Source organism: Xenopus laevis, chromosome 3L (assembly GCF_017654675.1).
Source record: "Xenopus laevis strain J_2021 chromosome 3L, Xenopus_laevis_v10.1, whole genome shotgun sequence".
In the NCBI taxonomy this organism is placed as follows: domain Eukaryota; kingdom Metazoa; phylum Chordata; class Amphibia; order Anura; family Pipidae; genus Xenopus; species Xenopus laevis.
This window is the reverse complement of record NC_054375.1, coordinates 1,572,573-1,713,911: the sequence shown is the minus strand read 5'-3', so window position 1 is coordinate 1,713,911 and position 141,339 is coordinate 1,572,573. Positions and strand designations below refer to the sequence as shown.

Below are 141,339 nucleotides of genomic sequence, written 5' to 3'. Positions count from 1 at the left end.
CAGCAGGGGATGGTGGGGCCGAGACGAGCCAATCACACGCAGCGTACGGGGGGCTTTTGAGGTCACAGGAAATAACAGATTGGGTTGAAAAAATTTATTCTGGGGTAACAAGGACTAAAACTCCCAGCATGCTCTGCTCCAGCCCTCCCTTTATTCCTGAGAAAATGTACAAAATCATGATTTTCCTTCCCACCTACTGGCACTGCTGCTATAGCAACTGCATCTTGCTGCACTCTATACGCCAGTTACCTTTGGGCTAATGCAGAACAGGTAAGAATGTGAATAACAGAGTTGAGGCCCTGCAGGTGTTGTTGAACTACAAGTACCAGCATTCCCTCTGCTCTGATATCTTTACGTTAACTTTTAGTATGTTGTACAGTGGCCAGTCCTAATCAAGTTTTCTGGATATATTAAAGGGGTGGTTCACCTTTAAATTAACTGTTAGTATCATGTACAGAGGGATATTCTGAGACAATTTGTAATTGGTTTTCTTTTTTTATTATTTGTGGTTTTTGAGTTATTTTTTTTCAGCAGCTCTCCAGTCTGGTTGCTAGGATACAAATCCCCCTAGCAACCATGCAAGAGACTGGACTATGAATAGGAAATAGCCTGAATAGAAAGATGAGGAATAAAAAGTAATACATGTGTAGCCTTACAGAGCATTTGTTTCTTAGATGGGGTCAGTGACCCTCAGTTGAAAGCTGGAAAGAGTCAGACCAAAAAAGGCAAATCAATTAAAGAAAAGCTATAATGAAGACCAATTGAGAAGCTGCTTAGAATTGGCCATTCTATAACATACCAAATTTTAACTGAAAGGTGAGCCTTTTTATTAACTTTACACTGCCCCAGCCCAGCTGAGTGAGACCCACTATTATTTAGAGATTCTGAGTGATGTTTGTCTCTCTCTGTTTCATACAACGGCGCTACTGGAGTCCTGTACCTCGGCTACTCATCTCCATCCTACAGAATTATATGGGAAACTCCTCCTATGACATCAGACTGTTTAATGTGCCTTTCAATAAAGGCTATGAGCAAACTTAGGGACTGTTCCTGCTGAATTGTGCTTAGTACAGGGAATACCTATGTACCATAGTTTTATGGGATCTCTCTGTACAGACTATGAGCAAACTTAGGGACTGTTCCTGCTGAATTGTGCTTAGTACAGGGAATACCTATGTGCCATAGTTTTATGGGATCTCTCTGTACAGACTATGAGCAAACTTAGGGGCTGTTCCTGCTGAATTGTGCTTAGTACAGGGAATCCCTATGTGCCATAGTTTTATGGGATCTCTCTGTACAGACTATGAGCAAACTTAGGGACTGTTCCTGCTGAATTGTGCTTAGTACAGGGAATACCTATGCTGCCATAGTTTTATGGGATCTCTCTGTACAGACTATGAGCAAACTTAGGGGCTGTTCCTGCTGAATTGTGTTTAGTACAGGGAATACCTATGTACCATAGTTTTATGGGATCTCTCTGTACAGACTATGAGCAAACTTAGGGACTGTTCCTGCTGAATTGTGCTTAGTACAGGGGAATACCTATGTACCATAGTTTTATGGGATCTCTCTGTACAGACTATGAGGCACTCTCCCTGCAGATACAAACTCTGTTATACAGATAGCTAGAATCTCAGCTGCCATAAAGCAGGACAGGACTGCTGCTTACAATGTAGTATCTGTGCCACTGTTAGACATTACACATCACAGTCAGAAATCAATACATCTTTATTTTGATTATATATTTTTTTTTTTTCAAATATAAATTTTCACTAAATTGTAATAATCTTGCAGACGTTTCACAAACACTACATATAGAAATGTCATTTCAAGGCAAATATATCATCAAGAAATAGGTTAAATTCCATAGTTAAATCACTGCATTTAGATTGTTGTGTTTATAGGATAAGTAAACCTTTAAAATAAGTGAATGTAAAACTGACGAGGGGCTATTCTAAGCACTTTTGTCATTTACACTCATTATTTATTTTGTTTTGATTCCAAGATATTAAGGGATACATGTACTGTTAATATGAATGAATTGTGTTACAACAGCGCCACCTGCTGGTCAGTTTCCCACCAGTCTGACCAGCAAGTAGTCAAGGAAGTTGTCAGGAGAAAGAAAGAGGCTGATGTTCTTCTGCTTAGGAAAGATGTGAGAAAGGTTTCTAATTTTATTCCTAAGCAGAAGAACATCAGCCTCTTTCTTTCTCCTGACAACTTCCTTGACTACTTGCTGGTCAGACTGGTGGGAAACTGACCAGCAGGAGGCGCTGTTGTAACTAAATTCATTCATATTAACAGTACATGTATCCCTTAATATCTTGGAATCAAAACAAAATAAATAATGAGTGTAAATGACAATTGTGCTTAGAATAGCCCCCTCATCAATTTTACATTCACTTATTTTAAAGGTTTACTTATCCTTTAAAAACATGTGACTTTGCCCTAATAATACATACTTTGGATTACCGGTACCAATTATTTAGAGACCAGGTTGTGTCTGTGCCTCTGTTTGAGGTCGGTACCCAAAAGGCAAAGTAGTAAAGTCGTCGGTTAGTTGGCGTTTGGTGTAAACGCACTTTAATGTTTTGCGCAGGGGGCGGGTCTCTATTTGCCAGTATCTATCTCTGGTAATGACCGGCTGTTGTAAAGTGATTTTTTTCTGTTGTTCAGGGTTGGAGTGTTCGGGGAAATCCAACACCAGATCCTTTAGAGAATCAAAATGAAGGTGTTGAACGGTTGAGGCATTTAGGGTGATGCCCTTGACCTTCAGGCAGGTTTTACCAGTCGACAACTTGTATCCGTAGGTTTTGGGTCCGGCAGAGACAAACTCGGTGATGTGGGTGTCGTCGGGAAGTTCGCTGGTAAGTTCTCCTAGATAATCGCCCAATGGTGGATCCCACTCATCGCCCTTGCTGATAAAAATCACCGAGTCCGTGTCGTGGTACAGACACCGCTCCTGGAGCCGGTCCAGGACATTGTATAGTTGTAGCCGGGCGTAGGCCGTGGTAAAGCAAGCGAGGAAGATATTGGAGTTGCGTGCGATGGAGGGAAGGCTGCCGATATACTTCCAGTGGACAATGGCCGTTTCTTCCCCCATGAAATCTAAAGAGGCGACGTCGTACTCCGGTAAAAACATGTAACGATGAAACTCTCCTGGGTCGCTAACGACTGTTGTATTAGGTAAGTTCGTTTTCTGCCCAAATTTGCCCCACAGGGAATTCAGAAACAATTTAGCGATTTGCCTTCTTGCCGGGTTAACGGCGATATGTTCCTCGCGTAACTCTACGCCTTCTTTGTCGCGATAATCGCTTATATATTTCTTCCTTTGTTCCTCGTCTTTGCACCAACTTGGATATCCCGACGCCTCCTGTTTGTCCCGGAGATGTAGGTTAATGTACCCCTCAAACAGCTTCGTTGTTTGTTGTTCGAAATGCCAAACTTCATAGATTTTGGCTAATGTGTAGCCCTTCTCTAGAGCCAACTGGATTTCCATTGTGCACCAGGTTCCCGTCAGTGCTCGTTCCTCGTCGCAGTGCTGACACTCTGTGGCCTGACCGTTGGATGCGCACGTGTAGCACAACGGAAACACAAGCTTTTCCTTCATCTTTACTGGAAGGACCGGAAAAAACAGATGTTTCGGGGGGTACACTTTAACTTTAGCGATGCCAAAATACGTGTCAAAATCTTTAAACTTATCTTGGTGAATGACTGGGTGGCCCACGGGGTAGGCCTTTGTCTTATTGACGTAGGGGTAGAGACTGGTAAAATCATAGTAAAATATCTTCTCCCCTGGGGCTGCTTTGTGGTATAGTTTCACGGCATTTGTCCGACCCCCATAAAGCGCGTCACGGGGCTCGAGGGGTTCAGGAAAGTTCATTTCCAGAAGGAAATTCCGCAAACCGTTGTCTTTTTCCAGTAACTGTTTCCACTCGTGTTCCCAGATCTCTCGGACTTTGTACCCTTCGGATTTTAGAATATCCTTTCTAACCTCCGTTTTGTGGTGCAGTTGGCCGTACGTGGTTTTTGTAACAGGGTTCCGCTCGTCTGCATTGTAGCACTGGGGGCAGCCGTGGTAGAAACAGCCGTGGAATTCGAAAGCAGTTGGCGTTCCATCGGTTAGAGCAAAGCCGTCCAAGGAATAGTTACCAACTTGTTCCTCTCCACCCTGCAGAGCGTGTTTTATTGCGATGTTCTCCTTCCATGCGATGTACATTAACCACTGGATGGACGGCGTGGAGAAGCGCTTCTGCTTTTTATGGTAATTGTCCGAGGGTAGAATAGCGATTGTATTTTCAGGGAGAAATTTGAACTTGAACATGGCCATGCACACCGAGGCCAATGTGGTGAGTTGAAAGGGGTCTACTTGGATTGTCTTTTGGGGATTCTTTGGGTCCTTCTCCATTGTCATTTCCATCACCCTGTCCCTGAAACAGATGCACGCTTGCTTCAAGATACGGACATCCCGCTGGCAATATTTCTTAAGCTCAGCCTGAAAATTAAATTCGCCGTTTTTGTTCTCCTCGTACCAAGCCATGAATTCGTCTCTTTCATCTGGCATCATATTCTCCTGCCCAAAATACTCCTGAGAAGGCGTTGGACCGACGTAGGCTTGGTTGGCCGTTGTATTGAAGAAATGGGGGAAATATCCCTTGGTATCGTCAAATCCCATGGCCTTTGGCAGCTTGCTAAGCTTCATGGGGAGGAAATTCAAAGAGTCAATGAATCGAATTTTGAAATCAGCCACGGTGACGGACAATAGTTGACCACCTTTTGCGAGAAAGTTTAGCTTGATGTTCTCCTTGAGCAGCTCCTGCACCACAAAGTAGGCGTCGTACCTGCCGGCGTTGTGCGCGATGAAGGAAAACCCGGCAAACTTCCTCTGTATAAACGTTTTTCTAAAATCCTTCAGGCAGTCGGGACCTTGGAACTCCCAGGACTGCTCGGAATCCAATTTTAAAGCGTATATATAATTTGGAACATGGGTGTTATTTTCTTGGCTACACTCACAGTCGTAAACAATGTATTTATTTGAAGTTTCGGGTTGACGCTTTCTCATGAAGCACTGGTGGTCAATAAAGTTTTCAACAAATTGGAAGCAAGTTCGGCACTGCAACCCGTTGCATTTCATTACATCGTGGTTATAATCGGTGTAACGGCAGCATTTGTCGCAATACCGTTGCTTCTTACACGGGACCTGTTCCGAGAGGGCGAGGGATTTGTGCAGTTCAAGGCATTCGTGTGAGCGGCAAAACGTGCGGCAGTTACTGCACCTTGGCTTCATAGTTGGCACCTCGGGGCAGTCCCGTCGGTGGCACGCCTTACAAAAATACTTGCACGAATGGCGTCCTTTGCCGTGGAACTGCGTGTTACAATATTCGCAGAAGTAACTGTATCCACAAAATCCTTTTGCATTTTTAATGCCGTAGTAATGTCCCTTGTGCAGCAATAGGAAGATAATTGGCTCTTTGCAGGGGTTGTTGGTGTAGAAAAAAGTCCATTTACCGTGTTTGTAGTAGAGCACTTTAATGGTCACCTGCAGATGTTTCTCGAAAGCAGGAATGTCACTAAAACTGACTAAGCGATTGGCCGGGATCTCCAGAGCGTCATGAATCTCTTTGGCTTTCTGCAGCAACGTGGCCTCTGGAGGGTGGTCCTTACTCATCAGCGCACAGACGCTTGCGGCCAGACACAGGTTTCCTTCGTGGTAGTTAAAGTCGAAGATCCAACGTCTTTTTTCTTTAATCAAGTCACTGGCGGGTATTGAACCGAGAGATCTTCGTTCTTTCACTCCACCTTCTTGGTTCTTGACGACGATGACGAGAAGTTTTAAAACATCATTAGAAAGGAGGTCTTTGTTACTTTGCAGCATGTTTGCCACATTGCTCAGAAATGATCCAGCGTCGAACGTCGTATTAGAACTTCTAAAAGAATATAGCGGTTTGTCGAGTCCTTGGCCGCTGAGTCGTAGCTGTATACGATCATTGGGTCCAATCCTCTGCAATATACTGTTCAGTAACTCCTGGACAGCCGTGTGCACGGCCTGTATTGCTGCATCGAAAGACTCGATTCTTTCCAAGTTTGCAAAGCGGAAATGCTTGGTGATTTCTACCGCATTAAAATAAGGGCGTTTTCGTTCATGTTGGTGAATTATTTCTAAATGCACCAGAGCATCAATATTGCCATTGTTTTCTACTGACTGTGTGGGAATTTCGGTGTTTTCTGGCCCAGTACTTGGTGGGTGATCTACAGAAGATGTTGAGGCATTGCCATCCTCATACTGTGAATGTGTTGCTAGAGGTTCCACTGATAATTCAGCATTTCTCTCTTGTATAGTTGGTTCTGGTGGATCTGTGGGCATTTCACTGCTGTGTTCCAAAACAAGAGGCATGGTATGAGAAGAAGACATTTCAGTAGATACAGGAGGAGGAGGCTGAGATATTTTTGAGGGGTTATCCAGTACAGAAGGCACACTAAGTACTTCCATTTCAGGTGGGTTCTCTGGCACAGTATCTGTAGACATTTGAGGTGTATTCTTCTCCAAAACCGAAAGTGGCTGAATATTCTCTGATGTAGATGGAACAGTAGGACTAGTAGCCATTTTTTGAATGGTCTTCAGCTGAGAAGATTCAATGGAAGAAGCACTGTGATCAAGATTTTCCAAGACAGAAAATCCATGAGGAGAAAGAGCACATATTTCCATAGGATCCTCAAGTGAAGAAGGTGCATGAGGTGGAGCACTGTGATCAGGATTCTCCAACACAGAAGGTACATGAGGAAAATCAGATGTTTCACGAGGAATCTCCAATATAGGAGGATGAATAATAATTTCAGTAGGAGTGTCCAATTCAGAATGTCCAAGAAGAGTAGAAGTCATTGCTGGGGTATTCTTCAGTATAGAAGGGAGAGGAGGAGCAGACATTCCAGTGGGATGTTCCACTACAGAAGGTTCAATAAAAGAAGCAGACATTTCAGAGGTAGCAATTCCAGTAGGAGTGTCCAATACAGAAGGTTCAAGAAGAGTAGAAGTAATTTCTGGGGTACTCTTCAGTATAAAAGGGAGAGGAGGAGCAGACATTCCAACAGTATGTTCCACTACAGAAGGTCCAATAAAAGAAGCAGACATTTCAGGGGTAGTAATTTCAATAGGAGTGTCCAATTCAGAAGGTCCAAGAAGAGTAGAAGTCATTTCTGGGGTATTCTCCAGTATAGAAGGGAGAAGAGGAGGAGCAGACATTACAGCAGGATTCTCCACTACAGAAGCACCACTAAAAGAAGCAGACATGTCAGGGGTATTCTCCAATACAGAAGAAACAGAAGGTTGACGTGTTTGGGTGGTAGTCTCAGGTTCAACCGATGGAGAATATTTACGCTTTCTGCTGACTATCAGATCCCTTCTTGATTCCATGCCTGGGTGTTGGTGACCTCTAGTTGCTTAAATAGTTGTAGATATTGAGGCTTTAATTTGGTTTAAATCTCTTCTAGTGGTTGAACCTCTTCCTTTTAAAAGCTATGGAATATAACTCTTGGGTTGTCTGAGTTGATAAATTCAGAAGGACCATCTACAAGTATTGTTGGAATTGGTGGAGTCACAGAAGTCCCAAGCCGTAGTAGCAATGCTGTGCCAATCACGCTGATTTTCACTGCTTTACTCTTCTTTCAGCCTTCCTGAAAACTAGAATATGCAAGCATTGGTTAAAGAAATATCAGACTGGGCTCATATAACAGATAATTCCAATGAGACAATATTGGCCAACTCTTACCTCTAAGTGTCCATAACAATCCAAAACGACTACGTCTCCACGTCAACAGGATGAGGATGTCTCCACGTCCACCAACACAAATATCAACTGGAAAAACACAACAGGCTTCATCAGCAAAATGCTCTTCCAACCAAACTCCCATGAGGTCTAGTCACTCAAAGACTTAGGTCCCCCCCACAAGCTCATGTTTACCACTGACATTACTGCTACAATGTGTTTGGTGGGAGGAATTTATGCTAGGTAGAGGGTTAAGAACTTGTTGTCTCTTCATCACCATCAATTTGGTTGTTGCAGGAACTCAATATCTCCTTCTGCATAGTTGAAGTCCATTTCATAACCTACAAATTAAACATTTGAGGGGTTGTTCACAAAAAACGGATGTGTTTGTAGAATGGAGGGCAGGTGCACAGGAGGTGGACACCACTTGGATGTCCCTGAGAAGACCCCTATGCAATTTGCACCCTGGGGTGCAAACCTTTGTGCTCTTTGAATAGAGAGCAGGTGGATAGGAGGTAGACACCACATGGACATCACCTGAACCATCCCTAGTTTGTGCATTTTCCAGAATATGCAATGTATGGCATGCCAAGACTCAAGGCCTAAGGAGCCCAAAACTCAGTGCCTGCTTAAGTGGCTCCTTGTGGCAGCTGTAATATACGGTGGTGTTTTACACCCAAGTGAGCAGTTATTGCACTAAAGACAGTGCTAAAAGATTCATTTGATTCTGTTACATCTATCGATAACATACATAGCAACCACTACCGGTACAATAGGTGAGGAAGGCCCTGTGCAAAAGAGCTTACAATATAAAAGGGTGGGCATTATCAGACAGATGAGAGATGTAGCTTATGAGAGAAGAGTTGAGGAGCAGGTCAGTAGAGGAGCTTAGTCATTCGTTTCATTTTGAAAGGTAGTGGAAGCCAGTGCAGGGATTGGCAGAGGAGGAGCAGTTGCTGAGGTGTATAAGCCTGGCGGCAGTGTTCATTATGGACAGGTGACAGTCTCTGAAGGCCAATTAATAGAGAGTTACAGTAGACGTGATATGATGAGAGAGAGTGAATATGAATTTGGGCGGCATCTCGGATTGAAGCTGTAATGAACTGAATTTTGATCAAATAACCCATTAGAACTGAACAAATTCGTCAGCCGTTCGGATCAAAATAAACATTTCCAGAGCTTGGGAATAAATCTGAATGCCGAGACCCCCGAAAAGAACCACCGGTCTGAGCAAACGGATCCCATAAAACTCTATTAGCAATTACTTTTTTTTTTTGGCTGTAGATTTGATGATTAAAGATTGCAGATTAAAGAATTCAGATTAAATAAATGTTCCTAGAAGTTTATTTAAGAAGAACTCCTTTTTTTTTTCTTCAGGAACATTGATCAACATTCAATAAGATTTGCTTGACCCAAAGCAAACTCGGCCTGAATTGCACCTTTTTTATATAGTGGTTCTGTGGCACCTTATATTTGCTACTTGAATTTTTATTTATTTTTTAACCAAATCTAAAAAAAAATAATTCAAACAAAAATGTTCGTGATATTATCCAATAAGAGCAGTTTTAAATTAAGTTTTAAATTAGGCTATATGTCCCCTTTCTATCCCCTGGGATTGTTGACACCTCCATTAAAAAAGACATAATTTGGTAGAGATATATGCTTTTTTTTTTTAAACATTTTTCCGAATTTGTTTTCATGGCATCTCATTTCCAAGATTGTTATTTAACCAGTGCCTACATTTTTTTTTTTTTTTTTATTGAACCAACTGAACCAAATTATTTTGCTTTTTTCAAAAAAAAAAACAACAAATGATACTTTTGCTCCCACATCATTTTTTTTTTTTGGTTAACTTTTTTGTTAACTTTTACATTTTATTAAAGTTGAGCACAGCTAGGCCAGAAATCATCGGAGGATCTGCATTTTTTTTATACAAAAGAAAATACGGTATTAAATTTACCATATATTTTAACATGAATGCAGCTAGCCCTGAAATTGTCTCAGCGCCGTTCTGAAGATTTTATTTTTATAACCAACCATTTTAATTTTTATATTTTATTAAAGTTGGGTGCAGCTACTCCAGAAATTGTCTAGGCTCAATTTTTAAATACATTTTTAATTTTTATATTTTTTTAAGATTATCTGCAGCTAAGGATGCACCGAATCCAGGATTCGGTTCGGGATTCAGCCTTTTTCAGCAGGATTTGGATTCGGCATATGGAAATTAGGGGTGGGGAGGGAAATCACGTGACTTTTTCTCAGAAAACAAGGAAGTAAAACATTTTTTTTCCCTTTCCCATCCCTAATTTGCATATGTTCGGATTCGGTTCGGTATTCGGCCGAATCTTTCACGAAGAATTCGGGGGTTCGGCCGAATCCAAAACAGTGGATTCGGTGCATCCCTACCTGCATCCCAGAAATCCCCAGAGCACCTGCATGTGCCAGTTTGATTGGAAGGGAATTTTAAATTTTTGAAAGGTTACCTATACTCTTGCTACCAGCTTTTAAGAAATATTTTGTTTTTAATTTTTTGACATTTAAATTTTATTTTTTTTTAAAAAAAATGCAAAACCAATGTTTTTTGTGGAGCAGGAGTCCGGGAGAAGCCCAGGAAGCACCCACATGTGCAATCTAGATCAAATATCGAATATGACGTACGAGGACATAAAAAGTCCAAATACTTCCTTTGGGAGTGATAATATGCCAATTTTTTTTTACTTCTTCCAAAAATGTTTTTTTTTTTTTGTTAAAGCTGGGAGCAGGAGTCCAGGAGAAGTTGAGCGCAGCTAGCCCGGAAATTGTCTGACTGCCCCCACGTGCAAGCTTCATTAAATACCAAAGATGACGTAGGAGAGCATAAAAAGCCAAAAAACTTCCTTTGGGAGTGATAATATGCCAATTTTGTTTTAAACATCTTGTAAAAAAAATTTTTTTAATTAAATGCAAAAAATTTGTTGTTTTTTTTTAAAGATGGGAGAAGTTGAGCGCAGCTAGCCTGGAAATCGTCTGAGCGCCCTCCTACGTCATCTTTGGTATTTAATGAAGCTTGCATGTGCGGGCGCTCAGACAATTTCCGGGCCCGGGCTAGCTGCGAATTTTTTATTTTTTTTTTATTTTTTTTTTTAAATTAAATGCAATTTTTTTTTTTTTTTAATATCTCAAATTGGTCGTTGGTAGAAGTAGCTGGGAGCAGGAGTCCAGGAGAAGTTGAGCGCAGCTAGCCCGGAAATCGTCTGAGCGCCCGCACGTGCAAGCTTCATTAAATACCAAAGATGACGTAGGAGGGCTACGCCCTCCTACGTCATCTTTGGTATTTAATCGGGCTTGCACGTGCGGGCGCTCAGACGATTTCCGGGCTAGCTGCGCTCAACTTCTCCTGGACTCCTGCTCCCAGCTACTTTTACCAACGACCAATTTGAGATATTTGCCCCTATTAACAATGAAAATGTTTGATATATTACGGCACAAGCCGGGACACCAGGAGATGAAGTGACTTGTCCAAGGCCACAAGGAGCTGACAGTGGGAATCGATCCGGTGCCGCCAGTTCTACTTCCCATGTCAATGCAGAGTCCTTAACCTCTACACCAACCCCCAAATCCCTAAACTCTTGATGATGCGCCACCAACCCAAACAGCAGGCCCGTATTCTTATTCGAGAAATGGCGGGAAACATGAGTGTGATGTAATCCAGGGCGTCGGCAGCCACATTGAGCTCAGATGGGTGTGGCTTCCATTTTAGGGGCGGAGCAGCTGTCACTTTGACAGGTTATGTGGCTCTTCACTACTACAGACAGACTGAACTTTGGCCCAATACAAGAGAGAACAAAGCAAATAACAGTATGTGGCACTAGCAGGAGGCGGCAGATCAGCAGGATTGGGTTATAGTTTATATTAGAAACACACGCATATAAATATATTTATCCACGGAGGAAGAGACGAGAGTCACGTGGTTACTGGGAAGGGACTTCTGCAGGGTCAGAATGAAGAAATAAAAGTGAAAGCGAATCCTGGAGAAGAGATGGAGGGGGAAGAAAGAAACAAAGAAGGAGGAGGGCAGAGGAGAGGCATGAGAGAGAATAATGGGACAAGCTAATGAAGCATAAGAAATCTAAAAAAAAAAAAAGAAAAAAAAAAAAGAAAAAAAAAAAAAAAAAAAAAAAAGCACCTCTAATTGCTCAGAAAAAAAAAAAAAAAAAATTGGGGAGCTTTAAACTCTCCTGGAGAAGATGCATTGGGGAGCAGAGGAATAAACGAGCATCATTCTTGTCTGTGAGTACGGCTGCCTTTCATGTTCTTATTCTACCAGTTATTCTGCATCATGTGACACACTGCCCCCCTTATGCCAAGATTAAATAGAAAACAGGAAAGCTGGGCAGAGGCAGAGCAATGTCAACAGCTGGATAAATATAATAAAAACATGTAAAACCTGAAGTGTGGCAGAAAAAAAAAAAAATGTCACCACGCCATTACATTTCATGTTAAGGATTAAAAAAAATAAAAAAAATAAAATAAAATAAAATATGTGACATAGGGGTAAGAAGGCAGCAGCTACTTACAATAAACAGGAGTCCCAGTGCACTCAGGAGTCTTCTATTATAAGAGAAATGGTGGGAAAAGAGGTTTTTATAACCCAGAAAACCCCTCCCACCCGGCACAGTGATTGGATGAAAGTTTCACCCCATAATGAGGTACCTGTAGAATTAATAGTTTCAGGGGTGGGGGCTTTGGACCAGGAATTCCCCATCAGACACGGCAGGTGCTTTAATGAATGGGTTTGTCCGGTTCTCTGCAGGACACGTCAGCTCTTTTACACACGTGAGGACTTTTCAATGAAGAAATCGAGGCCTTAGGGACAATTTAGTTGCTTATAGGGAAGAAAACTCCTTCCCATCATCCACCAGCCCAGGTCCGACACCCCAACATGCAGAGAGACAGCTGGTTCTGTCCGTTCTACTGGGCTGGGGCAGATCCTGCTGGTACATAGTGACATCTACTGGCCACATGTATAATATTAAAGGGGAAATAAGCACCTGTTACAACATGAGAAAAACATAGAATTTATGGTGAAAAACAAAATCCTGTCTGGATCCCTGCGAAGGATAAGGGCTATACCCTGAGTCTGTTTCCACTGTGCTCCCTGCACTTGGGGCAACCTGCCCATTTTGCCGTCCACGTGGCTAGTGCTGAGAGCGCAATTGCAAACCGGAAATTCGGCTTTTAAAGTTACCATTTTTGTGTCTTAACTTGCCACATTGGCAAAGCGCCACCCCTGCTTTGGTGGGGTGTAGCCTGGGGGTTACATGTAGGGTTGCCACCCGGCCGGTATTTTACTATCCTAGTCGGTAAAACACCTGCCAAGGCCGGTAAATTTGTAATACCCTCAACAAAAGCCCTTGGCCCATCGCCAATCCACTGGAAACGTAACTTTTCTCCGCCTTCTGGCCATCGTACGATGTGGCTCCACCCCCTTTTGCATTTTCGGGGTGTCTCGCTGGGCCAGTCCGACCCTGAGCTGATTCCTGCCTGACACCCCCAGCATCCAGGCTATCACCATCTGATCCTTTTTCACGGGGTCCCTGCACCCCAACTTCACTAAGGTGTTGGTTTACCTTACAGTTCCAAACTTCTTCTCTAGTACTGGGGGCTCCACTTGCCTCATCCAAAACAGTCTCCCTCCACCTTTCATAGATAAAGGGCTCCCCCTCGGGAATCTGTGTAGCATCAGCCGTTGCTGCTCCCTCTGAACCCCAACCTTCCCAGGTGGGGAAGGAATTGGGGGGCAGGGTAGCTGCATTTCCTGCAAAAAACAAACAAACCTGCTTCTATTATTGTTTTTCCCCTATTAATAATAAACGTCACAATCACTGCTCACCCTGCAACCGTAGGGCCCTGCTGTTTGGTTGTTGTGCAGTGTTGGGGTTCAGCTGTAAGTGTTACCCCTCAGGGCCCAGACAGGTAAGTAACAAGGCCCCTTTTCTCTCAGGGGGAGGCCCCATTTAGAATGAAAGGTAATGGAGGCCCCATGTAGGCCTGATGCCAGTAAGTAGGCAGAAAACTGATCATAGCGTAGTTCATTGGGGTACAGGCTCCTCAGGAAGTTTTCATGGGGGTTTCACACAGGGTTCAGGTTTCCTTGTCTCCATTGTTTTGTCCCAGAAACAGACAGGAAGTTGTCAGGCCTCCATCTTAATTCCTCACACACTGACTGACTCCCGGGCTCCTCCCCCTCTCAGTTCAAAGGTAACAGGAAGTTGCCAGGCCTCCATCTTAATTCCTCACACACTGACTGACTCCCAGGCTCTCACACTCTCAGATCAAAGGCAACCGGAAGTTGCCAGGCCTCCATCTTAATTCCTCACACACTGACTGACTCCTGGGTTCCTCCCCCTCTCAGCTCAAAGGCAACAGGAAGTTGTCAGGCCTCCATCTTAATTCCTGACACACTGACTGACTCCCGGGCTCCTCCCCCTCTCAGTTCAAAGGCAACAGGAAGTTGCCAGGCCTCCATCTTAATTCCTCACACACTGACTGACTCCCAGGCTCTCACACTCTCAGCTCAAAGGCAACCGGAAATTGTCAGGCCTCCATCTTAATTTCTCACACACTGACTGACTCCCAGGCTCTCACACTCTCAGATCAAAGGCAACCGGAAGTTGCCAGGCCTCCATCTTAATTCCTCACACACTGACTGACTCCTGGGTTCCTCCCCCTCTCAGCTCAAAGGCAACAGGAAGTTGTCAGGCCTCCATCTTAATTCCTGACACACTGACTGACTCCCGGGCTCCTCCCCCTCTCAGTTCAAAGGCAACAGGAAGTTGCCAGGCCTCCATCTTAATTCCTCACACACTGACTGACTCCTGGGTTCCTCCCCCTCTCAGCTCAAAGGCAACAGGAAGTTGTCAGGCCTCCATCTTAATTCCTGACACACTGACTGACTCCCGGGCTCCTCCCCCTCTCAGTTCAAAGGCAACAGGAAGTTGTCAGGCCTCCATCTTAATTCCTCACACACTGACTGACTCCCGGGCTCCTCCCCCTCTCAGTTCAAAGGCAACAGGAAGTTGCCAGGCCTCCATCTTAATTCCTCACACACTGACTGACTCCCAGGCTCTCACACTCTCAGCTCAAAGGCAACCGGAAGTTGTCAGGCCTCCATCTTAATTCCTCACACACTGACTGACTCCTGGGTTCCTCCCCCTCTCAGCTCAAAGGCAACAAGAAGTTGCCAGGCCTCCATCTTAATTCCTCACACACTGACTGACTCTCGGGTTCCTCCCCCTCTCAGATCAAAGGCAACAGGAAGTTGTCAGGCCTCCATCTTAATTCCTCACACACTGACTGACTCCCGGGCTCCTCCCCCTCTCAGTTCAAAGGCAACAGGAAGTTGCCAGGCCTCCATCTTAATTCCTCACACACTGACTGACTCTCGGGTTCCTCCCCCTCTCAGATCAAAGGCAACAGGAAGTTGTCAGGCCTCCATCTTAATTCCTCACACACTGACTGACTCCCGGGCTCTCACACTCTCAGTTCAAAGGCAAATAACTTTATCAACATGGAGCCATTTCTGCACAAACCTAACACTGAGCCACAACTACAGACTCCCCCCTTACTCCCTCAAAAGCAGGGTTGCCAGGTTGGCGGGTTTCCAGCCAAATTGGGCTACTAATTTAAAGCCCAGGCGGGTTTTGAAAGTACGAACTAGCCAAGGTATTGATTTGAGCTACACTTTGGGCCTTTGGCTGGTTTGTACTTTGCAAAGTTTATTCTTGCCCTGATGAGCAAAGCCTGTGTCTCTCAGTGCATGCTGGGTAATGTAGTTTTTGTTAACAATTTGTCAAGTTGAATGTAAGACTACAATACCCAGCATGCAATGGGACTGACTTGTGTAGAAGTCGGGAGTTCCCAGATTTTGGCCTCTGTCCCCCAGTCTCCCGTCCCTCTTAATCATTCTCACACTTTCCACTGACTTTGCTCAATTTCAGACAATTTAGGGGCAAAACTGTGTCTAGGGGTTTTACCAATATCTATTGTAAATGTATTATGGCCTTAATGGGCCCCTATAACTCTCGGGCCCCCTCTGTAGTTACGTCCATGGAGACATGAAAAAACGGTCCCATTTTGCGTCATGGAAAAATTTGCAAAACAGTGAAAATTTAATAATTTAAAAAGACAAATTTTCACATATATTTATTTATTTTTCAGACACATATTGTGCTACTTTTGGGCTACTTTTGAAGAGGTTTTTGGGCTGGTTTTGTAGCTGACTTGGAAAATTAGACCCGGCAACCCTGCCCAAAAGGCTTCCAGTCCCTGCGTGAGGTTGGCACACGTTCCCAAGGCAACATGGTGCCCGTCATGCTTCCCTCCTGCTGGAAACGGAGTCTCCCATAACTCACTGCCTCAGTCAGGGGCACTTTGCTGCTTCTGCTTCTGTACAGAGGGGGGAAACTAGAAAACTCCTCACAAAGTCTCCTCCATATAAACAACACCCTCCCCCGACCCAGCAGCCACAACCTAGACCAGAACTTCCCTCTCACTGCACCTCAGGCCTCATACAGCGATGCTCAGGCCCAGACAATGAGTGGGTTGTGCGAAATGGCAGGGGGGCTGCTGTAAGATGCCAGAGACACTTACTGTTTATTGGGCTACTGGGGGCCTGTTTGGGTCCCTATTTTAAATCCCACAGCACCCCATAGTTACTCCCTCGTACCCCTTGAACCCCTTCAGCTTCATATTCCCCTATGGTAAATATCCAGCACCCTTACCCCTCCCTAGTTACCCCTCACTGTGGCAAAATTACAGGGGAACTGTGCTAAGGCTTGGGTTGCCCCCCTGGCTGGTATTTTACTGGCTATATATTTATCTTTATTCCCTATTAATAACATTGGGATCACTGACCTTCCTATATATTTATCTTTATTCCCTATTAATAACATTGGGATCACTGGCCTTCCTATATATTTATCTTTATTCCCTATTAATAACATTGGGATCACTGACCTTCCTATATATTTATCTTTATTCCCTATTAATAACATTGGGATCACTGACCTTCCTATATATTTATCTTTATTCCCTATTAATAACATTGGGATCACTGGCCTTCCTATATATTTATCTTTATTCCCTATTAATAACATTGGGATCACTGGCCTTCCTATATATTTATCTTTATTCCCTATTAATAACATTGGGATCACTGACCTTCCTATATATTTATCTTTATTCCCTATTAATAACATTGGGATCACTGACCTTCCTATATATTTATCTTTATTCCCTATTAATAACATTGGGATCACTGGCCTTCCTATATATTTATCTTTATTCCCTATTAATAACATTGGGATCACTGGCCTTCCTATATATTTATCTTTATTCCCTATTAATAACATTGGGATCACTGACCTTCCTATATATTTATCTTTATTCCCTATTAATAACATTGGGATCACTGGCCTTCCTATATATTTATCTTTATTCCCTATTAATAACATTGGGATCACTGACCTTCCTATATATTTATCTTTATTCCCTATTAATAACATTGGGATCACTGACCTTCCTATATATTTATCTTTATTCACTATTAATAACATTGGGATCACTGACCTTCCTATATATTTATCTTTATTCCCTATTAATAACATTGGGATCACTGACCTTCCTATATATTTATCTTTATTCCCTATTAATAAAGACATTTTTACCAGCCAGGCATATAAAATACAAGCCAGGTGGCAACCCTACTCATGAGCCCAAGGAACATTGTTTTTGGTAATGGCAACTTCTAGCGCTTTTTATATTTTCACACCCCTTAGTACTGACCCCACATTGTCTGTAATCTGCCTAAGGGGCATAAATAATGATACACACAACGGGGTGCACTTATTATTATTATTATTATTATTATTAACAGGTATTTCTAGAGGGCCAACATACTGAGCAGCGCTGTAAAAAAATAAATGTGTTTATACAAAGAAATCACATGAATTACATACATAGAACATACATACATAACCAGCGCCGGTACAAAAGGTGAGGAAGGCCCTGTGCAAAAGAGCTTACAATCTAAAAGGGAAGGGAATGAGACACCAGGGGGCACATTTACTAAGGGTTGAATGTCGAGGGTTAATAAACCCTCGAATTTGACCCTCGAAGTAAAATCCTACAAATTCGAATATCGAATTCAAAGGATTTACCGCAAATCCTACGATCGAACGACCGAAGGAAAAAACGTTCGATCCGAACGATGAAATCCTTCAAATCGAGCGATTCAAAGGATTTTCCTTTGATCAAAAAAAGTGATCCAAGATCCCCATCGGATAACATTGTACCTCGGTAGGTTTAAACTGGCGAAGTAGGTAGTCGAAGTTTTTTTTAAAGAGACAGTACTTCGACTATCGAATGGTCGAACGATTTTTAGATCGAATCGTTCGAATCGAAGTTGAAGATGTAGTCGAAGGTCGTAGTAGCCTATTCGATGGTCGAAGTACCCAAAAAAAAAACTTCGAAATTTGAAGTTTTTTTTACTTCGAATCCTTCACTCGAGCTTAGTAAATGGGCCCCAAGGTGTGGGAGTGGCAAGATCAGAAATGAGCAGGTGATATTACATTTGTAGCTAAACATTCTGTATTATAGTTTTCTGTAAATCTTATTTATATAGATATTAGGGATGCACCGAATCCACTTTTTTGGATTCGGCCGAACCCCCGATCCTTTGCGAAAGATTCGGCCGAATACTGAATCCGAACCCTAATTTGCATATGCAAATGAAGGATGGGAAGGGGAAAAATTTTTTTACTTCCTTGTTTTGTGACAAAAAGTCACGCAATTTCCCTCCCCTAATTTGCATATGCAAATTAGGATTCGGTTCGGCCGAATCTGAATCCTGCTTAAAAAGGCCGAATCCTGGCCGAATCCCGAACCGAATCCTGTATTCGGTGCATCCCTAATAGATATATATATAGATGGTATATATGATCATGATGAGCCACACAAGGGATTTGCACTTATATATAAATATACAGTAACCCAGTGCCAATATAAGAGTAATCCACATAGTGGCCGGGTACAGATCTAACTATATGTGGCCCAGGGGTGGTTCACCTTTAAGTTAACTTTTATAGAATGGCTTATTCTAAGCAGCTTTTCAATTGGTCTTCATTATTTATTTGTTATCGTTTTTGAATGATTTCCCTTCTTCTTCTGACTCTTTCCAGCTTTTAAATGGGGGTCACTGACCCCTGAGGCTACTAAGGTTGCCCCCTGGCCTGGCCGGTAAAAATGCTGCTTGGTGACAATGTTATTAATAGGGAAAAACCATAAAAATATAGGATGGCCGGTATTTTTTTTCCAGAAAACGTCCCTTTTACAAATCAATGCATGGTTGCTAGGGGAATGTGGACCATAGCAACGAGATGGCTGAAATTACAAACTGGAGAGCTGCTGAATAAAAAGCTAAATAAGTAAAAAAAAACACAAATAATAAAAAATAAAGACCAATTGCAAATTGTCTCAGAATACTGCACAACTGTCAGTTCACACCAGGGCGTTATATATATATATATTTTTTAACAATCACTATTAATAATAAATGTGCCCAGAGTGTATTCCAGGGCTAAAGAGAGAAAGTCTATATTTAGTATTGTGAATGGGAAAAGCCCAGCAGTGTAGTTACACATTGCAGGACAACTTCACTGCAGTCAGGGTTAAAGATCTTTTACTCAATGAAAGTCAGAGCACAGTTATATATATACAATATTGTCCTGCGGGAATGAAATTCCAGGGTTACTTGCCCTTTACTCACAAGCCACGCCTCTCCCCAGCTTTCTCTCCCTTCGTCACACTAGGAGGGCGGTACCATCGGGAGTAGCTTCGCTTTCGGGGCGGGGGGCGGTCGTTTGCGCTCCGCATTCAGCCAATGGGAGAAGCTAAAGTGCTCTGACGTCACTGGCGAATCCCCGTTGTATTTATAGCTCGTATTTAAAGAGCCCCTGGGAGTCTCCGGCTCAGGCCTGTGCGTGTGGGACCGGCAGCGCCGCCTCTTCTTCCCTCCAGCCCGTGAGTCTGGGCCCCGCTCCCAGGGAGACATGAAGCCGTGAGCCCGAGACAGCAGCGAGTAAGTGCGGGGAATCTTCTGTGTGACCCGGGGATGGGCGGGGCTGAGCTCAGAGACTCCTTTAGCCCCGGGATTTTCTGTCTGTCTTTAGCCTCCACCACCCGGGGGTAACTGACTCCTTCTATTTGCCCCCGTCATGTAAAGGCCCCTCATCCCTTACATTTACTGACTGCCCCCTGATCTGCCCCCTGATCCTCTAACTGCCCTCTGATCCTCTCAACTGCCCCCTGATCCTCTCAACTGCCCCCCGATCCTCTGATCTGCCCCCCCTGATCCTCCCAACTGCCCCCTGATCCTCCCAACTGCCCCCTGATCCTCTCATCTGCCCCCTGATCCTCTCAACTGCCCCCTGATCCTCTCAACTGCCCCCTGATCCTCTCAACTGCCCCCTGATCCTCTCATCTGCCCCCTGATCCTCTCAACTGCCCCCTGATCCTCTCAACTGCCCCCTGATCCTCTCAACTGCCCCCTGATCCTCTCAACTGCCCCCTGATCCTCTCAACTGCCCCCTGATCCTCTCAACTGCCCCCTGATCCTCTCAACTGCCCCCTGATCCTCTCAACTGCCCCCTGATCTCTCATCTGCACCTGATCCTCTCATCTGCCCCCTGATCCTCTCAACTGCCCCCTGATCCTCTCATCTGCCCCCTGATCCTCTCAACTGCCCCCTGATCCTCTCAACTGCCCCCTGATCCTCTCAACTGCCCCCTGATCCTCTCAACTGCCCCCTGATCCTCTCAACTGCCCCCTGATCCTCTCATCTGCACCTGATCCTCTCATCTGCCCCCTGATCCTCTCAACTGCCCCCTGATCCTCTCATCTGCCCCCTGATCCTCTCAACTGCCCCCTGATCCTCTCAACTGCCCCCTGATCCTCTCAACTGCCCCCTGATCCTCTCAACTGCCCCCTGATCCTCTGATCTGCCCCACAGTTCTAATTATTTACCCCTTAGTGGTATTTACTATTGGCTTTCTGCCCCACAGGGGGTGCATATTAACCTCTTATACCCCCGCTCCTGTCCCAGACCATGTAAATGCCCCTAATCCCCTGTATTTACCCCTCCATTGTCTCACTGACTCCTTATCCTTCTCTCTCACTATTTGCCCCCCTGGAGTAACTTTATGCAGATCCCTTTCTTCCTTACCCCATACCCTGGGCCTCCCCTTACTTTTCCCACTCAGTCTCGGGGATCCCCTTTGTGCCTCCCCTGGGGTTTATATACAGTTACTCCATAATTGCCCCATCCTCACTCCCACTTTTGTAACCATTGTAAGCAGCAGTCCTGTCCTGCTTTATGGCAGCTGAGATTCTAGCTATCTGTATAACAGAGCATTCTGTCCCAGTGGCTGCACAGATCCTATCTGATCCCCATTGTAAGCAGCAGTCCTGTCCTGCTTTATGGCAGCTGAGATTCTAGCTATCTGTATAACAGAACATTCTGTCCCAGTGGCTGCACAGATCCTATCTGATCCCCATTGTAAGCAGCAGTCCTGTCCTGCTTTATGGCAGCTGAGATTCTAGCTATCTGTATAACAGAACATTCTGTCCCAGTGGCTGCACAGATCCTATCTGATCCCCATTGTAAGCAGCAGTCGTGTCCTGCTTTATGGCAGCTGAGATTCTAGCTATCTGTATAACAGAACATTCTGTCCCAGTGGTTACACAGATCCTATCTGATCCCCATTGTAAGCAGCAGTCCTGTCCTGCTTTATGGCAGCTGAGATTCTAGCTATCTGTATAACAGAACATTCTGTCCCAGTGGCTGCACAGATCCTATCTGATCCCCATTGTAAGCAGCAGTCCTGTCCTGCTTTATGGCAGCTGAGATTCTAGCTATCTGTATAACAGAACATTCTGTCCCAGTGGCTGCACAGATCCTATCTGATCCCCATTGTAAGCAGCAGTCGTGTCCTGCTTTATGGCAGCTGAGATTCTAGCTATCTGTATAACAGAACATTCTGTCCCAGTGGTTACACAGATGGTACTGGAGCTATTGTGGCCCCGGGGCAGCAGTTAAGTGACTGTGATTGTGCTGAAGTGTTTGTGACTAGTGAGTAACTGGGAGATGACAAACAGTCGGGTTGGTATTTACAAAGGATCATGTGACCCTGGGGTAGAAAGGTTCTATTCAGCTCCCAGTTCATAACACAGTTCTGCCCAAAACCAGGTGCCTATTGTGTTTGGAAAGTGTGAGCTGTAGAACCGGTTGCACCAGCCGCGGCCCCAGTGTCTGGCCCAGATACCAGTCTCGCCCGGGGGTGGGTACGACTGTTTTGCTTTATGACAAACGCTGTTAATCTAGAGGTTACTGAGAGTCTTGTGTTTGTTACTGGTCACATTCCTTTTACTCCTCTGTCTGAATCCTGTCTTGTTATTGGCTCTCTTCTCTGCACTGCTGCTTCTGACTCCTGATACAACTTCCCAATATCCATTCATTCCTCATTCTCACTGGGTTTATAGTTCTGTGTAACTGTCATTGTGTCTGTCCCTTTCTCTGCACTGCTGCCTCTGACTCCTGATACAACTTCCCAATATCCATTCATTCCTCATTCTCACTGGGTTTATAGTTCTGTGTAACTGTCATTGTGTCTGTCCCTTTCTCTGCACTGCTGCCTCTGACTCCTGATACAACTTCCCAATATCCATTCATTCCTCATTCTCACTGGGTTTATAGTTCTGTGTAACTGTCATTGTGTCTGTCCCTTTCTCTGCACTGCTGCCTCTGACTCCTGATACAACTTCCCAATATCCATTCATTCCTCATTCTCACTGGGTTTATAGTTCTGTGTAACTGTCATTGTGTCTGTCCCTTTCTCTGCACTGCTGCTTCTGACTCCTGATACAACTTCCCAATATCCATTCATTCCTCATTCTCACTGGGTTTATAGTTCTGTGTAACTGTCATTGTGTCTGTCCCTTTCTCTGCACTGCTGCTTCTGACTCCTGATACAACTTCCCAATATCCATTCATTCCTCATTCTCACTGGGTTTATAGTTCTGTGTAACTGTCATTGTGTCTGTCCCTTTCTCTTCTCTGCACTGCTGCCTCTGACTCCTGATACAACTTCCCAATATCCATTCATTCCTCATTCTCACTGGGTTTATAGTTCTGTGTAACTGTCATTGTGTCTGTCCCTTTCTCTGCACTGCTGCCTCTGACTCCTGATACAACTTCCCAATATCCATTCATTCCTCATTCTCACTGGGTTTATAGTTCTGTGTAACTGTCATTGTGTCTGTCCCTTTCTCTGCACTGCTGCTTCTGACTCCTGATACAACTTCCCAATATCCATTCATTCCTCATTCTCACTGGGTTTATAGTTCTGTGTAACTGTCATTGTGTCTGTCCCTTTCTCTTCTCTGCACTGCTGCCTCTGACTCCTGATACAACTTCCCAATATCCATTCATTCCTCATTCTCACTGGGTTTATAGTTCTGTGTAACTGTCATTGTGTCTGTCCCTTTCTCTTCTCTGCACTGCTGCCTCTGACTCCTGATACAACTTCCCAATATCCATTCATTCCTCATTCTCACTGGGTTTATAGTTCTGTGTAACTGTCATTGTGTCTGTCCCTTTCTCTTCTCTGCACTGCTGCTTCTGACTCCTGATACAACTTCCCAATATCCATTCATTCCTCATTCTCACTGGGTTTATAGTTCTGTGTAACTGTCATTGTGTCTGTCCCTTTCTCTGCACTGCTGCTTCTGACTCCTGATACAACTTCCCAATATCCATTCATTCCTCATTCTCACTGGGTTTATAGTTCTGTGTAACTGTCATTGTGTCTGTCCCTTTCTCTGCACTGCTGCCTCTGACTCCTGATACAACTTCCCAATATCCATTCATTCCTCATTCTCACTGGGTTTATAGTTCTGTGTAACTGTCATTGTGTCTGTCCCTTTCTCTTCTCTGCACTGCTGCTTCTGACTCCTGATACAACTTCCCAATATCCATTCATTCCTCATTCTCACTGGGTTTATAGTTCTGTGTAACTGTCATTGTGTCTGTCCCTTTCTCTGCACTGCTGCTTCTGACTCCTGATACAACTTCCCAATATCCATTCATTCCTCATTCTCACTGGGTTTATAGTTCTGTGTAACTGTCATTGTGTCTGTCCCTTTCTCTGCACTGCTGCTTCTGACTCCTGATACAACTTCCCAATATCCATTCATTCCTCATTCTCACTGGGTTTATAGTTCTGTGTAACTGTCATTGTGTCTGTCCCTTTCTCTGCACTGCTGCCTCTGACTCCTGATACAACTTCCCAATATCCATTCATTCCTCATTCTCACTGGGTTTATAGTTCTGTGTAACTGTCATTGTGTCTGTCCCTTTCTCTGCACTGCTGCTTCTGACTCCTGATACAACTTCCCAATATCCATTCATTCCTCATTCTCACTGGGTTTATAGTTCTGTGTAACTGTCATTGTGTCTGTCCCTTTCTCTTCTCTGCACTGCTGCTTCTGACTCCTGATACAACTTCCCAATATCCATTCATTCCTCATTCTCACTGGGTTTATAGTTCTGTGTAACTGTCATTGTGTCTGTCCCTTTCTCTTCTCTGCACTGCTGCTTCTGACTCCTGATACAACTTCCCAATATCCATTCATTCCTCATTCTCACTGGGTTTATAGTTCTGTGTAACTGTCATTGTGTCTGTCCCTTTCTCTGCACTGCTGCTTCTGACTCCTGATACAACTTCCCAATATCCATTCATTCCTCATTCTCACTGGGTTTATAGTTCTGTGTAACTGTCATTGTGTCTGTCCCTTTCTCTTCTCTGCACTGCTGCTTCTGACTCCTGATACAACTTCCCAATATCCATTCATTCCTCATTCTCACTGGGTTTATAGTTCTGTGTAACTGTCATTGTGTCTGTCCCTTTCTCTTCTCTGCACTGCTGCTTCTGACTCCTGATACAACTTCCCAATATCCATTCATTCCTCATTCTCACTGGGTTTATAGTTCTGTGTAACTGTCATTGTGTCTGTCCCTTTCTCTGCACTGCTGCTTCTGACTCCTGATACAACTTCCCAATATCCATTCATTCCTCATTCTCACTGGGTTTATAGTTCTGTGTAACTGTCATTGTGTCTGTCCCTTTCTCTTCTCTGCACTGCTGCTTCTGACTCCTGATACAACTTCCCAATATCCATTCATTTCTTTTCTCAGATTTGGGGGCAAGATGACGGAGTACAAGCTGGTGGTGGTTGGTGCTGGAGGTGTAGGGAAGAGCGCCCTGACCATTCAGCTCATTCAGAATCATTTTGTGGATGAATATGATCCCACCATAGAGGTAAGGCTGGTGTTTGGGTCAGTCCATTGAGCGGCTCTATACGTGGGTCTGTACAAAGCTTTCCATATACTAGTCACCCCCTGCTTTGGAAATGGTCTCACCCCCACTCATATAAGTCTCTTGTTTCGGTCAGGACTCGTATAGGAAACAAGTGGTGATCGATGGGGAGACGTGTCTGTTGGACATACTGGACACTGCGGGGCAGGAGGAATACAGTGCAATGCGGGACCAGTATATGAGGACCGGCGAGGGCTTCCTCTGTGTCTTTGCCATTAATAACATCAAGTCCTTTGAGGATATTCACCATTATAGGTAAGAGGCCCATTCTGTGTCTTTTCTGCACTGCTGCTTCTGACTCCCAACACAATGTAGTAGCAGCCAGCGGATTATCAGACCAGCATGGACTCCATTAACATGAAGTGTTTCTCCCAGAGAGCAGATCAAGCGAGTGAAGGATTCGGAGGACGTGCCGATGGTTCTGGTGGGGAACAAGTGCGACTTACCCTCCCGGACGGTGGACACCAAACAAGCCCAGGACTTGGCCAGGAGTTACGGGATTCCTTTTATCGAGACCTCGGCCAAAACCAGACAGGTAAATTGTCGGACCCCTTATTAATTCATTGGAGATGGGGGGGGTTCTGTTCTGAGCAGGTCCAAATATTGAGTCTCTGATGTGGCCCCAGACCATGAAATGTGGGCGTTTCCCTGTTCCAGTCACAGGAGTCAATCGCCACTCTAATCCTCTTGGTTTAAGAGCTTGCAATTCTTTTGTAACAGCAATAGAACAAAGAACTGTTTATGGAACTCTCCTAGAACTTTCTGTACAGGAGTTGTCTAGAACATTGAGTTCTTTATAAAACACCCAATTTGCACTTAAGAGTTCTTGGCTAATGTTTATTTAGGGTTCTTTTTAATTCCCACCTGCTTGTACAATACTCTTCTTTACTCTTGTAAGTGCAGCCTGTGTTTCTTTAAGTGTCGGTGCCCACGCGGCTGCCAATCTCTGGTGATGGCTCATTTTCCTCATCCTCCTCCTCCTCCTCTCACCCCAAATCTCCGCCTAACTGACCTTCAGACTGGGCCCCCTTAGCTCATAACAAGGTTACAGATATATAGAAACATTGGGGTAACAGTCACCCTGCTATAGTTCCAGGGGTACCCAGGACACAAATAATCACTCACCCCAAATCTCCCCCTAACTGACCTTCAGACTGGGCCCCCTTAGCTCATAACAAGGTTACAGATATATAGAAACATTGGGGTGTCACCCTGCTATAGTTCCAGGGGTACCCAGGGTACAAATAAGCACTCACCCCAAATCTCCCCCTAACTGACCTTCAGACTGGGCCCCCTTAGCTCATAACAAGGTTACAGATATATAGAAACATTGGGGTGTCACCCTGCTATAGTTCCAGGGGTACCCAGGGTACAAATAAACACTCACCCCAAATCTCCCCCTAACTGACCTTCAGACTGGGCCCCCTTAGCTCATAACAAGGTTACAGATATATAGAAACATTGGGGTGTCACCCTGCTATAGTTCCAGGGGTACCCAGGGTACAAATAATCACTCACCCCAAATCTCCCCCTAACTGACCTTCAGACTGGGCCCCCTTAGCTCATAACAAGGTTACAGATATATAGAAACATTGGGGTGTCACCCTGCTATAGTTCCAGAGGTACCCAGGGTACAAATAAGCACTCACCCCAAATCTCCCCCTAACTGACCTTCAGACTGGGCCCCCTTAGCTCATAACAAGGTTACAGATATATAGAAACATTGGGGTGTCACCCTGCTATAGTTCCAGGGGTACCCAGGATACAAATAAACACTCACCCCAAATCTCCCCCTAACTGACCTTCAGACTGGGCCCCCTTAGCTCATAACAAGGTTACAGATATATAGAAACATTGGGGTGTCACCCTGCTATAGTTCCAGGGGTACCCAGTATCTGGCAGAGGTGGGACCCCTAGTTTTGGTGAGTGGGACCCCGAGGCCGTATGATGTCGGGTGCAGTGAGTAAAGGAGTTGTGTGTTTATTACAATGCAGAGAGTGGAGGATGCTTTTTATACATTGGTGAGAGAAATCCGGCAATTCAGATTGAAAAAGATGAGCAAAGAAGAAAAGACTCCGGGATGTGTGAAATTTAAAAAATGTCGGGTAATGTGACGGGGTAAGTCCTCGCTCCTGCGCCCCCCAAACTCTTGCTGGGAATCTGTGGGCGGATCGCTGGCTAATCCAATGGAGCAAATGGAAAGGGTTCTGATTGGAAGATGATTAATCGGAGGTGGTGCTGAGCTTAATCTCATTGGATGGAAATCGGAGGGTCCTATTTACTAACTTAAATAAGAAAAATTTGATTCGTGATTTATTAACTTTAAAAAAATTGCTCGTCCGTGAGCAACTGTTGGTCAATAGGTCCTTCCGTAACCATGGTGACTGGTTTTACTCTTTCTGTTGCATGGCAACAATGTCTTGTTTTCTGATTGGATGAGAATTCTGCTGGTGCCTCCTATTGTGGAGTCTAAAATCTGCTGGGCAGCCAATGAGCATGAGGCCTGGGGGCTGATGTCTTGGGAATGCTGTCCTCTCATTGGTTCCTTATTTATAGGGCGGTGTGGAATCCAAATCCTGTCCTGCAAAAATCATGGCTTTGGTGCTTTTCATTTATACTTATTTTTAATCCGCCTTGGCCTCCCTCTAAATCTCAAGCACTTTCCCCTCTTTGTCCCCCTCCAGGGCGTGGACGACGCTTTCTACACGTTGGTCCGAGAAATCCGGAAGCACAAAGAGAAGATGAGCAAAGACGGCAAAAAGAAGAAGAAATCTAAAACAAAGTGTATAATTTTGTGAATAATCTCCCCCCCCCCCCACCACATTGAGTTTAGGCATGACCCCCTCCCCCCCACGTGATAGTTTTGTACATTACACTAAATTATTCGCATTTGTTTACCGATTATTTTGCTTTTGTTGGTTGGTCCGTGATCCGATTCTACGGCCGCTCCTTTTATTGCTTCCAAATCTCTAAAGCCGATTGGTGGCTTTGGATTGGGCCTTTGATGCAATACGCTGACCAATCGGGTCTCTCGGCACAATGTCCGGCATCGCTCCCTGGACTTGGAGCGGCCAGAGGTTTACAGATGTTATTGGCAGCAGATACCCAACAAAGTGAAAACTGTACCCCAAAATGTGACGGACTGGTGCTATGAGACTCTTTATATTTCTATACAATCCCGACGCTCCAATCAGTGAGGACTCGCCAACGTTTACGCCCTATTTTACGGATCGACCTATCAGCTGAGGTGCCAATACTAAAAATGGAGGGGTTGGCTTTCTCCCTGTCTTTATTACAAGTAGATGTTGGGGATCCTCTACTTGTGCACCAAGTCCCCTTAATTAAATGAAATCACTGCACAACAGAACAAGAAATCGGTTTATCCCCCCGACCCCGGTGTCCGTTACGTGGTCTCTACACTATTGCTCAAAAATGAGCCGGACCACTGGTTCCGCCATGAAACGCGTCCCCCCCAAACCCTAAATTAAAGGTTCCAGTCAGGCTGTTTATCCTGAGTGCAAATAGCAATGGTCTGGCCCAGAATATCAGATATAATTATTTGTAGCCAGTGAAAAGGCCTTTTTGGGAACAGACAGACCCACTATGGTTTAGTAGCAGGGAGGTTGTTTATTTGGGACGTTATTAAAGGCTCATGTTATAAATAGAGAGACATAACACCCCCCCCCGGGGCAAATATTAGTGAGCGACACCTCGTTATTCTATTTGTCGAACAAATAAAATCCTCACGGAACCCGATGCGATGGTGAATAATCTTATAATTCCATCTGTTGCTGCAGTTTTATTATAAACCTCCCCCTCCTGCGCTGTCGTCTTACTCCGGATCGGGGGCTTTTTGCATTTTTGGTGCCCCCCCCGCATGGAAGGAGGAGCCTTGTATGTTTACCTGGAATGTATTTTAACTATTTTTGTATAGAAACCTGCACATTTTTGTACATTTGTGCTTTTTATTTGAATCCAATGATACGAGTGTGTTTGTATTTGGGCCCCGGGGCCGATGACACAATTAACTACAAACTGAAATGACCACTGTCCTAACGACTTCTTTTTTTCCCCCTTCATATTTTAGGAGTATATTCTGTGTGATATTGTCAATAATTTTGTTTCTGACTGTAATGCTCCTATTTATTGAAATGTAATAAATTGAGTTCTGGTGATTCTGTCTTGATTTCCATTCAATTTGGAGGGGGGATTGAAAATGAATTATCTGGAGCAAACTAGGTTATAATATATATAAGGGACAATAATGAAATAGAGAAAGTACAGAGAAGAGCGACTAAGCTGATAAAGGGAATGGAAGGGATCAGTTATGGGGAAAGGCAAGTTGGGATTGTTACACTGGAGAAGAGACAGTTAAGGGGATATGATCACTATATATAAATATATAAGGGGGATATGATCACTATATATAAATATATAAGTGGATATGATCACTATATATAAATATATAAGGGGAGATATGATCACTATATATAAATATATAAGGGGGATATGATCACTATATATAAATATATAAGGGGGATATGATCACTATATATAAATATATAAGGGGGATATGATCACTATATATAAATATATAAGGGGATATGATCACTATATATAAATATATAAGGGGATATGATCACTGTATATAAATATATTAAGGGGATATGATCACTATATATAAATATATAAGGGGGATAGGATCACTATATATAAATATATAAGGGGGACAGGATCACTATATATAAATATATAAGGGGATATGATCACTATATATAAATATATAAGGGGATATGATCACTATATATAAATATATAAGGGGGATATGATCACTATATATAAATATATAAGGGGATATGATCACTATATATAAATATATAAGGGATATGATCACTATATATAAATATATAAGGGGACACGATCACTATATATAAATATATAAGGGGGATATGATCACTATATATATAAATATATAAGGGGGATATGATCACTATATATAAATATATAAGGGGGACACGATCACTATATATAAATATATAAGGGGATATGATCACTATATATAAATATATAAGGGGATATGATCACTATATATAAATATATAAGGGGGATATGATCACTATATATAAATATATAAGGGGGATATGATCACTATATATAAATATATAAGGGGATTATGGATAATATAGGGGATATGATCACTGTATATAAATATATAAGGGGATATGATCACTATATATAAATATATAAGGGGGATATGATCACTATATATAAATATATAAGGGGGACAGGATCACTATATATAAATATATAAGGGGATATGATCACTATATATAAATATATAAGGGGGATATGATCACTATATATAAATATATAAGGGGGATATGATCACTATATATAAATATATAAGGGGATATGATCACTATATATAAATATATAAGGGGATATGATCACTATATATAAATATATAAGGGGACACGATCACTATATATAAATATATAAGGGGGATATGATCACTATATATATAAATATATAAGGGGGATATGATCACTATATATAAATATATAAGGGGGACACGATCACTATATATAAATATATAAGGGGATATGATCACTATATATAAATATATAAGGGGATATGATCACTATATATAAATATATAAGGGGGATATGATCACTATATATAAATATATAAGGGGACATGATCACTATATATAAATATATAAGGGGATAGGATCACTATATATAAATATATAAGGGGGATATGATCACTATATATAAATATATAAGGGGATATGATCACTATATATAAATATATAAGGGGGATATGATCACTATATATAAATATATAAGGGGGATATGATCACTATATATAAATATATAAGGGGGATATGATCACTATATATAAATATATAAGAGGGATATGATCACTATATATAAATATATAAGGGGATATGATCACTATATATAAATATATAAGGGGATATGATCACTATATATAAATATATAAGGGGCACACTGGAGGAACTATGGCTCCATACTGCCAATGGCGGCTACAATTTGTTCACAGTGGGAGGTGCAAGAGGCACATTTGAGGGAGGGGCTAGACAATTTAGGCACAATGGGAATATGATGTTATACCTAGTGCTGGCACCAGTATTAATATATCAGTAGGTCAGATAAAAATCTGATTATTCTTTCTGTAATATCATGGGTAAGCACCTCTTAGTATTGGGCTAGTGAAACGGCTTCTATAAACCCACCAATAACATGACTGGCTGAGTCCTACCCCAACATCTACATGACCCGCCTATGTCCCCAAAGCTGGGCTTTATATTTCTATCAACTTCACTGAACTGATTCTGAAAAAATAACGAGTAATAATGACGCCTGATATTGAAAGTTTCGTTATTCTGTTTTTTATATCCTCACTGTGCGAATGTTTCCTTAAGGGGACAGTTCCCAGTCATTCAGTAGGTTATAGAATGACTTGCCCTTTAAAGAGATTGGGGAGGAGACCTCTAATGCCCCAGTGTTGGTGGGAACATTCATAATAAAGGTGCACCCCCAATTGTGACTGCTGAGTTGTGCCTGTGTCTCCGGGTGGGAATCACCAGATGAAGGTCACATGTTCTATGATGACAGTACTCCAGTAGTGCAGAACATGGAATATACAGTAACAGCAGCACTTCCCACATTCCCAGAAACATTGTGTAATCATTTCCTTCCTACTTCCTTCCTCCTGCACATCCTCTTCAGTTCCTGTGTCCAGCCTTACTTCCTCTTCTTCCTTCCTCTTCCGTCTCTTTCTTTTCTTTTTCCCATGACTTTTCTCTCCCCTTTGTCTTTGGGGCTCAACAGCCTTTCCTTCTTCTTCCCTTGGTTGACCACTTGTTGCCCTTTCTTCTGACTCATTTGCCCCCCGTAGGGCATCTCCGACATTTATTCCACACTCTGAAACTTCTGCAATATATAATGTTTCTACAGGTCAGTTGTAGCGATGGGCGAATAAATTCACGGCAAATTTCGACGTTTTGCTGCCGGCAAATACATTTTGCGAAACTGTCGCAAAAATACACAATACCGTCGCGTGTCAACATTATTCGGATGCCCATTGACTTTAACCCCGGCGTCAAAATTGACGCAGATGTCAAAATTGGCATTACGCTAATTCTCTGTTGTTTCGCAAATTTATCGGGAAAATCGAAATTTTTGTTCTCTTGTTCCACCAACCAAAATGGACTGACCCAATAACCACCCCAAGCCTCATATAACCCCCCCATATGGTTAAAGAGGAGGTACACCTTCAGTTAACCTTTCGTATGTTAAAGAATAGTCAATTCTACGCAGCTTTCCAATTGGTCTTCATTATTTATTTTTTATCGTTTTTTTAATGGTTTGCCTTTTTCTTTCCAGCTTTCAAATGGAGGGTCGCTGACCCCATTTAAAAACAAATGCTTTGTAAAGCTACAAATGTATTGTTATTTCTACTTTTTCTAATTTTTCTTTCTATTCAGATACTTTCCTATTCATAGCACAGTCTCTTGTTGAAATCATGGTAATTTGGACCCTGGCAACCAGATTGCTGGAATAGCTACTGAATAAAAAGCTAAATAAGTCAAAAACCACAAATAATAAAAAATGAAGACCAATTGCAAATTGTCTCAGAATATCCCTCTCTACGTCGTACGAACAGTTAATTTAAAGGGGAACAACCCCTTTAAACCCAGGGTTGCAAGAGACATAGAGAATGCACCCAAATTCATCCCATCTCTGAATTACCTTCTATAGGTGAAGTCTCTTCTTTCTTTGCCTCTTTTGGATTTTCTATGTCAGTCCCAGATTTCCTTTTCCTCCTCTTCCTATTGATACAAAAACATATTGAATCAATATAAAATCATGTTCTAAAAAATATTCTAAATAAATATAAATACTGTACTTACACACACATATATATATATATATATATATATATATATATATATATATATATAGTGAGAGAGAGATATCGATAGACTTGGACAAGAAACACAAAACAATGAAAACATTAGGGATGCACCGAATCCCGTTTTCAGAAGGATTCGGATTCCGTTGAATCCTTCTGCCTGGCGGAACCGAATCTGTATCCTAATTTGCATATGCAAATGAGGAGTGGGGGAGGAAATCACAGGAGTTTTTGTAACAAAAAAAGGAATTAAAAAAATGTTTTCACCTTCCCACCCTTAATTTGCACATTAAGGGGCCGATTCATCAAGGGTCGAATATCGAGGGTTAATTAACCCTCGATATTCGACTGGGAATTCAAATCCTTCGACTTCGAATATCGAAGTCGAAGGATTTAGCGCAAATACTGCGATCGTACGATCAAAGGATTATTCCGTCGATCGATGAGGACCTTCCCCATAGGCTAACATTGACTTCGGTATCTTTTAGATGGCGAACTAGGGGGTCAAAGTTTTTTTTAAAGAGACAGTACTTCGACTATCCAATGGTCGAATAGTCGAACGATTTTACTCCGAATCCTTCGATTCAAAGTCGTAGTCGAAGTAGCCCATTCGATGGTCGAAGTAGCCCAAAAAAACCTTCGAAATTCAAAAGTTTTTTTTACTTCGAATCCTTCACTTGAAGTTAGTGAATCGGCCCCTAAGTATATTATTAATATGCAATATTAATAATATACTTAATATTGCTTATATATATTATTTGCAATTAAGGGTGGGAATATGCCTATGCAAATCAGGCTTCGGTTTGGTATTCGGCCGAATCTATCGCAAAGAATTCAGGGGTTCGGGCCGAATCCAAAATAGTGGCTTTGGTGCATCCCTAGAAAACATATACAGTGTCCAATGAATATAAAATACTTACAACATGGAGCAAATTCCTACCAGGATTACAAGCAGCACCACAAATGCACCCCCTGCAATGTACATCCACATCCACCGGGGGACGCTGTGAATATAGGCCCAGATCCTTTGGCTTATACTTTGAATATAGATCATGATCCTCCCACTCTCTTCCCGACAGTTAAACTGACACTTTGGCTCTCGCTCAAGCCCTTGCACAACAACAAATGTCCAGAGTTATAAGAAAAGAATAACAAGTGCAAAAATGTCAGAAACTGAAGGATAATAACAATTGTTTAAACAGAAACCAGCCAGGAATGCTCTGTGGTGGGATTCTGGACTTGTCACAGGGGGTCACCATCTTGGAAAGTGTCTGTGACACTCACATGCTCAGTGGGCTCTGATTGGCTGTTGAGAAGCTAAGCTTAGGGCTCGTCACTAATTATCCAGCAGAAAATGAGGTTGGTCTGTAATATAAGCTGATGATACAGGGCTGATTATTAAATTCTGTGCTGCGATGTAGTAATTATGTGTATTAATTACTAATCAGCCTTATATTGTGACATTTCTATTCTATGTGTACTGTATATTGTGAGTGGCTCCCTAAGCTCAGTAAGTGACAGCAGCACAGAGCATGTGAATCAGTGAATCAGCAGAAAAGAAGATGGGGAGCTACTGGGGCATCTTTGGAGACACAGATCTTTACTGCTAAAGGGCTGTGGTTGCCTTGGGCTGGTACAGAAGCACAAAACATCATGTACAACATTTCTACCTACTTCTTTAGTTAGGCTTTAGTTCACCTTTAAAGACTGCAGTTGTGGCAAAAGTACAAGACACAAACTGACCTGTAAGGTGCACGACATCTGTTTGTTTATTGAAGCCGTCCATGAAAAGAAGCCGATCCTACAGTCAGACAGGGAGGTGGTTGGCTGTTTCTCTGGGACCTTCAGTCTGTGATTGGCATCATAAAATATCAAGGCATTTCGGAGCTCAATATTGAACCCTGAGTGCAGATCCACTTATTTCAGAATACATTTCAAGTTATATGGAAAAAAAAAGAGCAAAGGAACCAATATAATTGGCTATAATAGCAGATACATATTGCTTTAGGGTTGTGCCCAGTGCTGGCAGGGGTGATAGATATAGGGCACAGCTGGTAACTGTTGATACATATCGCTGTACGGCTGTTAATCAGAATATATATATATATATATATATATATATATATATATATATATATATATATATATATATATCTATATATCTATATATATATCTATCTATATATATCTATCTATCTATATATATCTATCTATCTATATATATCTATATATATATATCTATATCTATCTATATATATATATCTCTATATATATATATATATATATATATATATATATATATATATATATATATATATATATATATATATATATATATAGAGAGATATATATATATGATATATCCTACTGGTAACTGGCTGAATAGAATGCTGGCAGATGATAAATAAATTGTCCCTAATGTGCCCTCTACTGTGACCAAGAATTACATGCTGGTTAAGGTAAATACTGTAAGGCACACTTCCCCTTTAAAAGGTCACCAAACTTTGCCTACTAACATTGTCCCCAGCCTGGCTTCCAAATCCCTTTTAGTATTGTCTTGCAGGCGTTGCATGTCTCACATTTACCCATAGAATTTCATGGATATTCAATTTGGGGGTGGTAAAGGCCGCCCGAGCCTCCATATTTTGTTTAGTAGAAGTGAATGATTCCTATACACCATCTGTATCATTTCTGTATTCAGCCAAACGCCAATTCCTCACCAAAATACGAATGAATCCCGAAATGAGTCAGAACTGTCATTTTCAATTACATTGTAAACAAAAAAATGTAGTTAAAGTTGTTTCCAGACCTTTAAAACCATTGAAATGTGGAACAAGTGCTCAAGATTCCCATCTGAATTCCAAACGGAATCCTGTGCACCCCTATATTATATTCACTCTCTGCCTTAATTCTTCCCTCCATTAATACATTATTCCTTCTGGTCACCCAATATTTTCACTGCCACCGGCTGCTACAAACCCAAAGCTTCTCTGTTGTTATTAGGGGGTCTGTGCCCACCTAGGCAGTCTATCAGCAGTCAAAACTCCCGTTTTTTTCTTTTCTGCTTGTCTTAATGTCAACAATTCCCTTTTATTTCTTTTATTTTTTTTAAGTGATGTAAAGTGCAGAGTGCACTCATTAGAAAACTTTTTCTTCTCCTTCCTTTCTATGCTGCTTGGTGGAACCCATGAATGTTTAAAGCACCCTGATAAACAAGCACAGCACCCTGAGAAATAAGCACAGCACCCTGAGAAATAAGCACAGCGCCCTGAGAAATAAGCACAGCGCCCTGAGAAATAAGCACAGCGCCCTGAGAAATAAGCACAGCACCCAGAGAAATAAGCACAGCACCCAGAGAAATAAGCACAGCACCCAGAGAAATAAGCACAGCACCCAGAGAAATAAGCACAGCACCCTGAGAAATAAGCACAGCACCCTGAGAAATAAGCACAGCACCCTGAGAAATAAGCACAAGCACCCTGAGAAATAAGCACAGCGCCCTGAGAAATAAGCACAGCGCCCTGAGAAATAAGCACAGCACCCTGAGAAATAAGCACAGCACCCTGAGAAATAAGCACAGCACCCTTAGAAATAAGCACAAGCACCCTGAGAAATAAGCACAGCACCCTGAGAAATAAGCACAGCACCCTGAGAAATAAGCACAGCACCCTGAGAAATGAGCACAGCACCCTGAGAAATGAGCACAGCACCCTGAGAAATGAGCACAGCACCCTGAGAAATGAGCACAGCACCCTGAGAAATAAGCACAGCACCCTGAGAAATAAGCACAGCACCCTGAGAAATAAGCACAGCACCCAGAGATGTTGAAAGGGTCATTGACACATTTTATATTATATTCCAATGTCTGAAATGAGGAACCTGTGCAGAAATATATCACATTTTCCCTGTACAAGTTGGAAGTATCTTTAAACACAATTGAAGGCAATTTATTGAATCAGATCTAACACAATCTCCCCATACATTCACGTGACAATCCTCCGTTAAATTAAAGCACACAGTATATTTTTTCCCAGAAACCACAAGCCATTTGAGTATCAGAAACCTGCGATAGGCAGTCAGTGGCCTAACAGTTACTTGCTGGAATTTGATGGCAGGGATTGATCCACTGGATTTAGGGATTGTCCTTGTCTTCATAATACCTCTGCTTCATGGCCCTGTATTTCCTCAGGTAGTATAAGGCTTCCAGCTCTTTGATAACAAACTCTCCCCGGCCAATCAGTTCCTTGATCTTTTCCGGATCTTTAACGTCTCGGTTCTTCATAAATGCCTTCTTCAGCCGCTCCTTAAAGTAACTCTCCCCCTTGGGGTACTCTCTGCCCAGGAACAAAAGCTTCAAAGCAAAAAAAAAAACAAAAGCTACGTCATTGCCCACATTTCCCACATCTCCACAATATCGACAAAAAGTCCCAATACTCACGTTTTTATACAGTCGGACAACTTCTCCTCTCAGGGGATTGGCCATAGTCACCAGCAGCTCAACGTGTCCTCGTCTCCCCACATCCACTGCTTTACAACACAGAAATATAAACAGCACCCCAATAATAGAAGCCCAGAGTCTCCCCGTGTCAACTGCATAAACAAAACAGAAAGTCAGAAACAAATAAAAGCAGCACCCCAATAAAAGAAACTCAGAGTCTAACCCTTAGAAGCTCCTTCCGGTCACTGCACAATTTCTTTTTTTAAGGAGCACAAGTCCAAAATATAAATAAAAGGTAAAACTGCTCTCACTGAGTACTTATAATTTTATAACCATTTCTTTTCAGATATTAGCAGGTTTATTCTATTAAAAAGGGTTAAATTCCCATTGAGGGTCACAGAGATGGTGGCAGTGGGGTTAACTGAGATGCTGATCTACAAATCAATTGCTCAGTGTCTGTGTATTTCACTCCTGTACTGAGAGTCGGAGGGTAAGAATTGTGACCCTTTAGCAAATAACTCTGTGAGCAGCTCCTGATGTTCTCTCTGTCCTAAATGTGCAATTTAATAGGATTAAATACATGCAGTGCTGCTCCAGTGGAAAGCGGATGAGGGAGAATGTGCACCCCACCCAGGTCAGGGGTAGAGGTGGGGCAGGGGTAGAGGTGGGGCAGGAGTAGTGATGGGGCAGGGGTAGTGATGGGGCAGGAGTAGTGATGGGGCAGGAGTAGTGATGGGGCAGGAGTAGTGATGGGGCAGGAGTAGTGATGGGGCAGGAGTAGTGATGGGGCAGGAGTAGTGATGGGCAGGAGTAGTGATGGGGCAGGAGTAGTGATGGGGCAGGAGTAGTGATGGGGCAGGGGTAGAGGTGGGGCAGGAATAGTGATGGGGCAGGAGTAGTGATGGGGCAGGAGTAGTGATGGGGCAGGAGTAGTGATGGGGCAGGGGTAGAGGTGGGCAGGAGTAGTGATGGGGCAGGAGTAGTGATGGGCAGGAGTAGTGATGGGACAAGAGTAGTGATGGGGCAGGGGTAGTGATGGGGCAGGGGTAGTGATGGGGCAGGAGTAGTGATGGGGCAGGAGTAGTGATGGGGCAGGAGTAGTGATGGGGCAGGAGTAGTGATGGGGCAGGGTAGAGGTGGGGCAGGAATAGTGATGGGGCAGGAGTAGTGATGGGGCAGGAGTAGTGATGGGGCAGGAGTAGTGATGGGGCAGGAGTAGTGATGGGGCAGGAGTAGTGATGGGGCAGGAGTAGTGATGGGGCAGGGGTAGAGGTGGGGCAGGAATAGTGATGGGGCAGGAGTAGTGATGGGGCAGGAGTAGTGATGGGACAAGAGTAGTGATGGGGCAGGGGTAGTGATGGGGCAGGGGTAGTGATGGGGCAGGAGTAGTGATGGGGCAGGAGTAGAGGTGGGGCAGGAATAGTGATGGGGCAGGAGTAGTGATGGGGCAGGTGGGGCAGGAGTAGTGATGGGGCAGGAGTAGTGATGGGGCAGGAGTAGTGATGGGGCAGGAGTAGTGATGGGGCAGGAGTAGAGGTGGGGCAGGAGTAGAGGTGGGGCAGGAGTAGTGATGGGGCAGGAGTAGTGATGGGGCAGGAGTAGTGATGGGGCAGGAGTAGTGATGGGGTAGAGTTGGGGCAGGGAAATGGCCATAAAGCTATAAAAGCAGAAATGAGGTGACACTATGAAGATGTGAGTAGTTGTAAGATGTGAGTAGTTACATGAGGGGTAAATCTGTGCAGCTGTGAGTGAGGGGTAAATAAGAACTAGACTGAGGCCTGTGCTTGACTAATACTGACCTTGTCTGGAGTGAGAACAAGCGGTGCACCTGTAACTGTTCCACTAATGACTCCCAGGGGGCGGTGTCTGGGGCCTCAGAAGAGATAAAACTACAACTCCCAGTGTAACTGGCGGTCAGTGTGTAGATAATAGTCATGTCATCACGTGTGTGTCACAGGTAAATAGACGAGGCCTTGCTGTTAGTTATAATTATATATATATATATATATGTGACACTGGGGACTGAGGGAAGTACAATTCCGAGCTGTAATTGGGGAACACAAGCCCCACACCCCACACACTATCCCCCCGAGTACAAGGAAAGAGCCTCCCACTCACCCCCCAGGCTTCAACCGGAACTCCTTCCTGCGCCCGCGACACTCACCTCTAAGCACTTCCGGCAACAAAGACGCGCCTGGATGACGTCAGAGAAGCGCGCCCGGATGTTCCCATAGCAACAGACGCACCACACTGAGAGGGACTGGGAGTTCTGGAACGTCATGGTGAGTGCGGGGCAACTACTGGGGGTCATTATTATTATTATTATTATTATTATTATTATTATTATTATTATTATTATTATTATCTATTTATTTATCTATTTATCTATTTATTTATTTATCTATTTATTTATTTATCTATATATTTATTTATCTATTTAGTTATCTATTTATATATTTATTTGTTTATTTATCTATTTATTTTTCTATTTATTTATTTATTTATATATTTATTTGTTTATTTATTTATCTATTTATTTATATATTTATTTATTTATCTATTTATTTATCTATTTATATATCTATTTATATATCTATTTATTTATCTATTTATTTGTTTATTTATCTATTTGTTTATCTATTTATTTATCTATTTGTTTATCTATTTATTTATCTATTTATTTATTTATATATTTATTTGTTTATTTATCTATTTAAATATATCTATTTATTTATTTATTAGGGGTTGTTTGGGAAATGTTGTGTAAGTTCCTGTGCAGCAAATAAACCTCCCCCAGTATCACCAGTACAGATTTATTTCCCTCTGGCCCCGATCAACCCCTGAGTGTTTATCTCTTCCCTTGTGTTTCCCCCCCAGTCTTCCATAGCAACATCCGCTGCTTCCAAGAGGAAAGGGAAGAGCAGCAAAGCAGAGAGGCTGCGACTGCAGAAAGAGGAGGAGGAGAAGCGACTGCTGGAGGAAGGTACAGAACCACCCTGGTTCTCTGCACTGCTGGTTATGACTCCTCTCACTGGGTTTATAGTTCTGTGTAACTGTCATTGTGTCTGTCCCTTTCTCTTCTCTGCACTGCTGCTTCTGACTCCTGATACAACTTCCCAATATCCATTCATTCCTCATTCTCACTGGGTTTATAGTTCTGTGTAACTGTCATTGTGTCTGTCCCTTTCTCTTCTCTGCACTGCTGCTTCTGACTCCTGATACCACTTCCCAATATCCATTCATTCCTCATTCTCACTGGGTTTATAGTTCTGTGTAACTGTCATTGTGTCTGTCCCTTTCTCTTCTCTGCACTGCTGCTTCTGACTCCTGATACAACTTCCCAATATCCATTCATTCCTCATTCTCACTGGGTTTATAGTTCTGTGTAACTGTCATTGTGTCTGTCCCTTTCTCTTCTCTGCACTGCTGCTTCTGACTCCTGATACAACTTCCCAATATCCATTCATTCCTCATTCTCACTGGGTTTATAGTTCTGTGTAACTGTCATTGTGTCTGTCCCTTTCTCTTCTCTGCACTGCTGCTTCTGACTCCTGATACAACTTCCCAATATCCATTCATTCCTCATTCTCACTGGGTTTATAGTTCTGTGTAACTGTCATTGTGTCTGTCCCTTTCTCTGCACTGCTGCCTCTGACTCCTGATACAACTTCCCAATATCCATTCATTCCTCATTCTCACTGGGTTTATAGTTCTGTGTAACTGTCATTGTGTCTGTCCCTTTCTCTTCTCTGCACTGCTGCTTCTGACTCCTGATACAACTTCCCAATATCCATTCATTCCTCATTCTCACTGGGTTTATAGTTCTGTGTAACTGTCATTGTGTCTGTCCCTTTCTCTGCACTGCTGCTTCTGACTCCTGATACAACTTCCCAATATCCATTCATTCCTCATTCTCACTGGGTTTATAGTTCTGTGTAACTGTCATTGTGTCTGTCCCTTTCTCTTCTCTGCACTGCTGCTTCTGACTCCTGATACAACTTCCCAATATCCATTCATTCCTCATTCTCACTGGGTTTATAGTTCTGTGTAACTGTCATTGTGTCTGTCTCAAGATTCAGAACCAGAGAACAGAAAGGGACAGTGTGATAGTGAAACTGGGAATGTAACTGGGGGTAAATATCGGGATATATATTATACTCATGTGGAATATTTTGAGCAGAGGAAGCGCGACTAATAGCGGAGCAAGTGTTGGCGGCACATCATGAGAAGGAGCGATTGGAGCGAGAGGAGAGGGAGCAGCTGGAGGCAAAGGTGGGTTCCCTGGCTCATTTTAATTGCCCTGCTATTTAAAGGGCAAGTATACATCTTTATTTGACACAAAACTGTTTCACTGGGTTGATTCTCCTGTGTTTAGTCTCACTCTCTCTCCCAGTGCAGCCACAGATAATGAACTGACACCCCCTGGGATTTGCTTTCAGGAATATTATGTAGGGAAGCGACAGGCCAGTGCTTGGGAGAAATGTATAACTGCCCTTTCCGTCTCTTATCACAGCAACTGGAAACCAGGGCGGAGGAGCTGGAAGAACGTCACTCGCTCATAGATGAGAAACTGGAAGCTGCAGAGAAATGGAAGGCTGAGCTACGCCTCCAAGCAAAGGTTCGCTACTTACATAACAGCTAAGGTTGATAAAACACTCCCCCATCAGGTTCACCCCCATTCCTTCTCCTGATAACTAGTTTCTAGCCATCTCCACTTTGCACCAGAAACATTCCCTCATGCACCAGCAGAGGGCCCCCTGTATAGAAAACATAGAGGAAGTATTTCTCTTTTACACGTGTGACTTCCTGTCTGGAAAGCTGACCAATCCCAGCCCATGGGGCTCCAGTGGGACTGCCCTCATTTAAGACACTATTTGAATAATACGGAAAAAATTGTGGCAGTTCAACTCCCGGCATCCCCATAGGAGGATGGTGGGTTCATGGGAGTTTAATTTAGTTCCCTTGTTCATAGGCAGGAGCAGCAGTGCAGCTGCGAGAGACTCGGCTTTGCTTTGGCACTAACCAGAAGCTGTTTTATTACAGTGGGACCGGTACATGCTGTGCGACGGGAGCCCCGACCCCACCGTACCCCAGGAAATAAACACCTTCATGAGCCTCTGGGAGGACGAGAAAAATGAAGACCTTCCGTCCACCCTAAATAATAGCTGCCTGGTGCTGAGTGTAAGCTCTTTTGGTTCATTTGCACATGAATCAGCCACTTTCAGTCTGTGTTATTACCTTCTGAGCCATATTGTACTGGGACCTCTGCTTATGCTTAGTGTAACCCAGGCACATCCCACCTGCAGCCGACTAGGTGTACTACAATTCCCAGCATCCCTTGAAGGAATCTTTTACTGTTTATTAGAAGCTCAACCTGGCAATATTCAGTGTTATATAAATGCCACTAGGGGGAGCCATTCTCACTGACGTTCCTCCATGGATTCCAACACACTAGTAAGCCATCTGCTCATACTGTAACCCTCACTGTTTCTTTAAATTGGTGCAGTATTTAGTTTAAATTGGCCACTACCTAAAAATCATTCTTTGCGTCTGTCTGTCACAACAGCTGATTGAGGAGCTGGAGTGTCTCCTGCGTGACACCCCAGTGGAAGAACTGGAAGAGAAAGACTCGGCCAGGTACAAAGAGACAGTCCTGCAGCTCCAGCAGCTTCTGCCAAGGAAATTCAATGAAGCAACCGAGCATCTCCTGAAGGCAAGGGGATCCTCTTGTCTGGGTTGGGGGGTACAGATGGGTTATTTGCCCTTTAAATGTCTATTTATGGTATGATCTGTCCCTATAGAATGCCTCAATGCTGTCAGACATAGAGACTGGTAACATGCAGAAGGTGATTAAGGATGAAAACATCACATTGTGCATCTGGGCCAATCTCAACAAGAACCCAAGGTACAGTACCCAATAGCAGACTGGCACCTTTCTTACACCCAGGGAGGTGCCATACAGGGGCTATATTGTTCAGCCTCATTTCATTCGGTGTTTTTAGATTCAAAGGTTATGAGTTTGTGGAAGAATCCATCGGATTCGAGTTGCCCAGACCCCTAGCCCCGAGCAGCATTGCCGTCCGGATCATCCACACCTTGTACGACCACCTCTCCTGCCTGAGCACCACCAGCCTCCCCAAAATGAAAGAAAGTGAAGGTTTGGGGGTAACAGATGTGTTCGCTCAAGAAGGGGCAGCGCAAGAGGCAAATCCTGAGGGGGAAGAGGAGAGAATCGGAGCAGAAAGTGTTCTTGCAGCGGATGAAGAGACGGTGTTGGAGGAGAGAAAGGTACCTGGCAAAATAATAGGATGTGGACCCCCAGGGCCACCGTATTCTACATCATTTTCAATGTAAGAATCTCTTTTGTCCTCTCTTTCTCTCCTCAGAGTACAAGTCCCACATCCGCCAGGGAAGAATCTAAAAGTGTTATGGACTCTCTGGAAAAGGCCGAAGAGCTGGATAAAACGGGGGGCAGCCAGTTAGGGTTCTCTCCTGAAGGTTTGTATCCCCTTAAGAGATTATTCGGGAGCCTATGGGTTTGAGTCCAACACCTTCCTTTCCTGTATGTGTAATAAATGCTGCTCTGACCCATAGGCCCCTCCCCCACGCCAACGCTACTGGATGAACAAGAAGACGCCCTGGAGGATGACATTGTGGATTTGCGCCAGTTCACAAATCTGGGAGGAGTTTATTATTTTGACGTCCTGACCCTGCCCCCTCAGTGTAAACAAGTTAACGGATGGACCATGGTGCAGGTGAGCCCCCCCAGCTGTTTCTGAAATACAACTCCCAGCAACTGTGGGTGCTCATAGGATACTGGGAGTTGTACTATAGATTAACTGTAGTTATTTTATTGTAGGTGTTGGAGGGGGGGCTGCAGACTTATCCCTATCCCCCCGAGTCATTTCTCAGCACCAGTTTGGGGGTGTCCCTGCAGGAGAAGGACCTGGATAATCTCAGCGCTCCCCCTGTTGGAATCCACTTTAAGGTCCCGGCACACGTGATGTTTTTTGAAGAACCTCAGGTTGCAAGATGGGACCCCAAAAGTAATTATGCCGATGTATTATTGCACCCGAGGGGCACGATCAAAGCCGCACTTACCTCTCTGTTTCCCCATTAGGTAAAAACTGGAGCACAGACGTTATCCTGCAGAAAAAGTACGACCCAGAAAGCAGAGAATTATCGTTTAAAATGGACGCGTTTCACACGTTTGCCTTGTTTCAGGATGCGCATCTGAACATGCCCTATCAGTACTGGGAACTGAACCCCAGCGGCCCCAGTCAAGTCACCCTGATGATTATTTCAGCCTTCTCCGAGCTCCAGATAGAAATTAAGGTAATGATATGATATGGTACATTCCCAGGTTCTTCATACATTGGCCAATAAGCTGCCAACTTGGCCTGGAGGGGGTGGAGTCAGCAGCTTTTGGAAACTACGTGGATATTTTGGCACTGGCAACCTGTGTCACCACATCCCCAGCCCAGGAGCCATAGGTGGGATGTTATGGAGTTCCAAGGTTGCAAGTTGCTCATGCAAGGGGTAAAGCAAAGGAATGGCTGATACATTAGATAGGTACAAGAAAGGGTCGGGTGCTTTATTCACCAGTAGCTCCTCCCAGCAGACAGGAGGGAGCCAATGAGATTAGAGGAGGGAAAGGGGTGTTACAGGGAGAGCTGGGAAGTGAATCAGTGGTACAGGCTGATACATTAGACAGGTACAAGGAAGGGTCGGATGCTTTATTCACCAGTAGCTCCTCCCAGCAGACAGGAGGGAGCCAATGAGATTAGAGGAGGGAAAGGGGTGTTACAGGGAGAGCTGGGAAGTGAATCAGCGGTACAGGCTGATACATTAGATAGGTACAAGGAAGGGTCGGATGCTTTATTCACCAGTAGCTCCTCCCAGCAGACAGGAGGGAGCCAATGAGATTAGAGGAGGGAAAGGGGTGTTACAGGGAGAGCTGGGAAGTGAATCAGTGGTACAGGCTGATACATTAGATAGGTATAAGGAAGGGTCGGGTGCTTTATTCACCAGTAGCTCCTCCCAGCAGACAGGAGGGAGCCAATGAGATTAGAGGAGGGAAAGGGGTGTTACAGGGAGAGCTGGGAAGTGAATCAGTGGTACAGGCTGATACATTAGATAGGTACAAGGAAGGGTCGGATGCTTTATTCACCAGTAGCTCCTCCCAGCAGACAGGAGGGAGCCAATGAGATTAGAGGAGGGAAAGGGGTGTTACAGGGAGAGCTGGAAGTGAATCAGGGGTACAGGCTGATACATTAGATAGGTACAAGGAAGGGTCGGATGCTTTATTCACCAGTAGCTCCTCCCAGCAGACAGGAGGGAGCCAATGAGATTAGAGGAGGGAAAGGGGTGTTACAGGGAGAGCTGGGAAGTGAATCAGGGGTACAGGCTGATACATTAGATAGGTATAAGAAGGGGTTGGATGGTGTTTAGCAAGTGAGGGAATACAGGGATATGGGAGAGAGCTCATAGTACAAGTTGATCCAGGGACTGGTCCCATTGCCATTCATGTGGATCAACTGGCAGGTTATATAAAGACTTAAGGTTGAACTTGATGGACGTGTGTCTTTTTTCCACCTAACTTACTATGTTACTATGTTACAAGTTGATCCAGGGACTGGTCCTATTCCATCTTGGAGTCAGGAAGGATTTTGCTCCTCTGAGGCAAATTGGAGAGACTTCAATCAAAAGGGTTTTTTCGCTTCCTCTGACAGTTAGGCAGGTTATAATAGAGTTGAAAGGTTGAACTTGATGGACGTGTGTCTTTTTTCAACCTCACTTACTATGTTATTAATAGGCAGCCATATTATATAGAATATCATGTAAAGCCAGGCACTCACAGGTCTTAAAATATGGTGAAAAGGAGATAAAGTTTGTTATTCCAACGTTTCGGTCTTCCTTCAGACCTTTGTCAAGGTTTTGTGTCCGTCCCTTTCTCTCAAGGAAGACCGAAACGTTGGAATAACAAATAAACTTTATCTCCTTTTCACCATATTTTAAGACCTGTGAGCAGGGCCGCCATTAGAAATCACGGGGCCCCGTACAACAAAATATTTGGGGCCCCCTGGGCCCCGCCCACACTAACGACCAAGCTCCACCCCATATCCCGCCCACTCCACATCGCAGTTAAAAGACCACACAGACATCAGCGTTAAAAAAGTAACCCCCCCCCACACAAGTTGTAAAAAGCTATTGATGGTCAGGGCCCCCTTATAAAAAATTGGGGCTCCAAAAAAAAAAAATTAAAATTTTTTTTTATTTTTTTTTTTAAAAAAAACATTGGTGGCAGGGGCCCCCTTATAAGTTAAAAAAAACTTGGGGCCCCAACAAAAAAAAATGTAAAAAAAACTAAAAAATAAACAAACATTGGTGGCAGGGGCCCCCTTATAAGTTAAAAACAAATTGGGGCCCCAAAAAAAATTTGAAAAAAAAAATCATTGGCGGCAGGGGCCCCCTTATAAGTTAAAAACAAATTGGGGCCCCAAAAAAAATTTGAAAAAAAAATTTTTTTTTTGAAAAAACAAAACAAAACTGGTGGCAGGGGCCCCCTTACAAAAATTTGGGGCCACCAAAAAGAAAATTAATTTTGTTTTTTTTTTTAAAAAAAACAAAAAAAAACAATGATGGCAAGGGGCCCCTTACGAGTTAAAAAAAAATTGGGGCCCCAAAAAAAAAGTTTTAAAAAAAAAGATTGGTGGCAGGGGCCTATAGAATATTAAAATAATACATTGGTGGCCAGGGGATTAAAAAAAAAACACACACAAACTGGTGTTCAGTAGGATTGAACTCGTGGCTTCAGGACTTCAACTTCACCTCCTTTCATGACTTGGGGTCTTTTCACCGCTTCAGGACTTCGGCTTTTTCCGTGACTTCGGGTCTTTTCGGCGCATTGGCTTCGGCTTTTCGGCTTTTCCGCATTCGGCAACGCAAGAGGCAAGACGTACGGCTCGGGCGCTCGTAAGGGGGGCCCGGATCTTCAAAAAATGCAGCGCTGCCGGGCCCCCCTTCATGCCCGGGCCCGATACGCTTGTCCCCCCCTGATGGTGGCCCTGCCTGTGAGTGCCTTTACTGCTTTACAGGATATTCTATATGACTTTTCTGCAGTGTGCACCCAGGCTTTTTCTCCAGTAAGTGAGTGCAGCTATTTTTCCTTTTCTATATATCAGTCCTAGAATGTCTGTACAGATAAAGGCAAGTGTTGCTTTAAATACGTGTAGTCTTTGGCTTTATCATGGGGGGGGTACAGTCACTTTAAACAGGGAGGAGCCAAGTGATCGCTCTCTGCTTGGGTTTGTACCAACATGTTTAGCAGAGACAAAGCAGAATTCATGGGATTAGTCTCTCGCTCTGGCATTTCTCAGCTGTCTTGTTTGTGAGTGCAGAGGGAGTTTAAAGGATAAGTAAACCTTTAAAATAAAATTGATGAGGGGACTATTTTGTCATTTACACTCATTATTTATTTTGTTTTGATTCCAAGATATTAAGGGATACATGTGCTGTTAATATGAATGAATTGTGTTACAACAGCGCCACCTGCTGGTCAGTTTCAAGTAGTCAAGGAAGTTGTCAGGAGAAAGAAAGAGGCTGATGTTCTTCTGCTTAGGAAAGATGTGAGAAAGGTTTCTAATTTTATTCCTAAGCAGAAGAACATCAGCCTCTTTCTTTCTCCTGACAACTTCCTTGACTACTTGCTGGTCAGACTGGTGGGAAACTGACCAGCAGGTGGCGCTGTTGTAACATAATTCATTCATATTAACAGCACATGTATCCCTTAATATCTTGGAATCAAAACAAAATAAATAATGAGTGTAAATGACAAAAGTGCTTAGAATAGTCCCCTCATCAATTTTACATTCACTTATTTTAAAGGTTTACTTATCCTTTAACTTAGTGTAACACTCACACTAACCCTCTGTTATCCTGTATAACTACAGGCTGCTGCCAGCTCAGTACTAACTGCCCCATTCTCTCTGCCCCCAGGATGATCAGTGCAGATTGGCCTCCGTGTCTGGGGCAGACTGTGACCTGTCGTGTCTCATTGGGAAATGGATGCCCCTGCTCCCCCTAAAGTGCGCCATGAAAAGCGCCGGCCTGAACATCTTTCCCGCCGAAGACTCCGAGAAATACGTCAGCATTAACAAAAAGGTGAGCAAATGCCCCTCCCCCCGCATCAGGGCAGATAGACTGTGTGCTCACAGGCTTAGACGTCTTACCCAACTGCTGTGATATTTTAGCCTCGAGTACTGGGGAGATACGTAACGAGGAACTATGGTGAAAATTAAAGTGAATATAAGTTTCCGCATACTGAAAGAAGAAACTTTTTAAATATAATCCATTACAAATTCGGGCTTGTTTCTGAAATAATCTTCACTATTCACCTCTCAGCATCTGTTTCTCTTCAGTTGGGGGGCAGATATTCATTGACCATTAGATCCAATATATCTTATCGGGGGGCTCCTTTCCTAGCAGATGTATTAGAGCTCACTCAAATAACTGATTCCAGTACAAACAAAATAACTGCCTTTTGCACAAATCCTGCATGTAGAGAGACGGCGAGTTTAATAGAGTGACCTCTAATACATCTTCTAGGCAAAAGGAGTCCCCCTATAATATATATTGGATCTAACTGTCATTCAAATTCAGACTCCCAAATCCTGCAAGAAGACAGAATGAAGAAAAACAAAATAACTGCTTTTTGCACATATCCTGCATGTAGAGAGACGGTGAGTTTAATAGAGTGACCTCTAATACATCTTCTAGGCAAAAGGAGTCCCCCTATAATATATATTAGATCTAACTGTCATTCAAATTCAGACTCCCAAATCCTGCAAGAAGACAGAATGAAGAAAAACAAAATAACTGCTTTTTGCACAAATCCTGCATGTAGAGAGACGGCGAGTTTAATAGAGTGACCTCTAATACATCTTCTAGGCAAAAGGAGCCCCCCTATAATATATATTAGATCTAACTGTCATTCAAATTCAGACTCCCAAATCCTGCAAGAAGACAGAATGAAGAAAAACAGATGCTGAGAGGGGGAGAGTGAACAGTAACTTGGATATTTCAGAAATATTTGATTATATTTAGAGAATTTCTCAGCTGCAGCTTATATTCAGTTCTCATTTTCACAATAGTTCCCCTTTAAGCGGCACTGGGGATATTATTTGCTGGGGTAGGAACTCCCTGCTCAACCTGTAATATTTTATTGCCCCAGAATGAACATGCGGAGACAACAGCCTACAAGGAAATAGCCCTCCTCTCACAATCATTTGCCTTTGGCTGGAGCAAGTGGAACCATAACTGCGGCTTTGAAAATATCATTGTTAAGGCAAGTACCATCCAATCAAATCCCTACAACCCTGCCCCCTTCCATCCTCCCCTGACATTTAAACCTCACTGGGCAAAGTAGCATTAAGGAGCCAGCCAATCAAATGATTGCTTTCAGTATTCTGTTTAAAGGATAAGTAAACCTTTAAAATAAATGTATGTAAAATTGATGAGGGGACTATTCTAAGCACTTTTGTCATTTACACTCATTATTTATTTTGTTTTGATTCCAAGATATTAAGGGATACATGTGCTGTTAATATGAATGAATTGTGTTACAACAGCGCCACCTGCTGGTCAGTTTCCCACCAGTCTGACCAGCAAGTAGTCAAGGAAGTTGTCAGGAGAAAGAAAGAGGCTGATGTTCTTCTGCTTAGGAATAAAATTAGAAACCTTTCTCACATCTTTCCTAAGCAGAAGAACATCAGCCTCTTTCTTTCTCCTGACAACTTCCTTGACTACTTGCTGGTCAGACTGGTGGGAAACTGACCAGCAGGTGGAGCTGTTGTAACAAAATTCATTCATATTAACAGAACATGTATCCCTTAATATCTTGGAATCAAAACAAAATAAATAATGAGTGTAAATGACAAAAGTGCTTAGAATAGCCCCCTCATCAATTTTACATTCACTTATTTTAATGGTTTACTTATCCTTTAATGCTAGACAAATGAGGTTAGAAGGCGCACACCCAATAAACAATGTGAGGTGCTAATCCAAACGAGTCTCCAAGATATTAATGGACAAAAAAAAATCAAACCGAGGATTGCACACCCTAGCCTAAACAAAGTTTTTATTATATCAAAGTTACAAAAATAGGACTGAATCAAATATAAGCCCGACGCGTTTCGACCAAAAACGGTCTTCATCAATCAAAATGAGAAATAAACACCTTTTTCCTCTTTATTTTACATTTTGATTGCCCCTGAGGAAGACCATTTTTGGTCGAAACGCGTTGGGGCTAATGAGATTTGTTTCGGTCCTATTTCGGTCTTTTTTTTGATGTACCGTATATACTCGAGTATAAGCCGTCCAGAGTATAAGCCGAAATACCTAATTTTACCTCCACAAACTGGGAAAGCTTAGACTCGAGTATAAGCCTAGGGTGAGAAGTGTAGCAGCTTCTGCTAAGTTTCAATCAAAAAATTGAAGGTTTCTGCTCCCATTGGAGGTGCCGGCGTCTCGTTTTTGGACGCCGGCGACCATTCTTGACTTGATGCCGGCGACCGTTTTTGCGCTTGACCCGAGTATAAGCCGAGGTAGAGTTTTTCAGCATATATTGGGGTCTGAAAAACTGCTTATACTCGAGTATATACGGTAATAAAAACTTTGTTTGAGCTAGGGTTTGCAATCCTTTGTTTTTTTTTTGTGGCTGTTTAACGCTAACCACTGATTGGTTGCTAGGAGTATATACAGGATAAATGACCCCCCCCCCCGTATCTTCATCTCTTCAGGTTCAAGAACAGAAGCAGAACCCGGATCCGTGGGCCCTGTACATGCTGAGCACTCAGAGAGCCCAAAGGCTGAAGATCTCGGAGTCCAGTGCGGAATTTTCCGACGATCTCTACGAGAAAAGCGAGTTCCACTCCACGCTGTATCACATGATCAAGGAGTATTCCAGCACAGAGGCGATTGGCCGGCTCAGGGACTCCACCCCTCTGTTTGTGGATTGCGTGTATCAGCTCCTGAGCATGACCAGCCTCCTCGCATTCTCATAGGGAGCCCACCTGAAACACTCATTGGAAGCAACGCGTTTCACTCCCCACCTGGAACACTCTCATAGGGACCAACCCCAGTTTCACCCTCTACCTGGAACATTCTCATAGAGACCAACTCGTTTCACCCCTTACCTGGAACATTCTCATAAGGACCAACGCGTTTCACCACCCACCTGAAACACTCAGAGACCAACGCGTTTCACTCCCCACCTGGAACATTCTCATAGGAACCAACCCCAGTTTCACCCTCTACCTGGAACATTCTCATAGAGACCAACTTCGTTTCACCCCTTACCTGGAACATTCTCATAAGGACCAACGCGTTTCACCACCCACCTGAAACACTCAGAGACCAACGCGTTTCACTCCCCACCTGGAACATTCTCATAGGAACCAACCCCAGTTTCACCCTCTACCTGGAACATTCTCATAGAGACCAACTTCGTTTCACCCCTTACCTGGAACATTCTCATAAGGACCAACGCGTTTCACTCCCCTCCTGGAACATTCTCATAGAGACCAACTCATTTCACCCCCCACCTGAAACATTCTCATAGGGACCAACCCCAGTTTCATCCCCTCCTGGAACACTCATAGGGAGCAACGCGTTTCACGACACACGGAACTTTATTGAACAATAAATACGGTGACAGGGAGTCACATTCACACAGATACAGTAAGTGCCTCATACAGGAAAGTCCTAGGAAATGTTCCCATTTCAAAATATTTATCCTTTATCCCAAAAGTGCTCAGAACCGGTGAATGGATCAGCCTCATCGTTTTTTTTTTTTTGGGGGGGGGGGGGCAGATAGTGGCGTTTTAGGCAATATACAAAATATAATTCTCTTTATCTTCTGTAAAACTTTCTATAAAATATATCATTATTAAATTAGCTCGGAAGAGATTCCTGTAGCTGCGACGATGCAAATTGGATCACACGGGGGGCTGCCCGTTATGGTGGAGTCCTGTATAAGGCCACAAAAACTGCTGGAGTGAGGTCCACGAGTCTCCCGTCCCCTCCGGAGCGCCCTCTGCTGGTCTCTGGTAGGAAAGTCCTACGAGGAAGCTCAGCAGCGCCGCCAGCAGGAAAACAACCACCAGAGTCTTGTTTAGGGATAAAACGGAATTCTTCAGATCAGACGGCCAGGAACGAACCCTGCGGTACCTGCACCCCAACAGCAATGACAACAAATTAATCCAAAATAAAAAAAATCCTAATTCCTTTCTATAGGAGGCTCCGTGCGGACTCCTTAGCAATTAGTAACACAGACAGAGTCACTAAAAGTAGCTTTATGATTGGAGCAAAGCTCACATGCAGGATTCTGATTGGAGAATTGTATAATGAAGGGACTCGAATATTTGAAAGGGAATATATTGTTTTTCTTTTACTCTTGATTCAGTATATAGGCCAAGGAAAGGCATCCTATAGTACTACAACTCCCAGCATCCTCCGTTATTCTGCAAGAACTCTTTGCACTTACAGACTGCACGTGTGCGCGGGGGACGTTATTTCCAGGAAACTCAACTTCCTTGTCATGTCGTCTTGCACTTCCTCGGGGAATTCCGCGTTTACTTCATCCCTGGAGGGGCAAACGGCACAAGGAAAGAAGTTAGGGAGATATTAGGGGAGAATTGCATAAAAGGAATATATTGAGAGAGAATCAGGGGCCGTTACTCTTGGATTAACTCCTCGTCAGTCAGATCAGGGCGCACGTAAGCGGTGGCAAAATGCTGCATATTCGGCCGATTCTCGTTTGGCTTCAACCCCATCAGTTTCCTGCGTGAAACAAAGAATATGCGGCACTTAGAACGTGAATAGATTCCAGACTTGCAGCTGTAGATACTCCGAGAACTGGTTACTAAGAGGAACCTGCACTGCTCCGATATTCTTTTCCCAAAGGGATATTTTTGTCAGAACCCTTAGTTGGTGCCGACGACCCGCCTTGGGAATGTTCCACATTTGATTTAAATACTCAAACCCCCAGTAGGTTAAGGATTCATTTATGGGAAAGCCAAAAGCTGACCCCCAATAGAAACCGCAAGAATGCTATTTAGTTAGCGTCGTCCCGATTCATAACTTCAACCCCAACTCACCAGCTGTTCGATCTTTTGTGGAATTTTCCATCTATTTTATCCCCTCCAAATGGTTCCTGAAGGGAGAATGGGGGAGTCATTATTGGCTATTACTTACCCAATGTGTAGATATCACAAAGCCACACACAAGTTGGGCACCTCAACTGCCCCCCTCCATATACACACATGCCAAGTGTACCACCAGAGCTTACCATCACCATGCTGCGGGTATAAGCCGGCATACTGACTCTCCTGAGAGACGACGGCTGAAAAGGGAAGACAAAATGCAGCTTTTAGTCAGTGCACAACTGCTGGGGAGATTGGGGGGCGAGGCGCAGCCCAATGGAGATTGGGGGGCGAGGCGCAGCCCAATGGAGATTGGGGGGCGAGGCGCAGCCCAATGGAGATTGGGGGGCGAGGCGCAGCCCAATGGAGATTGGGGGGCGAGGCGCAGCCCAATGGAGATTGGGGGGCGAGGCGCAGCCCAATGGAGATTGGGGGGCGAGGCGCAGCCCAATGGAGATTGGGGGGCGAGGCGCAGCCCAATGGAGATTGGGGGGCGAGGCGCAGCCCAATGGAGATTGGGGGGCGAGGCGCAGCCCAATGGAGATTGGGGGGCGAGGCGCAGCCCAATGGAGATTGGGGGCGAGGCGCAGCCCAATGGAGATTGGGGGGCGAGGCGCAGCCCAATGGAGATTGGGGGGGGCGAGGCGCAGCCCAATGGAGATTGGGGGGCGAGGCGCAGCCCAATGGAGATTGGGGGGCGAGGCACAGCCCAATGGAGATTGGGGGGCGAGGCACAGCCCAATGGAGATTGGGGGGCGAGGCACAGCCCAATGGAGATTGGGGGCGAGGCGGAATGAATTCAGGTATATTGGGAATGACCAGAGTTACCTTTGCGGGTAAAGACGACGACAACTTTTCATCTGAAAACAAGAAAAACACAAATACGTTCGTTACAGTTGAGTTGAAAAAAGACCATCAAAGTCCATCAAGGTAAACCCCTGAATGTTAATGGAGTTTTTCTTGGCTAATAGGCTTTAGTGGTGGCGGCCATCATTGCTCTAATGAGCAGATTATCCGAGCACCCACCTCGCTCGGCGGAGAAGCTGGACCGGTCGCTCTGATGGAGAAGTTCTCGGAGATCCTCCAGCTCGGCGTGCTCCTTGGCATACATTCGCTTCAGGTTTTCCACGTGTTGGATCATCACATCCACGGCCTTACTGACCCGGCTCTCCTACAGACACAGACAGACTGATGGGTCCCCAAGGGCCCTTGCACATAGGGAACACTTAAGGCTATAGTCTTATACACGAGATATACCTGGTGAATGGCCCCCAGCATCTCCGACCGACTTGCCACTCTGGCCGTGTGAACACCGAGGAACTGCAGGGTCTTCTCCAACTTCTTCACTATCTCATGAGACTCGTTGTCCTCCTCACACAGGGGCACCAACACCTGCCACACACCAGGTACCAACATCAGTGCCATGCAACATTCTTATGGATACCCCAAAAGCTCTAAATCCACCCACTAGCCTACAAAATCCCCTTTAAATGAGAAGGAAGGATACGGAGGCAGTTTATTGCCAATAGATTAGCCACAATAGTACAGGCTATAACACTATATTTATTCTGTAGAATGCTTTACCATACCTGAGTAAACAGCTCTAGAAGCTCTCTGTTTGTTTAGGATAGCAGCTGCCATATTAGCTTGGTGTGACATCACTTCCTGCCCGAGTCTCTCCCTGCTCACTCATAGCTCTGGGCTCAGATTACAGCAGGGAGGGAGAGAGGAACAAACTGAGCATGCTCAAGCCCTAGCCCTGGAGGTTTAAGCTGAAAACAGGAAGTCTGATACAGAAGCCCATGAGTACACGAAAGAAATGTGATGTTTGACAGAGGACTCAGAGCAACATTACTTTGAGGGGTTACTGCTGTATTTATATAGACCTTTCTGATAAAGATTACTTAATTTTAGCCTTTCCTTCTCCTTTAATCCCCAACCAAGTTGACCACCCACGTCCCACTGTACCTCCAGCAGTTTGGTGCAACTTGCAATCTCCTTTTTCAGATTCTCCTCCGCTAAATCCCGAGACCTTTCCTCCAGCCGCAGCCGCTTGTCTAGTGTAAACAGGTCGCATTTAAATCCAAGAGACACGCGCAGAAATTCAGTCTTGGCACCGCAATCAAAAGGGAAAATGAAAACCACAGTCACGTTTTTTACATTAATAAATAGAAAGATTTTTTTTTCTGGCAGAACAGATTCTAAAGCAAAAACATAAGTCACTTCTATTTTCCTTATCATTATCCCTTATAATACATGAGTGATACTCAGAGTTCCCTGTATAACTCAGCCTGCAGCCTTGTGCCTTTATATGGTCACAGAACAACCCCTCAGTGACTTCTAATATCCTTATCATTTACAGTAGGGGTACATTATCCCTTATAATACATGAGTGATACTCAGAGTTCCCTGTATAACTCAGCCTGCAGCCTTGTGTCTTTATATGGTCACAGAACAACCCCTCAGTGACTTCTAATATCCTTATCATTTACAGTAGGGGGTACATTATCCCTTATAATACATGAGTGATACTCAGAGTTCCCTGTATAACTCAGCCTGCAGCCTTGTGTCTTTATATGGTCACAGAACAACCCCTCAGTGACTTCTAATATCCTTATCATTTACAGTAGGGGGTACATTATCCCTTATAATACATGAGTGATACTCAGAGTTCCCTGTATAACTCAGCCTGCAGCCTTGTGTCTTTATATGGTCACAGAACAACCCCTCAGTGACTTCTAATATCCTTATCATTGACAGTAGGGGGTACATTCTCCAGTATAATACATGAGTGATACTCAGAGTTCCCTGTATAACTCAGCCTGCAGCCTTGTGTCTTTATATGGTCACAGAACAACCCCTCAGTGACTTCTAATATCCTTATCATTTACAGTAGGGGGACACAGAACTCACCTCCATCTGCTTTTGGTTATTGGTACAGGGACTATAAGAAGAAAATAATACAGTTAAGAGAAAAGCAGCAGCGAGGAGGTTAAATAAAGACAGACCAATAGAAAACCTACGTCTTTTCCTCCAGTGGGTCAGTGGGAGAGTCTAATGGAAGAGCCTCAGGGAGAGAATTTGCTATAAAATAAGGAGAATTGGGTTATTCTTCACATTATCATTGGGTGCAAATAACTGCTTTGTGGGTCACAGAAATAAATAAAAAGTGTTGATGCCCAGACAGAGGCTATGTACTATATCTGTGGATCAGAACCAGCCAGTGGAGCAGTATATTCACCTTCCTGATGTGCCGGTCCAGGTGGGAACCCTCCAGCTTTCACTTCTACATTCTCCTCCTGCCGACAGAAAGAGGAATAAGAATCAATGTCGGAAGAGATTTGCTGTAGGGAGGTTGGGCATTATGACTCCTACAGGTCAGTGCCCATTAAATGTTCAAAAGTGCATTAAAGAGACCAATCTATTTTTGACTCCTGCTGTTGTGTGGGCCCCAAAGTCATGGATAAGGGCCCAGGCAAGCTGTGGAGTCTACCCAGAAGGCAAGTATTGAGTAGGTAGGGAGTTTAGTTAGTTATTGCCCCACTGCACATTGTTTTAACCAAGGAAAATTGACACCGCACCTACACAAGTGCAACTCAAGCAGGTTAAAGAATCACAGGAACTCCAGGGCCCACTAAAGGCTGGAGTTTCTCAGGTCCTCCAAGGCTGAAAAACCATATAGATTCAAGAGGGTCTCCCCCTTCCTAACCCAAATCCAGTGTTTCTAATAAAAGGTAAGAGACAATGGTGCTGTTACATCCCAAAGGGCTAACTCTACTGGGAGGGAAGTCCTTATGATCCTTGAGGGGAACTCTCAGAGCCCTAGAAGTCAACCTGGTTCTGGTAGAACATTCTTTGATACTTCAGGTGGACTTTCATAACCCCATGGTCCTGGATACATTGAAGAAGAGACATCTCCTGGTGTCAAATTAATGAAGCTTGCATTCTCTTCTATTGATTGGGGGCAGAACGGTCTCCTGTAACTTTTGGAACAACTAGAAGGAAGAAGCCCGAAAGCAACTTTCTCCTTGAAGAAAACTAGGGTCCTCTGTAGGTGATGTAAGGGCCACCAACATAGTAGACGTCAAGAGAAGACAAGAAGCCTTGAATTCCCTTGGAGAGATTGTGTGCAAGTAGAACAAGGTCCAGGATCTGAGACCAACTCTAGTTGGGTCTTTCAGAGATAGTTCTTTCCATCCAATGAGGTGGCCCATCTTCCAACTGGTTGATTTGGGATCAGGTCTGGATTGCGAGTCTACAGACTGTCAGTCCGGGTCTATCTGGACTCTGAATGTATCACAAGAGCCAGAGAAAAACCCAAGTCCTATCAAGCCACAATCATACCCTTTCTGGGATCTTGTTGGAACTGGAGTGGGGGCAACACCAAGCCCAACTTCAGTAGAAGCCCCCAAAACTATTGTCAAGGTCCATGATAGTTAGGGGAGAGGACCTTTGTATCTATTTAGAGAAAATAAAGATGCTGGTGGTGAGGTCTACTTACCAACACAGGTTCTTCTTGCAAAGAGCTTTGCCCAGGCTCACACTGTGGCACTAAAAGATACAAGCACCCCAACAAATTGTATTACAAGGATCCAGCAGATCCAAATGACTCACCAGAGGACCACTCTATGGGTGCCAACGCCAAGAACAATGACCAGTTGCCCTTAGTAGTGGGTGGAACCAGGAAATAAAGAAAACTCATTACCTTCAGTAGAAGAGACCTCTGCAGATTCCATGGCTTCATGTTTTACTGGGGATTCCTCTGACCCAACAAAATCCATCTTCTTTACAAACTGCTTGTTTTCTGGTCCTGGGTATAAAATGATTTTTTGGCTTTCACAAATGGCATCTCTCGTGTTTAGCTTTGCCTTTAAACAGCAGAAAAGTGAATTTCCCCTTCTTATTAAATCTTTTAAAGGCCAAGTTAAAACACAAGTGGAGCCTTCTCATGGTGGTCTTACAAGTTTCAGTACTGACCCAAATTGCTTTATATTCATATAGTCGGGGGGGGGGGGAGAAGAGCCTGAGATTGGACGTCCCATACCTGATGGAATGAGGGGGCTTTTCTCAGCAGAGGTGGTCCCGTTGGGGGCATGCAGGGAATCCAAGGTGATGCTGCTGCCATGGAGAGTGGAAATAAAATTATTCATGGATATTGGGAAAGGAAAAGTAAAACTCAGGAGAAATGTTCTGTATATCTGACCTGTTTTCGGGGTCCCCCGACTGATGCTCAGCTCCGCTCCCCTGTGCACAGAAATGGAAAGGTTCAATAGGGGGTTTGGGATCAATGCAAAGACAATGGAGCTGCTGTAAAGGAGTAGTAGGTTCATGGCAAGTGGAACCAGCAGAGAATGCCCCCGTGTGCTATGGGGCTAATAGAAGGATGGAACACTCACTGCCAGGAGATGTACCTGTGCCACAACATTGGGCCGGACATATTTATGGAACAAAAGGGCATTAATAGTTGCCAGGAAAGATCCATCTCATTCCCCGAGTGCAGGGAAAGCTGGAAATGATTTCGGAGTTTTATGTTCGGCTTCCTCTGAAACCCCAACAGGATCATCAAATCCCAACCTGCCGGATCCCCGTCCCGCTCCAGAACCATTTCCCCGAGTTCCTAATGGCACTGGGAAGAAGCCTAATGACTCTTTGTCAACACAATATTGAGCTTGGGGTGGACGGAACCCAGAATGAGGGAGATCCGTGACAAACATGCGAGATGCCCACCCCGTGCCCCTAAATCCATTGGCACAGCATAGAGGCTCCTGTTTGTACAATTGGACACAATGTATCACACACAGCGACTGGATCTGACACAATGTATCACACTGTATTCTCTGTAGCACCTACACTCGGCCTCTGATTGTCCCTAATACCCCAGAACCCTAGTTGCCCCTCTAGTGGTGGAACCCTGAAGGGCCCTCAATGTGCCAAATGCACCACAGACTTAAAATACACTGGAAATACAAATGTATCCGACTCTAAGCCCAAATGCCCCCCAGTGATGCCCCAGCCCCCCTCCCCCATACACAGCAGTTGAGGATAAAGTAACAACTCCCTGCTGCTTTACATACAGATCTGTCTGGGCACCAGAATTTCCCTAAAGGCAAATAGGAACCCGCATTTGTCTATTTTAAGCCTCCCCCCCACCCACAGGGAATTAATAACCCAACCACCCCCTGCACCCCCACAAATGCAAATCCCCCTCTATGTCTGTTCATCAGTATCAGAGAGGGGACATGAACCAAAGGGGATTTGCATTGGGACAATTTTCTCTCCATACAAAGCCCAGTAGAATCTATATTTATCTTCTGTATATTTATCCACATTTATTCGCATTTATCCCCATTTATTCATATTTTTCTACATTTATCTACTGTATATTTATTCGCATTTATCCCCATTTATTCGCATTTATTCGCATTCATCCCCATTTATCCATAATTATCCCCATTTATTCATATTTTTCTACATTTATCTACTGTATATTTATTCACATTTATCCCCATTTATTCATAATTATCCCCATTTATCCGCATTTATCCCCATTTATTCGCATTTATCCCCATTTGTTCATAATTATCTCCATTTATCCCCAGTTATCCGCATTTATCCCCATTTATCCGCATTTATCCCATTTTATTCGCATTTATCCCCATTTATCCATAATTATCCCCATTTATTCATATTTTTCTACATTTATCTACTGTATATTTATTCACATTTATCCCCATTTATTCATAATTATCCCCATTTATCCGCATTTATCCCCATTTATTCGCATTTATCCCCATTTGTTCATAATTATCTCCATTTATCCCCAGTTATCCGCATTTATCCCCATTTATTCGCATTTATCCCCATTTGTTCATAATTATCTCCATTTATCCCCAGTTATCCGCATTTATCCCCATTTATTCGCATTTATCCCATTTTATTCGCATTTATCCCCATTTATCCATAATTATCCCCATTTATTCATATTTTTCTACATTTATCTACTGTATATTTATTCGCATTTATTCCCATTTATCCCCATTTATCCATAATTATCCCCATTTATTCATATTTTTCTACATTTATCTACTGTATATTTATCCACATTTATCCGCATTTATTCACATTTATCCCCATTTATTCATAATTATCCCCAGTTATCCGCATTTATCCCCAGTTATTCGCATTTATCCCATTTTATTCGCATTTATCCCCATTTATCCATAATTATCCCCATTTATTCATAATTATCCCCATTTGTTCATAATTATCCCCAGTTATCCGCATTTATCCCCCATATTTATCCGCATTTATTCGCATTTATCCCCAGTTATTCGCATTTATCCCCATTTATTCACAATTATCCCCATTTATTCATAATTATCCCCATTTGTTCATAATTATCCCCAGTTATCCGCATTTATCCCCCACATTTATCCGCATTTATTCGCATTTATCCCCAGTTATTCGCATTTATCCCCATTTATTCACAATTATCCCCATTTATTCATAATTATCCGCATTTATCCCCAGTTATCCACATTTATCCCCAGTTATCCACATTTATCCCCAGTTATCCACATTTATCCCCAGTTATCCACATTTATCCCCAGTTATCCACATTTATCCCCAGTTATCCACATTTATCCCCAGTTATCCACATTTATCCCCAGTTATCTATATTTATCTGCATTATCTGCATTTATCCCCATTCATCCCCATTTATCTAGTCAGTTCTCATTCAGATTTGTTTGTAGGAGAAATACATTTCTTAAGCATTTTCATTATATACAACAAAGAAGTCGGCTGGGGGAGCCACCCCTGGACAAACCTACATTTTTGTAACATCCCTTGAGCCATTTTACGGTTAACTTCCCCTTTGAATTAAATATCTCAAGGAGGTCCCTAGTATTTAAAATGTACTGGGCCCCCCTAGAGTTGAGAATCCATTTTCTTTTTGGTTTCTGGCAGTGAGGGGGTTAAACTCGGGCCCAGGAATTTGTATATTTGCAGCTTGTGACTCAGTAAAGAAAGTGTGGGCGGCAGTCAGAACGGATTGATCAAATCCAAACATTTCTATTGGACACACGTTGCACAAATATCTGCCCCTGACCTCCCACAATGCCGAGTGTTTGCACAAGAGTCGCCACCAATGGGCCAAAAGTGAAATGAAGACCAACTGCAAAGCGTGGCCAGACAGTAAGAGTTAAATGTAATGGTTAAGTCAGGAACTTACCCCCACCATATCCAAAGTCTCCCCCCTAACTGCAGCCACAGGGGGTCGGGGGCAGATGTAGAAGAGAAGGATCACTGGGGCACTTGATTCACTAATGAACAAACTGTCATTTCCAAACTGACAGCAAAGCACCAGCTCAATTCCTGTAACTAACCCCCCCCCCGGCTTTTATACAGCTGCCCCCCCCCCAACATTGTGACACCCCAACAGGAACATTTTCAGATTCGTCAGTAAAGGAAAAACAAAGTCCGATCTGTCGCCAGTGAGTTTGGCCAAAACAGAGAAAAGGAAGAGAAAGTTACTCAAATTTCCTGTATTTAATAATTACACTTTTTTTTTTTATAAAGGCCACGGCCTGATATAGATTTCTAGTGAAATGTATCTCCTATTTATATACTGAATTACATCCCCATGTACTGACCAATCATTCCTTCTCTTTGTATTTATACTTCTGGGAGGGAGCTGCCATATCAATTCCCATAGACATGCATCAGTGAGTGTATTTCCTGGTACTCGTGTGACTGTCTCTACTTCCTTTGCACGGGGGAGTATTTCCTGGAACTTGTGTGACTGTCTCTACTTCCTTTGCACGGGGGAGTGTATTTCCTGGTACTCGTGTGACTGTCTCTCTCTACTTCCTTTGTATGGGGGAGTGTATTTCCTGGTACTTGTGTGACTGTCTCTACTTCCTTTGCACGGGGGAGTATTTCCTGGTACTTGTGTGACTGTCTCTACTTCCTTTGCACGGGGGAGTGTATTTCCTGGTACTCGTGTGACTGTCTCTCTCTACTTCCTTTGTACGGGGGAGTGTATTTCCTGGTACTTGTGTGACTGTCTCTACTTCCTTTGCACGGGGGAGTGTATTTCCTGGTACTCATGTGACTGTCTCTACTTCCTTTGCACGGGGGAGTGTATTTCCTGGTACTTGTGTGACTGTCTCTACTTCCTTTACATGGGGGAGTGTATTTCCTGGTACTCATGTCACTGTCTCTACTTCCTTTACATGGGGGAGTGTATTTCCTGGTACTCATGTCACTGTCTCTACTTCCTTTGCACGGGGGAGTGTATTTCCTGGTACTCATGTGACTGTCTCTACTTCCTTTACATGGGGGAGTGTATTTCCTGGTACTCATGTCACTGTCTCTACTTCCTTTGCACGGGGGAGTGTATTTCCTGGTACTTGTGTGACTGTCTCTACTTCCTGTCAGGCAAAGGAACAGCACTTCTCTTTTGCTTTATGGCAGGGGTTGTAGCTACACGGAGGATCTGAACTGTAGTTTCTGGTGTCGCCTCCCTGAGGGGCATAAATAATATTTACACTCACGTTACACAGAGACAGGGGCCGAGACATCTGCAGTTTGTACCAATGACAGGAAAGTGAAACAACATCCCGGGGATGAGAGAGAAGAAATGGAAAGATTGTGATGGCCGTGGGGGTTGGTGCCAACATGTAGTTGAGGTTAAAAGCCAGAGCCCACGGCAGCTGCTCCCGTCACTAACACACGGCAGAGATGGAAAACTCCCAGGAAGGAAATGAATCAGGTTTATATCCCCTTTATTTTCTGTACAACAAGCCGGGTATTGCCTTGTGTTCCCTATTCACTAACACTACATTGTGTCATGAGTCAGAACTAGAGAATAAAAAGGGACAGACACAGCTCTCAGGAGCAACAACATTCCCACAAAAACTATTAACCCCTTGGGATTGCACCCCAACAGAATACAAAGCCCATTGGGTCGGACATTAAACAACAGTACCTGAGACAAAAGAAGATCCATGGAAGGATCAGCAGTGACCCCAACATCCGTCTGAACCTCCCGACACACAAACTTGCCCCTGTCAGAGGGAAAATTAATTTACTGAAGAAACAGCAGGTTTGGGAAAATGAAGTGAGAAAATGTCACAAAATGAATCTGTTACTATAAAGCTCCTGCTTGGCAACTGCATTTGTATTCCCTGTACTAAGCACAATTCAGCAGGAACAATCCCTAAGTTTGCTCATAGTCTGTACAGAGAGATCCCATAAAACTATGGTACATAGGTATTCCCTGTACTAAGCACAATTCAGCAGGAACAGTCCCTAAGTTTGTTCATAGTCTGTACAGAGAGATCCCATAAAACTATGGTACATAGGTATTCCCTGTACTAAGCACAATTCAGCAGGAACAGTCCCTAAGTTTGTTCATAGTCTGTACAGAGAGATCCCATAAAACTATGGTACATAGGTATTCCCTGTACTAAACACAATTCAGCAGGAACAGCCCCTAAGTTTGCTCATAGTCTGTACAGAGAGATCCCATAAAACTATGGTACATAGGTATTCCCTGTACTAAGCACAATTCAGCAGGAACAGCCCCTAAGTTTGCTCATAGTCTGTACAGAGAGATCCCATAAAACTATGGTACATAGGTATTCCCTGTACTAAGCACAATTCAGCAGGAACAGTCCCTAAAGTTTACTCATAGTCTGTACAGAGAGATCCCATAAACTATGGTACATAGGTATTCCCTGTACTAAGCACAATTCAGCAGGAACAGTCCCTAAGTTTGCTCATAGTCTGTACAGAGAGATCCCATAAAACTATGGTACATAGGTATTCCCTGTACTAAGCACAATTCAGCAGGAACAGTCCCCTAAGTTTGCTCATAGTCTGTACAGAGAGATCCCATAAAACTATGGTACATAGGTATTCCCTGTACTAAACACAATTCAGCAGGAACAGCCCCTAAGTTTGCTCATAGTCTGTACAGAGAGATCCCATAAAACTATGGTACATAGGTATTCCCTGTACTAAGCACAATTCAGCAGGAACAGTCCCTAAGTTTGCTCATAGTCTGAATTGACACTAATATAAACAAAATCATTTCAGCTTTGTAACAAATACACAAACTCTCGCGCTTTTCCTTTTATAGAAATGTACAAGAAATCTAGAGGGGGCCCGAGACTTTACTTCTGACTCACCCCCCCCCCCCAGTTCCTTTAGATTTCAGGTCACACAATGTCCCACTCACTTGTTTTGATCCACTGAATCCCCCTCCGACGTTGCACTTTTGTCAACTTCCCGGTGTTTGTCGCTCTCAGGTTTCCCCTGATTTCTGGTTCCGAAACGAGAAAAATTCCTCACCCCGAGTCTTGGATATAATTGTAATATCTCTAATGTCAGAGCATCTGTGTGAGACACAATATTATTTATTCCTCTATATTATACACTTACATTATGTGCATATATGATATGGGGGTGACAGAGGAAAGATGGGGGGCTGTGCCTATATATTATACACTTACATTATGTGCATATATGATATGGGGGTGACAGAGGAAAGATGGGGGTATATCTGTGCCTATATATTATACACTTACATTATGTGCATATATGATATGGGGGTGACAGAGGAAAGATGGGGGGCTGTCGCTATATATTATACATTACATTATGTGCATATATGATATGGGGGTGACAGAGGAAAGATGGGGTTATATCTGTGCCTATATATTATACACTTACATTATGTGGCATATATGATATGGGGGGTGACCAGGGGAAAGATGGGGGGCTGTGCCTATATATTATACACTTACATTATGTGCATATAATGATATGGGGGGTGACAGGGGAAAGATGGGGGGCTGTGCCTATATATTATACACTTACTTATGTGCATATATGATATGGGGGTGACAGAGGAAAGATGGGGGTCTGTGCCTATATATTATACACTTACATTATGTGCATATATGATATGGGGGTGACAGGGGAAAGCATGGGGAGGCTGTGCTCTATACTATATTATTTACCACTTACTATCTATGTGCATAATTATGGATTTATGGGTGGTTGACAGAGGAAAAGCATGGTGGTATATCTGGCTGCCCATATATATATACACTTTACATTATGGCATATATGATTCATGGAGGTGACAAGAGAAGACAAGATGGGGCTGCTTATGTGCCACGTATATTTACTACACTTAATTAGATGCATATATGATATTGGGCGGTACAGAGAAAGAGATGGGGGATACTATATCTGCTGGCCCATTATATATTATACCACTTACATTATGTGCATGATCTGATCACTGATGGATATACCAGTGACAGAGGAAAGATGACTCCCGCGGGGCTTGTGTCCGTATACTACTTTATACTACTTACAGTATGTGCATATAAAGATATGGGAGGCTGATCAGAGGAAAGAATGGGGACACAAAGCTATTAATATTCTGTGCTCTAATACAATTATACACTGTACATTATGTACAATATATGATTATGGGCTGGTGACAGAGAAATGAGTGGGGGGCTGTGACCTATATATGTATACACTTACAATTTATGCTGCATATAACATAATGATATGGGCGGTGTACAGAGAAAGGACTGGCGCTGGAGTGCTGCTGCCTAACTACATACTTAACGCAACGTTACCATTAATGTGACATATATTGACAATGATGCGCCAAGGGTACAGAAGTAAAGATGGGAGTCTGTGCACGTATAACTCATCGCCTCATACGACTTATACATTCATGATCATAAACAATCGATAATCGTGGGTGACAGCAGAAAAGCATGGGGGTCCTGTCGCCTCTCCACTATAATATTCACACTTCACAGTTCATGTCACTGCACCATATATGCACTCAATGGCGGCTGAATCAGAGGAACAACAAGATGGACAGAGGGGCGCCTGACCTAACATGCCGAATATATGCGAAGAGATACACTTACAATCTATGGTTTGCTATCTATCGATGATGGAGAGGTGACAAGAGGAAAGATGGACGGCTGTGCCTATATATCTATACACTCATACATTATGTGCCATATCATGTATATGGGTAATCAGTAGTGAACAGATTGAAAGGATGGGCGGCTGTGCCTAGTAATATATATACATACATTATGTGCACTATATGTATGGGAGGTGACACGATCGAAAAGATGGGGGCGTGGTGCCTATGATATTATACACTTAACATTTATGTGCAATATATGATATGGGCAGGTCGACAGGGAGAAGATGGGGGGCTGTGCCCTATATCATTATACCAACTTACATATGGCATATATGATGATGGGGGGTGACAGGGAAAATGAGAGTCCATACTTATCTGGAACCATAAATAATTATACAACATTACATTATGTGGCATATATGATTATGGGGGTGACCAGGGGAAAGATCGGTGAGGTCCTGTCCTGTTGTCTCCCTTGATCTATATTACACACTTACAATTGATGTGGCATTATGATGACTTATGGGCAGTAATCGGGTGACAAGAGGAATAGATGGGTCTATGTGGGCTGTGCCTATATATTATACACTTACGATTATGTGACCATTATATCATGATAATACCAGGTGGTGACAGAGGAAAGATGGAGCGGTATCATCTGCTGCCTCATATTATATACTCATACACGTACCATTGTTGCATATATAACTATTGCACGGGGTGACAGCACGGAAAAGATGGGGAGCAATGATTAGGTGGCCACATACTAGCAGCGGGGGTATACACCACCAAGGTTGTGGTGAGTAATATCACGACTACTTTTAGGGGTTCGCACCAGTCGATTTGCCTCTTGGACACAGAATCTCTTGCCAATACATTTCTGTAGAATGAAATAAAATATCATTAATTGGTTGTATGACATTGGGGCAGAGATAAGGGGGAGCAGTTATAAGGGGGAGCAGTTATAAGGGGGAGCAGTTATAAAGGGGGAGCAGTTATTAAGGGGGGATGCAAGGCAGTAGTATAAGGGGAGCAGTTAATAAGGTGGGAGCAGTATATCCAATGGGGGAGCAGTATATAAGGTGGGAGCAGTTATAAGGGGAGCAGTTATAAGGGGAGCAGTTTTATAAGGGGAGCAGTTATCTTAAGGGGGAGCAGTAAAGGGGAAGTCAGTCTATAAGGGGAGCAGTTTATAAGGGGGACAGCGGCCCAACATTCCCTGCTTACAGAGAGACATTTATTTGGGGAGATCTCAGAGGTTCCAGGGTGGGTGCTTCGGTACCCCACTATTGTCTCTCGCCGATTCCTCAACGTTCTGCGGGCAGCTCCAGGTCTGATCCTGTTTAGTTCAGGACAGTGGAGGAGTCTGTTTATGTTCCCATAGGAATCGGAATCCATACTCTGTAATTAAAGAGTAGTGGGAGAGAGACCCAGTTGCACCCACCCTTTTTCTCCTTTGACCCTTGGGGCGTCCACATTGTTAGATTGGGGGTGCCGGCCCCTTCCACTGGGTTCTGTTCTGAGCAGTTCTGGGGGAGACAAGTGCAGATTAAGAGGTTTCAGTTCTTTGAATTCAGCCCACCTGGATTCGATCCCCAAAAGTTACAAGTTTTGTGGCTCCTCAATGCCCTGTGTATCCCACATACTGAGCCACTTCCCCGGCCTTCGCTAAACCCCAAGATAAAGGAACGATATTTCGAGTACCTGACAGCAGGAGAGCGCAGTAGTTGCCCTTAAACAGTTTTCTCCTGGAGTTGATTGGATGATTCTGCAAGAAGATAAAGCAGCGAGGGGTAATAGTAGGATGGTGAGCAGGAAACGCAGGCCAAATCCCTGCCTGGAGCGAGGAGCCCTCTTAACCCTGTTTCCTCTGACAATGTGGGAGGGGCCTCTAGAGACTGAATTGAGGAAGGAAGAGATGTGGGCAGAGCAGGGGAAGCAGTTAAACTGGAAATAAAGATTTGCCAACAGAATATACAGAGACGGTCCATTAATTATTCATTGTATTTCCTTAGCTCCTTCCACTCTCATCAAAATCAGTCACAGGCATCTCCTGGCAGCAGTGCTGTAACTGAGGATTTCACTTTAAGAGAAGGAAGTAGCAGACAAGTCAGGTTGGAGTACAAGGAAATACACCTCCCCGTGCTAAAGGAAAGTAGAGACAGTCACACAGGTACACAATAAGTTACCAGAAATACACTCCCCACAGTGCAAAGGAAGTATGAGAGTCACACAAGTACCAGGAAAATACACTCCCGCCGTGCAAAGGAAGTAGAGCACAGTCCACACGAAGTACAGGAACATACACTCCCCCGTGCAAAGGAAGTAGAGACAGTCACACGATCTACCATAGCCTACCAGAAAATACACTCCCCCGTGTGCAAAAAGGAAGTAGAACAGTGCACACGCATACCAGGAAAATACACTCCCCCGTGCAAAGGAAGTAGAGACGGTTCACACGAGTACCAGGAATATAGCCACTCCCCATTGCAAAGGAAGTAGGATGACCAGTCAACGATACGACGAGCAAGGTACCAGGAAATACACTTTCCCCTGTGCAAAGGAAGTAGGAGAGTCACACGAGTTACCAGGAAATACCACTCCCCTGTTGCAAAGGAAGTAGAGACAGTCACACGAGTTATCCAGGAAATACACTCCCCCGTGCAAAGGAAGTAGAGACAGTCACACGCAAGTACCAGGAAATACACTCCCCCGTGCAAAGGGATAGTAGAGAACAGCATCCACACTGTCCACTAGTACCAGGGAAAATAACACTCCCCAGATGACAAAGAAAGTCAGAGACACAGTCACACGAGACACAGGGAACCATACACTCCCCCCGGTGCAAAGGAAAGTTAGATCACACGAGTACCAGGAAATACACTCCTCTGTTGCAAAACGGAAAGTAGATGAGGTCACAACGAGTACAGGAACACTCACCTGTGCAAAGGAAGTAGAGGAGTCACACGAGTAACACCAGGAAATACACTCCCCAGTGCAAAAAGGAAGTAGAGGCACAGTGCACACGCAGTTACCATGGAAATACACTCCTCCCCGTGCCCAAAGGAAGTAGAGACAGTCACCACGAAGTACCAGGAATATTACACTCCCCAGTGCAACAGGAAGTCAGAGACAGTCACACGAGTACCAGGGAAATACACTCCCCAATGCAAAGGAAGTACGAGACGTAGTCACCACGAGAACCAGGAAATTAACCACCTCCCCCGTTGGCAAGGAAAAGTACGGAGAGTCACCCACGGAAGTACCAGGAATATACACTCCCCGCTTACAAGCGAAGTAGAGACTGTTCGGTCCACGGATAAGTCACCAGAAAATCACCACTCGCCCCGGTAGACATAAGGAAGTGAGACGAGGCATCACACGACAGTACCAGGAAATACACCTTCCCCGTGCAAGGAAGTAGAAGACAGTCACACAGCGGTATGCAGGTACCAGAGCAAATACACTCCCCCGTGCAAAGGAAGTTAGTGACTGAGTCACACGTAGTACAGGAATACAGCTCCCCGGCAAAGGAAAGTCAGAGAGTCACACGTAGTACCAGGAAATACACTCCCCGTACAAAGGAAGTTAGAGACAGTCACACGAGTACCAGGAAATACACTCCCCTGTGCAAAGGAAGTAGAGAGTCACACGAGTACCAGGAAATACACTCCCCCGTGCAAAGGAAGTAGAGACAGTCACACGAGTACCAGGAAAATAACACTCCCCAATGCAAAGGAAGTAGAAGACAGATCACACGAAGTTACCAGTAAATACAACTCCCCCATGCAAAGGAAAGTACGAGAGCACACGAGTACCAGAAATACACATCCCGTACAAGAGGAGTAGAGACTGTCACACGTAAGTCCCAGGAAATACACTTCCCCGTACAAAGGAAGTAGAGACTTGTCACCGGAGTACCCTCAGGAAAGTACATCCCCCGTACATAAGGACAGTAGAGCACGGTCGACTACGAGTACCAGGAAAAATACAACTCCCCCGTGCAAAGGAAGTAGAGAGTCACACGGGGCCGTACCAGTGGATAATACACTCCCCCGTTGCAAAGGAAGATAGAGAGTCCACACGAGGTACAGGAAATACACTCCCCCGTACAAAGGAAGTAGAGACGGCTCACTACGATACCAGGAAATTACATCCCCCTGTGCAAAGGAAGTTAGAGAGTCACGACGAGTACCAAGGGAAATACACTCACCCGTACAAAGGGAAGTAGAGACAGTCACACCGCAGTACCAGGAAAATACACTCCCCCGTACAAAGAAGTAGAGACTGTCACACGAGTACCAGGAAATACACTTCCCCCGTTACAAAGGGAAGTAAGCTGTCACAGTAGTTACCAGGAAACTACACCCCCCGACAAAGGAAGTAGATCGACGGGTTCACACGCAGTACCAGGAAATACACTCCCCCCGTTGCAAAAGAAGTAGAGAGCTCACACGCAGTACAGGCAAATACACTCCCCCGTGCCAAAGGAAGTAGAGTAGTTCACACGAGTACCAGGAAATACACTCCCCCGTACAAAGGAAGTAGAGACAGTCACCACGGTTACCAGGAAAATACACTCCCCTTTGCAAAGGAAGTAGGATTTCACACGCAAGTACCATGGAAACTACTACGCTCCCCCGTTGCAAAGGAAGTAGAGACAGTCACACGCAGTACCAGGAAATACACTCCCCAAATGCAAAGGAAGTAGAGACAGTCACACGCCAGTCACACAGGAAATACACTCCCCCTGACAAAGGAGTAGAGCGAGTCACACGTAAGTACCAGGGAATACCCACTCCCCACGTACCAAAGGAAGATTAGAGACTGTCAACAACACGCCATAGTACAGGAAATACACTCCCCCGTAACAAGGACAAGTAGAGGACTGTCACACGAGTACCAGGAAATACACTCCCCCGTACAAAGAAGTTAGAGTACGTCACACGCCAGTACAGGAAATACACTCCCCCCGTGCAAAGGAAGTAGAGAGTCACACGGAGTACCAGGAAATAACACTCCCCCGGCAAAGAAGTAGAGAGTCACACCGTGGAGACCAGGAAATACACTCCCCCGTAACAAAGGAAGTAGAGACGGTTCAACGAGTACCAGGAAATTACGCCCCCCGTGCAAAGAAGTAGAAGAGGTCACACGGAGTACCAGGATACATCCGTCCGCCCGTACAAGGAAGTAGAGACAGTCACACGGTACCAGGAAATACCTTTACACTTCCCACCGTGAACAAAGAGTAGATGACTGTCACACGGAGTACAGGAGGAATTTACACTCCCCCGTTACAAGGAAGTAGAGACTGCTCTCACACGGAGTACCAGGGAAAACATCAACGACTCCCCCGTACCAAAGGAAGTCAGAGACGGTCACACGAGTACCGGAAATACACTCCCCCGTGCTAAAGGAAAGTAGAGCAGTCACACGCAGCAGATACCAGGAAATTTACACTCCCCCGTGCAAAGGAATAGAGAGTCACACGAATAGTACAGGAAATACACTCCCCGTACAAAGGAAGTAGACGACAGTCACACGCAGTACCACGGAAATACACTCCCCGTGTGCATAAGGAAGAGAGAGATAACACGAAGCCAGAAATACACTTCCCCCGTGCACAGGAAGTAGAGCAGTCACACGAGTACCAGGAAAATACACTCCCCAATGCAAAAGGAAGTAGAGACAGTCACACCGAGTACCAGGAAATACCACATCCCCCGTTGCAAAGGAAGTAGGAGAGTCACACGGTAGTACCAGGAATACACTCCCCACGTTACAAAAGAAGTAGAGACTGTCACAGAGTATCCAGGAAATACACTCCCCCCGTAACAAGGAAGTATGAGACTGTCACACGTAGTACCGAAATACACTCCCCCGTACAAAGGAAGTAGAGACAGGTCACACGTCAGTATAGTTACCAGGAAATACCACTCCCCCGCTGCAAAAGGAAGTAGAGAGTCACACGAGTACAGGAAATACACTTCCTCGTGCAAAGGAAGTAGAGAGTCACACGCTGCACGTACCAAGGAATATACACTCCCCCAGTACAAAGGAAGCTAGAGACGCGTCACGATGCGAGTACCAGATAAATACTACTCCCCCGTGCAAAGAGAGTAGAGAGTCACACCGGAGTACCCAGGATATACAACTTCCCCCGTACAATAGAGAGGTGAGACAGGTCACACGGAGTACCAAGGACATACACTCCCCTCGTTACAAAGGAACAGTAGAGACTGTCACACGAGTACAGGAAATTACACTCCCCGTTACAAAGGAAGTAGAGACTGATCACACGCCGTACCAGGAAATACACTCCCCCGTACAAAGGAAGTAGAGACAGGGTCACAACGACAGTACCAGGAAAATACACTCCCCCCGTGCACAAGGAAGTAAGAGGTCACATCGAGTACAGGAATACACTTCCCCCCGCCCCCCTCACGTGCAAAGAAGTATGAGAGTCACACGAGTACCAGACAAACAACTCCCCCGTACAAAAGGAAAGAGAGCGGTCACACGACAGAACAAGTACCAGGAAATACACCTCCCCCGTTACAAAAGGAAGTAGAGACAGTCACACGATACAGCGAAATACACTCCCCCTACAAAGGAAGTAGAGACGTGTCACAACGCAGTACCAGGGAAATTAACACTCCCCCGTACAAAGGAAGTTAGAGACTGTCACAACGAGTACCAGGAATACCTCCCCCGTACAAGAGTAGAGGACGGTCACACGACAGTTACCAGGAAAATACACTCCCCCCGTGCAAAGGACAGCTAGAGAGTCAATCACGAACAGAGTACCAGGAAAATACACTCCCCCGTGCAAAGGAAGTAGAGAGTCACAACGGAGTACCAGGAAATACACTCCCCCGTACAAAGATAGTAGAGACCGGTCACGTACGAAGTACCAGGAATACACTCCCCCCTGTTTGCAAAGGAAGTTAGAGAAGTCACACGTCCAGTGACCAGGATATCATGGTTATTAACACTCCCCCGTCAAAGGAAGTAGAGAGTCCTACGAGAGTACCAGGAATACACTCCCCGTACAAAGGAAGTAGAGACAGTCACACGAAAGTACCAGGAAATACACTCCCCTGTGCAAAGGAAGCTAGAGGAGTACACGAAGTACCAGGGAAATACACTCCCCCGTGCAAAGGAAGTAGAGGACCAGCACCCACGAGTACAGGAAATACACTCCCCAATGCAAAGGAAGTAGAGACAGTCACACGAGTACCAGGAAATACAACTCCCCGTACAAAGGAAGTAGAGACAGTCACACGAAAGTACCAGGAAATACACTCCCCAGCGTACAAAGGAAGCATAGAGACTGTCACACGAGTTACCAGGAAATACACTCCCCCGTACAAAAGGAAGTAGAGACTGTCACACGCAGTACAGGAAATAACCACTCCCCGTACAAAGGAAGTAGAGACGTGTCACACGAAGTACCAGAAAATACACTCCCCCAGGCAAAGCCAAAGTAGAGAGTCAACACGATAGTACCCAGGAAATTACAACTCCCGTCGCAAACTGATCAGTTAGAGAGTCACACGAGTACCAGGAAATACACTCCCCCGTACAAAGGAAGTAGAGACGGTCACACGAGTACCAGGAAATACACTCCCCCATACAAAGGAAGTAGAGACTCCTGTATGAGTTGCACAGCAGTGTTACACAGTTACACAGTCAGACACTTACTTTGCTGTTTGGTGCAGTTGTGCTGGAGGAGCTGACAGTTGGCAGTTAGTGAGTCTCTCGCTGCCAGTAGATCTCTCCTCTGTACATTCGCCTCCTCCAATTGGCCGGCCAGAGTCTGGTTCTGATCCCGCACATCACTGATTATTCCCTGCAACTCCCCAACCTGGGCACAGCAGAGACACGTTAACCCTATAGTCACTAGGGCAAAGAGGCAAAATGTAAGAACCAATCTACCCCCTCAAACTGGGAAACCCCTCCGTCCCAGTGCAACGGTTAGAGACAGTATCAGACCAATTGCAATTTGCCTCAGAAAATCATTATCTGTTCCCAACTGTCAATTACACCACCAGATTCACATTTAAAGGGGCCATAACTTTTCAGTTGGGCCTGGAAACTCCCCCGATACCTTCTCTGTGAAATCTTCTTCCCGGAGGGCGAGTTCTCTGAGTCGGATCGTCACGGCCTCTGTTCTGCCCTCGGCCTCCTCCTGCCTCTGTCTCGCCATCTCCAGCTCATTAAATCTGCCAGACAGAAAAAACACAGACACGCTGCAGTTTTTTCCACAACCCCCTGTACCCCTACATTCTGTGTCCCCTTTCCTCCGACCCACCCTCCAAGAAGTGCCTAATAAGCCTAATGGGGCCTCTTTGTGGAATAGTAAAGTAGTCCTGGGATGGGGGAAGATGGTGCAGAGAAGATAAAGTTATTCTGGGCCCTTATGCAGCAGATTTCATTGTAAAGCCTTTTCTGTTTGCTACACTCAATAGGCCAGCTCTGAACAGGATTTCCTGCAATACAACAACCCTACATCCATATATGGGCGCACCTGCTGGACAGCTCTTTCTTCATATGAACCTGCTCCGTTTTCAGTCGCCGGAGACTCCCTGCAATCTTTACAAACTCCTTATCCATCGACTCCCGGTGCTTCTCCAGTTGCCTCAGTTTGTGGCTCCAGCTGCTGCGCTTCTCCCTCAGGTCGGCCTTTATGGTCTGTGGGGGAAAAGAGAAGCCCCTAAAGGAAGTGTCGAAGGGAAAGACTCTCCTCCTTTTACCATTCACTGCTATATTAGGGTTATAATGTGCTTTATTTTAATTCTCAAGGTGCTGATGCTCAAAGTACTAACTAATGTTGCCTGGAGTGATAGAGAGTGCCCCCTAGTGGCCATAACTATAAACCCAGTGAGAATGAGGAATGAATGGATATTGGGAAGTTGTATCAGGAGTCAGAAGCAGCAGTGCAGAGAAAGGGACAGACACAATGACAGTTACACAGAACTATAAACCCAGTGAGAATGAGGAATGAATGGATATTGGGAAGTTGTATCAGGAGTCAGAAGCAGCAGTGCAGAGAAGAGAAAGGGACAGACACAATGACAGTTACACAGAACTATAAACCCAGTGAGAATGAGGAATGAATGGATATTGGGGAAGTTGTATCAGGAGTCAGAGGCAGCAGTGCAGAGAAAAGGACAGACACAATGACAGTTACACAGAACTATAAACCCAGTGAGATGAGGAATGAATGGATATTGGGAAGTTGTATCAGGAGTCAGAAGCAGCAGTGCAGAGAAAGGGACAGACACAATGACAGTTACACAGAACTATAAACCAGTGAGAATGAGGAATGAATGGATATTGGGAAGTTGTATCAGGAGTCAGAAGCAGCAGTGCAGAGAAGAGAAAGGACAGACACAAATGACAGTTACACAGAACTATAAACCAGTGAGAATGAGGAATGAATGGATATTGGGAAGTTGTATCAGGAGTCAGAAGCAGCAGTGCAGAGAAGAGAAAGGACAGACACAATGACAGTTACACAGAACTATAAACCCAGTGAGAATGAGGAATGAATGGATATTGGGAAGTTGTATCAGGAGTCAGAAGCAGCAGTGCAGAGAAAGGGACAGACACAATGACAGTTACACAGAACTATAAACCCAGTGAGAATGAGGAATGAATGGATATTGGGAAGTTGTATCAGGAGTCAGAAGCAGCAGTGCAGAGAAAGGGACAGACACAATGACAGTTACACAGAACTATAAACCCAGTGAGAATGAGGAATGAATGGATATTGGGAAGTTGTATCAGGAGTCAGAAGCAGCAGTGCAGAGAAGAGAAAGGGACAGACACAATGACAGTTACACAGAACTATAAACCCAGTGAGAATGAGGAATGAATGGATATTGGGAAGTTTGTATCAGGAGTCAGAAGCAGCAGTGCAGAGAAAGGGACAGACACAATGACAGTTACACAGAACTATAAACCCAGTGAGAAATGAGGAATGAATGGATATTGGGAAGTTGTATCAGGAGTCAGAAGCAGCAGTGCAGAGAAGAGAAAGGGACAGACACAATGACAGTTACACAGAACTATAAACCCAGTGAGAATGAGGAATGAATGGATATTGGGAAGTTGTATCAGGAGTCAGAAGCAGCAGTTGCAGAGAAGAGAAAGGGACAGACACAATGACAGTTACACAGAACTATAAACCCAGTGAGAATGAGGAATGAATGGATATTGGGAAGTTGTATCAGGAGTCAGAAGCAGCAGTGCAGAGAAAGGGACAGACACAATGACAGTTACACAGAACTATAAACCCAGTGAGAATGAGGAATGAATGGATATTGGGAAGTTGTATCAGGAGTCAGAGGCAGCAGTGCAGAGAAATGACAGTACTGATAACTAGAGACAGACAGAGGGACAATCATTCATTTGAATTCTCTGATCTTTCCAGGCCCCAGAATATACAATAGAATATAACACAACATACATTCCCCCCGCAAAACCTACTGAATGTGCCGTAGCTCTGCCCAATGTCCAACTAGAAGCCCCGGGAGCTTGTTTAACTGAACTCTTACCTCCAGCATCTTCCCCGGCAAATCCTTAGCATCCGTGTCCGACTCGATCAGACGCTGCAGAGACACCAGTACCAGATCCGCCATCCCACGTGTGTCCTCCTGCTGCAAGAACAAGTGCCCAGAACATTCCTTCTCTGTATATTTGTATTTATACATATGGGAGGAGGGAGGTGCCATATTGATTCCCTTAGACAGTACAGTATGAGGGTATAGCTTATTGTGTGCCCAGAACATTCCTTCTCTGTATATTTGTATTTATACATATGGGAGGAGGAGGTGCCATTTGATTCCCTTAGACAGTACAGTATGAGGGTATAGCTTATTGTGTGCCCAGAACATTCCTTCTCTGTATATTTGTATTTATACATATGGGAGGAGGAGGTGCCATATTGATTCCCTTAGACAGTACAGTATGAGGGTATAGCTTATTGTGTGCCCAGAACATTCCTTCTCTGTATATCTGTATTTATACATATGGGAGGAGGAGGTGCCATATTGATTCCCTTAGACAGTACAGTATGAGGGTATAGCTTATTGTGTGCCCAGAACATTCCTTCTCTGTATATTTGTATTTATACATATGGGAGGAGGAGGTGCCATATTGATTCCCTTAGACAGTACAGTATGAGGGTATAGCTTATTGTGTGCCCAGAACATTCCTCTCTGTATATTTGTATTTATACATATGGGAGGAGGAGTGCTATTGATTCCCTTAGACAGTACAGTATGAGGGGCTTATTGTGTGCCCAGGAACATTCCTTCTCTGTATATTTGTATTTATACATATGGGAGGAGGAGCCATATTGATTCCCTTAGACAGTACAGTATGAGGGTATAGCTTATTGTGTGCCCACAACATTCCTTCTCTGTATATTTATACATAAGCGCGGGAGCTGCCATACGGACAGTACAATAGTCAAACCCACCAATGGCGCTTACCAAGCTTTGGATTATGGTTTTAAATTCCACAGCCGCTTGATCCTGCCCTGGGCCTTGAAGCAGCAGCAGAACCTCACGGTCTAAAGTGATGTCGAGGGACGTCGTTTGTCCTGATTGGTTCATCCATTCGGCCACCGAGACCTGGGGACAAGGAGAGGAGATCAGTTGGGGGATGAATTTCGGGATAACTAAGGGTCAATTGATCACCTGTCGATGATAAATAAGAGCAGTGAGACCAGTCACAGAACTTGCCCAGGTTCTGTTGAGTTACATGTGCCAAATAGACACAATGGAGGCCCAGCATCAGGGAAGGCTCAGGAGCCGAGGTCTTTGGCTTATTATCAGGGCGATACAATAACCCACCTCAGGAGACTGCTGGGCAAGTTCCAGCTCCGACTGCAGCGAATTCAAACTTCCCGATATAATTCGGCTGAACTTGTGGGTAATTGGGGAGGAGATGCCATTCCTGGGGGACAAAGAGAAGTCGGAGGGTAGAAAACGTCATGGCAAGATTTTGGCTTCTGCCAGAGACAACCTATGAAATAATCCTGTGGCCCTTATGCTTTATTCCAGTGGCTCAGCGTGTCCTTTCCTCAATATAATGAGCCAGTTCCTATTTTCCCCATTATACAATGAATCCCTAGATCTTCTCTTCCCATAGAATGAAGCCTTTGTACCTTATAGGTTTCTCATCACATTCATTGGACTAGACCATTGATTCCATCTGGAGCCCCACTCATGCATTATAGATCCGATCTAAAGCCCTGCTCAGCCGTCACAGACCCAGTCTAGAGCCGCTCAGCCGTCACAGACCCAGTCTAGAGACCCTCAACCATCACAGACCCAGTCTAGAGCCCCTCAACCATCACAGACCCAGTCTAGAGCCCCTCAACCATCACAGACCCAGTCTAGAGCCCCTCAACCATCACAGACCCAGTCTAGAGCCCCTCAACCATCACAGACCCAGTCTAGAGCCCCATAACCATCGCAGACCCAGTTAAGAGCCCCTCAACCATCATAGACGCAGTCTAGAGCCCTTCAACCATTGCAGAACCAGGTTGGAGCCCTCCAACCATCATAGAGCAAATCTAAAGCCCCCTCGGCCATCACATACCCAGTCTAGAGCCCCATAACCATCGCAGACCCAGTCTAGAGCCCCTCAACCATCACAGACCCAGTCTAGAGCCCTATAACCATCGTAGACCCAGTCTAGAGCCCCATAACCATCACAGACCCAGTCTAGAGCCCCTCAACCATCACAGACCCAGTCTAGAGCCCCTCAACCATCACAGACCCAGTCTAGAGCCCCTCAACCATCACAGAGTCTAGAGACCCTCAACCATCACAGACCCAGTCTAGAGCCCCATAACCATCGCAGACTCAGTCTAGAGCCCCTGAACATCACAGACCCAGTCTAGAGCCCCTCAGCCATCACAGACCCAGTCTAGAGCCCCATAACCATCACATACCCAGTCTAGAACCCCTCAACCATCACAGACCCAGTCTAGAGCCCTTCAACCATTGCAGAACAAGGTTGGAGCCCTCCAACCATCATAGAGCAAATCTAAAGCCCTCGGCAATCACATACCCAGTCTAGAGCCCATTAACCATCACAGACCAAGTCTACAGCCCCTCAACCATCAGACCCAGTCTAGAGCCCCCCAACCATCATAGAGCCAATCTAAAACAATGTCTGCCATCACAGACCCAGTCTAGAGCCCCCCCAACCATCATAGAGCCAATCTAAAGCACCATCTGCCATTACATACCCAGTCTAGAGCCCTTTTAACCATCACATACCCAGTCTAGAGCCCCTCAACCATCATTTGCCCAGTCTAGAGCCCTTCAACCATTGCAGAACCAGTCTGGAGCCCTCCAACCATCATAGAGCCAATTTAAAGCCCCTTCTGCCATCACAGACCAAGTCCTGGAGCCCCTCAACCATCAAAGACCCAGTCTAGAGCCCCCCCAACCATCATAGAGCCAATCTAAACAATGTCTGCCATCACAGAACCAGTCTAGAGCCCTTTTAACCATCACAGACCCAGTCTAGAGTCCCTCAAACATCATATGCCCAGTCTAGAGCCCTTCAACCATTACAGAGCCAGTCTACTGCCCCTAAGTAAGAGACCCAAGTCACCACCCCTTCTTGCTTAGGAATTGGAATAAACAGGAACGTCTTCCTATAAAGTCCAAGTAATAAAAGGCGCTAAGTTTGCCCAGGAGCAGGAACTGTTGGCAACCAATAAGAGGTTTGCTTTTAAACAGGTGACAAATTGTACCTGCTGATTGGTTGCTATGGGTTAATGCTCCTGGGCAATACATGCTTTTTATTACATAACCCGTTATGGCCCATTACACAATGAGTTTATTGCCCCCACCCCAAATACACTGGGGTCACAGCCCTTCTATGTTGCACAGTAACAGTTTAACACTCACGACAAAAGCTCCTGCTCCATTTGCTGCAAATTATTCTCCAGCTTTGATTTCTCTGTTCTCAGGTTCTGGAACACAAAATCAGCACAAGGTTCTGGGTCAAGAAATGTTTAGAAATTCCCAAGGAGACCCCAAGATTCCATTAATGTAACATTTTATACAACCCAGTGTCACCCACATTTATATGTCACCTACTCACCTCAATCACCAACGCATAGTCCATCAGTGTGGACTTCAACTCCTCGATGTAGAGTTCTTTCTGCAAGAGGCACAACAAGGGATGGACCAACATATTGGGGTCTTGTGATCAGGAACAATCTCAACTGGGTACCCCTGGAACTAGAGTGGGGCAACACCCCAATGTTTCTATATATCTGTAACCTTGTTATGAGCTAAGGGGGCCCAGTCTGAAGGTCAGTTAGGGGGAGATTTGGGGTGAGTGCTTATTTGTACCCTGGGTACCCCTGGAACTATAGCAGGGTGACACCCCAATGTTTCTATATATCTGTAACCTTGTTATGAGCTAAGGGGGCCCAGTCTGAAGGTCAGTTAGGGGGAGATTTGGGGTGAGTGTTTATTTGTACCCTGGGTACCCCTGGAACTATAGCAGGGTGACACCCCAATGTTTCTATATATCTGTAACCTTGTTATGAGCTAAGGGGGCCCAGTCTGAGGGTCATTTAGGGGGAGATTTGGGGTGAGTGATTATTTGTACCCTGGGTACCCCTGGAACTATAGCAGGGTGACACCCCAATGTTTCTATATATCTGTAACCTTGTTATGAGCTAAGGGGGTCCAGTCTGAAGGTCAGTTAGGGGGAGATTTGGGGTGAGTGTTTATTTGTACCCCTGGAACTATAGCAGGGTGACACCCCAATGTTTCTATATATCTATAACCTTGTTATGAGCTAAGGGGGCCCAGTCTGAAGGTCAGTTAGGGGGAGATTTGGGGTGAGTGATTATTTGTACCCTGGAACTATAGCAGGGTGACTTACTTCATTGTTTCTATATATCTGTAGGTTAAGGAAGGGTGGGGGCTGATTGGGCCACAACCGGGAGGGGTTGGGGTAGGGATTGAAGCCAAAAACTCCCAATTATAGAGAATTGCCGGCCTCAGTCTTTAGAGGTAATGGGTGCTGGTGCCCCTGATCTAATTCGTTGCATAAGACTCACCATGTGTAGGGTGGCGTCCCGCTTCTGAAGTGCATTCTCCGCCTCACTCAGCTGCATCTGAAGACAAAACCACAGGTTGGAGTGAAACTCAACTGAACCATTACGCAAAGCACAAAACAGAAGTTTCCCTGATGCTGCAACTGAAAACAATAGTCACACGTCTGTAAATATATATTTATATAGATCTCTCTTTATAACCCAAGTGTCTACACACAGGAAGCCACAACCTCCAATAAACTTCAATGGTTCACCCAATAGCCGTCATTTGTTTTGTATCAGTCAGAACTAAAGGGAAACTCTGCCTATTTCTAAAGCAGTTTCCTACATGTAACTAAATGTGCAACTAAGTATCAGTGTAACATTTATTACACAGTACAGTATGAGGGTATAGCTTATTGTGTGCCCAGAACATTCCTTCTCTGTATATTTGTATTTATACATATGGGAGGAGGAGGTGCCATATTGATTCCCTTAGACAGTACAGTATGAGGGTATAGCTTATTATGTGCCCAGAACATTCCTTCTCTGTATATTTGTATTTATACATATGGGAGGAGGTGCCATATTGATTTCCTTAGACAGTACAGTATGAGGGTATAGCTTATTGTGTGCCCAGAACATTCCTTCTCTGTATATTTGTATTTATACATAAGGGAGGAGGAGGTGCCATATTGATTCCCTTAGACAGTACAGTATGAGGGTATAGCTTATTATGTGCCCAGAACATTCCTTCTCTGTATATTTGTATTTATACATATGGGAGGAGGAGGTGCCATATTGATTCCCTTAGACAGTACAGTATGAGGGTATAGCTTATTGTGTGCCCAGAACATTCCTTCTCTGTATATTTGTATTTATACATATGGGAGGAGGGAGGTGCCAGAGATGGGGGTCCGTGCAGGGTACTGGTACTTACCTGTAGGACAGTCACTTTGTCAGAGATCTCAGATATAGTTTTCCTGAGGCCTTCAGCTTCCAGGGTGCCTCTCATATTCTATATGATGTTGGGGGAAGAAATAATAGGAGCATGTGATCGTTGCTGCACTATTCCCCATAACAACACTTATTTATTATTATTATTATTAAATCAAGAAACTCTAAATTATAGATACAAAATAGCTGATGAAAAAACCCAGGTTTAGTAATGGGCCTTTTCTCACCTCCTCCTGTAGGCTGCTGATCTTATGTATTAGGGATAGATTGTCCTTCTCCTGGGGAGGAACACAGGGACAGCCAATGAGTAGAAGCTAAAAGCTCAATTTAAAGGGGATCAGATCTGAGGAGAGAGATTTGGGGACTCACCAGCTGTTTGTTCAACGCTACAACCTGAGCCTTCCTCTCCTCTGAGCTATTCATGTTAGTCTTCATCTCCTCCAGCTCCTCCTTTAAGACCCTGGCTCTGGTTATGGCCTGCTGGGAACTAAAAAAATCGGTTTTATTAAAAACATTTCCTTTATATGCCCCACCCGCAGTATAAGGGAGCCTGAACAGGTTGTTAGATAGTCTTTATAGCCCAAAAATGCCCAATATTGGGTGCATCACCTCTTCCACTGATTATACAGCTCCTCGTTCTCCTCCAGAAGCCGATGGTTGGCCTCCTCCAGGGCTTCATTAATGGCCTTCATCTTGGCATGCTGTTCCTGCAGCTTCTGGTTATTGTACTGCAGATCAGCCACGCACGTGATCAGGTCCGAAGTCTCCCTACAGAACCAGACAGAACGGGGGAGGTCAGAAGATGCAGGGAGTCCAAGCACTGCTACTACTACCAAACCCCACTGGGACCAGGCTATTTTTAGGAAAGAAAGAAAGTAGAATCCCCAGGAAAACCAGCACAAGAGCATCATCACAGGGGCCACTCACAGGTCTCCTCTTGAGATGTCACCCCCAAAAGCCTCCAGGCTCCCCGACGTGATGTTCATGGTGCCAGAAATTCTCCTCACTAAACAAAACCAGCAGACAGAGGGTTAATGGACGAGTCCCACTCTCAGCTATGGAGTCATTAATAGATCATATGCTTTCCTACCTGCAAGAAGACTCTCCCGCAATTTAAACATGGACTCCTCATTCCCCAGGGCCGATTCCTTCATCTTATTAGTGTCAGCACTGGAGAAGCAGAGACATTAAAGGGTTTATAGACTGATCCTCTAGTTCATGATCCTCCCTCATTGTTACACATGGCTCTCTTCTGATCCCTCCCTGATACCCTTGTAGGTTTCCCTCTGCTGGTTGGCTAAATGCTTTTCCCCAGCTTGATTGATAGGCAGCAATCAGTAATCTGATTGGCTGACCAAAGATTAAGTTTTCCATGATCTCTGTTTATGTTTATTTAAACTTATCCAGCCAGCCATCATCCATCCATTCTTCCATCCTCTCCACCATCCATCCTCTCCACCATCTCCACCATCCATCCATCCATCCTCTCCACCATCCATCCATCCTCTCCACCATCCATCCATCCATCCTCTCCACCATCTCCACCATCCATCCATCCATCCATCCTCTCCACCATCCATCCATCCTCTCCACCATCCATCCATCCATCCATCCATCCATCCATCCATCCATCCATCCTCTCCACCATCCATCACCACCCATCCATCACCATCCATATATTTCTCATACAGGGGCAGTTAATAATGATACACTGTGGGAGACAGAGGGGTTACACACTGGAGGGGATGTGAGGGGCACAGGCTGGCAAGTAACAAAGAGGTGGGAGGGAACAACACACAGACTATTAATGTTAATAGTAACACATTCCCTATAAGATATAAAACATCTTTGTGACCAGGAACTGCCCCACCCACAGCTGGGGTACAAACCCATAGAGTTCGTAGAAGCAGATATTTTACTTACCCGTTGTTCCTGCAGTCATCGATCCACTCCTTCATGATGGCGTGATAGGTCTCTAGATCCATGGAAATGTCCTGCTTATCGGGGTCCAGCATGTTACACAGGTCATCAAGGCCACTGTCCTCAGAGCCACGGCTTGTTGTGTGCCGCAGATAATCCACAATCTTGGACACAGCAACTTTACCTGTTAGTGCAGACCAGTAAATCAGCCCCCACTGTGCTTTTGGCTTGTGGTGGGAACCAGAACATTATCCAAGTTACAGAAAGAACAATACACAGAAACCCTCTCCCCATACTGACCTCGGTGATCTGAGTCGCAGGCATGGAAGATACTGTCCAACAAGTCCTCCTCACAGATTAGGCTCACCTCAGATGCGTTCTCCAGCTTGTGCTCTAGAGGGCGCCGCACGCCTACAGCAGGTTAGAGAAGAGAGAGAGAGAGGACAACTCTGATATAGGAACAGAAGGCCATTCTATGAGATTGGGCAGAGAAGAAATAACTTGGCCCAGGACCAGTGGTTGTCAGACATGTTCAGTTAAAGCCCCCCCCAACCTTGAGCCTGGGTCCCCCCCTTAAAGGCCAAACCTTGAGCCTGGGTCCCCTCCCCTTGAAGGCCAAACCTTGAGCCTGGGTCCCCCCCTTAAAGGCCAAACCTTGAGCCTGGGTTCCCCCCTGAAGGCCAAACCTTGAGCCTGGGTCCACCCCTGAAGGCCAAACCTTGAGCCTGGGTCCACCCCTGAAGGGCAAACCTTGAGCCTGGGTCCACCCCTGAAGGGCAAACCTTGAGCCTGGGTCCACCCCTGAAGGGCAAACCTTGAGCCTGGGTCCACCCCTTGAAGGCCACACCTTGAGCCTGGGTCCAACCCTTGAAGGCCAAACCTTGAGCCTGGGTCCAACCCTTGAAGGCCAAACCTTGAGCCTGGGTCCAACCCTTGAAGGCCAAACCTTGAGCCTGGGTCCAACCCTTGAAGGCCAAACCTTGAGCCTGGGTCCAACCCTTGAAGGCCAAACCTTGAGCCTGGGTCCAACCCTTGAAGGCCAAACCTTGAGCCTGCCCCCTCCCTGCTGAAGCCCAAAACTTGGGCCTGGGGCCACCACTGAAGGCCAAATCTCTGGCTCATGAAATAACAAGGAATATCTTTTTTTTACTCATTTGGTCATAGTTTCAAGAACATCTAGACAAGAAACATTTTCACTCTTCCCATTTTGTTCCTACCTCCAGTCTCACTCAACGACAGCCTCTTGACCACCGGTGACTGGAGGGCAATGGTTTCTGATTTCCGATCTGTGAAATAGAAACTGGGGGTGCAGGGGATCGACGGCTCTTCCAGCAAAATGTTCTTATACTGAGCACTGGGAATGGCAGATTGGGAGAATTTAAACTGGAGGTCCCCAGCATAGACAACTGGGGTGGAGCAGCTCTGAGATTTTGCTGACCAGATCTTTTTGTTGTTGTCCTTCACAGTCAGGTTGATGGAATAGGTGGCATTGCCCAATGGGGAATCATTTTGTGCCACGGCTCGTAAACAAGGAGAGGCCAAATTGTGTCCTGGAGAGAAGACGTGTCCCCCTGGACTAGAGAAGCCCCCCAGTTCCTTATCAGGGTTCTTGACAGTCCGGTTCTTCAGCACCTCCTCCAGGTTCTTCTTGGTGTTGGACTGGGGGCTGTCGAAGTTGCGGGACTGAAATTTGGGGATTTGCAGGTTGGGGTTAGAGTCCTGATCTCTCGCCTGAATGGTCTTGATCTTGCGGCAGATGCTGTCAACCGGGTTGTGGCGCTTGGTCGCCGACCCCGAATCGGTCATTTTTGTCTCTTATTGTAGGTAAAATTATTAAATCTAGGATGGAAAAATACATAAAAACCACTGACTGATTTATAATGATTCTAACAAAGAAATAGTAATTACGATCAGTACTGGGTCCGACCCCAGAGTCTTGATTCTGAGCTGCTATAGCTGAACGAGACCACTAGGGGGTGAACTGACCAGTTTATAGCTGGAAGTTTTGGGAAAAAAAAACAAGGGGAAGTTTCCTGCAGCAGATTAATAGGAAGATGAATTATTGCCCCATATTGGTCTGGGGGGGGGGGATAAGGTCCCACCAATATCGTGACTATGTCTCAGTATTATCAAGTCTATATCAGTTATAAACAGAAAACAAAGGCTACATTAAACCAAAAAACCAACATTGCACCAGTTTCAGCACGGGGCAATACTTAGGGGCAGATAAAGATACTCGCAGGGAATATTTAATTGAATAAATTAAATGCCGTTAAAGTGAACGCTCAGGGCCAAAACTCTGACAAACCAACGTTACCATATGAAATCTCCACGTGCATGGCTATTTGGAAGCCGGTACAGCCAGCGCCTTGCATTTCAGCTAATTAGCCCTGCAGCAAGTATATTTTACATTCATCATTTGAATTAGACGTTTACAGACAGACAGACAGACAGACAGACGTCTTTATATTTGAGTACAGGGAACAAAACCAGAATCTCTTTACTGTAATAAATCCATTATATTCAACCCCTGTATATAAATTGCCACTCACTTTTGTTATAAAACTGTCACATAAAACACGCTCTAATGAAGGAGCTCTGATGCACGCCGCAGACCGCACCAGTAACTGAGCAGCCAAGCAGAGTGCATAGAAATTAACTGCTTATTAGCCAAGCAGCACGTTCGTTGTTAAAGGGGAGAGAAAAGCAACAAATTCAACTTGTGGGGGGGACAAACCTTAATCTGTTGTGTCTCTGGTTGAAGATTCTGGAACAGAACTAAAGTTCTAAGGAAATTGGGCCGAGCCCTGAGCAACTCCCAGCCTGCAGGTGCTCAGATTAGAAACTGCCATGTGCAAAGCTTCCCACAGGTAACCCCCACTCACCTGTGCCCCTCCCCCACTAACATCATTAAATTGCAATCAGTAGCCAACCCACCCCCTGCAGAGCTAAAGGCCATTCTGCAAGTTCACAGACATGGAAAGTGACTGCTACACTCCATTGGCCAGAGGAATAATAAATCCCATTCAAAACTATAGAGAAATGGGAGCAGAGGAGAGGGGGGGGGGACTATGTACAAATAGGATAGGGGGGTTCATTCTCAAGTAGAGAGGTATGAGTCCTTTGGTCTACTTCACCTTAATGCCGTCAACTTGATTAAATATAGGATTCTGAAAATAGATTGCATTGCTTTGTATGGGGCAAGCCACATGAGCTACATGAAGTTGCAGCGCAGACTGTCTCTACAGGGAATTATAGAAATACCGTCCGGCTGCTACAAATACAACTTATACTGAATTGACCTAAAGCCTCTTCTGTGACCAACTGCAATTTGCAGCAACCCTGTGTGTATCACTGCTCAGCTATTGGTCGGTAGCAGACGACGACGAGTTGCAGTCGGGAGTGTTGCTCCCGGGGTTAAAAATAGCAAAATTCTGCAATGCGAGGAATGCGGATTCTGCAAATATGCATCTTTAAAGGGGAAGTCTCCAGTTGGAACGTGTATTATATCAATCAATACAATACAGAGGGATCAAGTAAGTAAGTGGGCCCTACTTAACCTCCAGCAGGGGGATATTGCGACACACGGCTGGAGGGCTCACTGCTATTGAGGATTATCAAGTCGTAAGCATTGCCCCGTGTTTGTTAACCTTCTGACGGATTTTAAAGCGGTGGTTCACCTTTAAGTTTTAATAGGTTACCGACTCTAAGCAACTTTTCAATTGGTCTTCATTATTGATTTCTTTAAATTATTCACCATTTTTCCAGCTTTCAAATGGGGGTCGCTGACCCCATCTCAAAAACAAATGCTCTGTAAGGCGACACATTTATAATCATTGCTACTTTTTATATCTCCTCTTTCTATTCAGGCCTCTCCTATTCATATTCCAGTCTCTTCTTCAAATCAGTGCATGGTTGCTAGGGGGAATTTGGACCCTAGCAACCAGAAGGCTGACATTGCTGCTGAATAAAAAGCTAAATATGACTGTGACTGGGGGATGGAGGGCTGCACTTGGCACAATGTAGGCAGAGGAGCTCACACCCCCCGGCTGATGTAATCTCTCCCTTACAAGGAGGAAAGAGGGGGAGGAGGCTCAGTCGGATCCTAAAGTCTCTGCAACGTGTCCTGAGCTCTCTCTCCTGTGTCTAACAACTCCCTGCAGTAACTCCCAGTGTCTCCCAGTCTCATCAGACCCCCCCACCCAGTACAGTCAGGAGATCAGCACCCCCACCCTAAGCTGCACATGGAGGTGAGTAACGACTTCTTTGTGCTCCTTGTGTTGCACGTGCTGCTGTAAGCTCTCTGTCTGTCAGCGAGTGTCAGCTCCCGTGCCCCCAACTCTGCCTGGTGCTGTGCCAGGGTATTAGAGTTGGGTCTGAATCAGAATATATTATTTCTGATTGTGTCTGTGGGCATGAAAGGGTGTGGGTGCCCCTACACTAGAGACTGGCACTGGCATATTATTACTGGACTATGTGATACACTGGCACTGCTTCTTTATCTACAGCTACACTGGCATCACTACTTTATCTACAGCTACACTGGCATCATTACTTTATCTACAGCTACACTGGCATCATTACTTTATCTACAGCTACACTGGCATCATTACTTTATCTACAGCTACACTGGCATCATTACTTTATCTACAGCTACACTGGCATCATTACTTTATCTACAGCTACACTGGCATCATTACTTTATCTACAGCTACACTGGCATCACTACTTCTACCTGTTCTCTGGCATCACTACTTCTACCTGTTCTCTCACACTCTACCCACCTGTACCCTGGCACTTGTATAGCACTAGACCTATCTATACCCTGGCACTGATATTTGCAGCTATACACTGGCACTGGTATTGTACCCAGCTACTGTATATGTTGGCATGATAACTATGTTTGACTCTACACTGGCACTGTTATTGTAGCCAGCCCTGCCCTGGCACAGTCCATATATATATATATATTAGTCTGAGTTATAGACTGGTATCTCAGTGTCGGATCAGAACCCCCTGGCAGATGTGCTGGGTACACTGAGAGGACTAGTCTGCTGGGTCAGAACCTCCTCTGTCATTAGATCAGTTACAGTAAAAATTAGGACAGTAAAGGGTTAAAAGGCCTCATGTGGCGCTGGGGTGTCTTCCAGTTCTGGGGCGCGGCTGATGTTTTAATGCCAATTTCACCATCTGGGGCTGTTTGTTTTGGCACCAGCCTTCACCAGAACGTTAAAGGGGAACTATCACAAAAATAAAAATATAATATGAGCTTCATCATACTCAGATTTGCCTCCGGATTCCATGTCAATCTTCCTGTTCCCATAAAAAATAAAAAATGGAAACAGGGAATGGAAGTTTAAAGGGGAACCGTCGTGAAAATGTAATATAAGCTTCCTCATACTGAAATAAGACGTTTTCTAAATACAATCAATTAAATATTCTGCATCGTTTCTGAAATAACCAAGTTTATGTTCACTATTCCTCTCTCAGCATCTGTCTCTCTTCATTCTCTCTTCATGCAGCAGTTGGGTGTCAGATATTCACTGACAGTTACATCCAATATATCTTATAGGGGGGCTCCTTTCCTAGCAGATGTATTAGAGCACACTCAAATAACTGATTCCAGTACAAACAAAATCTAACAAAATAACTGCCTTTTGTAGAAATCCTGCATGTAGAGAGACATGATGTCTGGTGAGTTTAATAGAGTGACCTCTAATACGTCTACTACTGACGTTTGCACAACTTCTGCAGGTAGAGAGACATGATGTCTGGTGAGTTTAATAGCGTGACCTCTTAATACATCTTCTATTGCCTTTTGCACAAATTCTGCATGTAGAGAGACATGATGTCTGGTAAGTTTAATAGCGTGAGCTCTAATACATCTTCTACTGCCTTTTGTAGAAATCCTGCATGTAGAGAGACATGATGTCTGGTGAGTTTAATAGCGTGAGCTCTAATACATCTTCTATTGCCTTTTGCACAAATTCTGCATGTAGAGAGACATGATGTCTGGTGAGTTTAATAGAGTGAGCTCTAATACATCTTCTAGGCAAAAGGAGCCCCTATAAGATATATTGGATCTAACTGTCAGTGAATATCTGACACCCAACTGCCACATGAAGAGAGAATGAAGAGAGAGGAATAGTGAAGATAAACCTGATTATTTCAGAAACAATGCAGAATATTTAATTGATTGTATTTAGAAAGTTTCTTACTTCACTATAAAGAGGCTTATATTAAATTTTCATGGCAGTTCCCCTTTAAACTTCCATTCCCTGTTTCCAGTCTCTGATTTCTATTTTTTTCCCCATGAATTCTGGGAACAGGAAGATTCTCATGGAATCTGGAGGCAAATCTACTGACTGAAGCACGGGGGGGGGGGGTTTGTTTGCTGGAGTTGGTGCAGGAGGGAAGAGAACAGCGACAATCGGGGGCAACTGACCCCCTTAGCAAAGAATTCAAAATTGACAGAAAAATAACGATGACCAATTGCAGGGTTCCCAGTGTAAAGGTGACATTGGGGTTGTACAGAAGGAGGGGCTGTAGCCCCTGGCCGGCCGGGTGCCAATTATCCCCATTTAGTCGACTGCTCCCAGGAATGTTAATGGTCTCAGCGCAGCAGATAATTGGGGGTCTCACACACGGATCTGTTTCCAGTGCCCTGACCCCCCCCCCAGTACAAGCCAATGGGTCAAGTGTTAATGCCCCCCCTCTCAGACTGTGACCTTGAGGGATTGTGGGGAATGTGCAGCTGTCCCCCCCCCCCCCCCACTGTGCAATTCATTCTCCTCTCGCTGAACTTGCACATTGTTGCCCGTGGCTTTCAGTTCCCTGATGCCTTTCCCAGCCCTGACTTGTGTCTGTTTGTGTGTTGGGGGGATAATAATAGCCCCAAAAATTGCCCCCTGCAGTTACTTGTCACAGCAGATGCCACATCAGTTCTCTAGTCCCACCCACTGCTTCAGTTACTGACTCCCTGCCCCTCCTCCTGTAAGCTGCCATCACTGTGTTTTAGCTCCACCCACCACTTCTGCCACAGACTCTCTACTCCACCCCCTGCCCTAGTCCCACCCACTGCCAGAGTCACAGACTCCCTACCCCACTCCCTGTATCTGCGGCATACAGTTCTAGTCCCACCCACTGCCAGAGTCACAGACTCCCTGCCCCTCCCCTAGTATCTGCGGCATACAGTTCTAGTCCCACCCACTACCAGAGTCACAGACTTCCTACCCCACCCCCTGTATCTGCAGAATACCGTTCTAGTCCCACCCACTGCCAGAGTCAAAGACTCCCTGCCCCTCCCCCTGTATCTGCAGCATATTGTTCTAGTCCCACCCACTGCCAGAGTCACAGACTCCCTGCCCCTCCCCATGTATCTGCGGCATACAGTTCTAGTCCCACCCACTGCCAGAGTCACAGACTCCCTGCCCCTCCCCTAGAATCTGCAGAATACTGTTCTAGTCCCACCCACTGCCAGAGTCACAGACTCCCTGCCCCTCCCCTAGTATCTGCAGAATACTGTTCTAGTCCCACCCACTGCCAGAGTCACAGACTCCCTGCCCCTCCCCTAGAATCTGCAGAATACTGTTCTAGTCCCACCCACTGCCAGAAGTCACAGACTCCCTGCCCCTCCCCTAGTATCTGCAGAATACTGTTCTAGTCCCACCCACTGCCAGAGTCACAGACTCCCTGCCCCTCCCCTAGTATCTGCAGAATACTGTTCTAGTCCCACCCACTGCCAGAGTCACAGACTCCCTGCCCCTCCCCTAGTATCTGCAGAATACTGTTCTAGTCTCACCCACTGCCAGTCACAGACTCCCTGCCCCTCCCCTAGTATCTGCAGAATACTGTTCTAGTCCCACCCACTGCCAGAGTCACAGACTCCCTGCCCCTCCCCTAGTATCTGCAGAATACTGTTCTAGTCTCACCCACCACCAGAGTCACAGACTCCCTGCCCCAACCCCTTGTAGCAGCACAGCAGAGTGTTGTAGTTCAGTTGACAGCCAGAAATCTGAGCAAACAGATAAATCCTTATTTTGCTGCCAAAAGACACAAGGTCAGTCCCAGTGGGGGTCGGTGTTCAAAGTTGTTGTTGCTATGGAACATGTGACCCAGTAACCAGCTGCATGTGACACTGTACAGAGACTTCCTTATCTCCTGAACAAAATTAATTTATTACATAGGAATCCAGAACCAAATTCATTTTAGCTGAAACCCAGAATTGCTTCTCCTTTGCTCACAGTGGGGAGATGGGGTCCCCCATTTTTAGCTGACTGCATGGCACCCCTATAAATGCTCCAATGGACCCCAGAAAACCAGCTCATTATAATGACTGGGCATGGGGCTTCCTGCAATAGGGGACCCTAACCCAGTCCACTGCTTTACACCCATCAGGTTTGGGGGACATGGGGGTCTCCCTGATAGACTGTAAGCCTGTGTGTCACCATGGTAACATAATAAGCAAAGTCTCCAGTAAAGGGAAAGGACATTGTGGAACAGGAGAGAATACACAGATAGGAAATGAAATTAATAAAGGGAATGAGACTGGTGCTGGGGGGTTAGCATTGGAACGGGGAGTTACAGGGAGAGCAGGGAAGCTGTACAATTATCTCCCTGAAGACGGCTTTAAGGGTGTAGTTCACCTTAAAGCAACTTTTCAATTGGTCTTTATTATTTATTTGTGACAGTGTCTTAATTATTTGCCTTTTTCTTCTGACTCCTTCCAGCTTTCAACTGGGGGTCACTGACCCCATCTAAGGCTGAAAAGCTTCAAATGTATTGTTATTGCCACTTTTTATTCCTCTTTCTATTCAGGCCTCTCCTATTCATATTCCAGTCTCTTATTCATATCAGTGCATGGTTGCTAGGGGAATTTGGACCCTAGCAACCAGTTGGCTGAAATTACAAACTGGAGAACTGCTGAATAAAAAGCTAAATAACTCAAAAACCACAATAATAAATAATGAAAACCAATTTCAAATTGTCTCAGAATATCCTTCTCTACAGCATACTAACAGTTAATTTAAAGGGGAACAAACCCTTTTAAGGAAGGGCCGGATGCCTTTGTAGCAATGGACATAGTTACAGGGTTAAACTGTTTATCCAGGGAGTGAACCAACTCTGAGATATAGGGGTGCCAAACTGGCCAATCATATGTCGTTACTTGGGGCTTGGGGCTAAACGTTTCATCCAATCAGAGTCTGAGAGATTCCCATTTGGAATAACTGGATAATGACAATTTGAGATGAGCTACTTTGTATCTGTGTCGCATTCTGGAGTCGCAATCAAATACAACTTCCTCTCCGGATAACCACAAGCAGCTCATTTCGGCTGCAGAGAGAGAGAGTCGCTCGGGGTCACATTAAAGTGGAAGGGGGTTGATACATTGTAGCCCCGTCCAACCGAAGAAGGAGATTTTCTTTTTCAGTTCTCTGGTTCTGACTCTAGAAACAATGTAGGAGAAGTAACTGGCTGGCTCCTGCTACATTGATTGTGGAATCAGAACCAGCAGTGCAGGTGATATAAAGAGCCGGAAAATAGCAACGACAGTTGCACATGAGTGAGAATGATGCCCAGAGTGGCAGTTGGGAAACAAGTTCAGTTGCATCTCGCCCCTCCCCCCCACCCAGAAGTAAAGGGAAAGCTCACTGTTAATAATATTATTATTATTATTATTATTATAATCCTTTGTTTTTATACTGCTGACATATTCCTTGGCACCGAACTCACAATCAAAGGTCCCTATCAATCTTTGTCCCAGTGAGCTTACAATCTAAGGTCCCTATCACACTTCCATCAGTCCCTATCCCAGTGAGCTTACAATCTAAGGTCCCTATCACATTCCCATCAGTCCCTGTCCCAGTGAGTTTACAATCTAAGGTCCCTATCACATTCCCATCAGTCCCTGTCCCAGTGAGCTTACAATCTAAGGTCCCTATCACATTCCCATCAGTCCCTGTCCCAGTGAGCTTACAATCTAAGGTCCCTATGACATTCCCATCAGTCCCTGCCCCATTGAGTTTACAATCTAAGGTCCCTATCACATTCCCATCAGTCCCTGCCCCAGTGAGCTTACAATCTAAGGTCCCTATCACATTCCCATCAGTCCCTGCCCCAGTGAACTTACAATCTAAGGTCCCTATCACATTCTCATCAGTCCCTGCCCCAGTGAATTTACAATCGAAGGTCCCTAACACATTCCCATCTGTCCCTGTCCCAGTGAACTTACAATCTAAGGTCCCTATCACATTCCCATCAGTCCCTGTCCCAGTGAGCTTACAATCTAAGGTCCCTATGACATTCCCATCAGTCCCTGCCCCATTGAGTTTACAATCTAAGGTCCCTATCACATTCTCATCAGTCCCTGTCCCAGTGAACTTACAATCGAAGGTCCCTATCACATTCTCATCAGTCCCTGCCCCAGTGAACTTACAATCGAAGGTCCCTAACACATTCCCATCAGTCCCTGCCCCATTGAGTTTACAATCTAAGGTCCCTATCACATTCTCATCAGTCCCTGTCCCAGTGAACTTACAATCGAAGGTCCCTATCACATTCTCATCAGTCCCTGCCCCAGTGAACTTACAATCTAAGGTCCCTAACACATTCCCATCAGTCCCTGTCCTAGTGAGCTTACAATTTAAGGTCCCTATCACATTCCCATCAGTCCCTGCCCCAGTGAGCTTCCAATCTAAGGTCCCTATCACATTCCCATCAGTCTCTGCCCCAGTGAGCTTACAATCTAAGGACCCTATCACATTCCCATCAGTCCCTGCCCTAGTGAGCTTACAATCTAAGGTCCCTATCACATTCCCATCAGTTCCTGTCCCAGTGAGCTTACAATCTAAGGTCCCTATCCCATTCACACTCCCTCGGGACAATTTTATGAGGCTACAATTAACCAGCCTGTATGTTGTTACACAGACACTCTCATCCTGCCATTAGTGTTTAATCAATAAATAGTGGGTGTTACTTGTGATTTAAGTCAACTCATTATGAATGAACAGGACAAATGTAAGATGTATATTTATTAGTGAGTTGCTGTAGTGGGAGGCGTGTCCTGTGCATACAGAGTCCACCCATTGGGATACTGAGTGGAGGGTGTTTGCTCCTCTCCTGTTTGGGCACATTCAGGGCAATTATAGGAGATTTATCAGGAGAGACATTGCCCTGTGCCACAGGTGGAACCAGCTCTACTGGATCTCGGGGGGGGGGGGATCAGGATTAGCCCAGGGCTTGGCTACCTCCCCCGGGCGTGTGGCTATGGGACACCCTGTGTGACCTGTGACCCACAACTGATACATTGGTTATTGCTGGGCCTGGCTCACATTCCTCTTTAATTGTGGGGAGGAAAGTTCACCTGGGGGAGTGGGAGGAGCTTCCTGCTCTGTCTTGTTATTGGTCTCCTCAGGCCCCAAGCTCTTTGGATGCTCCCAGCCAATCAGCAAACAGATCATTTTAGCTGGAGGAAGAACAGACTGTGGGTTGAGACAGAATTTTTCTATTTAAGCCCCAGGGCTAATCCCATTGGCCTCTGCTTATAAATCATTTTTGGATTCTTTTTTTATCCAAAAAAGGGTTGTAAAAATGATGGTTGATCCCAATGTTATTAATAGGGAATAAAGATAAATATATAGGAAGGTCAGTGATCCCAATGTTATTAATAGGGAATAAAGATAAATATATAGGAAGGTCAGTGATCCCAATGTTATTAATAGGGAATAAAGATAAATATATAGGAAGGTCAGTGATCCCAATGTTATTAATAGGGAATAAAGATAAATATATAGGAAGGTCAGTGATCCCAATGTTATTAATAGGGAATAAAGATAAATCTATAGGAAGGTCAGTGATCCCAATGTTATTAATAGGGAATAATAATCAAATGGGCACAATGAGACATGGGGAATCCTTTTCTGAGCTTGAGTTACCCAGAATGCCCCCTAGCTCTCACCCTGTCCAGCTCAGCACTCAGTTTCCCAGCATGCAGCAGCAGCAGCAGTGATAGAAGAAGAAGCGGCGCATGCGCAGCGCGAGTCGCTTTATTCTAGCGGAGAAATAAGAGAGAGAAAAGGAGAAACAATCCGTGCGGGTGAATAACTGGGGGGTCGCTGATCTGTGGCTCCTCCCCCCGCTGCTGCTGTTGGACCCGAATAATCCGGAGCTGATGGCGAATGTGACAGAACCGGTAAATAAAATACCCCCCCCAGTGCTAATTATAGACAATGTGACTCCCCTTCTTTATTAATATCCCCTAGTCTTGTCCCTTCCCCCCCAATTTAACCCTTTATTTGCTCTGCCTGGGGCTGTATGGGGGGGGGGTCTGTACATTTCTCTCTGTTCCTATTACATAGCTGGGGGGGGTGTCATTACATAAGGAGCTGGGGGGGTTATTTATAAGACTGAGTTACATAATGTGTTGTGTGTAATTCCTGCAGCTGCCCCAGGGAATTCTGGGAGATGAGTGAGAGCTGGGGGGGGGGGTCACTAATATTTCCTGACATTGTATTTGATTCTCTTGTGAATAATAGAAATAATATTTACTGATGTGTCTCATGTCTCTGTTACACTTCAATACAAACAACTGAAAGAGAAAGAAATTGAATATAAATTAGGGGCCCCTAATCCTCCTGGGTCTCCTGCAGCCGCTGGGTCTGATTCCTCTCTGGTTACCCCCCCTGACTGATGCCCTTCACTGACGCCCCTCAATGATGCCCCTCACTGACGCCCCTGACTGATGCCCCTCACTGACGCCCCTCAATGATGCCCCTCACTGACGCCCCTGACTGATGCCCCTGACTGACGCCCCTGACTGATGCCCCTCACTGACGCCCCTCAATGATGACCCTGACTGATGCCCCTGACTGACGCCCCTGACTGATGCCCCTCACTGACGCCCCTCACTGATGCCCCTCACTGATGCCCCTGACTGGTGCCGCTCAATGATGCCCCTCACTGACACTCCTGACTGTTGCTCCTGACTGATGCCCCTCACTGACACCCCTGACTGATGCCCCTCACTGACGCCCCTCAATGATGCCCCTGACTGGTGCCGCTCAATGATGCCCCTCACTGACACCCCTGACTGATGCCCCTCACTGACACCCCTGACTGTTGCTCCTGACTGATGCCCCTCACTGACACCCCTGACTGTTGCTCCTGACTGATGCCCCTCACTGACACCCCTGACTGATGCCCCTCACTGACACCCCTGACTGTTGCTCCTGACTGATGCCCCTCACTGACACCCCTGACTGTTGGTCCTGACTGATGCCCCTCACTGACGCCCCTCACTGATGCCCCTCACTGATGCCCCTGACTGGTGCCGCTCAATGATGCCCCTCACTGACACTCCTGACTGTTGCTCCTGACTGATGCCCCTCACTGACACCCCTGACTGATGCCCCTCACTGACGCCCCTCAATGATGCCCCTGACTGGTGCCGCTCAATGATGCCCCTCACTGACACCCCTGACTGATGCCCCTCACTGACACCCCTGACTGTTGCTCCTGACTGATGCCCCTCACTGACACCCCTGACTGTTGCTCCTGACTGATGCCTCTCACTGACACCCCTGACTGATGCCCCTCACTGACACCCCTGACTGTTGCTCCTGACTGATGCCCCTCACTGACACCCCTGACTGTTGGTCCTGACTGATGCCCCTCACTGACACCCCTGACTGTTGCTCCTGACTGATGCCCCTCACTGACACCCCTCACTGATGCCCCTCACTGATGCCCCTCACTAATGCCCCTCACTGACGCCCCTCACTGACGCTCCTCACTGACACCCCTGACTGACACCCCTGACTGATGCCCCTCACTGATGCCCATGACTGATGCCCCTCACTGATGCCCCTCAATGATGCCCCTCACTGACACCCCTGACTGATGCCCCTCACTGACGCCCCTCAATGATGCCCCTGACTGATGCCCCTCACTGATCGCCCCTGACTGATGCCCCTCAATGATGCCCCTGACTGTTGCTCCTGACTGATGCCATTGAGTGATGCCCCTGACTGATGCCCCTGTCTGCCAGTGGGTTTGATCCCTTCCCGTGTCACTGATGATGATGAGTATAATAAGTACAATGTGTATTTATATCAGTGTTACATTTCTGCCCCTGCACTGAGGTCACAGTGAGAACAGAGGGTGTCAGTGGCACAAACTGGGTGCTTAGTTCGGGCCTGAGAAATGTCCAGTTCAACTTAAAGGGGATTTCCACCCAAAAGTCCATCTTTTCCCTATATCGTCCCAACATCCACGTGTAACTGTCATTGCTATTGAAAGCAGCGTCTGTCTGTCGGTACTCCCTGCACAGCTGGTTCTGACTCCTGACACAAAGTAGCAGTAGCCAGACGCTGGGACAACTCACTGCTGCTACATTGTTTCCGGAGTCAGCACACAACTGATTTAGTTTTTTGAAGGAATTTGTTAATTTTCACGGTTCATATAAAACGGCCTCGGATCTGATCGTTATCCTTTCACGTCGTTAAAATGGATCCGATCTCGTCAGTCCCGTGATCTGGAACGGGCAAGCGATTAGGCACGATCTCGGAGATAATGGAGTGTTGCTCCGAATCCGGTTCTTTCCCAAACGTCACGCTTCAGCGGAGAGATAACAAAACTCCTAATTAATCAGGGTTAATTACATATTAACATTTTAAATATTAAATATTAATTTTATATTAATATTTAACCCCTTATTCATAAGGGAAAAGTGAATCACGAGTCACAGTGGGGCTCATTTATAAACACTGGGCAGATTTGCACCTGGGCAGTAACCCATAGCAACCAATCAGTGATCAGCTGCAGGTTGAAAGCTGAAAGCCATCCTCTGATTGGTTGTCATGGGTTACTGCCCTGGTGCAAATTTGCTCAATGACAACCACCTGACGATGCACTCGGAAATGATGTTTTAAGGTGGAAACTGAATAATTGCTGTTAAACTACAACTCCCACAATGCCCTGAAAGCCAGGGTGCTTGAGGGAAACTTGAAACTACAACTCCCACAATGCTTGAGGGAAACTTGCGGCTGAAGGTGAAACAAGGAGAGGAGGCTTGAGGCAGAACAGTAAATACTCCCCATTGTTTGCACTAATCTCAGGAATAAATATTTTGTCTGGTCACGCGATTTTCCGTTTGATTAAACCTTTTCGCACGTTGGCGCTTTATTCTCATTCTCTTCTGATTTTCCTAAATTTTCTATCTCCTACTTTCCCGCAGAACGGAAAAAACGGCGTCCAGAACGGGAACGGCTGCAGCAATGGGGACCCGGGGGTCACCTCTGACTCATTTAAGGTGAGCACTTACCTGAGCAGGTGGGTTCCACAATTGTACGGGGGGCTGCCAATCTCCCCTCTCTTTATACTCCCCATATAAGGAAACCAAAACTCCAAGATAAAACTGAATTCCAGCTATTGTGGCTTTACTTGACCTTGAAGATACAATGGCACTAGGTGCAGGCGCTGGACTGATTTGCTCTCATCTCTGACACCAGAACAGACGAAGCCTCAGAAACCCGATAGCTTTTGGCAGAACATCATGTAAAGTCCAAATGAAACTGCACTTGGGGATTACTTTAATAGGATAAAGTGTTTTCCTCAAACTCGCACAAAGGGTCACAGAGAGGGACCCCTTCCCCCGTATGCTGGATTTCAGGATTTGTTTGTGATAAATATTATTAAATCTCAAGTTTATGGGGTCGTCTGACCTTAAAAACGAGGGTAAGAGCAAGTGCCCCATACGACCTAAATGGCAGGGCCCCAAGAAGGACCAGGTTCAGGGGCCACTATTCCCTGACAGCACTATGGCAGCTCCCCTGGTCACATTCTCAGCTGACAGGCTGAACAAGGATTCTGGGAAGTGAAGTGACTCAGACTTTGTAGGATATTAAAGGGGAAATAAAAAACTCAGACTCCTGCAACTTCTACGTCACTCCAACTCCCTGTTTTTTTTTTGGTTTGACGTCCCCTTTAAAGAGAGTTATTTGCTTTGGGACACTGTGGGAGCCCTGGCTGTTACATTGGATCTTCCTGTTTATTCTGCATCAGTCTCTCCCGGCTCCTTTGTGCTGAGTAAACTGGATCTTGTCCCTCGATTCCCGACAGGAAACAGGACTTCCCCTCAATATCCGCCGTTTCTATCACTTGCCCTCGGACAGCGGCAGTCGGAACCCCCAAAATCACCTGTTATTTATAATAAAGTCAGTGGTTCTGACCCACCAGTAAATACGATAAATCCCCAAGTCGTTACTATCACTAGTCTGTTGTATGTGGGGAAGTCACAGCAGACTCATGTGCAGGACAAACTGTAACTCTCAGGGTGTAAAACATGAAATGGAAACATTGTACTTTGTAGAGATGTAGATCAGTAATGAGCATCATGCGCTGTGTTTCAGGCCTCGGACATCATCATAGACTTGGCCTCGTCTTCCAAACCAAAACCCGACCCGAACAGCTTGGTCTTCGGAGCCGAGTTCACGGATCACATGCTCTGCATCGATTGGTCGAAGGAGACGGGGTGGCAGCACCCGGTTATTAAGCCGTTCCAGAACCTCTCCCTGCACCCCGCAGTCTCAGCGCTACACTATGCCATACAGGTAAGGACATCGGGGGGCCCCATTCCAGTGACACCCCAAGAGCAATACTTACACCAATCAGCTTTCTGTAGATTTATGGGCTGAGGATGAGGATGGATTTAACTGGATCTGATCAGCACAACCTGTTTGTGGCCCTAGGGCTCCTCTTGGCACCGTTTTGTGACAACTCCCTAAAATCCCTGTTTTATTTCTGCTGAATCGAATTCTCCTCATTCTGGGCACCAGACACTTGGGGCGCGGAGAGACACGCTGGGATTGGCCACTTACGATCTGTGCGAAAGGCTGTGGGTTGAGGCAGAAATGTGAATTCATATGACCAAGCGCAGGGGTGTCATGAACCCATTCCCTTTTAGATTTGGGGACCTTACAGTAGTGCTGTAAATGAGCCTCCCCCACTACCCCAGACAAGTCCCATGTGTCTCCAACCAGCAGTGCTCTAAATCAGCCTCCCCCACTATCCTAGTCAAGTCGCATGTGTCTCCAACCAGCAGTGCCGTAAATAAGCCCCCGCCCACTATATTAGTCCAGTCGCATGTGCCTCCAACCAGCAGTGCTGTAAATGAGCCTCCCCCACTTTCCTAGTCAAGTAGCACGTGTCTCCAACCAGCAGTGCTCTAAATCAGCCTCCCCCACTATCCTTGTCAAGTATCATGTGTCTCCAACCAGCAGTGCCGTGAATAAGCCCCCGCCCACTATCCTAGTCCAGTCGCATGTGCCTCCAACCAGCAGTGCAGTAAATGAGCCTCCCCCACTATTCTAGTCCAGTCGTATGTGTCTCCAACCAGCAGTGCAGTAAATGAGCCTCCCCCACTTTCCTAGTCAAGTATCATGTGTCTCCAACCAGCAGTGCTGCAAATTAGACTTTTAGATAAAGGGTAACTAATCCTGCAATGTGTGTTGTGGCCCAGAGTGTTTATCCAGATTCCCTGCCATGAAGCAGAAATACCTTCCCTCACTGAGGCAACAAAATAAAATGACCTAAAATGACCTTGTACAATATTTATACTTGTATGGACATTTCCCCTTTAATCTGCGGAATGTTGGCTGGAGAAGAACAAGGAAGAGCTGGTTGGCAGGATTGGGCTGATTGGAGAGGCCAAGAATAACTGGATCCCGTTCATATCCACAGAGAACTGAGAGAATGATTAATTGCCCCCAGTGGGGTATTTACACACTGATTGCTTGTGAATAAGAATCACTATACTGCCCCCAGTCTCTGATTAATATTTATTGCCTTTTGTCTCTGCCCTGGGGTTTAGCTGTTCGAGGGGCTGAAGGCTTACCGTGGTGAAGATGGGAAGGTCCGTTTGTTCCGCCCGAAACTCAACATGGAGAGAATGCACCGGTCATCTCTGAGAATGACCCTGCCTGTAGGTACCTGCTCATGCCCCTCCTTCCTCTGGACTGGGGGGGGGTTGTTTCTTCTCACGGGGTCTGGGAGGTTACCTAGAAATTGGTGCAACTGATCTAAGGCTTTGAGATGTTTCTCACTGGGTTCAACTCTGTAGGAGGGTGGCAGGAGGGATCTACAGCTCCAGTGATTGGCTGAGGAGGATGAGTGGTGCCATGTAAATACCAACTGACTGGGATTGTGGGAGGTCTTCAATAGAATAGGACCCTTGAAAAATCTCCTTACACTCCTGTCTACAGTAGTCTCCTGTCAGTTCCATCTTGCCCTACTGTCTCCATCTTGTCCTACTAACACCGTCTTGCCCTACTGTCTCCATCTTGTCCTACTGTCTACATCTTGTCCTACTGTCTCCATCTTGCCCTACTGTCTTCATCTTGCCCTACTGTCTCTATCTTGTCCTACTGTCTACATCTTGTCCTACTGTCTCCATCTTGTCCTACTGTCTCCATCTTGCCCTACTGTCTCTATCTTGTCCCACTGTCTCCATCTTGTCCTACTGTCTCCATCTTGCCCTACTGTCTTCATCTTGTCCTACTGTCTCCATCTTGTCCTACTGTCTACAACTTGCCCTACTTTCTCCATCATGTTCTACTGTCTCCAACTTGCCATACTGTTCTCATTTCGCCCTACTGTCTTCATCTTTCCCTATTGTCTCCATCTTGTTCTACTGTCTCCATCTTGTCCTACTGTCTCCATCTTGTTCTACTGTCTCCGTCTTGTCCTACTGTCTCCGTCTTGTCCTACTGTCTCCATCTTTCCCTACTGTGTTCATCTTTCCCTACTGTCTCCATCTTTCCCTACTGTCTCCATCTTGCCCTACTGTCTCCATCTTGTCCTACTGTCTCCATCTTGCTCTACTGTCTCCATCTTGTCCTACTGTCTCCATCTTGTTCTACTGTCTCCGTCTTGTCCTACTGTCTCCATCTTGTCCTACTGTCTCCATCTTTCCCTACTGTCTCCATCTTGCCCTACTGTCTCCATCTTGTCCTACTGTCTCCATCTTGTCCTACTGTCTCCATCTTGTCCTACTGTCTCTATCTTGTCCTACTGTCTCCATCATATTCTACTGTCTCCATCTTGTCCTACTGTCTCCATCTTGTCTTACTGTCTCTATCTTACTCTACTGTCTCCAACTTGTCCTACTGTCTCCATCTTGCCCTACTGTCTCCATCTTGTCTTACTGTCTCTATCTTACTCTACTGTCTCCATCTTGTCCTATTGTCTCCAGTTGGTGCCTTACTGATACCATTAATCTGCTGCAGATGAGTTGGGGTATGAATATTGGGTAATATGAATATAATGAGAGACTTGATGTGTTGCTGTTGGGCCCAGGACTTTGATAAGGAGGAGCTGCTACAATGTATCTTGAAGCTGGTGGAAGTGGATAAGGAGTGGGTTCCCTATTCGAGCAGCGCCAGTCTCTACATCCGCCCGACTTTCATTGGAACTGAGGTGAGTGAGTGTCAGTTGCCCTGTTAGGGGCAGTATTTTTGGGGAAGGGGGGCACTTTGTCTAAAAGGGTCCCATCTCCTTCTGGAAGGTGCAAAGTCTCCATTTCTCTCATGTTGTTGGGGAGTCGTATTATAACTCTGCACCATTACACTCCCTGGCTCCCATTCAATTGCAGGTTTTATTGGCTCCCATTAACCACAAGTTGTTATTATTCCTCTTTATGATTCCTGCTGAGTGAGCTCTAAATAATATAGTAACAATTACGCGATTTATAGGGATTTCCTCGTTTTCTCTCTCTCTCTCTCATTCTACGGGAACTTCCCTCCCAATAAACTCCGCTCTTTATTTTTATTATCAGACTAATTATAGCTGCACCCCCCCAGCTCAGGCCTCATTCCAGAATGTGCTGCTTCTCCTGCTTGTATTAAACAGGAACAGCCCCCTAATTCTGCTCATAGTCTGTACAGAGAGATCCCATAAAACTATGGCAGTATAGGTATTCCCTGTACTAAGCACAATTCAGCAGGAACAGCCCCTAAGTTTGCTCATAGTCTGTACAGAGAGATCCCATAAAACTATGGTACATAGGTATTCCCTGTACTAAGCACAATTCAGCAGGAACAGTCCCTAAGTTTGCTCATAGTCTGTACAGAGAGATCCCATAAAACTATGGTACATAGGTATTCCCTGTACTAAGCACAATTCAGCAGGAACAGCCCCCTAAGTTTGCTCATAGTCTGTACAGAGAGATCCCATAAAACTATGGTACATAGGTATTCCCTGTACTAAGCACAATTCAGCAGGAACAGCCCCCTAAGTTTGCTCATAGTCTGTACAGAGAGATCCCATAAAACTATGGTACATAGGTATTCCCTGTACTAAGCACAATTCAGCAGGAACAGCCCCCTAAGTTTGCTCATAGTCTGTACAGAGAGATCCCATAAAACTATGGTACATAGGTATTCCCTGTACTAAGCACAATTCAGCAGGAACAGTCCCTAAGTTTGCTCATAGTCTGTACAGAGAGATCCCATAAAACTATGGTACATAGGTATTCCCTGTACTAAACACAATTCAGCAGGAACAGTCCCCTAAGTTTGCTCATAGTCTGTACAGAGAGATCCCATAAAACTATGGCAGCATAGGTATTCCCTGTACTAAGCACAATTCAGCAGGAACAGTCCCCTAAGTTTGCTCATAGTCTGTACAGAGAGATCCCATAAAACTATGGTACATAGGTATTCCCTGTACTAAACACAATTCAGCAGGAACAGTCCCCTAAGTTTGCTCATAGTCTGTACAGAGAGATCCCATAAAACTATGGTACATAGGTATTCCCTGTACTAAACACAATTCAGCAGGAACAGTCCCCTAAGTTTGCTCATAGTCTGTACAGAGAGATCCCATAAAACTATGGCAGCATAGGTATTCCCTGTACTAAGCACAATTCAGCAGGAACAGTCCCCTAAGTTTGCTCATAGTCTGTACAGAGAGATCCCATAAAACTGACAGCATAGGTATTCCCTGTACTAAGCACAATTCAGCAGGAACAGTCCCTAAGTTTGCTCATAGTCTGTACAGAGAGGTCCCATAAAACTATGGTACATAGGTATTCCCTGTACTAAGCACAATTCAGCAGGAATAGTCCCTCTCAGGGTACTTTTGTTACATAATACAGCTGGTATAGTTAGTAGTCCGACGCTGTAGTTAGAGCCCTGGCATGAGATGGGTATTGCTGGGCACTGGGTAGTGGGAAATTAACATAAGATCTATAATTTGTCCCTTTGTAGCCAACTTTGGGAGTCCGGAAACCCTCCCGGGCTCTTCTCTACGTTATTCTCAGCCCAGTCGGACCCTATTTCTCAAGTGGATCGTTCAATCCAGTTTCGCTGTGGGCAGAGCCGAAATATGTGAGGGCATGGATGGGGGGCACTGGTGACTGCAAAGTAGGAGGGTAAGTGACTCTCTGGCTAATAACGGGTGTATTTGGCCTTTACTGATCATTAATTGTTCAACAGCTCAATACTGCCCTCTGGGGGCGTCTCTCTGTCACTTCAGGGCACATTATATGGAATATTAAAGGGATTGTGTCATGATTTTTATGATGTCGTTTTTATTTCTATATTACACTGCAAATAATTCACTGTACAATATAAAATGTCATTCCTAAAGCAGCAAGTGTATTTAGTTGTAATATTGGTGTGTAGGTGCATCTCAGCTCATTTTGCCTGGTCATGTGCTTTCAGAAAGAGCCAGTACTGCACAATGGAACTGCTTTCTGGCAGCCTGTTGTTTCTCCTTCTCAATGGAACTGAATGGGTCTCAGTGTTTTGAAAAAAATTTTTTTTCCCATCCCGTTAAATCTCTCCCTTCGTGGGTTTGTAGGAATTATGGACCCACCATCTTCGCCCAGTATGAAGCGGTGGCAGTCGGGTGTCAGCAGGTGCTTTGGTTGTACGGAGAGGACGAGCAGATCACAGAAGTGGGGACCATGAACCTGTTTATTTTCTGGACAAATGAGAATGGAGGTGGGTACCCCATATCCCTGAATAGAGATGGGATCCCACACATCTATGGGTGTGTGTATCTGTGTTTGTGTTTATCAGTGTGTCTGTATCTGTGGATAATCCCTGCAGAATAACAACCTTAGAATAAAAATAGAAGGTTCCACTTCGGCCTCCAGGGGGAGCTCAGTGCCTGTCCCTATTTGTCCTTCCCTTTCACCGGCACCTTATTGTCTCATTGTAGGATCCTACTCACAAGACAAGACTAACTCCCCTCCCATATGTGATGTAATAATAATAATATTAATAATAATTAGGGATGCACCGAATCCACTTTTTTGGATTCGGCCGAACCCCCGAATCCTTCGTGAAAGATTCCGAACTGAATCCAAATCCTAATTTGCATATGCAAATTAGGGGGTGGTAAGGGGAAAACATTTTTTACTTCCTTGTTTTCTGACAAAAAGTCATGCAATTTCCCTCCCGCCCCTAATTTGCATATGCAAATTCAGATTCGGTTCGGTTGGGCAGAAGGATTCGCCCGAATCCGAATCCTGCTGAAAAAGGCCGAATCCCGAACCGAATCCTGGATTCGGTGCATCCCTAATAATAATAATAATAAAGTGACTCATTTTCTGATTTTCCAGAGGAAGAACTAGTAACTCCTCCCCTCGATGGCATCATTCTCCCCGGCGTCACACGGCACAGCATTCTAGATCTGGCACGGCAGTGGGTAGGTGCCCATATCGCAATTTCCCACTTATCATAGAGTAAAGTACAGCGGGAGCTGCCATAGCGCTTCTCCTTATTGTCCAAGCAGAGATGATTCCTTTATATTTAATTCTCATATTGGTGGGAGCTGCCATGTTACCCCCCTAATCCATGTGTCTTTCCCCAGGAAGAATTTAAGGTATCTGAGCGCCATTTAACCATGAAGGATCTGGTTAAGGCATTAAATGAAAACCGCGTCCGTGAAATGTTCGGCGCTGGCACGGCGTGTGTTGTCTGCCCAGTGTCCAGAGTCTCCTACAGGAACAAGGTAACTGGTGGGAGATTGAGTTTAGATGAGGGGCAATTGACTCTCTATCCCAAATTTCATTCTCTTTATTCCCCATAAGGATTTACACATCCCGACCATGGAGAACGGCCCCAAGATGGCGAAACGCTTCCTGCAAGAGCTCACCGACATTCAGGTGTGTAACAACATAATCGCTCCCCTCTTGTACCCCCATTACTGTCACATGACTTGAAATAGAAAGTACCAAGGCTTATACAGTAAATGCTACATTGGCTACTGAGTCGCACACACACTAGTTGAAGGGAAATTACTTATTTTGCTTATAATTGATTATAAATCTGATCGTTATTACTGATTAATAACAGGGATGTTGGTACTTTTTTTTTTTTAGTACGGTCGGGCAGCCAGTGATTGGATGGTGGAAGTTCCCTCGCCTTAAAGGCAAATCGATCCTGTAGTTAAGAAGGAAAGAAGAAGCACAGTTAGTGTCAAAGTCCAGTAGAATTCTAGTGACAATCGCAATGTCCTGTGACCCCCCGCAGATTTAGAAATATAATGGATTTTTATGTAAACGGTTCTGTGTATAGAAGTAATTCAAAGCTGTGACTCCTGCACCTGTTGCTGGACTACAACTCCCACAACCCCCTACGTGCCAATGGAAGACATTCCTACTGTGTCACATGACCCCTCCCCCGAAAACGTAGCTCGGACTCCTTGCTTGTCTCTGAGGCATTCACTCTTCCCAGCAACTGAACTTTGATTGGTTCGCACAGTTGTAGAACATACATAGAGCATGGCAGCCAATCACAGTCCAGAATGAACATAAAAGTTGGGAAATATTATAGAGTATAGCACAAGGTGGTAGAATAGACATTTAGATTCTAAAACCACCAAATCTGTCAAAAACTCATTGTCTTGTTTTTGTGTCTCTCTGGGACAGTGTTGTAACTAGATGTTACTGGGCCCCACAGCAAATTAATTTTAAGGGCCCCCAATATAACCAAAGGTTGCCCTTTTTTTACATATATATGTTGAAATTGCTAAATTTTTTTTCAGGCCCCCCAAATCTCTAGAGATTGATTTATTTTACCAATATTTATTAAAATTGTATTTGAATTAGGGCCTCATGGGGCCCCTATACCTCATGGGCCCCCCATCTCTGCTTCCTCTGTAGTTACGCCCCTGCCCTGGGAAAAGCAACTGCTATTTTGTTTGACGGAACTAGCAATGTTCTACATTCACCACTGGGTGGAGGGTTAGGGTAAGGGTTAGGGTTAGGGTTAGGGTTAGGGTTAGGTTTATATTGATCTCTTACACGCTGAATCCTCATTTTTTCATGGGAGAATGTTAAAGGGTATATTAATGCAAAAATAAAAAAGGCAATCATACCTTAAATATCATTTATGCATAAATATAAAGTGAATGTATATTGGGAAGTGGATTTTTGGGTTTATATCCCAATTAACATTCATGCACAGTGGGAAGTGAATTCTAATCATTGTACCAAAGTGACACTTGCTGCTCTGTTGTGTGTCGTTATTCTCTGCTTAATTGTGTTGTTGTGTTGACTCATTAGGGGCCGCATTGTCACTCATATTTCCCCCCACCCCAATAGAAAATACCCGAATACCAAAGTGATGGGGAAGCTTCAGGCTGGGTTAGGAACTACAGGTTCTGAGTAACCTCAAACTCACAGGCGCCACCTGCTGTCTCCCCAGGGTATTACAATGTGCCCAGTATCCAAGCAATAATCACAGGCAGAAGCACAAAGGACTCAGTTCTGGGTGCCAAACAGTCAGGGTATCATATTGGGGCAGTATTTAACAAGCCTCGACAAAGGGGAATAATACAGTTTATTTATCAACAGGGCAAAGTGCAAATAATAGACCCGGCACTCAATTTATGGGGGGGGGCAGTTTGTGCCCCACACCGCCCCAATGCTTGTGCCAGTCTATTGGCGAATAAGCACCAGTTTTATCAAAATTATTCCTTTTTTTGTTTCTTTCCCAATTTTTTGTTGCCAAAATATGTTTGCTGTTGTTTCACTATAACTCCCAGTCGACTGGCAAGGGATGCTGAGGGTTATAGTTCAATATAAACCTTGGAGACTGAAGAATGGATTATAAATAAGTGTGACCCACCAGTCAGTATCGTGCTGATCCGATCCATGTCTGGGATGACAAAGGGACAGCACTGACCTGCAGCTTTACCCCTTCTCTTACCTCTGTGATGGTTGGGCCATTTCTCGCACAAGGGGAGGGGCTAATGATTGCTGTTCAACCAATCACAGACTGAACTGATTTGCAGGGAGTTGCTCTGTACAATCAACATGTGATATTTGCACTTGTTTCATTTTCATTTGTGACTCTCTGTATTTTCTCTTTAACTGTAAATTCCAATAAATCTGCTCTTATTTCAGCCAATGACGTGCCTTCATTCTGTTTCTCATTTGCCCACTTTTAGCCAAGGCCTACCCTGTTTTTAAGTGTGAAACAAGACTGTCCCCTTACATGGGGGCATTAGAAGTTATGCCATAATTAAAAATATCTATGTATTACTTATACAGTTTCAAGCATTTCTGCATTTTTGCCATCTAATGGAAATGCCTGAAAATCACCTTTGGATCCCATTGGAAAGCTCTCTGTTGCCCCCTAGTGTTAGCCAGACAGCCACTCCACCATATTTGGTTTGGCCACTGGAGGGAGCTGTTTCATTTGCAGGAGGGCTGAGGTTTAATACTGTCTAAACAGTCATAGTCAAGCTAAATATTAGACACCAAAGAGTTGGAATATAAAAGGTCTAATTCAGTGTCTTGGACACTGAATATAGTGGGGGACAACTCAGTCAGGGGGGGGCAAGATTAGCAGGACAAGAAGGAAACAGTAGGACAAGATGGGACAGTAGGACAAGATGGAGACAGTTGGGCAAGATGGAGACAGTAGGGCAAAATTGGGAGAGTAGGATAAGATGAGGACAGTAGGACAAGTTGGAGACAGTAGGACAAGATTGGGAGAGTAGGGCAAGTATGAGACAGTAGGACAAGATAGAGAGTAGAACAAGATGGAGACAGTAGTACAAGGTGGAGACAATTGGGAAAGATGGAGACAAGATGGAAACAGTTGGAGACAGTAGGACAAGATTGGGACAGTAGAACAAGTTGGGGAAAGTAGGAGAAGATGGGGACAGTAGGACAAGATGGAGACAGTAGGTCTAGATGGAGACAATAGGGCAAGATGGAGGCAGTAGAGCAAGATGAAGACAGTAGAGCAAGATGGAGACAGTAAGGCAGGATGGAGACAGTAGGACAAGATGGAGACAGCAGGACATGATGGAGACAGTAGGACAAGATGGAGACAGTAGGCAGGATGGAGACAGCAGGACATGATGGCGACAGTAGGCAGGATGGAGACAGTGGAGCAAGATGAAGACAGTAGGACAAGACGGAGACATTAGGGCAAGATGGAGACAGTAGGACAAGATGGAGACAGTAGGGCAAGATGGAGACAGTTGGACAAGATGGAGACAGTAGGACAAGATGGAGAAAGTAGGGCAAGAGAACAGTAAAAGGGCAAGGTAGAGGTGAAATTGCAACTCACTAATGAACTCAAAGAATAAATTCTGATGACTCTTTGGGTTCATTAGTCTCTGGCTAGTGCTGGTATCACACTTGTGTCTTGCCAGACCCTTCCTAAATCACAATCCCTCAGTCTTCAGGTTGCTGAGTGGCTGAGCATCTTTGGGGGGCACAGGATCACTGACAAAAAGACAGACTGTTGCTGCTGAGATGAAAGGGGCAACACTTGACTCAATACAGGTGATCTCTTCTCCCCCCATGGATTCTAGAAAGTTCCACAGATGTTTCCATGGAAAGCCTCACAGGAGGGGAGAATCAGGAGCAATTAGTGGCAAAGACAATGGAAGAAGTTTGGGATGAGGAGAAGAGGCCGGAGATTAGCGTGTGCTCAGACACACGTGCACATGGCGTGTTCATCCGCAGATGGTCTCCTGCAAACAAAGCCATTGTGTGTGTAATTGTGTAATTGTGTAATTGTGTAATTGTGCATTTATGGACCTGCCAATCAGGTGGAGCTGCCAACGTGATTCCACATCTGATATTGTTATTCAGCGCTTGTGCCCTTTGTCAGACTCTTCTCCTTACGCCTCGGGGTAGTTCTATCTTGTTACAATGTTTCATTTCCCTCTATTGACTTTACTTACTGTACAAACCCACAGTCACAAATTGGCATCACCACGTCACTGGCACAGCTAAGTTTAACCATTCCTGTGCCAATGCTTCCCATACACTGCCCTTCACCTGCAGCTGTCTGGCCCAGTGTCATAGAAATCACAGGTATCTCCAGCCAACAGTCTGTAAATGCAAATAGTGTGTATCTCCTGCCTGCCAGAAAGCAAGGCTACAATGCTGCTTCCCTGCTAGAGAGGAAAATGACACAATTATATCAGATTAGGAAATACACTCCTCCGTGCAAAGGAAGTAGAGACAGTCACAGAAGTACCAGGAAATACACTCCCCCGTGCAAAGGAAGTAGAGACAGTCACAGAAGTACCAGGAAATACACTCCCCTCGTGCAAAGGAAGTAGAGACAGTCACAGAAGTACCAGGAAATACACTCCCCTCGTGCAAAGGAAGTAGAGACAGTCACAGAAGTACCAGGAAATACACTCCCCCGTGCAAAGGAAGTAGAGACAGTCACATGAGTACCAGGAAATACACTCCCCCATGCAAAGGAAGTAGAGACAGTCATACGAGTACCAGGAAATACACTCCCCCATGCAAAGGAAGTAGAGACAGTCATACGAGTACCAGGAAATACACTCCCCCATGCAAAGGAAGTAGAGACAGTCATACGAGTACCAGGAAATACACTCCCCCATGCAAAGGAAGTAGAGACAGTCATACGAGTACCAGGAAATACACCCCCCCATGCAAAGGAAGTAGAGACAGTCATACGAGTACCAGGAAATACACTCCCCCGTGCAAAGGAAGTAGAGACAGTCATACGAGTACCAGGAAATACACTCCCCCATGCAAGGGAAATAGAGCCAGTCATACTTGTACCAAAAAATACAATCCCCCGTGCAAGGAAGTAGAGACAGTCACATGAGTACCAGGAAGTACACTCCCCCGTTAAACGGAAGTAGAAACATTCACACGAGTACCAGGAAATACACTCCCCCGTGCAAAGGAAGTAGAGACAGTCACCCGAGTACCAGGAAATACACTCCCCCGTGCAAAGGATGTAGAGACAGTCACACGAGTACCAAGAAATACACTCCCCCGTGCAAAGGAAGTAGAGACAGTCACACGAGTACCAGGAAATACACTCCCCCGTGCAAAGAAAGTAGAGACAGTCACACGAGTACTAGGAAATACACTCCCCCGTGCAAAGGAAGTAGAGACAGTTACATGAATACCAGGAAATACACTCCCCCCGTGCAAAGGAAGTAGAGACAGTCACACGAGTACCAGGAAATACATTACCCTGTGCAAGGGAAATAGAGACAATCACATGAGTACCAGAAAATACACTCCCCCATGCAAGGGAAATAGAGCCAGTCATACTTGTACCAAAAAATACAATCCCCCGTGCAAGGAAGTAGAGACAGTCACATGAGTACCAGGAAGTACACTCCCCCGTGCAAAGGAAGTAGAGACAGTCACACGAGTACCAGGAAATACACTCCCCCGTGCAAAGGATGTAGAGACAGTCACACGAGTACCAGGAAATACACTCCCCCATGCAAAGGAAGTAGAGACAGTCACACGAGTACCAGGAAATACACTCCCCCGTGCAAAGGATGTAGAGACAGTCACACGAGTACCAGGAAATACACTCCCCCGTGCAAAGGATGTAGAGACAGTCACACGAGTACCAGGAAATACACTTGTCAGGCTTACCGGTGTGATCCAGGCGGAGAAGGAGCTGGAGCTGTAGATCTTGAACTCACAAGCGCCTCACACAACCACTACCCACCTGGAATGGAACAGGGAGCAGGGTTGTGGAGAGTAGCCAATGAGACTATCAAACGCGGTACAGAGGATGAGGCAAGGCCGTAGTCAGGAAGTCCGAGGTCAGGGCAGGCAGCGAGGTTCGTAACGATAAGACAGGCAGAAGAGTCGAGGCAGGCAGCAGAAATCGTAGTCCAGGTTCAGGCAGGGTCACAACAGGCAATTCAAGAAGTAAGAGATGCTAGGGTTTCAGTAGTAAACCTAATAACCAGGCAATGCATGTCAGTCTGGATCTGGTTTAAATGCATATCTTTTGGCGCCAAACTAGCGTCCTCACGCTGACGTCGCGGAACTGACGCCAGCGCGTCCGTCACAGGCGTTTCCGCCTACGTTCCTGCACCCGCGACCGTCGCCGTCGCCACCGCGTCCGCGACCGTCGCTGTCGCCACCGCGTCACGCGCCGGCGCGCATTACCGCGCCCGCGCCGAACGGAACGCATGCGTATGTTCTTACATTGCCCCCCATCAAGGAGTGGCCTCAGGACGCGACAACCAGCAGGCTTACCAGGATAGGTTCCATGAAATCTGTCCAACAACTCAGGAGCGTGGATGTTGGATGCCGGTTCCCAAGAATTCTCTTCCGGACCATAACCCTTCCACCTCACCAGGTACTGGAGCCGTTTGCCTCTTAATCTGGAATCCAGGATCTCTTCCACCTCGAATTCCTCTTGACCGTCAACCACCACAGGAAGCGGTGGGGGAGCCGAACGCCCAGGAAATCGGAACATCGAGACCGGTTTTAAAAGAGCAGCATGAAATACAGGATGTATTTTCCAGGACGCTGGAAGTTTAAGCTGGAAGGCCACAGGATTGACTTGGCGGATGATAGAAAAAGGGCCCAGGAAACGTTGACCCAACTTCCTACTGGGACAAGACAGCTTAAAGGAGAAGGAAAGCTATGGAGGCATTTTATTGCCAATATATTAGCTGCAATAGTGCAAGCTATAACATTATATTTATTCTGTAGAATGTTTTACCATACCTGAGTAAAAAGCTCTAGAAACCCTCTGTTTGTTTAGGATAGGAGCTGCAGTATTAATGTGGTGTGACATCACTTCCTGCCTGAGTCTCTCCCTGCTCTGGGCTCAGATTACAGTAGAGAAGGGAGGGGTGGGGGAAGAGGAACAAACTGAGCATGCTCAAGCCCAGGGCAATGAGGTTTAAGCTGAAGGCAGGAAGTCATATACAGAAGCCCATGAGTACACAATAGAAGGAAAGAAATGCAGTGTTTCTTTTGACAGGGGACTCAGAGCAGCATTACTTTTGGGGTTTACTGGTATATTTAGATGGACCTTTCTGATCAGGCTTACTTAGTTTTAACCCTACCTTCTCCTTTAAGGTTAACAGTTGATAACCACACATGGTCACCCACCTTGAACTCTGGGTCGCCTCTCCGCCTCCGATCAGCGTAAGTCTTGAAATTTTGTTGCGCCTTCCTCATGTTTTCTTGTAGCCTTTGAAAATTATTCGATAGAAAAGTTAATCTGTCCTTGACAGCAGGAACTAAAATATCAGAAACAATGGCAGAGGGAAAAGTTACTGGATGAAGACCATAATTTGCGAAAAAAGGGGACTGATTAATTGATGAGTGATGGGAATTATTATAAGCAAACTCCGCCAAAGGAAGAAGATTGACCCAATCGTCTTGGAGGTAAGAAGAATAACATCTCAGGTATTGCTCGAGAGTTTGATTAGTTCGCTCGGTCTGGCCATTGGACTGAGGATGAAACGCAGAGGAAAGAGACATCGAAATCTTGAGTGCTTTGCATAATGATTTCCAGAACTGTGATGTAAATTGTGGTCCCCGATCCGACACTACTTCATCTGGAAGGCCATGGAGTCTTACCACTTCTTTAATGAAGGTATCGGCAGTCTCGGAGGTGGAGGGAAGTTTTGGCAGAGATTTAAAATGTGCCATCTTGGTTAAACGATCAACAAAAACAACAATGGTGGAACACTCACAGGACAATGGTAAATCGGAAATGAAGTCCATAGAAACTGATCCCCATGGACGGGAAGGCACTGGCAGAGGTTGAAGAAGACCAATAGGCCTAGAGTGAGAGTCCTTAGATCTGGAACAAATTTCACATGAAGCAACAAATTTAAAACAGTCCTTAGCCATCCCAGGCCACCAGAATACTCTCTTAGCCAAGACAATAGTTTTCTTTATACCTGGATGACCTGCCAATTTAGAATCATGGCTATTTTTAAGAACCTCCAGACGCATTGATTCTGGGACAAAAATTTTGCCTTGATGGAAAAGAAGACCTTCCTTAGGCAGTAACGATGGTTCAGAAATGTTTAAAGAAGCGTCCTTAATTCTATCCACCAGGGTTGGTTGAAGCAGAAGAAAGTTATTAGAATTTAGAATTGTCTCAGGGGCCAAGGAAACCTCGTTTTCAGAAGAAAACATTCGAGATAACGCATCTGCTTTAACGTTTTTTGATCCAGGTCGGTAAGTAAGATGAAAATTGAATCTCATAAAAAATAACGCCCATCTTGCTTGTCTAGGTCTAAGTCGTTTAGCTGAACGTAAATATTCCAGATTCCTGTGATCAGTAAAAATAAGAATCGGATGTTTAGACCCTTCGAGGAGGTACCTCCATTCTTCAAGTGCCAGCTTGATAGCGAGTAATTCACGGTCAGCCACATCGTAATTACACTCACTCTTGGCCAGTTTACGAGAAAAGAAGGCAACAGGATGAAGATCCTCTTGAAACCCAGTTCTCTGAGACAACACAGCACCCACCGCAAGTTCCGAAGCATCTACCTCCAAAATGAAAGGAAGGGAAACGTCAGGATGGTGAAGAATTGGACCTGAAGTGAAGAGTGTTTTCAATTTCTCAAAAGCCTCCTGAGCCTGAGTAGACCAAACAAACTTTTGATTATTGCGTGTCAGTTCAGTGATTGGAAGAATGACTTGAGAAATTTTTTTTATAAATTTTCTATAAAAATTTGCAAAGCCGATAAAACGTTGAACGGCCTTCTTAGAAGATGGAATTGGCCAATTAAGAATTGCAGAAATCTTCCTTGAGTCCATCTGAATACCCTGCGGAGAAATACAGAACCCCAAAAAATCTACAGATGATTGTTCGAACACACATTTCTCAACTTTAGCATATAACAGATGAGTGCGTAGACGGGCCAGAACCTTCTTCACATGAACTCTGTGTTCCTCCAAAGAATTAGAAAAAACAAGAATATCATCTAGATAAATGATGACAAATATATCGAGGAAGTCCCTGAAGACGTCATTAACAAAATGTTGAAAAGTTGCAGGAGCGTTGCAGAGACCAAAGGGCATGACCAGGTATTCAAAATGCCCGTAACGAGTACGAAAGGCTGTCTTCCACTCATCGCCTTCTCTTATTCGGACCAAATTGTAAGCGCCCTGAAGATCCAATTTAGAAAAGATCTTAGCCTCCGCCAATCGTTGAAATAATTCAGGAATGAGAGGAAGTGGGTAACGATTTTTAACTGTGATCTTGTTCAAATCCCGGTAGTCTATACACGGCCTTAATGAATGGTCTTTCTTCTCGACAAAGAAAATCCCAGCTCCTGCTGGAGAAGAAGATTGTCTAATAAACCCTTTAGCCAAATTTTCATCTAAATAAGAACGAAGTTCCACAAGTTCTGACTCGGATAAAGGGTAAACTCGACCAAACGGAATCTGGGCCCCAGGAAGAAGATTAATAGGGCAATCATAAATGCGATGAGGGGGTAACTTGTCAGCCCCTTTCTTATTGAAGACGTCCAAAAACTCCCAATAAGCCTGAGGAAGAAGTTCATGAATTTCCGAAGTAGGGGATAAAAAACAGACCTTTTTTGAAGAAGAAATACAACGAGAAGAGCAGAAATTTGAAAGAAATTTTACTTCACCGGTAGCCCAATTGATGGACGGGTTGTGCTTCTGTAGCCAAGGTAATCCCAGAATAACGGGGAACAAAGGAGAAGACACCACATCAAAGTTCATCATTTCAGCATGCCCTTTATTCAGCAAAACAAAAAGAGAGATGGTCTCTTGCACCACAGGGCCTGAGGTAATCAGAGACCCGTCAGCCACCCGGAGAGCTACGGGATTCTTCTTGGCTTGGAGCGGAATCTGGAACCGTAGTGCTACTCTATTGTCCAGAAAGCATCCACTGGCCCCAGAGTCAAGGATTGCTTGGAGTTCTACCCGTTGGTCTCCCCACTGTAAAGACAAAGAGACTGTCAGGAGAGGCACAGGAACATGGCAGGGGGTAAAGTCTTTTTCGAGCAACTTCTTACCCGCTGGGCGGACCGGGCAACCCCAAAGCAGATGGCCTGCTTGACCACAGTAAAGACAGAGATTCAGTCTGCGGCGTCTGATGCGTTCCTCCGGAGATAAAGCAGACTTAATAGCACCGATCTGCATAGGCTCTGGGGCTGTACTGAAGACAGGCGGAGGCATGGCTGGAGAAAAGGTGGACGGCATCCGAACCGGAGGAGGAGCAGATGGTAACATCCAGGTCTGAGATGAAAGACCCGCTTTCTCCGCCTTTTCTTCCTCTCTATGCTCTCGGAGTCTCTGATCAAGTTGGATAGCGAGGAGGATGAGGTCTTCCAAACTGTCAGGAATGCCAGTACGGGCCAATTCGTTCTTCAACTCAGAAGAAAGTCCGAAGCGGTATTGGTTTTTTAGTGCGGCAGGGTTCCATTCTGTGTCATCTGCCCACTGCCGGAACTCCAACGTATAATCCTCAGCAGGACGGACCCCTTGCTTCAGGGCACGTAAGGCAGCCTCAGCAGTAGCGACTCTGTGGGGATCATCGAAAATGACCGCCATCGCGTCAAAAAAGGAATCCACCGAAGCCAAGACTGGACTGTGGCGGTCCATGAGACGAAAGGCCCAGGTCTGTGGTTCTCCCGTGAGAAAAGAGATAATAACCCCGACCCGGGTTTGCTCAGTAGGATAAGTGTGGGGCTTTAAGGAGAACAGCAGCTTGCAGTTGCTCCTGAAATTCCGAAACAGCTTCCGGTCTCCGGCAAACTTCTCTGGAAAAGCCACCTTGGGTTCAGAGATCTCCGACGTGATAACTTGAACCTCTATTGGCGCAGGAGGAGTGGCAGCAGAAGTGGAAGGGAGAGCCGCTGGCAGATGAGATCTGATATGCTCCTGTAGCTGAGCATATCCGCTTTGCAGCTCCCGGACCGCTTGCGTCAGAGAGGACAGCTGCTGGGTTAGGACAGCAAACGGAGAGGCCCCTTCAGCTGGATCCATTTTTGGGCCTGGTTATACTGTCAGGCTTACCGGTGTGATCCAGGCGGAGAAGGAGCTGGAGCTGTAGATCTTGAACTCACAAGCGCCTCACACAACCACTACCCACCTGGAATGGAACAGGGAGCAGGGTTGTGGAGAGTAGCCAATGAGACTATCAAACGCGGTACAGAGGATGAGGCAAGGCCGTAGTCAGGAAGTCCGAGGTCAGGGCAGGCAGCGAGGTTCGTAACGATAAGACAGGCAGAAGAGTCGAGGCAGGCAGCAGAAATCGTAGTCCAGGTTCAGGCAGGGTCACAACAGGCAATTCAAGAAGTAAGAGATGCTAGGGTTTCAGTAGTAAACCTAATAACCAGGCAATGCATGTCAGTCTGGATCTGGTTTAAATGCATATCTTTTGGCGCCAAACTAGCGTCCTCACGCTGACGTCGCGGAACTGACGCCAGCGCGTCCGTCACAGGCATTTCCGCCTACGTTCCTGCGCCCGCGACCGTCGCCACCGCGTCCGCGACCGTCGCCGGCGTCCGCGTCACGCGCCGGCACGCATTACCGCGCCCGCGCCTGCGCCAAACGGAACGCATGCGTATGTTCTTACAACACTCCCCCGTGCAAAGGAAGTAGAGACAGTTACATGAATACCAGGAAATACACTCCCCCCCGTGCAAAGGAAGTAGAGACAGTCACACGAGTACCAGGAAATACATTCCCCTGTGCAAGGGAAATAGAGACAATCACATGAGTACCAGGAAATACACTCCCCCATGCAAGGGAAATAGAGCCAGTCATACTTGTACCAAAAAATACAATCCCCCGTGCAAGGAAGTAGAGACAGTCACATGAGTACCAGGAAGTACACTCCCCCGTGAAACGGAAGTAGAAACATTTACACGAGTACCAGGAAATACACTCCCCCGTGCAAAGGAAGTAGAGACAGTCACACGAGTACCAGGAAATACACTCCCCCGTGCAAAGGAAGTAGAGACAGTCACACGAGTACCAGGAAATACACTCCCCCGTGCAAAGGAAGTAGAGACAGTCACACGAGTACCAGGAAATACAGTCCCCCGTGCAAAGGAAGTAGAGACAGTCACACGAGTACCAGGAAGTACACTCCCCCGTGAAACGGAAGTAGAAACATTTACACGAGTACCAGGAAATACACTCCCCCGTGCAAAGGAAGTAGAGACAGTCACACGAGTACCAGGAAATACACTCCCCCGTGCAAAGGAAGTAGAGACAGTCACACGAGTACCAGGAAATACAGTCCCCCGTGCAAAGGAAGTAGAGACAGTCACACGAGTACCAGGAAGTACACTCCCCCGTGAAACGGAAGTAGAAACATTTACACGAGTACCAGGAAATACACTCCCCCGTGCAAAGGAAGTAGAGACAGTCACACGAGTACCAGGAAATACACTCCCCCGTGCAAAGGAAGTAGAGACAGTCACACGAGTACCAGGAAATACATTCCCCTGTGCAAGGGAAATAGAGACAATCACATGAGTACCAGGAAATACACTCCCCCGTGAAACGGAAGTAGAAACATTTACACGAGTACCAGGAAATACACTCCCCCGTGCAAAGGAAGTAGGAACAGTCACACGAGTACCAGGAAATACACTCCCCCGTGCAAAGGAAGTAGTGACAGTCACACGAGTACCAGGAAATACACTCCCCATGCAAAGGAAGTAGAGACAGTCACACGAGTACCAGGAAATACACTCCCACGTGCAAAGGATGTAGAGACAGTCACACGAGTACCAGGAAATACACTCCCCAGTGCAAAGGAAGTAGAGACAGTTACATGAATACCAGGAAATACACTCCCCCCCGTGCAAAGGAAGTAGAGACAATCACATGAGTACCAGGAAATACACTCCCCCGTGCAAAGGAAGTAGAGACAGTCACACGAGTACCAGGAAATACATTCCCCTGTGCAAAGGAAGTAGAGACAATCACATGAGTACCAGGAAATACACTCCCCCGTGCAAAGGAAGTAGAGACAGTCACACGAGTACCAGGAAATACATTCCCCTGTGCAAGGGAAATAGAGACAGTCACATGAGTACCAGGAAATACAATCCCCCGTGCAAAGGAAGTAGTGACAGTCACACGAGTACCAGGAAATACACTCCCCCGTGCAAAGGAAATAGAGCCAGTCATACTTGTACCAAAAAATACAATCCCCCGTGCAAAGGAAGTAGTGACAGTCACACGAGTACCACGAAATACACTCCCCCTTGCAAAGGAAGTAGAGACAGTCACACGAGTACCAGGAAATACACTCCCCATGCAAAGGAAGTAGAGACAGTCACACGAGTACCAGGAAATACACTCCCCCGTGCAAAGGAAGTAGACACAGTCAGCATTGTATCAAGGAGGGGGTTCGTGGGGAAGAGAACAGCTATTCGCAGGAAGTGCACAGAGACTGTTCTGTTGTCGGGTCAGTAGTTGGGGTGATGGTATTTCTGTGTCATTTCGTTCTTAATCCCCTTTATGAGAAGTTGGAGGCAGAAAACAGACACAGAGTATGACGGGGGCTAATCTGTAGGGTGACAGATAATTCACGGGGTGGAGCTGATCTGTTGTATTTGGGGCTTTTCAGACACAGTCTCAGCTCTGGTGAATTAATGGATACGAGACCCCCTTGTCTCATGGAGCGAGTGGTGGGGGTCTCTCTTGTTGACCCCAGTGTAAATGAAAACATGAAATAAAACCTCCGTCACATAATGATCCCGTTGTAGAGAGACGAGGGTGCAAGTGTCACGTAACAATCACTAACTGCCACCCCCGCGTATCATGTCACGTATTTCCCTGCGCCGACAAGAGACGATTAAATGAAGTCACTTTAATTACACAGAACGAAAGAACAATCTCGACAGATCCCGGCCCCGGGGCCACATCCATATTCATAACTTGTCTGAATTATTCCGCCGCGCTGAATCTGGGGTGACAGTTGGCAATTGGTTCCCGTTTCATTTCACCTTTAATTCTCACCGCCACCTCCAATTATTCTTTTTATTGTGAGCACAGAAGGGTTAAACACGATCAATGTCTTTCCCCAGTCTCGGCAACTGTATCAACTACTCCCTAGTAACATTATAGGGAATGTTTGAATTCCCCTCCCTTGTGGGTAAGTAGCGGTGACACATTTAGTGACCCTTAGAGCTTACAATCCGGATCCAAGTCACGTTCCCAAACCCATAAAACAAGTCGACCGCCCTGGACACTAATTGTATTAGAAGCGACTGCGACTGCACTTCCCCATAATGCACCACATTTATCATCTCTAATTCTAATGCTGAGATTTATATGAGTCCAATGTAATAATCACTTAATGGGGGATCATGTCTGGGCCAAGAGAAGCTACAGATTGTCCTTCAGCCTCAGCTCTTGTGCCCCTCATTTATATCCTGTCTGATTTCTGCTGGGGGCACGGACTTTGTTTAATAGGATTCGTCTGGTTCTCTTTGGAGGGGTCAGTCAAAGAACCAGTTAGGGGAGATTTGGGGTGAGTGCTTATTTGTAATCTGGGCACCCCTGAAACTATAGCAGGGTGACACCCCAATGTTTCTATATATCTGTAACCTTGTTATGAGCTAAGGGGGCCCAGTCTGAAGGTCAGTTAGGGGGAGATTTGGGGTGAGTGTTTATTTGTACCCTGGGTACCCCTGGAACTATAGCAGGGTGACACCCCAATGTTTCTATATATCTGTAACCTTGTTATGAGCTAAGGGGGCCCAGTCTGAAGGTGAGTTAGGGGAGATTTGGGGTGAGTTTTTATTTGTACCCTGGGTACCCCTGGAACTATAGCAGGGTGACACCCCAATGTTTCTATATATCTGTAACCTTGTTATGAGCTAAGGGGGCCCAGTCTGAAGGTCAGTTAGGGGGAGATTTGGGGTGAGTGCTTATTTGTACCCTGGGTACCCCTGGAACTATAGCAGGGTGACACCCCAATGTTTCTATATATCTGTAACCTTGTTATGAGCTAAGGGGGCCCAGTCTGAAGGTCAGTTAGGGGGAGATTTGGGGTGAGTGTTTATTTGTACCCTGGGTACCCCTGGAACTATAGCAGGGTGACACCCCAATGTTTCTATATATCTGTAACCTTGTTATGAGCTAAGGGGGTCCAGTCTGAAGGCCAGTTAGGGGGAGATTTGGGGTGAGTGCTTATTTGTACCCTGGGTACCCCTGGAACTATAGCAGGGTGACACCCCAATGTTTCTATATATCTGTAACCTTGTTATGAGCTAAGGGGGCCCAGTCTGAAGGTCAGTTAGGGGGAGATTTGGGGTGAGTGTTTATTTGTACCCTGGGTACCCCTGGAACTATAGCAGGAAGACTGTACTCCAGTGCTATTGTATATATGCAATGTATAAATACCCATACACTGAATAATATGTGATTTTCTATTGGAGCAGCAGGTGGCAGTTGAGAGTCAGGCAACACTAACTGCCAAATAGAAAGAATTCTGGCTGAGAGAGGATCACACTGATTAAAAAAAGGGGCAATCAAGTGATTTATTAAAGCACAGGGACTTATTTATGGGCTGAAATAAGGAGGGAAAGGTTGAGGATTATGACTCCCAGTTCGCTGTTATATGGATACAGTGGATATGATTTAGAAGTGTCAGACTTCTTGTATATTTCCCACTACACGGGGGTCTTACCCAGTCATGTGATTGCAGCCCAGTCCCACCTGGATATAAATAAGTGGTTTGATATCCTTTGCCCCCGTGTATTTTATTTTGGGTTTGGTGCTGTTTTATTGTCGGTCGTTGGATAATAATGTTCTTCTGTAATTCCTTTTCTCTCCTGCAGGGGTCGCTGTGCCTCCATCCTATTGATTAAAGGGAAAGCGCTGGAAAGGTTTGCGGTGGAAATTTGACAAAAACATAAACAGAATTAAATTCAGAGAATCCAGTCACAAGGAATTTCATTATGGGGCAGAAAAATGGGGCTTTAGTGCGGCCGCTCGCCTCCCTATAAATAGTTCATTAAAGAAAACAAACAGCGGATTCCTCCTCGTGGCCCCCAACACGACACGCGCCCCCTTTCTCCTTTCATTACAAATCACTTTAATAGAGGGATTTTTGTGGTGTCGCTTTTTTCTTCTTTTTTTTTTGGAAAAACACAACCACCTGCACGTACTTTCTACCCGGGGGCCCGGCCCCCAGCGCTGCGCAAATAAAGGAGAACAAGGAGTATTTGTGGCGCCTCCGAATTGGAACAACATGAGACCGTTGTGTCCTCTCCCCCCGAAATGCACCAACTTTGTGGATTCTCAGCTGCTGAGCGAAGATTCTCTAATGGAATAATCGGAATATTTAGATCAACCAGTGTATAAACTGGGGTATCCAACCTGCCACCCCCAAATACTGCCAGGAACCCCACTGTCCCTCTATACTCCTGCACCCCCAAACCTTGGGATAATGATCTGTATCTCACACATATATTGATATTGTACATCAGTCAGGAACCCCACTGTCCCTCTATACTCCTGCACCCCCAAACCTTGGGATAATGATCTGTATCTCACACATATATAGATATTGTACATCAGTCAGGAACCCCACTGTCCCTCTATTCTCCTGCACCCCCAAACCTTGGGATAATGATCTGTATCTCACACATATATTGATATTGTGCATCAGGAACCCCACTGTCCCTCTATACTCCTGCACCCCCAAACCTTGGGATAATGATCTGTATCTCACACATATATTGATATTGTACATCAGTCAGGAACCCCACTGTCCCTCTATACTCCTGCACCCCCAAACCTTGGGATAATGATCTGTATCTCACACATATATTGATATTGTACATCAGTCAGGAACCCCACTGTCCCTCTATTCTCCTGCACCCCCAAACCTTGGGATAATGATCTGTATCTCACACATATATTGATATTGTACATCAGTCAGAACCCCACTGTCCCCTCTATACTCCTGGGCCCCCAAACCTTGGGATAATGATCTGTATCTCACACATATATTGATATTGTACATCAGTCAGAACCCCACTGTCCCCTCTATACTCCTGCACCCCCAAACCTTGGGGATAATGATCTGTATCTCACACATATATTGATATTGTACATCAGTCAGAACCCCACTGTCCCTCTATACTCCTGCACCCCCAAACCTTGGGATAATGATCTGTATCTCACACTTATATTTATATTGTACATCAGTCAGGAACCCACTCTCCTCTGATCTCCACTTTTTACCAAATCCCAGCGATTTTATTGATAATGTTTCAAAAGGGATAAATGCTAAAATGTTACTTATGTGAAATACACTGAGTTATATCATATAATGTACCATCAGTTACCAACAAGTGACTTCCTTTCAGCCTTTAAAAGTCACTTTTTGCACTTGCACGGGGCTTGTATTTCCTGGTACTTGTGTGACTGTCTCTACTTCCTTTGCATGGGGGAGTGTATTTCCTGGTACTCGTGTGACTGTCTCTACTTCCTTTGCACGGGGGAGTGTATTTCCTGGTACTCGTGTGACTGTCTCTACTTCTTTTGCACAGGGGAGTGTATTTCCTGGTACTCGTGTGACTGTCTCTACTTCCTTTGCACCGGGGAGTGTATTTCCTAGTACTCATGTGACTGTCTCTACTTCCTTTGCACAGGGGAGTGTATTTCCTGGTACTCGTGTGACTGTCTCTACTTCCTTTGCACAGGGGAGTGTATTTCCTGCTACTCGTGTGACTGTCTCTACTTCCTTTGCACGGGGGAGAGTATTTCCTGGTACTCGTGTGACTGTCTCTACTTCCTTTGCACGGGGGAGTGTATTTCCTGGTACTTGTGTGACTGTCTCTACTTTCTTTTGCACGGGGGAGTGTATTTCCTTGTACTCGTGTGACTGTCTCTACTTCCTTTGCACAGGGGAGTGTATTTCCTGCTACTCGTGTGACTGTCTCTACTTCCTTTGCACGGGGGAGAGTATTTCCTGGTACTCGTGTGACTGTCTCTACTTCCTTTGCACGGAGGAGTGTATTTCCTGGTACTCGTGTGACTGTCTCTACTTCCTTTGCACGGGGGAGTGTATTTCCTGGTACTCCTGTAACTGTCTCTACTTCCTTTGCACGGGGGAGTGTATTTCCTGGTACTCATGGATATGTTTCTACTTCCTTTGCACGGGGCAGTGTATTTCCTGGTACTCATGTGACTGTCTCTACTTCCTTTGCACGGGGGAGTGTATTTCCTGGTACTCGTGTGACTGTCTCTACTTCTTTTGCACAGGGGAGTGTATTTCCTGGTACTCGTGTGACTGTCTCTACTTCCTTTGCACCGGGGAGTGTATTTCCTAGTACTCATGTGACTGTCTCTACTTCCTTTGCACAGGGGAGTGTATTTCCTGCTACTCGTGTGACTGTCTCTACTTCCTTTGCACAGGGGAGTGTATTTCCTGCTACTCGTGTGACTGTCTCTACTTCCTTTGCACGGGGGAGAGTATTTCCTGGTACTCGTGTGACTGTCTCTACTTCCTTTGCACGGGGGAGTGTATTTCCTGGTACTTGTGTGACTGTCTCTACTTTCTTTTGCACGGGGGAGTGTATTTCCTTGTACTCGTGTGACTGTCTCTACTTCCTTTGCACAGGGGAGTGTATTTCCTGCTACTCGTGTGACTGTCTCTACTTCCTTTGCACGGGGGAGAGTATTTCCTGGTACTCGTGTGACTGTCTCTACTTCCTTTGCACGGAGGAGTGTATTTCCTGGTACTCGTGTGACTGTCTCTACTTCCTTTGCACGGGGGAGTGTATTTCCTGGTACTCCTGTAACTGTCTCTACTTCCTTTGCACGGGGGAGTGTATTTCCTGGTACTCATGGATATGTTTCTACTTTCTTTGCACAGGGGAGTGTATTTCCTGGTACTCGTGTGACTGTCTCTACTTCCTTTCCACAGGGAGTGTATTTCCTGGTACTCATGTGACTGTCTCTACTTCCTTTGCACAGGGGAGTGTATTTCCTGGTACTCGTGTGACTGTCTCTACTTCCTTTGCACAGGGGAGTGTATTTCCTGGTACTTATGTGAATGTCTCTACTTCCTTTGCACGGGGGAGTGTATTTCCTGGTACTCGTGTGACTGTCTCTACTTCCTTTGCACAGGGAGTGTATTTCCTGGTACTCGTGTGACTGTCTCTACTTCCTTTGCATGGGGGAGTGTATTTCCTGGTACTCGTGTGACTGTCTCTACTTCTTTTGCACAGGGGAGTGTATTTCCTGGTACTCGTGTGACTGTCTCTACTTCCTTTGCAACGGGGAGTGTATTTCCTAGTACTCATGTGACTGTCTCTACTTCCTTTGCACAGGGGAGTGTATTTCCTGGTACTCGTGTGACTGTCTCTACTTCCTTTGCACAGGGGAGTGTATTTCCTGCTACTCGTGTGACTGTCTCTACTTCCTTTGCACGGGGGAGAGTATTTCCTGGTACTCGTGTGACTGTCTCTACGTCCTTTGCACGGGGGAGTGTATTTCCTGGTACTTGTGTGACTGTCTCTACTTCCTTTGCACAGGGGAGTGTATTTCCTGCTACTCGTGTGACTGTCTCTACTTCCTTTGCACAGGGGAGAGTATTTCCTGGTACTCGTGTGACTGTCTCTACTTCCTTTGCACACGGGAGAGTATTTCCTGGTACTCGTGTGACTGTCTCTACTTCCTTTGCACGGAGGAGTGTATTTCCTGGTACTCGTGTGACTGTCTCTACTTCCTTTGCACGGGGGAGTGTATTTCCTGGTACTCATGTGACTGTCTCTACTTCCTTTGCACGGGGAGTGTATTTATTGGTACTCGTGTGACTGTCTCTACTTCCTTTGCACGGGGGAGTGTATTTCCTGGTACTCGTGTGACTGTCTCTACTTCTTTTGCACAGGGGAGTGTATTTCCTGGTACTCGTGTGACTGTCTCTACTTCCTTTGCACCGGGGAGTGTATTTCCTAGTACTCATGTGACTGTCTCTACTTCCTTTGCACAGGGGAGTGTATTTCCTGCTACTCGTGTGACTGTCTCTACTTCCTTTGCACAGGGGAGTGTATTTCCTGCTACTCGTGTGACTGTCTCTACTTCCTTTGCACGGGGGAGAGTATTTCCTGGTACTCGTGTGACTGTCTCTACTTCCTTTGCACGGGGGAGTGTATTTCCTGGTACTTGTGTGACTGTCTCTACTTTCTTTTGCACGGGGGAGTGTATTTCCTTGTACTCGTGTGACTGTCTCTACTTCCTTTGCACAGGGGAGTGTATTTCCTGCTACTCGTGTGACTGTCTCTACTTCCTTTGCACGGGGGAGAGTATTTCCTGGTACTCGTGTGACTGTCTCTACTTCCTTTGCACGGAGGAGTGTATTTCCTGGTACTCGTGTGACTGTCTCTACTTCCTTTGCACGGGGGAGTGTATTTCCTGGTACTCCTGTAACTGTCTCTACTTCCTTTGCACGGGGGAGTGTATTTCCTGGTACTCATGGATATGTTTCTACTTTCTTTGCACAGGGGAGTGTATTTCCTGGTACTCGTGTGACTGTCTCTACTTCCTTTGCATGGGGGAGTGTATTTCCTGGTACTCGTGTGACTGTCTCTACTTCCTTTGCACAGGGAGTGTATTTCCTGGTACTCGTGTGACTGTCTCTACTTCCTTTGCATGGGGGAGTGTATTTCCTGGTACTCGTGTGACTGTCTCTACTTCTTTTGCACAGGGGAGTGTATTTCCTGGTACTCGTGTGACTGTCTCTACTTCCTTTGCAACGGGGAGTGTATTTCCTAGTACTCATGTGACTGTCTCTACTTCCTTTGCACAGGGGAGTGTATTTCCTGGTACTCGTGTGACTGTCTCTACTTCCTTTGCACAGGGGAGTGTATTTCCTGCTACTCGTGTGACTGTCTCTACTTCCTTTGCACGGGGGAGAGTATTTCCTGGTACTCGTGTGACTGTCTCTACGTCCTTTGCACGGGGGAGTGTATTTCCTGGTACTTGTGTGACTGTCTCTACTTCCTTTGCACAGGGGAGTGTATTTCCTGGTACTTGTGTGACTGTCTCTACTTCCTTTGCACAGGGGAGTGTATTTCCTGCTACTCGTGTGACTGTCTCTACTTCCTTTGCACAGGGGAGAGTATTTCCTGGTACTCGTGTGACTGTCTCTACTTCCTTTGCACACGGGAGAGTATTTCCTGGTACTCGTGTGACTGTCTCTACTTCCTTTGCACGGAGGAGTGTATTTCCTGGTACTCGTGTGACTGTCTCTACTTCCTTTGCACGGGGGAGTGTATTTCCTGGTACTCATGTGACTGTCTCTACTTCCTTTGCACGGGGAGTGTATTTATTGGTACTCGTGTGACTGTCTCTACTTCCTTTGCACGGGGGAGTGTATTTCCTGGTACTCGTGTGACTGTCTCTACTTCCTTTGCACGGGGGAGTGTATTTCCTGGTACTTGTGTGACAACAACACTATCTCGCTTTCTGGCAGGGATTGTTCCTTGTGGCCTTGGTCAGTAAGTCAGTGTCTGTCCCTCTCATCTGATTATAAATATAAATGTTACAGGATTTTAGGAGTCTGTATTGGAATATGTGGTTGGAATAAGAATAATTTGGGCTGCGTTCCTGAGATATAAACATCGCCCAAATGGTTTATTTTTGTTTTCTAGACTTGCTCTGCTGAAGGGAAATAAAATTACAGTTTCCACTACATTGAAAGACTCCAGGGAACGACTCTGAGTTATTTCCCTCTAAAGTCCAAGCTTTTCTCTGTTCTGAGGAAGGAGAGAAATCTCAGCGACGCTCCGCGATTCGGAATATTTCATAGAAATTAAGAAAAAGATCTGAAGATAAATGGCCACACGGACGCAGCAAATAAAGATGAAAAACCACAAGAAACAACAAAATCCCAACAGAAAGTCATTTTTATTATTTTAATAATGTATTTTATTCAAATAAGTCAAATTTACTGACGAGCGCAACTAATTAAAAATAAAATAAAAGGCAAAATATAAAATTTGGGATTTGTAATGTTTCCAAACCATATGGAAAAAAAATTTAATTTAAAAATCCTTTCAAAACCAGATCTCTGCTTTGAACCTGTTACCGAACAAAGGAATTGACAGTTTTATTCTGAAATCTGCTTTAAATGAAACCAAAAAATACGACTCGTAGAAATTCAGTTTCATTAACATCAATAAAATGTGATTTTAATTTAATTTAAATCTATAAAATAAAATGTCATTTCAATTGCATTTACGTAAAAAACAAACAAAATGGGATTTAAATTGTATTCCCGTTGATAAAATAAACATAATTTCATAAAAATCTAATTTAAATAAACTTAACATTGCTTTTATTGAAATTTTATTTAAATTAGAAAAAATACAGTTTAATTTTATTGAAATTTCATTGAAATAAATAAAAATCAAACGTTTATTCTTCCTGGTATTTAAATAAATAAATAAATAATCGTTTTTACGGCCCCTGCAGTTCCCCCGGCCCCGCTGGCAGATTTACGACTTTATTGGGTAACTGTAATTTTTATGCTCACAAAGAGCTCCATTAAGTTTCCAACAGACCCAGAATTTGGTGTGAATGGAACATGGTCGGCCCCGGCAGAAAACAAATATTTGCACAGAAAAAAAAGGGCACGAAACGCACTTGATTCGTTTTTCCATGAAACAACGAGAAATCTCACCTTTTATTGTTTTACAATTTAGGGGGGAAAAAAAAGAAATGTTCTGCTTCGTTGAATGTTTCATAACTTTGGAGGAAAGCGTTGGCTGCAAAATTGAAATTAAAAAATACCTGCAGGGGAAAAAAAATGTTCAGCTTATTTGGAAAATGATTGAATTAATATTAATAATAAAAAAAAACACAAAGGAGATTTCAGCATCAGTATAGGAAGGGGTTCTTTACTGTAAGGGCAGTCAGGTTATGGGATTCCCTACCAAGAGAGGGGTAATGAGTGATTCATTGGTGGGGAGGAAAGGAGATCTCACCATCAGCATAGGAAGGGGTTCTTTACTGTAAGGACAGTCAGGTTATGGGATTCCCTACCAAGAGAGGGGAATGAGTGATTCATTGGTGGGGAGGAAAGGAGATCTCACCATCAGCATAGGAAGGGGTTCTTTACTGTAAGGGCAGTCAGGTTATGGGATTCCCTACCAAGAGAGGGGGAATGAGTGATTCATTGGTGGGGAGGAAAGGAGATCTCACCATCAGCATAGGAAGGGGTTCTTTACTGTAAGGACAGTCAGGTTATGGGATTCCCTACCAAGAGAGGGGGAATGAGTGATTCATTGGTGGGGAGGAAAGGAGATCTCACCATCAGTATAGGAAGGGGTTCTTTACTGTAAGGGCAGTCAGGTTATGGGATTCCCTACCAAGAGAGGGGAATGAGTGATTCATTGGTGGGGAGGAAAGGAGATCTCACCATCAGTATAGGAAGGGGTTCTTTACTGTAAGGGCAGTCAGGTTATAGGATTCCCTACCAAGAGAGGGGAATGAGTGATTCATTGGTGGGGAGGAAAGGAGATTTCCCCATCAGCATAGGAAGGGGTTCTTTACTGTAAGGACAGTCAGGTTATGGGATTCCCTACCAAGAGAGGGGAATGAGTGATTCATTGGTGGGGAGGAAAGGAGATCTCACCATCAGCATAGGAAGGGGTTCTTTACTGTAATGACAGTCAGGTTATGGGATTCCCTACCAAGAGAGGGGAATGAGTGATTCATTGGTGGGGAGGAAAGGAGATCTCACCATCAGCATAGGAAGGGGTTCTTTACTGTAAGGGCAGTCAGGTTATGGGATTCCCTACCAAGAGAGGGGAATGAGTGATTCATTGGTGGGGAGGAAAGGAGATCTCACCATCAGCACAGGAACATTTCTGGGCCATAAACTTCTCATTTATATCAGATACAACACAATGTCTATTAGAAGTTCCGCAGTTGGATTTAATCAGGGGGGCTGCTGTGACCCGTAGTCCATAAAGCTGACAATCTATGTTAGTGAATGAGGTTCCTGGTGATAAAGTACAAAGTTGAGTCCCACAAGCGCTTGTGTAAAACTTAAATCACCAGCAGTTCTGGCTCTGTAGGAGCCTCGCTCTATAAACAGAATGATTTCCCACATCCCAGTGTGCTGACCCCCCAACTGAGAAACAAGGGGGTACCCCCAAAATGATGTATATGTCTAAATAAACCCAGGGGAGACCCCCACATTGCACGATCCTGATACATTGCTGCACTGAAATCCCGCAGAGCGATTGTGTTACGTTGTTGTTCCATTGTTTCCTCTCCGTGCGACTCAGGAATGTCGAGTTTATCCAATGAAACGATTCTGTGTCCTGGCCCGTTCCATTCGCTGACGATCATTTTATTTTTCCTAAACAGCGGCAAATTCTTACCAAAACAGCACAAAAAAATAAATACATTAAAAATAAAACAACAAGGCGGAGAGAAAAGGGTCCATTCAGCAAAGGCTCTGCTGGTTCCTGAGAACTGGAGAACAAGGTACGGCCCAAACACAGGGGGTTTCTGTGTCTGGAATGTTCCATAGACAGGACCAGGGCCCTCGTTTATTACTAATTATGTTCATTTTTCAAAATACCAAATTCTGTTTTTTTTTTAAATACGAAATCGCACTTCTTAGACATTGAAATATTTCACTCTTATCCCTTTGTCCCGTTTATATGAAACTGATACATTCCTCAGCACTTGACATTGTTCCTATTGTTTCCATCAGCCCTTCCCTAAAGGAACCGACAATCAAAGACCCCGCCCCCCAGGAGCCAATTAATATGCTTTTGGACTGTGAAATAAATCCCACACATACCATTAAAACTTTTCCATGCAGAATCAAACCTAGGGCTCTTGGGGCAGGACTGCCATCATGGGGGGACTCCAGTCAGGGGCCACATGGCAAAAAGGGGCCCCAAGATACTTAAAGGGGCCCCAAGATACTTAAAGCTGATAGGCTTGTAGAGAGAGGGCTGGTCTTTAACCCTAATCGAGTGTTGCTAGGCAGAATCAAAAGGGGCAGAACTGGCAACTGTAACCCGGGGCCCCTGATTTGGCCCCTGTAAGAACGACGGCTCTTTTTCTAGATCTATCAGCAATCGATTCTCTTTTGGTGAGAAACTTCTTTGTCTTCAAAAAGGGGGGAAGCCATGGACCAACGGATACTGAATGACCCGACCGCAAGACTTTCATATAAAAACGACAAATCTTATATTTGACTAATCCGTAGAGAAATGACATGAGAAAATAACGAATTAGCTCCCAGAGTCAGGGGGGCTCAGAGGGACAACATTTTTTCCAGTTTAGGAAAATAAAAAATTAAATTCTGCCCAGTGATTACATATTTGTTTATATATGAGGGGTGCCCCGCCCCCCACTGCTTTCTCCAACCTGGAGACACACAGGCCTTTTCATATGATACAGTGACATCACTAGATGATGTAACAGCCTGGTAGGGAGGGATTTCATTGGCTACGAGACGGCGGAACCAACATAAACAGCATTCGCTCATGTCTCACTTTCTGATTCCCACTGGTTCCTTCCAATATTATTGTTACTCGGCAACACAGCGGCACATTGTGACGTCATAGGTGTCTGGAATGTCTCACTTTCCGATTCCCATTGATTCCTTCCAATAATATTGCTACTCGGCAACCCAGCGACACATTGTGACATCATAGGGGAACCATAACAACCTCTATGATGAAAGCTTCTTGAGATGACCCCATGTAGGCTCCTCACTATGAGCCGAGACATAAAGAGAGTTATGTAGGCTCAAGTAGGGACAGATCTTTAACTGCCCAAGTACCTGTCCATTTGGTACCTGCTACAGGTACTGAATCATGGCCCATTCTCTATTGTTCCATGAATTCAGGCTGGCAGCTCAAAAGAATCAAATTAAGAGAAGATGCTCCTCTATCAGGGCTGATCCACAATCCCCAAAATATCCATAGTAAATAAAGCAGTTATGGATCATCCAACTGCCATCAACCACCAAAAGTTGTCCAGAAATGATATTATGAGCACCTCTAAGGCAATTTAAGAGACACATTTTCCCAGCATGACTTTCAACCTTTTTAATCTCATCAGGAGTTAAAAGACCCCTAACTAGAGTCCAACTGTGTTACAGGAGCCTCACTAACTGTCATTCTAGGGGGCTGTAGGACCAAGGAGCTGGAATAGTATGTCCAGTTGATGAACACCCCCCCAAAAGCAAAAGACTGGCATAGTGATGAGAAAGGAAAAAAGTAGATGGTTAAAGACAGAGAGAGAAATATACAAGTCCTGGAAGTCTCTTAACAGAGTTTGTATGGGACTAATAAAGGAAAGGGGCGGAAAAAAGAAGAAATACTGATAATTGCTAAAGGAACCAGACGAAATTTCCAGACAATAATGAACTGAATCAAAGATACAAAGACTCGCAATGAACTTTTTCAGGCAGTGAAGTGGATGGCAGCTGACTCAGCGGAGGGAACCGGTGGCAATAACAGCTTCTAGAAGAAGAGTAAAATAGTCATTTTAATGGAAAAACATTGATTTATGTCAATGAGACTCCGCGGAGGTTGATGAGATCTCTAATGCTAAAAGATCAGTGGGAATGAGGAAAATCAATTGACTCCATGGATATTCGGTGAAGCCTGTTTAGGTGGACGGATAAAAGCTGGATGAAATCATTAATGGTGGAGCACTGTCCCGGTGAGACAGAAGGAAGAGCACCACAATGTTCCTCTTGTACGGACTCCATGGAGAAGAGCACTAATGGTCTCCAGTAGATATAAGAGGATTCCAGGCTACCTAATCCCAAACGAGAGAACATTTCTCTACTTCTTTCTCAGCTGGAACCTCCACTCGGGCATTATCTCTCTTTCCCTAATGCTCTTTGGTTGGTTTTGTACAATAAAGATGCAGATCATGATCATTCCAGGGGCCATGGATATGAAAAACAAGTGAATAATACTCTTCATTTGTTTCATGTTGGGTCTGTGAGTCTGGACTTCCTGAAATTCATGAAGACAAAGTTTAGCTATTTTGCTAGAACTGCCCCCAAAATGTTACCTTTCAGCAGGACGTAGAGTGGGTGTTTCAGCCTCTTCAGAATTTTGGAGGGGGTAATTTAAGGATCTTAAAGACTCTTTATTGAGTAAATAGTCCTTCATCAGCCACATGAGAACTTTATGTTGGTTCTTTGCTTGAGGTTTCATCCAATGAGGTCTCAACCACTTGATCGATCAATCTATCACCTGAGAACTTCATCATTTAGTGCGCTCTAAAGAACTTCAACCAGAAGTCAGTCATTAACTATCAGATGCAACTCTGACCACGACTTGTGAGTTTAATTTATGGGATCCCAATCTCCTAATAGGTTCAATCTAAGAACACACATAGTTTCATGCTAAGAAATAAGGAAATTGTCCAAACAGGAGACAAGTCCTAGTTAGTTAAAGGAAATGGAAAGGTATGGTCTGGGTGTCAAAATGTTGGTGGGGCTTCAAGTGACAATTGCGAGGTGGAAGGAGTAGCACTTGACCATTGAACGTGACCAACAAATCCCATTGATTTTGTACCAAATTAGACTTGTTAAATAAAAGTGGCCAACTATATTATTATATTGTTATCACGTTTTCATTTTGCATATGGGAGATGAAGTTAATGGAGTCATTAGTATTTGAAGACCATCATCCCTCTCATTATCACTTTTTTTTATTCCTATTAGAGGTTTCACACTTATTAAAACCATTTGTGCTTGTGGAAGTGTTTAAAGTGGAAGACACAGAATGATATTTCTTGCACATTAGAAGGTTCATTACCCAAACGCTGAATCAGTCAAAAAAGGCTCATTACTTGGGGGACTTAACCAATAGACTGTAAAACACTTAACATCTTAGCCACCAAAAGTCAATCCGAAATCTCAATCACTTTAGGGAGTCTATGACTAGGACTTGAGAGATCTCCGGCCATCTTTTATCACAAAAGAACTCAAGTTCTCGATCTACTCTTACCATAAGAACTCAAGCTCTTGATCTACTCTTCCCATAAGACCTCACACATGAGTATGATTCTAAGTGAGATCTTCTTGAAGGACTTGGTCTTCTGCTCCTTGACCATAAAATATTTAAGTCTAGCCCCATTCTCCTTACTTCTTTAGGGAGTTCTCCCAAAATTTGACCCAATTAAAGTATCTGGGTGTTCCTATATTGTTGTTACCTAACTGGCTTTCTGGGGTAGTTGCCGATGGTCCTCGAAGCTCCTCTACACAGGAATGCAAAACAATTGATGAATTTGTTCAGTTATATTTAACATCTTTAAAAATGTTGGTTTGTCTTTCCTTTAGGATAAGTCCAATGTGTAGCCCCATAAAACCCAACCATGAGTTTGCCATTAATCTCCCTTATGCTTTGGGCAGTCATGCAGTTATTGAGAGTTGCACCTCCTTATGCCTCCTACTCCTACTGTTTTGCCCAAGGTGCAGTTGTTGGATATTACCCAGGAAGTCCCGGGCATCCCTTGGGGATAATGATCTGTATCTCACACATATATTGATATTGTACATCAGTCAGGAACCCCACTGTCCCCTCTATACTCCTGTACCCCCAAACCTTGGGATAATGATCTGTATCTCACACATATATTGATATTGTACATCAGTCAGGAACCCCACTGTCCCTCTATACTCCTGCACCCCCAAACCTTGGGATAATGATCTGTATCCCACACATATATTGATATAGTACATCAGTCAGGAACCCCACTGTCCCTCTATACTCCTGCACCCCCAAACCTTGGGATAATGATCTGTATCTCACACATATATTGATATTGTCCATCAGTCAGGAACCCCACTGTCCCCTCTATACTCGTGCACCCCCAAACCTTGGGATAATGATCTGTATCTCACACATATATTGATATTGTACATCAGTCAGGAACCCCACTGTCCCTCTATACTCCTGCACCCCCAAACCTTGGGATAATGATCTGTATCTCACACATATATTGATATTGTACATCAGTCAGAACCCCACTGTCCCCTCTATACTCCTGCACCCCCAAACCTTGGGATAATGATCTGTATCTCACACATATATTGATATTGTACATCAGTCAGGAACCCCACTGTCCCCTGTATACTCCTGCACCCCAAACCTTGGGATAATAATCTGTATCTCACACATATATTGATATTGTACATCAGTCAGGAACCCCACTGTCCCTTCTATACTCCTGTACCCCCAAACCTTGGGATAATGATCTGTATCTCACACATATATTGATATTGTACATCAGTCAGGAACCCCACTGTCCCTTCTATACTCCTGTACCCCAAACCTTGGGATAATGATCTGTATCTCACACATATATTGATATTGTACATCAGTCAGGAACCCCACTGTCCCCTCTATACTCCTGCACCCCCAAACCTTGGGATAATGATCTGTATCTCACACATATATTGATATTGTACATCAGTCAGGAACCCCACTGTCCCTCTATACTCCTGCACCCCCAAACCTTGGATAATGATCTGTATCTCACACATATATTGATATTGTACATCAGTCAGGAACCCCACTGTCCCTCTATACTCCTGCACCCCCAAACCTTGGGGATAATGATCTGTATCTCACACATATATTGATATTGTACATCAGTCAGGAACCCCACTGTCCCTCTATACTCCTGCACCCCCAAACCTTGGGATAATGATCTGTATCTCACACATATATTGATATTGTACATCAGTCAGGAACCCACTGTCCCTCTATACTCCTGCACCCCCAAACCTTGGGATAATGATCTGTATCTCTCACATATATTGATATTGTACATCAGTCAGGAACCCCACTGTCCCCTCTATACTCGTGCACCCCCAAACCTTGGGATAATGATCTGTATCTCACACATATATTGATATTGTACATCAGTCAGGAACCCCACTGTCCCCTCTATACTCCTGCACCCCCAAACCTTGGGATAATGATCTGTATCTCACGCATATATTGATATTGTACATCAGTCAGGAACCCCACTGTCCCCTCTATACTCCTGCACCCCCAAACCTTGGGATAATGATCTGTATCTCACACATATATTGATATTGTACATCAGTCAGGAACCCCACTGTCCCTCTATACTCGTGCACCCCCAAACCTTGGGATAATGATCTGTATCTCACACATATATTGATATTGTACATCAGTCAGGAACCCCACTGTCCCCTCTATACTCCTGCACCCCCAAACCTTGGGGATAATGATCTGTATCTCACACATATATTGATATTGTACATCAGTCAGGAACCCCACTGTCCCTCTATACTCCTGCACCCCCAAACCTTGGGGATAATGATCTGTATCTCACACATATATTGATATTGTACATCAGTCAGGAACCCCACTGTCCCTCTATACTCCTGCACCCCCAAACCTTGGGATAATGATCTGTATCTCACACATATATTGATATTGTACATCAGTCAGGAACCCACTGTCCCTCTATACTCCTGCACCCCCAAACCTTGGGATAATGATCTGTATCTCTCACATATATTGATATTGTACATCAGTCAGGAACCCCACTGTCCCCTCTATACTCGTGCACCCCCAAACCTTGGGATAATGATCTGTATCTCACACATATATTGATATTGTACATCAGTCAGGAACCCCACTGTCCCCTCTATACTCCTGCACCCCCAAACCTTGGGATAATGATCTGTATCTCACACATATATTGATATTGTACATCAGTCAGGAACCCCACTGTCCCTCTATACTCCTGCACCCCCAAACCTTGGGATAATGATCTGTATCTCACACATATATTGATATTGTACATCAGTCAGGAACCCCACTGTCCCTCTATACTCCTGCACCCCCAAACCTTGGGGATAATGATCTGTATCTCACACATATATTGATATTGTACATCAGTCAGGAACCCCACTGTCCCTCTATACTCCTGCACCCCAAACCTTGGGATAATGATCTGTATCTCACACATATATTGATATTGTACATCAGTCAGGAACCCCACTGTCCCCTCTATACTCCTGCACCCCCAAACCTTGGGATAATGATCTGTATCTCACACATATATTGATATTGTACATCAGTCAGAACCCCACTGTTCCCTCTATACTCCTGCACCCCCAAACCTTGGGGATAATAATCTGTATCTCACACATATATTGATATTGTACAGCATCAGGAACCCCACTGTCCCTCTATACTCCTGCACCCCCAAACCTTGGGATAATGATCTGTATCTCACACATATATTGATATTGTACATCAGTCAGGAACCCCACTGTACCTCTATACTCCTGCACCCCCAAACCTTGGGATAATGATCTGTATCTCACACATATATTGATATTGTACATCAGTCAGGAACCCCACTGTCCCCTCTATACTCGTGCACCCCCAAACCTTGGGATAATGATCTGTATCTCACACATATATTGATATTGTACATCAGTCAGGAACCCCACTGTCCCTCTATACTCCTGCACCCCCAAACCTTGGGATAATGATCTGTATCTCACACATATATTGATATTGTACATCAGTCAGAACCCCACTGTTCCCTCTATACTCCTGCACCCCCAAACCTTGGGGATAATAATCTGTGTCTCACACATATATTGATATTGTACATCAGTCAGGAACCCCACTGTCCCTCTATACTCCTGCACCCCCAAACCTTGGGATAATGATCTGTATCTCACACATATATTGATATTGTACATCAGTCAGAACCCCACTGTTCCCTCTATACTCCTGCACCCCCAAACCTTGGGGATAATAATCTGTGTCTCACACATATATTGATATTGTACATCAGTCAGGAACCCCACTGTCCCCTCTATACTCCTGCACCCCCAAACCTTGGGATAATGATCTGTATCTCTCACATATATTGATATTGTACATCAGTCAGGAACCCCACTGTCCCCTCTATACTCGTGCACCCCCAAACCTTGGGATAATGATCTGTATCTCACACATATATTGATATTGTACATCAGTCAGGAACCCCACTGTCCCCTCTATACTCCTGCACCCCCAAACCTTGGGATAATGATCTGTATCTCACGCATATATTGATATTGTACATCAGTCAGGAACCCCACTGTCCCCTCTATACTCCTGCACCCCCAAACCTTGGGATAATGATCTGTATCTCACACATATATTGATATTGTACATCAGTCAGGAACCCCACTGTCCCTCTATACTCGTGCACCCCCAAACCTTGGGATAATGATCTGTATCTCACACATATATTGATATTGTACATCAGTCAGGAACCCCACTGTCCCCTCTATACTCCTGCACCCCCAAACCTTGGGGATAATGATCTGTATCTCACACATATATTGATATTGTACATCAGTCAGGAACCCCACTGTCCCTCTATACTCCTGCACCCCCAAACCTTGGGATAATGATCTGTATCTCACACATATATTGATATTGTACATCAGTCAGGAACCCCACTGTCCCTCTATACTCCTGCACCCCCAAACCTTGGGATAATGATCTGTATCTCAGACATATATTGATATTGTACATCAGTCAGGAACCCACTGTCCCTCTATACTCCTGCACCCCCAAACCTTGGGATAATGATCTGTATCTCTCACATATATTGATATTGTACATCAGTCAGGAACCCCACTGTCCCCTCTATACTCGTGCACCCCCAAACCTTGGGATAATGATCTGTATCTCACACATATATTGATATTGTACATCAGTCAGGAACCCCACTGTCCCCTCTATACTCCTGCACCCCCAAACCTTGGGATAATGATCTGTATCTCACACATATATTGATATTGTACATCAGTCAGGAACCCCACTGTCCCTCTATACTCCTGCACCCCCAAACCTTGGGATAATGATCTGTATCTCACACATATATTGATATTGTACATCAGTCAGGAACCCCACTGTCCCTCTATACTCCTGCACCCCCAAACCTTGGGGATAATGATCTGTATCTCACACATATATTGATATTGTACATCAGTCAGGAACCCCACTGTCCCTCTATACTCCTGCACCCCCAAACCTTGGGATAATGATCTGTATCTCACACATATATTGATATTGTACATCAGTCAGGAACCCCACTGTCCCTCTATACTCCAGCACCCCCAAACCTTGGGATAATGATCTGTATCTCACACATATATTGATATTGTACATCAGTCAGAACCCCACTGTTCCCTCTATACTCCTGCACCCCCAAACCTTGGGGATAATAATCTGTATCTCACACATATATTGATATTGTACAGCATCAGGAACCCCACTGTC

At 44.9% G+C, this 141,339-nt stretch overlaps 7 protein-coding genes across 15 annotated transcripts; 3 read left to right on the top strand and 4 right to left on the bottom strand.

Moving 5' to 3' along the window:
* Positions 1 to 2,385: 2,385 nt before the first annotated feature.
* On the bottom strand, positions 2,386 to 7,883 carry LOC108710705. The gene is made up of 2 exons (XM_018251843.2): positions 7,767 to 7,883; positions 2,386 to 7,678 (listed from the first exon to the last, which is right to left on the bottom strand). Exon 2 carries the CDS (start codon positions 7,409 to 7,411, stop codon positions 2,486 to 2,488), a length of 4,926 nt encoding a protein of 1,641 aa, XP_018107332.1. The 5' UTR covers positions 7,412 to 7,678; positions 7,767 to 7,883; the 3' UTR covers positions 2,386 to 2,485.
* Positions 7,884 to 19,722: 11,839 nt separating this feature from the next.
* On the top strand, positions 19,723 to 29,409 carry LOC100505423 (uncharacterized). Of its 2 annotated transcripts, XM_041584838.1 has the most exons (6): positions 19,723 to 19,881; positions 25,054 to 25,177; positions 25,311 to 25,489; positions 25,610 to 25,769; positions 27,229 to 27,352; positions 27,919 to 29,409. In XM_041584838.1, the coding sequence occupies exons 2-5, from the start codon at positions 25,067 to 25,069 to the stop codon at positions 27,346 to 27,348; spliced, it is 570 nt and encodes a 189-aa protein (XP_041440772.1). In that variant the 5' UTR covers positions 19,723 to 19,881; positions 25,054 to 25,066; the 3' UTR covers positions 27,349 to 27,352; positions 27,919 to 29,409.
* A 1,767-nt stretch (positions 29,410 to 31,176) lies between these two features.
* Positions 31,177 to 35,248, bottom strand: LOC108710554. Its single transcript, XM_018251681.2, has 4 exons — positions 34,919 to 35,248; positions 34,096 to 34,285; positions 33,013 to 33,092; positions 31,177 to 32,193 (listed from the first exon to the last, which is right to left on the bottom strand). Exons 1-4 carry the CDS (start codon positions 34,959 to 34,961, stop codon positions 31,841 to 31,843), a joined length of 666 nt encoding a protein of 221 aa, XP_018107170.2. The 5' UTR covers positions 34,962 to 35,248; the 3' UTR covers positions 31,177 to 31,840.
* A 1,858-nt stretch (positions 35,249 to 37,106) lies between these two features.
* On the bottom strand, positions 37,107 to 39,811 carry etfrf1.L (electron transfer flavoprotein regulatory factor 1 L homeolog). Of its 6 annotated transcripts, none has more exons than XM_018251836.2 (3): positions 39,732 to 39,811; positions 37,614 to 37,765; positions 37,107 to 37,526 (listed from the first exon to the last, which is right to left on the bottom strand). In XM_018251836.2, exons 2-3 carry the CDS (start codon positions 37,656 to 37,658, stop codon positions 37,308 to 37,310), a joined length of 264 nt encoding a protein of 87 aa, XP_018107325.1. In that variant the 5' UTR covers positions 37,659 to 37,765; positions 39,732 to 39,811; the 3' UTR covers positions 37,107 to 37,307. The 6 variants fall into 6 exon arrangements, with proteins under 6 accessions (XP_018107325.1, XP_018107329.1, XP_018107328.1 ...); XM_018251840.2 differs by having other exon boundaries at positions 37,614 to 37,699; positions 39,732 to 39,787; XM_018251839.2 differs by having other exon boundaries at positions 37,614 to 37,702; positions 39,732 to 39,784.
* dnai7.L (dynein axonemal intermediate chain 7 L homeolog) lies at positions 39,749 to 52,344 on the top strand. Of its 2 annotated transcripts, XM_041585796.1 has the most exons (15): positions 39,749 to 39,895; positions 40,491 to 40,596; positions 41,794 to 41,885; positions 42,127 to 42,231; positions 42,657 to 42,794; positions 43,180 to 43,326; positions 43,415 to 43,518; positions 43,616 to 43,901; positions 44,000 to 44,111; positions 44,208 to 44,368; positions 44,473 to 44,659; positions 44,734 to 44,948; positions 48,612 to 48,776; positions 49,846 to 49,959; positions 51,413 to 52,344. In XM_041585796.1, exons 1-15 carry the CDS (start codon positions 39,893 to 39,895, stop codon positions 51,674 to 51,676), a joined length of 2,199 nt encoding a protein of 732 aa, XP_041441730.1. In that variant the 5' UTR covers positions 39,749 to 39,892; the 3' UTR covers positions 51,677 to 52,344. The 2 variants fall into 2 exon arrangements, with proteins under 2 accessions (XP_041441730.1, XP_041441731.1); XM_041585797.1 differs by lacking the exons at positions 39,749 to 39,895; positions 40,491 to 40,596; positions 41,794 to 41,885; positions 42,127 to 42,231 and adding an exon at positions 42,455 to 42,545.
* A 126-nt stretch (positions 52,345 to 52,470) lies between these two features.
* On the bottom strand, positions 52,471 to 87,643 carry irag2.L (inositol 1,4,5-triphosphate receptor associated 2 L homeolog). Its single transcript, XM_041585472.1, has 41 exons — positions 87,491 to 87,643; positions 85,971 to 86,592; positions 85,054 to 85,164; positions 84,757 to 84,937; positions 83,924 to 84,003; positions 83,761 to 83,839; positions 83,443 to 83,601; positions 83,203 to 83,320; positions 83,061 to 83,111; positions 82,817 to 82,894; positions 81,901 to 81,957; positions 80,928 to 80,987; positions 80,732 to 80,796; positions 78,656 to 78,758; positions 78,293 to 78,433; positions 77,354 to 77,455; positions 75,322 to 75,485; positions 74,902 to 75,016; positions 74,496 to 74,658; positions 73,458 to 73,571; positions 72,658 to 72,735; positions 68,236 to 68,320; positions 67,559 to 67,671; positions 65,061 to 65,217; positions 63,807 to 63,885; positions 59,019 to 59,059; positions 58,860 to 58,933; positions 58,521 to 58,625; positions 58,317 to 58,366; positions 57,057 to 57,114; positions 56,839 to 56,899; positions 56,729 to 56,759; positions 55,784 to 55,924; positions 55,073 to 55,207; positions 54,842 to 54,986; positions 54,644 to 54,675; positions 53,962 to 54,015; positions 53,771 to 53,826; positions 53,352 to 53,453; positions 53,158 to 53,256; positions 52,471 to 52,841 (listed from the first exon to the last, which is right to left on the bottom strand). The coding sequence occupies exons 2-41, from the start codon at positions 86,557 to 86,559 to the stop codon at positions 52,610 to 52,612; spliced, it is 4,458 nt and encodes a 1,485-aa protein (XP_041441406.1). The 5' UTR covers positions 86,560 to 86,592; positions 87,491 to 87,643; the 3' UTR covers positions 52,471 to 52,609.
* A 1,195-nt stretch (positions 87,644 to 88,838) lies between these two features.
* On the top strand, positions 88,839 to 110,168 carry bcat1.L (branched chain amino-acid transaminase 1, cytosolic L homeolog). 2 transcript variants are annotated; one of them, XM_018251105.2, is made up of 11 exons: positions 88,839 to 89,003; positions 99,986 to 100,060; positions 101,160 to 101,360; positions 102,620 to 102,730; positions 104,104 to 104,223; positions 106,014 to 106,177; positions 106,609 to 106,751; positions 107,375 to 107,460; positions 107,626 to 107,766; positions 107,846 to 107,920; positions 108,137 to 110,168. In XM_018251105.2, exons 1-11 carry the CDS (start codon positions 88,998 to 89,000, stop codon positions 108,182 to 108,184), a joined length of 1,170 nt encoding a protein of 389 aa, XP_018106594.1. In that variant the 5' UTR covers positions 88,839 to 88,997; the 3' UTR covers positions 108,185 to 110,168.
* The last annotated feature ends 31,171 nt before the right edge of the window (positions 110,169 to 141,339 follow it).

Bases quoted from the DNA above. Each gene is read 5' to 3' on its own strand.
- LOC108710705 (XM_018251843.2), bottom strand. From the start codon at position 7,411: ATGGAATCAAGAAGGGATCTGATAGTCAGCAGAAAGCGTAAATATTCT.
- LOC100505423 (XM_041584838.1), top strand. From the start codon at position 25,067: ATGACGGAGTACAAGCTGGTGGTGGTTGGTGCTGGAGGTGTAGGGAAG. The intron at 25,490-25,609 runs GTAAGAGGCCCA...TGTTTCTCCCAG, and splicing joins GAGGATATTCACCATTATAG to AGAGCAGATCAAGCGAGTGA. The intron at 25,770-27,228 runs GTAAATTGTCGG...ATTACAATGCAG, and splicing joins CCTCGGCCAAAACCAGACAG to AGAGTGGAGGATGCTTTTTA.
- LOC108710554 (XM_018251681.2), bottom strand. From the start codon at position 34,961: ATGGACGGCTTCAATAAACAAACAGATGTCGTGCACCTTACAG. The intron at 34,286-34,918 runs GTCAGTTTGTGT...TTGTTGTGCAAG, and splicing joins AGATGTCGTGCACCTTACAG to GGCTTGAGCGAGAGCCAAAG. The intron at 33,093-34,095 runs GTAAGTATTTTA...TTGTATCAATAG, and splicing joins GTAGGAATTTGCTCCATGTT to GAAGAGGAGGAAAAGGAAAT.
- etfrf1.L (XM_018251836.2), bottom strand. From the start codon at position 37,658: ATGGCCAATCCCCTGAGAGGAGAAGTTGTCCGACTGTATAAAAAC. The intron at 37,527-37,613 runs GTGAGTATTGGG...TTTGCTTTGAAG, and splicing joins TTGTCCGACTGTATAAAAAC to CTTTTGTTCCTGGGCAGAGA.
- dnai7.L (XM_041585796.1), top strand. The intron at 42,232-42,656 runs GTTCGCTACTTA...GTTTTATTACAG, and splicing joins AGCTACGCCTCCAAGCAAAG to TGGGACCGGTACATGCTGTG. The intron at 43,519-43,615 runs GTACAGTACCCA...CGGTGTTTTTAG, and splicing joins AATCTCAACAAGAACCCAAG to ATTCAAAGGTTATGAGTTTG.
- irag2.L (XM_041585472.1), bottom strand. From the start codon at position 86,559: ATGACCGATTCGGGGTCGGCGACCAAGCGCCACAACCCGGTTGACAGC. The intron at 83,321-83,442 runs GTGATGCACCCA...CGATTTTTTTAG, and splicing joins CTGTATAATCAGTGGAAGAG to TTCCCAGCAGGCCATAACCA. The intron at 54,676-54,841 runs GTGGGTGCTCGG...TCTTGTTTTCAG, and splicing joins CAGCTTCTCCGCCGAGCGAG to ATGAAAAGTTGTCGTCGTCT.
- bcat1.L (XM_018251105.2), top strand. The intron at 100,061-101,159 runs GTGAGCACTTAC...GCTGTGTTTCAG, and splicing joins TCACCTCTGACTCATTTAAG to GCCTCGGACATCATCATAGA. The intron at 101,361-102,619 runs GTAAGGACATCG...CCTGGGGTTTAG, and splicing joins CGCTACACTATGCCATACAG to CTGTTCGAGGGGCTGAAGGC.